Below are 143,226 nucleotides of genomic sequence, written 5' to 3' on the forward strand. Positions count from 1 at the left end.
CCCAAAGTCACCCAGCCAGCTGCATGTGGAAGAGCAGGGAATCAAGCCCAGCTGTCTAGAGATTGCCACCCCTAACTACTACACCAAGCTGGCTTGTGCACAACAATTGTTCAAGCTGTCCAATTAGCCCTGCATTCTAAGAGCCACTTGGAGGGAAAGCCTCTGGTATTCAGGCTGACCCACAGTCAAAACTCTCACGCAAAAGACTAGTGATTCAAATGGAAACTTTTTAAAAGGTTGGTTCAAAAGGCCATGGCAGCACAAGTAGCCCATCGCAGCCAAATAACCTGGATTTTGGATGGATTAGTTCTATCTGAGAACTTTTGCCTGAGAGTTTTGACTGTGGGTCAGCCTGAATACCAGGCTTCCCCCAAACGCACACACACCTCAAAGTGGTTCTTTAAACACAGTGTTAATTGTACAGCATGAACAACTGTTTCGCACAAGCCACTCGCCCCCTTTGGCTCCACACCTCCTTAGAATATAAGGAAGCAATGTATGGGATGTATGAAAACCATATTCTACTCTTCGCATGCTGACCTTGTGCTTGACCAATTTTAATACCCACAATTGTTCTGGATAAAACAAGACCCTTGTATGCTCAATTGACATGCCTTCAGTGGTCTTGGTGCTACATCACATATGGCTGTGTGGAGGGTAGGCTCTAGGACAAGCTTTTCAACCAGAGCTCTGAGTGGGCATGTCCACAGCTCTGCTTCCCAACCATATTCTGCACAATCGCACCACTTCTGGGGTTTCTGGAAACCTGAAGAATGTTTCAGGGGTTTCCTCAACAACCTGAGAATGGCAGCTCTAAGTTTCTGCCCCCCACCCAAGCATTTCCCCTCTGCTCTAATTAAGCTGCTACCCATATGCATTGTACTTTCTCCTTTACTTCTGAGTGAGATCTCCAGCCCTATTTGTATAGGAAAAAGGGAGCTTTGTCTCTTGAGAGGGTATACTCTGGAAAACTTGTTGGTTTCTAAGGTGCTAAGTGCTCTTATAGATACCTCAGTGCGGAGGGAATCTCTGCTTTCATGACAAATGCACACACATTTCAAGGCAGTATTGCTATGGAGCTGGGTATGAAATAATGTTGGCAGAGCCTGGGTAGATTTCAAAAGTGTGTGTGCATCTGTGCCCAACAAGAAAGGTGAGAGACATACTTTAAAAAATTAAAGCTAGGACTTTAACACTATTGAATTGCCTTAAAAAAAAACAAAAAAACAAGAAGGGTTGGTTTTTATACCCCACTTTTCACTGCCCAAGGGAGTCTCAAAGTGGCTTACAACCATCTTCCCTTCTTCTTCTCTCCACAACAGACACCCTGGGAGTAGGTGAGGGCAAAAAAACCCTGACAGAACTGCTCTGTAAGAATAGTTCTAACAGGACTGTGACTAGCACAGTCCCAGGTCATGTGAATCCCTTCAATCTACACTGAATTCGATTTGCATTTTGATTTTGGGCACTTTAAATTTTCCCTCTGCAGCAAACATGATGAATTCATGGTGACCCTACCTTTCCCCCGCAATATCCTGGAGTGGATTTAAGCTTCAATATTTCAAAAACTGCCATAAGTAAATCCGTGGTCTTTGCAAAATAACTCTGCCTCCCTCCAACGCTGTAACAAGGAAGTCTTCCCTGATTGGCCAAGGCGTCTGTTCAAAGTCTTCCCAGTTGCAAGGCTTCCCTTAAAGTGACTGTGCTCCAGAAGCCCTAACTTCTCTCAGCAGAGATTTGCCTCTTGGTTTTTCCCCCCTCCTCTGCTGTCTCCAATCCTCTCTCTCTCCCACACCCCTTCTGAGCTTCCACAATTGAGTGCAGAACACTTTCTGTTTCAATGGCAGGGGGGGATAGAGGAAGACCCGAGTTCAAATTGATCTGAATTCAGCAGGATCCACAATGGAATAAACAAAGTAAGTGCAGAATCAGCCCAGGTTAGAAGCCACCACTCTAAATGACTACACCACACTAGGAAGAATCACTTTAAAAAAGACAACAATGCTGAGAAACATTCAGCAGAAAAAGAGGAAGACCCAACTCAATCAAGGTAGCCACAGTCCTCAGTCCTCAGTATGAATGACCTGAACAATAGACCATGGGGGTATTTATAGGTATAATTGCCAACTCTGGGTTGGAAAATTCCTGGAGATTGGGGGATGGGACCTGAGGAGGGTGAGGTTTGCAAAGGGACTTCAGTGGAATATAATGCATAGAATTCACCTTCCAAGGTGGCCATTTTCTCCAGGTGAACTGGAGTTTAGTTATAGTTCTCGGAGAGCTCCAGCCACGACTTGGGGATTGGCAACCCTCACACCATTCCTGGAAGACATTAAGTAGAATTAACTGGGGGTATTCTACCTTTCAAGGATGGACATTTTAAAAGGAGTGAGGGAGAGAAGGAAAGAGAGAGGGAAGGGGGGAGAGATTATGCCATAGCAGATGTTGGCCTATCTGAAAGTAAGATTAACTGTAAACATTTGCAAAAGAAAATGGAAAAGGAAAAGGAATTTAATCATAATCCTTCTCTGAAATTATAAATTAAAGATGGATGATCCTTTCTTTGCTCCCTTGTCTTCTGTTTCATCTGCTGTTTTGACTTGTTTTTATGTCAACAATAGAAAACATGCAGGAGCTGAGCCGTTTCTCCCAAGCAGAGAGAAGGACATTTTCAGGGTTAACAGGCAATCCATTCTTTGTAACAATCCATTCTTTTGTCTGTCTTTGCCACAACCGAGGGTGTCAATGTCCATGTTTTCAGAGAAACAGAATGCAACTTGAGAGATAAAGTGGGTATAAACACATGTTTTGGCAAGATAATAATTCAAAAGTTCCGGAATTATCCTAGAGGAGCGAAAGCAGATTATTCATCCCGTTTGTATTTTCCAAACAGCTCTTCCGGATGGAAAGGCTCTATGAGACACGATTGAACACATCCAAATGACTCCTATGAACACATGACCATTGGTACTTCTTAGGGGTACCAAAACAAGGTTGGGAAATTTTCAGAAATTTGGAGTTAGAGCCTGGGGAGGGTGAGGTTTGGAGACGGGAGGGACCTTTATCAACTTTTTTACCATTGAGAAACTCCTGGAACATTCTTCAGGCTTTGAGAACCCCCAGAAGTGGTGCAATCGTGCAGAATATGGTTGGGAAGCAGAGCTGTGTACATGCTCACCTGGGGCCCCTCCCCTTCGATCCCCTCCAGGCCCATCATTGGCCATTTTGGGAGGGGGTGGCTGGGTCAACCTGACCATATATGGTCATATCACCCAATAAATGTTATCAAATTTTAAAATGTATATAAAAATTAATTAACCTCCACCCATTCGGGAAACCCATTCGGGAAACCCTTCTAGGTCGGTCAGTGATCCTGTCTTAGAACATCAAATTTGGTGCTTACATAGTCCTGCCATAAGTTTGCTCACAGCTCTGCTTAAATCCTAAAATATGCTTTTACAGAAGTTGAAATACTCCAACCAGAAAAGGAGAAACAAATTGAAGCAAAAGAGAAGACATCCCATCCCATGCCTGAAATATACAAAGATGCCTTTTACTCTTCTTGAGGGTGTAGCTATTCGTAGCAATCTATTTTTATCCAACTACATACACCTACATGTATATATATATATATATATGAAACGAAGGAAAAACTGGTGAGCATTTGCCATGTTTCCATTACATTTGCTTTCAAACTTGAAGGTCAGGCACAAGGAAGCTGGGGAAACGAAGACCACAGAGGCGTTAAGGAAAATCTCCACCCACGCCCACCCCAGCAATGTGAAAGGATTTTTCAGTCTTCTGCCATTCGAACATAGCAACGCCAAACTGTCCAACAGGGCCACAAAGAACAGACTTTCATTGACAGCTAGTTAAAATGAGCAGTCCCTGAAAGCACATAGTGGTTACCTTTGAGCACACACAGTCAGTCACGTAATTCATGCGCTACAAAAAGAGGTATTGCTCAAGAAGGCTTAATGCTTGTATTCATAGAATCATGGAATCATAGAGTTGGAAGGGGCCATACAGGCCATCTAGTCCAACCCCCTGCTCAATGCAGGATCAGCCCTAAGCATCCTAAAGCATCCAAGAAAAGTGTGTCTCCAACCTTTGCTTGAAGACTGCCAGTGAGGGGGAGCTCACCACCTCCTTAGGCAGCCTATTCCACTGCTGAACTACTCTGACTGTAAAAAATGTTTTCCTGTTATCTAGCCTATATCGTTGTACTTGAAGTTTAAACCTGTTACTGCATGTCCTCTCTTCTGCAGCCAACGGAAACAGCATCCTGCCCTCCTCCAAGTGACAACCTTTCAAATACTTAAAGAGGGCTATCATGTCCCCTCTCAAGCTTGGTGGAATGGTAAAGAACAGCAGCTTCTAATCTGGAAAGCTGGGTTTGAGTCCCAGCTCTTCCTCCACATGCAGCCATCTGGGTGACCTTGGGCTCCTCACTGTCCTTTTAGGGTTGTTTTCACTGAGCAGTTTCTCTCAGAGATCTCTCAGCAAGCTTTACTGAAAGCTGCATCATAGCCCTGAGTTTGAAAATCATATATATTTTAGTCAGCGGTTTCAATGCTTCATTTTCGCTCTTGGTTATGTTGTTTCATTTGCATCATGTGCACATGCTGTGTTCTTTTAATGCAAAATAGATATATCTATATAAACATTATTATTATTATTATTATTATTATTATTATTATTATTATTATTATTATTAGATTTATTTCCCACCACTCCCCAGGAGGCTCATGGTGGGTAACAATCTTCTTAGTCCCCATTAAAATACCCATTAAAAGACTTTAAAAATCCCTACATGACAGAAAATCTCATTTCCACCCCCCACTACCAGAGCAGCAGGGAGAGTGGAGAGGAATGATGTAACTTACGATCCCAGGGGAGGGGCGAAGGTTCTAGTTTGCTGACCCCAGCGTCAACCATAGACCTGGTGGAAGAGCTCCATTTTGCAGGCCCTGCGGAAAGCTGGCAAATTCCACAGGGCCTGCAGATCACCTGGGAGCTCATTCCACCAGGTAGGGGCCAGGACCGAAAAGGCCCTGGCCCTGGTCGAGGCTAGGCACATTTCCCTAGGGTTGGGACAATCATCATGCCCTTTCTGAAGTTTCGGTACAGAATTCAAATGATATTTTTTCAAGTGAATCAGAGTCCAGTTTAGTTGTAGTCATCAGACTAAGAGTGCTTGCACTCGAAAGCTCATGTCCTGAATAAATCATTTTTTGGTCTTAAAGGTGCTACTGGACTCTGAGTCTATTGTGCTACTTCAGACCAACACAGCTATCCATTTGAATCTATTTTTTCAAGTGCACATCCCTAATGTACAATGCTAATTGACAATGCACCAACAGTGCTGACAAATGTATTCATTTGAAGGGGGAATTTTGGTACCAAGGAACAGAAAATGATGCACAAACTGAAAGTGTGCAAGTCCTGTTTGCACAAGAAAGAAGCAAAGTGCAAGTGGAGGTTTCAAATCAAAAAGCAGGGCTGAAGGGTTTTTAAATCATTTCAACAGTCACTCCAAAAAGAAACAAAACTTATTTTCCATTTCCCAAAAGAACGTACGGCCAGAACAGTGTCTCACAGAAAGAAACAGTGGCAGCTTTAGGCTTCCTGTTTACCCACCCTTGGAAAAGAATTATGAATCTCCACCTCCAGTTTCACTGGGGAACTGAGGAGTCAAAGAAAAAAAAATGGTCTTATATTGAACAGTCTAGAGATTTTCCCTAGTCTCTATGGTAAAGGCCATAGAGATTAGGGAAGGTAGCCTCAAATAGCATCCAGAAGTGACATCACATCCTCCCCAGACTCCAATTTTCTCAGTCACCATCCCCCAAAATCAGTGTTTGCTGAGGCAATATCAGGAACCCTAAGCTCCATGTGTGGGTGTGAATATTTAGGGACTAGCAGGAACCTTTCAGTCTTCCTTTAATCTCTTGGGGCAGTTCTCTCACAGCATGCTAACACATTCCAGCAAACACTTTGGGGAATTACCGCTCAACCTGACAGCTTAATTTCTTCATGCTTTGGCTTGTTGCACAACATACGAGTCTCATTTTGACTTCAGTGCAGCTGTGACGCTGTTCCTCCACTTGTCACCCTCAGCATCTCCAGCTCTTTCAATGAACCATGCTGGGCCAGGAAAACCAAGCTAACACGCCCCAGTGGTTGCAAATCTGGCTGCAGGCTCTCAGCAAGCCACCTTTCTCTCTGCTCCAGAAGAGCCACGGCTTCCACTGCCTTTGAGTTGTCAAGCCCTGTTTTCTTGTAGGTCATCCCCACCACCACCTTCTTTCCCTTCGATCACAAAACTCAAACAACCTGCATGGGAATATTTACTGAAGAGCTACTGGGATGCCATTCTGAAGCATTCGCCATCAATCTCCTCTTCTGCAGAAATTTCAGCCCGGCCTTGGTTGACTTTGCAGACGGGAAGGCAGGAAATTCTTTGCATCACTGACCTCTCTTTATGGTTTCAGCAGCCACTGGAAGCCTGGTGCTGCTGTCTGCTTCATTTGGAAACATGCTCCCTCCATCATGACACTAGATAGCAGCATTTTTGCTCTTTTTTCGGTCGCAGCCTCAGTGTTTAGATTGGCTTTCTGCCTCTAGATTCTTGCTAGAGGGCTCCTGAGGATCCAAAATAACAAATCTGAGTTTCAAAACTCAGAATTTTTCCTCCTCCCAACAAGAGTCCTGTACATCTCTTCTGCAGAAGGAAATGCATTTCACACCTAGGGATGCAACTGAATTTCCCAAATTCAGCTCAGTTTTGATATCTGTCCTCTTGTGTGCAAAACGAACCTGTCAGCTATCATTTTCTCACCCTTCTCTGCTTCCTCACATCAAATGTCTCTTATGAAGATAAATGCTTTCTTTTTCATTTTTATTTCTGTATCAGCCATATATAAATTGCACATAAAGGGAATATAATATCTCCAAAGGTCTTGAAGTAATCTTTGATCATCCATTACTCTCTCATAAACAGCTGAAGCATTAGCGAAGAGTGCTTTGGTCTATCCCATCTGAGTAAGACTGTCTTCCTTTCTTCACTCAGCCCAGATGGTCATACTCCCTGATGCAACGGTGGCCTTGAGGCTAGAGCAGTGCACTGTGTGTTACGCTGGCCTGTCCCACAGAAAAGTTAGCAACTCCGGTCACCTGGCGGAAGAGCTCTGTCTTGCAGACCCTGCGGAACCCAGTGAGTTCCGCCAGGCCCCTTAGCTCTTCTGGGAGCTCATTCCACCAGGTTGGGCCAGGCAACTATCCCGGGGGCCTGGGACAATCAGCAAATTTATACCCACAGAGCAGAGAGCTCTGTGGGGGAGCATAAGTAGATAAGTGGTTCCTCAGATAAGTGGAACCCGGGCCATATTTTGACCTTAAAGGTCAAAACCAAAACCTTAAACTTGATCCGGAAGCAGACCGGTAACCAATGCAGCTGCTGTAGCGCCACAAATGTGGGCCCTCCAAGGTGTCCAAGTGAGGTTTAAGAAGGGAAGACCTTCTTCTTCTTCTTCTTCTTCTTCTTCTTCTTCTTCTTCTTCTTCTTCTTCTTCTTCTTCTTCTTCCTAGACGCAAACTATCTCCCCACTGATGGGAGCTTGACCCAGTTTGTCTACAACCAAATAGCACATTCAGCTAAGTGGCTTTGTGCAGTGGCCCACCTAAGAGTCTGGAAGAATCCTGACTGTCAGGATCCCAGCAGCACTTCACACCTGGTTGAACTGAGGTATAGAGGACGTGGAACTCACTGAAGGGTCAAGGATGAATCAAGGGACCCTAGGGATGAGACAAAATGGCAAGGAAACATCAGGGTGCATGGCCAAATGGCAAAAAGGTAACCTTCTCATAATTTATTCCTTTGGGAGGTGAGGACATAGCCAACCTCAGCCCCAAAATAGAGCGGGAAAGGATATTACTTCAGAGAGAAGAAGGCAGATAAGCCTTAGGAATTTCATTTCCCCTGTCAGCCGAGAGACAGACATGGCATTGACTTGCTGCTTTCTGACACCTCCTCCTTTGTCCTCCACTCTCAGCGTTTGACAATCCCCTCCAGCTCCTGCTCACAGTTAATGTTTCCTCAAACTTCCTGACAGACAGACTACAGGGACACAGAAGGGTATTTCATGCCCGTAGGCTTCTTCATGGTTCTGCTGTGCGGTGATTTGAGAGTGCCTCAGACACAAGCCCTCCTTGCAAGGCCCTGCCTGCTGGTACAAAAGGCTAAGCCAGAGCCACCCCTGATAATGAGATTCCATAGCCAATCATCTGTTTTTCAAATAGCATCTGTTCCCTGGCTGGCTGTGAGGCATTTTTCTAAGCAGTGAACCAGGCCTTTTGGTTCAGATGTCCGAGTGAAAGGATCCAAAGGGGGTGTGGATTATTTTTCTAATCCCTGCTGAAGTGACAGAGCTGTTGGTATTGGAAGAAATCTGGGAAGAGTGTCTGATAGGAGAGGTCAGGAGTGAGGCGTCAGTTATCTTGGGTTGGGTTTTGTTTTGTCTGGCTATAGAATAAGGCAGCCTTTCTCAACTTTTTGACCATTGAGGAGCCCCTTGAAACATTCTTCAGGCTTCGAGAAACCCCCAAAGTGAGGCAATCATGCAGAATATAATTTGGAAGCACAGTTGTCTACATGCCCACCCGGGGCCCTCCCCTTCCCACCCCCACTAGGCCCTCATTGGCTATTTTGGGAGGGGGTGGGTGGGTTGACATGACTATATATGCTCATATCACCTGATAAACAATTTTGTTTAACAGATTTTTAAATATATATATGTATATAAAATTAACTCCCACCCAAAACCCTTTTTGAGAAAGCCTGGAATAAGCTCTCAAGCTTAACTTGATTCAGTTCTATAAAACTCTTCTATCCCACCTTATTGCTGCAGATTCAAAGTGACTTAGGGTTATCAACCTCCATGTAAGGCTAAGAGATCTTTTGCTATGACAACAGATTTCAAGTTCCCCTGGAGAAAGGTGGACTCTATGGATGCTGAGGTCCCTCCCCAAGCCCTGCCTTCTTATGCTCCATCCCCAAAATCTCCAGGTACTTTCATTAACAGCCCTCTTCAGGTCTTGCAGGCTGAGGGCCGTGGCTTCCTTGATTGAGTCAATCCATCTCATCATGGGTCTTCCTCTTTTCCTACCACCTTCTGATTTTCCTAGTCTTATTGTCTTTTACAGTGACTCTTATTGTCTTCTCATAATGTGTCCAGATTCTCAGTTGGTCATTTTAGCTTCTAGGGAGAGGTCAGGCTTGATTTGATCTAGAACTCACTGGTTTGTATTTGGGGCAGTCCACAGTATCTCTAAAACTCTCCTCCAAAACCACATTTCAAACAAATCAACTTTCTTCATGCATTGTCTCGCTTTCACACTTGGTTTAGTGGTGAAGTGTAGTGGCTTCTAATCTGGAGAGCTGGGTTTGATTCCCCACTCCTCCACCTGCAGCCAGTGACCTTGGGCTAATCACAGTCCTGTTAGAGCTGTTTTCACAGAGCAGTTTCTCTCAGCTCTCTCAGGCTCACCAGTCCCACAAAGTGTCTGTTGTGGGGAGAGGAAGGGAAAGCAATTATAAACTGGTTTGAGATTCCTTCAGATACTGAAAAGCAGGATATAAAATCCAACTCTTCTTCTTCTTCTAATGTGGAACTCTATGGCATGTATTAGCTTGATCTTGGTCAACAGTGACACATCTTTAAGATTTTTTCATTTTCATGCTTTTATTCTGAAGCAGTTCAGATATAGATCTTTGTTATTATGTTCTGTGAAGTCTGCCTATCTTGAGGACCTCCTGGTGAAAAGGTGGTACAGAAATACAGTCAAATTAATAATTTCAACTTGATTTATCTGCAAAGGAGCTGACATCTTCCAAGAAGCTCTGCCTGATATAAGAGGAGTAAATCCACACTAGCCTGTAATCAATTAGCTTCAGCTGTGGCATTGTATCCACCATTCCTCAAGAAACTAGCACATGGTAAGTAGGAAGACGTAACATGGCTGGGCCAACACAGGAAATTTCTTTCTTTCTTTTCCTTGCTGATCTGTGTCCCATTGGTTCCAGTATGGGTGGCTTGTTTTTTTGGGAATCTGATCAAAGCAACTGTATTTCTTTGCAAAGTTTCAGCCTGCAATGAGAACAGAAGCAAGTATGATACAGTACACAAACACATCAAAGTGCATCTCATTCTAAAATGGTTTTTTAAATTCAAATTCCTCCATGAGAGAGATCCAGATTTCTGGTCTTGTTGCAGAACTGATGCACTTTGCCCCATTCTTTAAAAGAAGAAAAGTCTGAATTCTACACAGAACATTCTATGTAGGTATTATGCTGCTGCTTTAAATTCCCATGAGCCCTCCTCTGCCTCCTCGGGTCCAGTACATATTGATAAAATACTCCAAAAAAGCAGACTCAATGTGAACATACCACTGGATCCAGATAAATTTTGTATGTGGTGTTTAATGTAAACTGCACATCTGTGCATTGAGAAATCATCACCAAAACAGACTATTGATGCTAACAGATGAGCCAGCTTGGTGTAGTGGTTAAAAGCGATGGCTTCTAATCTGGAGAACCAGATTTGACTCTCCATTCCTCCTCTACATGCAGCCAGCTGGGTGACCTTGGGCCAGTCCCAGTTCTCTCAGACCTCTCTCAGCCCCACTTCCCTTACAGGTTGTCTGTTATGGAGAGAGGAAGGGAAGGCAATCATAAGCCGCTTTGAGCTTCTTTCAGTTAGTAAAACCAGCTTTCTTTCTTTTTCTCTTTAATAGACAGGACTACTTTTGTCAGGTAGAGATTTATGAATGGCCACAGATGCACCAACAGAACAGGAAGAGGGAAAGTACATATGTACTGAATGCTACAGCCAAACCTTGATTGCTCGGATTCCAGAGTTGATTTGAGGGGGGGAAATCTTCCCAGTTATTTAGAAAGAGATGGCTTTTTGACCTTTCAATTTATTTTAAGGTCACTGAAATCTGCTGAAGCACTCCTGCTACATTTCTTTCTCATGCCTTCCAAACCGATGAATGATGACTGTGCTTTTGTGTCTCTACACAGGGCAGTTCACAGCATGGAACTCCATTCCCCACCATCTGGCAAACAGTTTGTGCATATGGACAGAAGGCCAAGGTTCTGTCTTGGGTAGGTAGCATCAAAATACAAAAGGAAGAACTCAGGGAGGGGGGGATCTGAGAAATCTGTCACAGGCATCTAAGAAATTATTAGTCTTGATTTATGAAGGATACTCCTCTGTACGGCAGTTAGCAATATTTGCTGTTTTCCAGATACGCCAACGCGTCCCAAATGGCCTATATTTAGCTATACTTAATGGCAACAAAGAATCTGAAGGATTCAAGACCGTCTTTCTCAGGATCTATCACTTACTGTTTATGCAGTCTTAAGACCACGATGCCCACGGATTAAAATATTTGCATGGGAACGAGAGATGTGTTTACGTAGCTTTAAAATGTGTAAACTTCATGATGCATTCACTTAGAGTCCATGGAGGATTTCTGTTAAAAAAAACAAGATCCTAAAATGCAGTTCAAATTGCACCACCAATCCCCATACTACTTCTGGGGCCAGGGAAGCCAGAGGCCTAGAGGAGGAAGAGGAAGAGGAAGAGGAAGAGGAAGAGGAAGAGGAAGAGGAAGAGGAAGAGGAAGAGGAAGAGGAAGAGGAAGAGGAAGAGGAAGAGGAAGAGGAAGAGGAAGAGGAAGAAGAGTTGATTCTTATATGCCGCTTTTCTCTACCCGAAGGAGGCTCAAAGTGGCTTACAGTCGCCTTCCCTTTCCTCTCCCCACAACAGACACCCTGTGGGGTGGGTGAGGCTGAGAGAGCCCTGAAATCACTGCTCGGTCAGAACAGCTTTATCAGTGCTGTGGCGAGCCCAAGGTCACCCAGGTGGCTGCATGTAAGGGAGAACAGAATCAAACCCGGCATGCCAGATTAGAGGTCCACCCTCCTAACCACTATACCAAACTAGAAGCAGAGAGGCAGTTTACCATAGCAGCATATGCAGCACCCCTGGTACTACTGGCCCTGTGATTCTAGGGGCCCTGTGGTGCTGTAGAATTAGGGGACCTTCACACTGTGGTTGCCAGGGGGACTTCACATTTACATGGCTTGCAGAACACAAGAAAGAAAGAGAAAAGAAACTGTCAGTGACTTCCAGAGTGCCAACTATCCCTGGGAAGGGTGCCCGGCTATTACAGCACAAGTAACAGTGCCTGTTGTGCTCTGCTAAAGCCTCACAAATGCTTAAACTGGCTCTGGTGCTTCGGGCCCTTTGAATCCTGAAACCAGGGCTGGGAGGAAGGAACCAGTAACTATCCCCCCTTCTACCTATGGAAATGCTTTGTGGGTCCCAAGTCTTCGTGTCCGTGAGTGAAAATGTGCCAATGAACCCTCAGGAGATTAGCAAGTTTTGGAAAGCAAGCCATTCATCAATCGTTGGCCTTTCTCGCAGAGATCTTGAAGCACATGACAAAATCTGAAAACAATCTACTGGGACAGCATATCACATCCCATCAACACTGCAAAGGGACTAGGATTAGAAAAGAACACAAAAAACTGCCAAAGGCATGCCAGAATGCAGGAAAAGCAGGGGGAGACCTATAATTAGTACTGCAATAGATGACCTTGTTCCCTTGTAAAAATCACTCTCCTGAGCTGTTCCATGGTACTACCATTCTGATCCCTTCATAAAAATGCTGTCCTGAACATTTCTGCTCTGTGAAATGACGGGGGTGGGGCAGCGGCTCTTGAACCCAGACAGGCTGTTCCCCAAATTGGGAAGCACAATGGAGACATGCCCGTGCATGGGCCATTGCTGGTCTGACTACTCTGCAGGGTGGCCCACTCAGAAGATATTGGTTAGCTGAGCAAAGCATACATGGCAGGACTAAAAATGGGGTATAGGGCTGGTTACAGCAGGGATTCCCAACCAGGGTTCTGCGGACTTCTGGGGGTCCACAGGAGCTCTGAAGGGGGTCTGTGAAAGCTCTAAAGTATCTTGGTATGAGGGATGGGTGGGTCTGGGCTGCCTTCTCAGCTCCTGGTCATTTTTCCAGCCTTCCTGAGGCAGAGCTGCCATAGTAGGAAAGGCAGAGGGAGGGAGCAAAAGGAGGCCAAAGGGTGCAAGAAGTGATGTCACATCTGGGGGGCGTGGCCAGCTGACACAACTTCTGGGGCTCCTTGAAGTCTGAAAAATTGAGCACATTGAGCACCCCCATTTGCTAATTCAATTAATTACTTACTCAGTGAATTAATACAATTGAATGTTCCTTTTCTGCTCAGATGAGCTTACCTAAGGCACTTGGGCAGTTTCATTTACCAAGAAGCTTACAGGGCCAAACTGGTTTAACTTAAGCAACGGGGCTTCATTGTGTGTCTTCAAAGTTCAGACCATTTGCGGTTTTAAGCTTGGGAGGTATGAATGTGTTTTTGTTCATGAACTTCTCTCTCTCATTTTCCTGTGCTCCTGCTTAGCTTCACCCCTTCTCGTTTCTAGCATCTCCAAAGTGCTCGGTGCTTTATGTTTTCTCACATTCCTTTTGACAACTTGTATATGTCTCATACCCCATTGGCCATTTCTATGCAAATTTTACGGGGGGAAATTCGGCATGAGGAAACAAACTGCGACATGAAAATAAAGATTCTCGGAGAGGGCAGGCATGAAGGAGGAATGAATTCCAGATGGGGATTTTCACACTGAAAGATGGGGTTGCAATTTCCAGTAGCATCCCTAGGTTTAACTTAATGTTTCTTCAAAGATATGTCTTCTGGGTGTGACACGGAATACCCTGAATGGCTTGCCAGGAATGCTGGCGTATCCCCAGTAGCTGGCAAAGGGGAGTGTCCCTTCATTATATTTTTAGAAATTATAACTTCATGCAGCACTGCCCTTCACTGAAATGTGCACACCTCATTCAGGATCCCCCAAATGGAACCGCCCGCTGCATGATGTAGGGGACTAGCCAAGTAGCGGCTGAACAGTAAAACTGAAGGCTCATTCATGGATAGGTGTTCCCAAAGTAGCTCTTGGCCCAGGATCCAGCTCGCCTGTTTACATGACATTGCCAAGGCTGATCAAGCGACGTGCACAGCATGTGCTGGCAGGTTCTTGAAGGCAACAGTCCAGCCTAACTCATGTTTACAGGATTGGCAGGGCAAGCCTAAGCAGAGTTACACCCTTCTAAGTCCACTGAAATCAATGGAGCTTAATGCAATCATTGGGTGCCACCAAGTCAAAGCCAATGTGGGGAAGTGGTTAGAGTGTTAGACTGGACCTGGGGTGACCAAACTATGGCTCTCCAGATGTCTATGGACTACAATTACCATGATCCCCTTCAAGCACATACTCATTGTAATTGTAGTCCTTGGACATCTGAAGAGCAACAGTTTGGCCTGTACTGAATTAGGCTTCAGAAGACTCAGGTCTCAATCCCCACATAGCCATAGAAGCTTGCTGGATGACCCTGGGCCAGTTACTCACACAGTCTCAGCCTCACCTGGGATTGCTGTGAGAGTAAAATGGAGGTTAAAGAGACGTGAACCCCATTGGCAAGATAGCCGGGGTAAAATGAAGTAAACCATTTAAGCCTTACTGAGGGTGTTTCCGCACAAGGACCAATGTTGTCAATTGGTTCCACAAAGCGGAAACTCTATTTTAAATAGTGGAATCTCGGCGTTACGCATATCTGCATTTGCAGTGGAATCCAGTAGTGTTTCATTCGTTTCCCACAGGTTTCCGGTCTCACAGGAATCGCTAGAAAGGTAGCGACTTTTTCTGTGCTTGGTCCCGTCCCTGGCCGTCAATCAAATGAACAGCCAATGGGCGGTTGTTATCATGCTCCTGAAAAGCCCCTTTCCCTTTAAGCACAGGTAAAAAAAAAAAAAACCGTAGAGACCCATGTAGCTGTCATGTGAGCTGGCGATTCATCGTTACCATGCTTCCCCGAGTGAACCCCCCCCCGCACGGGCGTGATTTTTGGCCGAAAATAAAGGGAACTTGCAAACGGGGCTGTGTTGTGCTTGGGGACTTTGGGGATCTTTAAAGCACTTCTGTGGAGGGACTGTAGCCGGAGAAGCTTCGCTGGGTGAATGAAGCCTCGCTGGTTCGTTCCTTTCCCCGCTCGATCCTAGGGGGGAAAAATGGCGATCGCTTAGCTGGAAGTTCGGAGGAGAGAGCCAGGGGGAGGGACTTTGTTGGAACCGCAACAATGAGAACGCACAGGTCTTTTTCGCTAGTGTTGCAGATTGTTCGCAAAAGTGTAGCACTTTTCGAAGGGTGAATCCACTTTTCCCGATTTCCCTAGAAGCGCCACAACAAATCGCTTTTCGCAGAACTGTTGCTGGAGTGTTGCAGATTGTGTGCGACGTCTTGTGGAACTGCAAATTAGTTGCATTTACAATATGAAAGCCTTCTGCTACATTAAACTTGTGCGGAATGGCCCTGAATTTAACAGGAAGTAATTGAGCATCCAACTGTTTGTGTCTTGCTGAAACAAAAGAAATTAAGATGTACTTAACTTTGGCTGGAGCGTTTTTTTGGATTGCGTGCTCCGTGAATCTAGATGATTTTTCAAGTGATGTTTGCAAACAATCTTTTCCGATGTGTCCGTTTTGTTATTAAAGCTTTGTTTTACACGAATGTGGGTCCCAGTGAAGGATTTCCATTGGCACGCCTTCCGCCCAGTTGTGACCTGATTGGCAAAAGTCTTGGTCCGTGCTCTCTGTAAAACAAATTGCCACCTTAATGCACGGAACACTCTCTCAGCAAGTGTACCGGTGTCTGCTTCCAAGAAATATTAATATGTCAATTCCGAAGCCTAGCCTTTACCATGAAGACACACTCAAAAGTGTGCATAATAGAGCACAGTCCAAAAGATCAAGGGCATAATCGTGTTCCTTAACTATAGCTACTTGTGTCTGTTGACATAGGGAAATTCCAACGGGCCCAAATGCTGAATGGAATGGAGCTGCAAAAATGTAACGATACTTATTTCCCCAGCTGCCAGAAAACTCACATGCGTCATGAGTCATTCCAGATGTGGGATATAAAGCCGAGCTCGCCTGTGCAAATGAATTCCTGATCCCAAAAGAGAATTGGTTTCGAGTGAGGTGCCGCTGCCTTGATTTAAAAAAAAAATACTGCCCCCAGGAAAGCCGTCAAGATCTTCTGTACCAGTGGGGGGGAAAGAGGATAAAAATTAGTCAGCTGTTCTAGACGATTCAAGAAGGTTGGAAAAAAAGATTTATCAAATAGGAAAGATTTGTATCTCTTTTGGAAAGCCAAGGATGCTCTGGAAGACTGTGTTGGTGCTCTTGTTATATTACAATGCTCATGCCACTGTACCTCCCAGGTGGAATCGAGGTAAGAGTTACACGTCTGAATTGTTTATGGCAGAGGAAGCAGAAGGACAGAAGAGTGCTTTGCAGAAGAGAGATTGTATCAAATAAGTATTTCCATTGGCTTCTAAAAGACCTTAGGTGCGTGGTTGGTTGTTTAAAAAATCTTTTTCTCGTCCATTTACATTGGGCAAAACTAAAATTAAAAGCAATTCTCTTCCAGCTGGAAATCCAAACTGTTGAGCCCATGTCTGGAATGCAGTTCTATAAGTGAGGATTGCAAATTTAACTTGAACGTTTCCCATGGACATTCAGGCCGTGTTCACACAAACCAAAGCTTTGCGAGATGAAGATTTTGATTCGACTTTTGTTGTAAAGCTAACACATACAGTTGTGTACTTTGGAGCTAACTGACATGGAAAAGACATAAACTGGCTGCATGATGTAAGGGTCCGTGGTTGCTTAGAACGCAGTGGGGGGTATAAGCAATGGTCAGCCTTCCAGATGTGCTTATTGTCACTTTGTATTCTGCCAAATGTTCAAGAGCTGTATTATTCCCCTTCTTTTCTGGATAAAGTTTTGAACTTGCAGGTCTGCTTGCAGCTTAACAGCTGACGACATGCACACTGTGATAGCTTCACATCAACTTAATAAATTGTCTGAGAGTCCCTTTGAAAATTAACCTGGTCACACAGGAGACACATTTGGCTGCCTGTGGAGTAACATTAAATCAGGCATGCGCAACACGCAGGGGTAGTCAAACTGTGGCCCTCCAGATGTCCATGGACTACAATTCCCATAAGCCCCTGCCAGCAGGGAATTCTAGTCCATGGACATCTGGAGAGCCACAGTTTGACTACCCCTGCTCAACAGGGAGCAGATTATTCAAGAAAGTGCTGTTAGCTTTTGCCTACGTGGCTGAGATATTGAAATATTATTCCAGCTGTGCTACTCACAGACAAACAGTTCCCACATGGCTAGGATAACCTTTAAAGCAGGTCAGACAGGGGTGGGTGGGAAAGGGTTATGTATTGGCAGCAAAGGTTAGGTTCACCTGTTTTCTGTGTTAGGATGTTGTGACAGGGCTTATATGTTACCAGCCCTGATTAAATTTTGATGCAAATTCATAGTAAATCTTTAAGTGCGATCAAGTGGATGCCAACTCATGGCAGCCCTGTAGGGTTTTTTAAGGCAAGAGACGAGCAGATGTGGTTTGCTATTGATTTCCTCTGTGTCGCGACTAGAGATGTGCATTTGGCTAAGTCGGAGCTGAAAAAATGTGCGAAAAATACCTTATTGGTCTTTTCCAGATATTCTTTCCGCCAGATATAGATCTGGGTATTTTTTTGGCTACCCCAAATGGCTAAGGTCAAACGATCTTTAAAATATTTGGAATTTTTGGGACTGAAATTAAGTAGCAATTAAAGGGACTGCAGGTGAAGCCATCACTTGGAGAAGGTGTTTAAAGGGACCCTGATCCTTTTAAACATCTCTCTCCCCCTACATTGAAACCAATAGAGGATGGAGGTACCTTCAGGGGGGGGGCATAGAATTGGACACCTTTTTGAAACTTGGTGGGATTTTTGAGAAGCACCAGTAGCCACACTGCAAATTTGGTGCCTTTACTTCAAAACCCCAGTCCTCAGAGCCCCAGATACCCCCAGATGGATTCTCCATTATACGCAATGAGACCATTGACTATAAAAAAAATCAGGATTTTTGAAAATTATATTCTGGTATTGGGATTCAGGAATATCAGGAAATACTGATTGGGTTTTTTTTAAATATATAACTGAATATGAAAAATGCCAATTTTTTTTGCATACCCCTAGCAGCAACTCTGGACTTCATTGATGGTCTTAGATTAGTACTTCACAGTGTTTTTCTTGTGTGATTATGAACAGTATACAGACTAAGCATTTGTAACTTAAGTGGTTCTTCTTGGTATAAATTCAGAAATGTAGCAATGCCTAGTTTTGATGGCTCATAATGTGACAAGGGCCAGTCTCCCTGCCACAGAATCCTACATTTCAAATGGGGAAAGTTCGTATTACTCTATTGCTAGCCAGTAGGAGTTCATATGGGAAAACCAAGTTAGTACTTGCTACAAGATGTAAGGCATATAGAAGTATGCCAAACAAGATTTCTCCAGGGTGGCCAAAATGCCTTTTGGTTGTTACCAGAGTCCTCGTTAAATCCTTTTTCAGCCATGCACATGACTCCAGGCATCATGCTGCTGGTTTTATTGCATTTTTATTGTATTGTTAATCTCTTGCTGAATGTCAACTCTCAGGTATTTATAGGGAAACTTGTGGTCATAGTATCTTAAATAACTGCATGGCAGTACTACATCATGCCTGGCTATGGGAACTGATGATGCTAAAAGGGGATCCCCTTTGGCAGCGCTAAAATGGTATTCTGAATTGTCCTAGGCACCAATGAGGTCTCTGTCAGGCTGGGCATGTCAGGCAGGGAAGAGTTCGGCCATCCAGGCCAGGCTCCTCCCCTGCCTACGGCGTCCCAGAAGGAACAAAAGATGCCCCGGTCTGCTCTGTGGCACTGCACAGTGCTGCGGAGCCAACTAGTTACTGTTTTCATTTTTAAGAATGACCAAATTCTTTAAAATGACCCAAATCACCCTGTACTATCGTGGAACACATTGGAGACTCTCTGCCCTGGGTGCCTTGTCCAGAGGCAGAAATCCATGGTGGAATGGAAGCGTCAGTGAAAATGGTCCCCCGCGGAAATGCAGGAAGCAGCGGGGCAAACTGCCCTATTGTAAGCACCTGGCGGCAGCCCATCACCAGTGCAGAATATGTCCCAGTGAACTTCATATCCAAGTGGGGGCTCGAATGGGGCTCTGCCTGAACCCAGACTAGAAGTCTTACCACAATCAAACCACAGTGACTTTTTACAAATCCCATTAATGGAAATAGAGGGAGGCACTAGCATTACCCTGAATGAATTTCCCTACTGGGAAATCAAAATTACTCAGATCAGCCTTGACTCTAAAAAAAATAAATAACAATTTTTATTGTGACAAAGCAAGGGTCAGTTTGATGTAGATAATCAAACTAGGGAAACCCGAATTCAATTTCTCACTTAATCATGAACCTTCCCAGGTAACTTTGGATCACTCTTTCTCCGTCTACCTTACCTAACAGAGCTGTTGTGAGGGTAAAATAGGGAAAGAGAATCAAGTATCCCATGACGACCTTGCTAAGAAGGGATTATTTAGGATTTGATAAGTACTGGATAAAGGTATGCCCTGGGGAGTGCGCAGTTCTTAAAAATGTGCGATATTATAATTTACAAAAAACAATCCATAAGTGATCCAACTTTATTTACATACAACAGCTTGTTGTTGTTGTTGTTGTTATGTGCGAAGTCGTGTCCGACCCATCGCGACCCCATGGACAATTATCCTCCAGGCCTTCCTGTCCTCTACCATTCCCCGGAGTCCATTTAAGTTTGCACCTACTGCTTCAGTGACTCCATCCAGCCACCTCATTCTCTGTCGTCCCCTTCTTCTTTTGCCCTCGATCGCTCCCAGCATTAGGCTCTTCTCCAGGGAGTCCTTCCTTCTCATGAGGTGGCCAAAGTATTTGAGTTTCATCTTCAGGATCTGGCCTTCTAAAGAGCAGTCAGGGTTGATCTCCTCTAGGACTGACCGGTTTGTTCGCCTTGCAGTCCAAGTACAACAGCTAGTGACTCTCAATGGGGTCCCACATCCACATTGAAAGACTCATGCAGCCTGATCAATGGGGAACAGAGGAATGTCAGCTGAATGTGCTGAGGGTGGTTTCCATGTTTTTGCATTTCCCGTACTGCGAATGTTTAACTAGCAGGAGTTTCCTTTCTTGTTTCTAGTGATTTAAGAAATGCCACAATGTCGGTTTGTGTGGGATGTGCTATTCAATATGGAGAGTCATTTTTCCTGGTGGTTTATACTGAAAATGTGTGGGTGTGGTTGTGTTTTCAGTCGTGAGGGCTTGATTACTTTGAAGTTACTTGGGTTAAAGCTCCAAACCTTTGGGGTTAATAATGGCCCGTCTCACTGAATCCCTCCACTGTTACTTGGCTTTCACTCTGTGCTTCCTTTGGTAGAACTGACTTGACTGGGAAAGGAAATGCTGAGTTTTTGAGACTGGCTCTCCAGTCAGAAGCTTTCAAGGGAACATTGGCAAAAATCAAGTACAAGCTATATTTATCAATGTGGGGAGAAAAAACATATTTGGCTGATTTTGGTATTTCGAAACCTGTCTATTCTTCTAAAGTGGGATTGCTTGCTGAAGAGCAGCAGTTACAGCATGAGGAATCGGAGCTTTTGAACTGAAAACAGGGGGCTACCTTTCCAAATATTCTTGTTGCACCTGTAAGTGATCAGGAGCAAAGGTTGGGCAAATGTTTGTAGGGACAATAGTATCCATTTTTTTCAGTTCTTCACAATGTGATCCAAGCCAATCAGGGATAATGTACAAAGATAACAATGCCACAGCCAATGGAATCAGCATTTGCCCTTACTTTGAGCGAGGGCAGAAGCATGAACTCATGACCAAAGCAATGGCATTGATGCTTTCAACTTGGACATACTGCAGTGCTCATGACACAACAAGGAAAAAGAGGAAGTGTTCAGTTCCTTATCTGGGAAACACTTTTTTGTCTCTCCTCAACATTAGGGCAATGAGTAGTTTCATTAGTCTCACCAGTCAAACATATTTACTTAGCTAATTCTAGATCCCTAAAGTGTGGCCTCCTCCCCTCACAGAGGAAGCTGACTTTCCCACCCCAAAGTCATGTGATGTGGGATGGGCAAGCACTCTTCCTTCAGTTCTCCCCTTGCCCCCATGAAAAAAGGTAGTGTAGCAATCAATAGGCAAAAGCCCACAGCAGGGAAGGAGGGAGGGATGTCTGCCTGCTTAGAAGACCACTGGATGAACCGCAGTTACAGATAAATGCAACCCTGGTTTCATCGTCATGGCTTCTGTGCAGTTGCACATCAGAGAATACCATATTTGTGAAATAGATAGCCGGGATCATGGTGTGAAGATAACAAATAGTGGTGACTGGAACTACAGACAGGAGATACAAAGAGGAACAAAAATTATAACAGTACACTTGATTTTTTTGACAAAACAAGGTTCTTTGGTTCTCTTGGTAGCTTGTTTTTCCCAATACGTGTTAGTTAAAATGTGGTGCAACACTGATTTCAGTGCTTTTTCATTGAATGCCTTTGTTCATCTGTGCAGTTCTGTTTATGAGCAGCAAAAGGGAATAATCACGATCCATTGGTGCTTGATCTTAATCTGTTGACATTAGGAAAATCAGGGCTGAGTATCATCAGCACAGCTGTCTGTAAATGAAAAGGACAATCAACACCAACAGTTTGTGTGGCATTATGAGTCTGGAGTCAGTGACAATTTAGAAACGGGAACATGTATGAAGTGCTAAAGGCAACTAGTTGCTAAAATTCTGGCGTCATAATTTTAAAAGCACAGAAAAAGAAATCAGGAATGTAGCAAATGTTTTTCACATATTTTACTTCTTTATCCTCACTAAGGCCAATTCCACATGGCAGCTGGTGGTATGTTACTGCAGAGCTTTATGCTCTGCAGCTTTCTGCATCCCCATGGGGGACACATTTCAGCAGGGCACCTGATCCCCTCCTAAATGTGTTCCCCTGGGAAATTCAGTGGTGGAAGACAGGTTCGGCCAAATGGGAGATGCAGTTTTTCGCAGACTCTGGGTCTGACCTTGCATGCTTGACTGAGACCTGGGTGTGGGACGGCGAAACGGTCGCTCTTAAAGAATTTGCCCCACCTGGTTTCTCGGTCGCGCGCCAATCTCGGATGCATAGTAGGGGAGGGGGTGGCCATATTGGTTTGGGAGGCTTTCTCCTACAGGGCTCTTCCCACGCTGGACATCGGGGGAGTGGAGTGTGTCGCCATTAGTCTGGACTCGGTCGAAAGCTAGGCCATCATATTATTCAGCTGCTTGACGGATGCTCATGCAGCCATTGATAAAACACTGCAAGAATCCCAGCCTTGACACTATTCAATGTACAATCGTAACAAGTTTGCTTTTTTTGGGGGGAGGGGTATATTTTAATAATACTCACAAGGGCATATGCACCTCAGGAAAAGCATTAGGGAAAGTTAGGCATCGCTTCCATTCTATGGAATGATGATGCACAAGTCTAACTTTGTTTTTTGGTTTTTCCTGTGTTGTCATCTTGAACCTTCTCATCCCTCTCATTTGTGTTCCCGATGTTCCCATTTGTCTCCTTCCTGCTGTTTTCACACTATCTGTGCTATTTTTATGCTATAATAATGTACGCATGAATTTTAAAATTTGAGAAGTGAATGGGAAAAAAGTCAACCTGGGGAAATGAAAAATGACACACACACACACACACACAAAGAAAAACTTTGCAATTCTGATTATTCACACCAGGCAGAAATGCAATGGAAATGAAGGTTTCTGAGTCAAGGCAGCAGGCACGAGCAATTTTAAATCACCCCTCCCTGGAAAACAATACTTTTTAGTACCACATACGCTCAGACATACACAGAAGCTCTTTGTCAAGCACGGCACAGTTTTGGCTCGCTAAATGGATGACGGTCTTCCCCAAGAGCCAAAAAAGCCCAGATCACACCCAACTAGTTTTGGCCCTCAGCAGACTTTTACAGTCTAGCTCAGGGGTAGTCAAACTGCGGCCCTCCAGATGTCCATGGACTACAATTCCCAGAAGCCCCTGCCAGCGAATGCTGGCAGGGGCTTCTGGGAATTGTAGTCCATGGACATCTGGAGGGCCACAGTTTGACTACCCCTGGTCTAGCTATTCTCCCGATACATAAAAAAGGCTGCTCCCTTATGAAACGACGGTGTCCAGTTTTGACAAAAGTCATCGGTATTTATGCAGCATAATGTTCACTCTGCCTTTTAAGACTTAACAGCAGGTTTTTCTTTCCATAAGCACTGCCTAGAAAACAGCTTTCATTGCCACGATGGGCAGTTGGAGTGAGCCAAACTTTCCATCCGTTCCTGCTCTTACAGGGTCTGCTGTTTCCTTGCCTTTTCTTTCCAAGGAAAGAAGATGCTGGGGGAGGGAACCAATCTTGGAGAGTCATATGTCCTGCCCAATAGGGAGTGGCTGATCCATGAGTGCTTTAGAGTACTGTATTTCTCCAGGAGAAATTTTTTCAGCTGCCCGCCTGCTCACCCACCACTCAGCAAGGCAGTGTGGGACTAGCTTTTCACATCATGACCAAGCAGAAATGTTGTATGTGGTACTCTGATTAGCTGAAAGAAGGTTCTTTTCTACTTAGTTTGTATTGTCTGGTAAGGAATTAGACTTTTTTTCTCATCACTGATTTTCTCTCCCTGACATCTGGAAACACCTAGAAAAAAAATGTTTCAGGCCATAATAATGATGGTAAACAACTGAAATCTAGTTCTTAAACTCACCAGGAAATTGTAGAACACGACAGGGAAGAATAAGAAGTTAGATTTTACACTCTGCATTGCTCTACTCAAAGGAATCTCAGAGTGGCTTACAATCTCTTTCCCTTTCTCTCCCCACAACGGACCCATTGTGAGGTTGGTTGGGTTGAGAGAGTAATGAGAGAGTTGTGTCTCACCCAAGGTCAACACTCAGCAGGCTTCCTGTGGAGGAGGAGTGGGGAATCAGATCCAATTCTCTAGATTAGAATATGCTGCTCTTAACCATGGCACCATGCTGGCTCCTAGAGGCACATGATTTAAAAATATGTGACTGACCCAATACAGTCCTGACCCTGGTCATGGTTAGGCTGTGCTTGTGCCGAGGGATGCCAATCTTCAGGCTGGACCTGGAGATTCCCTGGAATTGTAGTTCATCTCCAGACTAAAGAGGTCAGTTCCTCTGGACAAAATGGCTGCTTTGGAGAATGGACTGCATAGAATTATCCTCCACTGAGGTCCTCCTGGCTCCACCCCCAAAGTCTCCAGGTATTTCCCAACCCAGAGCTGACAATCCTAAGAATAAAGGATGGAATTGATATGTCAATGGGGAAATAGGATATTTCTGTTCCTTTTTGGATTTTCATCACCTTCTTTTCCTCCCAAATCTTTGTTTAGACCATTTCCCAAGCACCCAACCCCTAGGACATAGTTTAAGATCTCCAAGAGGTGTGTTTATACATTATTTTGGGACTGAAAGGAGATGAAGAAGCACAGAAGAATTCATTCAGACTAACAATAAGACCTGATGACATTGCTCTACAAAAACCCAAGATTTTGAAGTAGAAAGGGAGGTCTTGGGGCTCTAATTTCTGACAACCATGAGATACTGGCGGAGACAGCCTTGCAGTGGATAGCAGTTTGAGGCTCTCTCCACCTGTCAACTTGATCCTCCCCCTACGGTCAAATACATCCTCAGACAGAAAGCATTTAAAAGTTGTTTTTATCCCTACTTATGTGGATGACATTAGATTCTGTCTTCTGAATCCAAACTGCTTTCTCACTCAGAACAGTTGAACATTTCCTCTGTAGTTTTCTAGTACATTCATTGACATCTGAAGATACTTTTCCAAGGGCTACTCTTGCCTTGACACATCTTCAAGTTACTAAGGAAACAAGTGCCAGGTGTCCAGGGATTGGTAGATCAACTAAAACAGGGGAAGTCAAATTGTGGCCCTCCAGATGTCCATGGATTACAACTGGCAGGGGCTCATGGGAATTGTAGTCCATGGACATTTGGAGGGCCGCAGTTTGACCATTCCTGAACTAACATTTGGTAAGACAGCTAAACTAGACCAAGAAAACCTGAAAGCAGATGTTTGTGTGTGGGGTGGGGAGGGTGTATGAGAGAGAGAGAGAGAGATTTTATTTATTTATTTGTTTGTTTATTTTTGGACTTGTATACCACTGCTCTCAAGAGACTCGCGGCGGTTTACAGTAAAACAATAAAACAATGCAACCCCTAAAATTCCCTTAACAAATTAAAACATTAAAAGATGGAAGTATATTAGAGTTCCACTCTGACATCCACCCCACCCCCTGCCCAGCTTACAGTCAAGGAGTTATTTCATTAGAAGTGAGGGTCCTCATCTCACTGACTCTAGGGCAGGGGTAGTCAAACTGCGGCCCTTCAGATGTCCATGGACTACAATTCCCAGGAGCCCCCTGCCAGCATTCGCAGTTTGACTACCCCTGCTCTAGGGGATCCCCAGATGGTAACACCAGGACCTCAACCCGGCCTCAACCATACATAGATTTGGCGTGGATTCCGCTGAGTTGCTCCAAATCTAAAATCAAGGCTTTCAAGTGGATCATGTTTTTGATAATACAGTCTCTATCCTTCTGTACAATTGTTAATAATTATAATTTTCAGAGCTGCCAAATCTGCGGATAGTTAAATTCTGAGATTGGAGCCATGAACAAACCGTACTTTGTACCAACCTGAGAACAGCCCCAAGTTTGCAAGAAAATCTGAAATCTTATAATCTAAAACCAAAAACCAAACAACAACAGAACAAGAAGAATGTGAAATCCATAGCCCATAATAAATCAGAAACTGCCTGTCTTCAAGCAGTCGTAATGACTGTCTCTGATGGGAGCCGGATGCCTCATTAAAATAAATTAGTACATATTGCAATGGCAGGATAGTTTTATGGAAACTCCTCCAGGGGAGAAGGTGATGGCGAGTCACATTAATGCTCTATGCTATTCTTCGGTACTGAACAAGTCCCTCGTGTTGCTCATTCTGAGTCCGCGTAGGAGGAAGCTGAGCCAGCAGAAAAGTTCTCACATGCATTTATAATTACCGTATTGAATTCAACCAGCACATCTTTCTGCATCTCTGCATCTATACTAGATCATGCCAGTTCAGGGATCTCTGTGGTCTGGAAGTAGACATAGCGGGAAGTCAATGAGGAAATGGAAGTGTGTGGCTTGCGATGGAAAGTCAGGTGTTCAAAGTTCATAGGGTGGCCTTTGGTCAGTCACCTTCTCACTTCTGAACCTGAGGGATGGTTCAAGGGCTTTGGTGCCCTGGAAAAACCACACATTGGATGCCATCAGCCCTTGCCACCTCTCTGCAAGAGCAGAAGACACGGAAAGTCATTCTGCATTATAGAGAGAGATTCAGGTGGGCAGCTGTGTGGGTCTGAAGCAGCAGAACATAGTGTGAGTCCAGTGGGACCTTTAAGACCAACACAGTTTTATTCAACATATAAGCTTTCATGTGCATGCACACTTCTTCAGATGCATTTACTTGAGACTTTAAAGAGCTGTTGACAGTCAAGATTTAGCAATATTAATCTGATTGATTGTATTTGTTGACTGCCACTCCCAGACCAGCTGGCTTGTGATGGTTCATATCAATTTGAAATACAACCCCTACAATACCCATCAACCCCACCCCACCCACCCTTCTCCCCTCCCAACAACTCAATAGACTGTCAGCTCCATGCCGTAGAGATGATATGTTCAGCGGTGTTCAAAGCTGTTCCGAGTTGTTCAGATTTCCACTGAAGTTCAGATGTTCAATCCCTAGGTGATCAGATGTTCACAGAGTGTTCAGAGGAGGGACCCAGTAGATGTTCTTCATTCCAGCCTCAACTGAACACTTGGTGGAAGAGCTCCATCTTACAGACCCTGCAGAACTGTGATAGCTCCAATCGGACCCTTAGTTCTTCTGGGAGCTCATTCTCCCAGGAAGGAGCCAGGATCTAAGGCCCTAGTTGAGGTCAGACGCACTTCAGGAGAAGACATCTTTATGTGTCAATCACTGAGTGAATTGTCCCTTCCCCCACCCGTGGCACTTGGTGATGAGCAAAACTTCCATGGCACCAGAACACAGACAGCAAAAAGTTGGCAATCCCGTTGAAGACAAGAGGGGTGATGTGGTCAAAGAGATGGCTCAGAAAGATGTAGTGAGTCACTGGAGAAATGCCGTGAGTCATGAGCTATTGTGGTTTTCACTGTACCATGGACTAATTCTAGCTCAGTTCACAAGGTGAAGTGAATGCATGCACCTCCTACCTGGACATGGGAACATTTGTTTGTAAGAAAAAGACAATGAATGACCCGGGGACTCGTACCAGGAGAAACCTGGGGGTTTTATCACAAGTTGAGCTGTACGCATATTGATTGCCACATGAGAATTACTCAAGGCACATATAAAGAACAATCAAGTACATGGATTTTGTGTGAGTTCACTGTAACTTACAAACACGGCTACATTTTTTACAAGTGGGTTGCCTGAAAATGCCCTTCCATGGCAAAATCTGGACTCTTTCTCAGCCTGCAGACGCAGAGAACGGTTTGCTCCCATGTGTTCCAGTCTCCACCTTCACAGCAGAAGGCCTCTGATAGCCCTTCTCCCCAAGCTCTGCTTAAGACGCACGGGGCAGTTTTCCAAGGAAGGTTGCCTGAACAGTAATTCATTTTAGAGGTGTCAGTTGGGATCCCTGCCAGCAGTTGTTTTAGCAAATAAACATAGTAATTGCAGGGTGATTGAAGTTTTAATTGTGCAGCAATTAGCACTTCAAGATTTTAAAGGTGAACTGTTTTTTTTTTCCAGGAGCAAAAGGTGTCTCAGTTAGGCAAGAGAAGCAGAATAGAAATAGAAAGAGTCTGAATTAAAGTGGAGATACTGGGAAGCAGAGATTGGCAGGCCAGTCTACCTTGCTGGAATGTTGTGATGAATAACTCCTTATGGATGGCCATTATAATTTTCCTGGAGGAAAGGTGGAATGCAGGTTGTAAAAGTAGGATGGATATATCGGGACATGTTGCCGGGAACAGGGAACAGGACTGGTAGAAAAAGGGGAATGTTTTTGAAAGATTGGTTGGGATTTACTAGAATAGGGCTCAGACTTAAACCTCGTTTTCTGTACTAGGCAGAAATTCAACAAGGGGCGTTTGAATTCCCGCCTCAGTTTCTGCCTGTTGGGAAACTCTGGAAAGCATCGGAGTCCTTTGGAGGAAGATCACAAAGAATATATTTGATTATGTCTTTCTCCCATCTTTCCTTCTCAGCAATGCTTTTCCCATCTGCTCAACGAGTGAAGAGATCTTCTGCCACACTTCTCAATCCTGTCCTTCAGAAATCTCAGGAAGACGTGGACCTTCTATTCGAGGTTCAGTATGTGTGAGAGAATTTCTCGGCTCTCTCTTTCTATCTCAGTAAAAATAATACCACTGGATCAGGATAAGTGCTCAAAAAACATTTTACCAGCATGGAAAAAAACATTCAGTCAGGGAAACATGAAACATGGTTCTGATTCTGACTTGAAAACGGGAGAGAAGCAAACCGTTGGAAGGGACCCATGAGGTCCCTTCCAACTCTATTATTCTATGACTAGAAACAAAGCCCATTGCAAGTTGGAATGCAATGGGCGCTAGGACGGGCTTTGAAGGGGGCGGGGCAGTCCACCTTTGCCCCCTGCCTGCCCCCTCCCCCCAAATCCGGTGGCCCCCTTCCCTCCCGGGCTCAGGGCCCCCTCCCTGCACCCCCCTCCGTTCTCGCTGCCTCCTCCCCCAGATTCCCCGGCTTCGGCGTGAAGTTCGTGCCCCCCCCCTCCCAGCCGAGTCCCCGGCTTTGGGGTGGGCAAAGGAGCAGGCCCGCCATGTGTCCGAAGCTGGGGACTTGGCCAGGAGGGGGACGGGGGGAAAGGCTTTAGGGCGGGTAAAATGCATTGAAAAAACTTCTAAAGTGCATTGAAAGCACATTATCCAACAAGTGCAGAATGGTCCCTGGATAAAATGGATGTTTCGGAGGGTGGCATTGTATCCCACTGAGGTGCCTGTCCTCCCCAAGCGCCATCCCCAAATCTCCAGGAATTTTCCTATCTGGATCTGGCAACCCTAAGCCACCCTGGCTCAGACTGCTCTTGGCTCGCTCTCTGCAAAATATTTCTTCGCCATAGCATGACTTGATCACTCGATGAGCAAAAGCCTCTTTATAGAATGACTGGGGCAATGGGTACTATATATCCTGTTGCTGATAGCACCTTCTCTGAGCCTCTCCCGCAGAATTTCAGAAAGACACACAGAGCACTTTCTGAAAATGGACCAAAGCAAGCTTGCTCTGAAAGACATCCCGCTGACATATAAGTAAACATGGAAATACCTGAAGCCACCTTATGCTGAATCAGACCCTAGGACCATTAAGAATGCTATTGTCTTCTCAAATAGGCAGGGTCACACCAAGGTCTTAGGCAGAGGTCTTTCACTACCAGGTCATGGATGAGACATGCTGGGGACTAAACCTAGGATCGTCTGCATGCTAAGCGGAGGTTCTACCAACTCAGCCATAGCACATCCCATTTTTAACCTTCATGTAACATTCCCTTATCTGTAAGTGTGCAGGACGGTCCTCCACCCAGAAAACACAACCTTTAAAGCAGGGGTAGTCAAACTGCGGCCCTCCAGATGTCCATGGACTACAATTCCCAGGAGCCCCCTGCCAGCATTCGCTGGCAGGGGGCTCCTGGGAATTGTAGTCCATGGACATCTGGAGGGCCTCAGTTTGACTACCCCTGCTTTAAAGCAAGGCTATCCTACACAATTAAAGATCATAGAACCATAGAATCATAGAGTTGGGGCCATACAGGCCATCTAGTCCAACCGTCTGCTCAATGCAGGATCAGCCCAGAGCATCCTAAAGCATCCAAGAAAAGTGTGTATCCAACCTTTGCTTGAAGACTGCCAGTGAGGGGGAGCTCACCACCTCCTTAGGCAGGAGATGTAGAAATACACTTTTGAAAACTTTTAGATTTCACACATAATTGTTCTTGAGTGTTTTCACCCCATCATTTTCACTGGCCGGCTTCCATTTAGTTAATTTCTTTTACATTTTTATTAAAGCCATGTGTATTCCATTGGGATTTCATATGCTGTTTGTGCACTATTTATATGCAAAAAAAAAAAAGCGGGTAATTGAATTGTGTTATTTTGGCCAGGGAAAGAAAAGACAACTGCAATTTCATCCTGAGAATCAAGGAAGCATTAAAAAAAAAAAAAACTCCAGCTTTCCAATTAAATCAGCTTTGTCACAACATTCAATAACATCCAACATTATAGTAGATTCATGTCGGTAGCCGTGTTGGTCCGAAGTAGCACAACAAAAATTGAATCCAATAGCCCCTTTAAGACAACAAAGATTTAGTCAAGGTGTGAGCTTTAGAGTGCATGCACTCTTCCTCAGACTAAATAGACTAAGGACCATAATTGTGGAAATATAAGGCAAAAGCAAATTGTGGACTCTGGCTATCAGAGTCTTGGACTCTGACTCGGGATCCTTGGGTTCAAACTAGCTTTGAGCCAGTCTCACTCTCTCCGCCTTATCTAACTCACGGGATTCTTGGCAGTAAGGTTGCCAGCTCTGGGTTGGCAAATACCCAGAGATTTTGGGGGTGGAGCCAGGAGTGGGTGGTATTTGGGGCATTGAGGGACCTCAGTGGAGTATAATGCTATGGGGTCCACCCTCCAAAGCAGCCTTTTTCTCCAAGAGAACTGATCTCTGTTCCCTGTAGATGAGCTGTAAAACCAGGGGGTCTCCACAAATCTCCACTTAGGAGGCTAAAATAGCTGAGAAAGCCATGCACATGGTCCAGAGCTCCATGGAGAATGGAAAGAGGGGGAAGGAATAGATTCAAAATTCATTTCCCCCCTCCTCCTTCCCTCCTAAACAATCAGAGTGTTATGGCTTTAGCAATTGGCCATAATAACCACAGTGTATGTGCACAAAAATGGAACTGTGATTTCTGTTCCCGAACCAAAGCCGCCATTTTGGTGGCAATGAACAACAGGCCTGGAGAAAGTGCCCCATAGAGGAGCTCCCCTTAATGCCAGCATGATGGAGCAGCCACTGAATATGAGCTCTCAGACAAGAATAGCGAGTGAGCACTGAGAGTTACTCTCTATTGACAGGGTCCGTGTAATAACCATTCCTGAATAACCATATCCATTCTTACCAAAAGCAGCATCCTAGCCCAGGCTTTCTCAACCAGGGATTCATGACAACCTGGGGTTTCTTCACAGCCCTGGAAGGGTTTCCCAAATGAGTGGAAGTTAATTACAGTGTGTATATATTTATTGGGTGATATGACCATATGGCCCACCCCCTCCCAAAATGGCCATTGATGGGCCTGGAGGGGGTGGGAAGTTGAGGGGCCTCAGGTGGGCATGTACACAGCTATGCTTCCCAACCATATGCGTGATTGCACCACTTCTGGAGGTTCTCAAAGCCTGAAGAATTTCCCAATGGTAAAAAGTTGAGAAAGGCCAATCTAAATGGTATTACTTCAGGCCACAGGTATATCAGTTGACACGGTGGGATATTGATACATTGGAATCGAAAGCTAGGCTCCTACTCCCCACCAGCTTCCTTTTTCTGTATGGTGAGGTATCCCGTGTACTTGTGACTTTCCACTGTGGTTGCCGGTGTCTCTGGTCCTTGCTTCTGAGCCTCAGCTGTGGGGGCAATGGCTAAGTGGCAGGTGGAAATCTCAGGGTGGCCCACACATTGGATGGTGCCAGTTTTTGCTTGGCAGAAACTATTACTGCACAGGTAGATTAAAGATGGGAATTGGTAATCCGCCACTGACAGCTCAACAGTCTTTTGCCTTTAGTTGTTTCGACAGTCTTTTGCATTCTCTATGGTGTATTTTTTTAAACTTCTGAATCTAAGCATAAATCCTTCTCTCTCTCTCTCTCTAGTTTCTAACGGAGCTGGAAATCAACAAAGATCTGAAGATCTCTGTCAAGGACCAGGAACTGGCTTCCATGAGGGTGGCCGAGGCATTTGACACCCTTTGCAACGACGTGATCCCCAAAAGCATCACGGACATCCGCAGACTGAATGCCGTGCTTTCGGGCTACCCTGGGATGCTAAAAAAAGAAGATTTCGAAAGGACGCTATTGACCATGGTCTATGCAGCATATCGGGCTGCTCAGTCCCAAGGACACCAGAAAGACACCTGGGCTGAATCCTTTGTCGGTCTCTACAAGGTCCTGAAGCATGACTTGATGTTCCCATCTAGCCAAACGCCCTCCTCTCAAAGGACTTTATAGATCGAAATTCATTCTCGTAGCAGTTTCTTTGTGGTATTAAAAAAAATAGTTTTGAAAGACCCTACGGGCAAGGAGACTTTCTTTATTCTCTAGCTCCCTCTAGAGGATACCTGTAGTAAAACCTTTTCTATCAGAAAAACTGGTTGAGACTTGAGAGCATTCCTAGGAAAGCTAAATACAAGATTTCCCTGGCCAGCAGCTCCTTTGCACTAGCTGTTCTTCCTTCTCCCCTTCTTTCATGTTTATTGCACACATTAGAGGGGAGCAGTTGCTGTTATTGCAGGAAAGGTTTTTCCATAAGATGACCATCCTGCATAAACTCCTGTTTTCTGTCTGTTACCATTTCCGGTCAAATGAGTTTCACTGGTTTTGTACTGTTTCAAAAAACGGAGAACCCTAATAGATCAGGGATAACCGTGAGCCTGAAAGGAAAGGGTGTTTTCTACTTTGAAAGAGGATTCACTAAATCCACGGAGGAGAGGTCATTCAGTGGCTATTAGCCAAGGTGATAAAACCAAACGTTCACTTTCAGTGCTAGGAGGGAACATCAAGGGAAAGCCTTGGCTTAGATGCCTTCCAGTTGGCCTTCGAAGGCAACTAACTGATTGGCCACCATATAAAACAAGATGTTGAGTTAGATGGACCACTGGTCTGATCCAGCAGAGCTCTTCTTGTGTTCCTGTTCCACCATGGTTCTGTCATGTTATCGGCTGCCTTCGATCTCAGATAGAATGAAGGGCTTTTTCCAAGAAAAGGAACCAAGATTAGAAGAATCTCCAACACACGAAGAACTGGCAGAAGTGTTTCTATGTTCTATGTGTATGAGGCATCCCTGTTTTCTGATTAAGCGGTTAACTGGTTTATGACTCCTGATCTAAAGCATTTTTATGCTTTTAAAAGTGAATTGTTCACTTCCTCTGGGGATCAAAATAAAGAAGAGAGAATGTTTTGGTGAGAGCTGTCATCCAGCCGTCAGCTGCAGGGCCCCTAGAGCCGGCGTTGTGCGGTTCTTGCAGAATGCATTGGAAAAATATATATATTCTGACTGCAGAGCACAGGGGAGAGCGAAGGAAAATTCCCCAGGAGGCTGAGGGGAAGCTCTTTGCTGATCAGATTTTGCCAAACCATCCAGGCCAGGATGCAGCTGCTTGAAAAGGTCTGTGGTTTGCTTTTTCCTTTCGTTCCCCCCAGCTCCTGCATAGCCCCACGTTGCCAAGGGGATGTCTTGTTAGGAAGGAAGGAAGGAAGGAAGGAAGGAAGGAAGGAAGGAAGGAAGGAAGGAAGGAAGGAAGGAAGGAAGGAAGGAAGGAAGGAACGAAGGAACGAAGGAACGAAGGAACGAAGGAACGAAGGAACGAAGGAACGAAGGAACTCTTTTGATGGTGTTTTCCCCTTCATTTCTTTATTTTCCACATGTCCTCTTTCATTTTGTCCTCTTTCTTTCATGATCTGTCATTCTTCTACCCCCAGTTTGGATTTTTCTTTCCCCCCCCCTTTATTTTTCAGTCATAATGCCTCCTCACCCACCCTGGTTGGCAACTTAGAATGTATTGAGTGGTAGTATAGAAGCAAACTTCTGTTAATATTATTGATGGGTTGGGGAGAGTTACTATTTTCCCATAATTTATCAGCCCTCCTCTCTTAGCAGGATAATAAATATTAATCTGTACATCACCTTTTCCCCAAGGGTGACCCAAAGCAACATTGTTCTCCTCTCCTCTCTTTTAACTTCACAACAACCCTGTCAGGTAAGTTAGGCTAAGAGAACATGACCGGCCTAAGATCACACAGCAAAGTCCCATAGCATGAAAGGGGATTTTAACCTGGGTCTCCCAGATACTTCTCCAACATTTTAACCAGTACACAGCCTTAGAGTCCATTGCAAATAGCTTGGCGTCTGGAGATAACCTGGGCCAAGACATTCCAGCTCCTTTCATTTTGGCCCTGGAATTCCCGTAATCGTTCTGAAATAAATTTTGACTTCCTGAGTTTTATTTTCTGGTGAGTTATGCCTGCTGCCAGTGGACAGACCGATGGACACATGAATCTTTCTATGATTATCGATGCATGCAAACATCCAGTCAAATAATTTGTTTTGTTATGATATTTGGGGTGGAACAGGGTCATGGGAGTGGCAGGACAGGTGGAATCGTTGTCTGGGGCCTCTGGTGGCTCGCAGCAGCTCTGTCTGCAGTAGCTTGCCACCAGCTTGGTTCAGTTGAATGTCTGCAGAGCTTCTCCACCACAAGTCAGGCAGTCATTAAAAGGCCTGAAAAAGAATGTGAAGTTGCAGAAACTTCCTGGGCCAGTGGCATTTCAAATGGAAACCTGGTCAGCGTTCAAAACAGAACAAATCCCTATCCAGTGTAAGTCTTAAAGGGTACGATTTCACAGCCCCAGTATCTTTGGTACAATTTGTTTTGGAGTCGGTGAAGGTGATTCAATTCAAGGTGTGCTGCTACGCTCATCCTATGCAAGCGACAAACCAGTGCATTATGAATGTGAGATTAGATTAAAAGGAAAACTGTCCCTGGCCTGCTGGTAAATGAAAGGCGAACTCTTTTGCATGCATCTGACGGAAAGTCAGCATGTACCCTCTCAACGTTGGACGGAAGGTCTAGTAACACTAATATTTACGCATATTTCCAAAAACAGTGGACTCACAGCCAGTCCAGAAAGCTCAGGCGGTGTCAATGCCCTCGCATGGCTCGGAGCCTAGAAATGACTCTGTGTGGGCTCAGACATCTGTTCCAGGGTAGTCCGAGACAGCAGATCAAAGCCTCTGCTAACTGTGCAGTTCTACATTCCCTGGCTGCTTCCATCTCATAATGGACGGTCACTGTATCACGGGTCAGAATCCTGATGCACCTCCTAGGGAGTGGATGGGTGGATTGAGGTCACATCTGATCAACCAATCAGGGAACGAGCTCCAGGCAACTGACCTCAATTAACCTGTAAGAGAGAGAGAGAGAGAGAGAGAGAGAGAAAGAAAGAGAGGGAGAGAGATTTTAACAAGAATGGAGTGGGGCCATATTGACTGTAGAGAGCCAGTTTGGTGTAGTGGTTAGGAGTGCGGACTTCTAATCTGGCATTCCGGGTTCGATTCTGCACTCCCCCACATGCAACCAGCTGGGTGACCTTGGGCTCGCCACGGCACTGATAAAACTGCTCTGACCGGGCAGTGATATCAGAGCTCTCTCAGCCTCACCCACCCCACAGGGTGTCTGTTGGAGGGAGAGGAAAGGGAAGGTGACTGTAAGCCGCTTTGAGCCTCCTTTGGGTAGAGAAAAATGGCATATAAGAACCAACTCTTCTTCTAGTGACACAAGTGGACCATATTTTTGAGAGATTACTCAGCTACAAACGTACCTTCCATTGTGCAGTACAAATCAATGTAGTAGAACGGTTGTTCTAATTAATGGAGTCTCATATTAAAAGATATGAAGGTGCTGCCCAGGCCAGTTGCAGAGCTGTGGGTAGGGCTGCCAGTTCTGGGTTGGTAAATAACTGGAGATTTGGGGGGGGGGTGGAGCCCAAGGAACCTGGGCTTTAGGGAGGGACGGCACTTCAATGGTATAACGCCATAGTGTCCACCTTCCAAAGCGGCCATTTTCTCCAAGTGACTTGATCTATCTTACCTGGAGATCAGTTGGAATCCCAGCTACCACTTGAAGGTTAAAGTGAGTTAAACAAAAAATGAGTCCCAGCAAGGCAAAAAAAAAAATTAAAGAGAGTTTATTAATATAATCAAATAGCTTCTATTTCAAAATAAACAAAATGTATTCTCCTTTGAGGAATTAATCCTCAAGGTTTCGTTCTCTTAGTTCTCAAACCATTTCCTTATTTTCGTTAAACTTTGTCTTGAGAACTAAAGATTTTCAATGTGCAAGATAAGGAAAACATAAATAAGGAACTCTATAGTCATCATGAAATACAACCAACTAAACATAGAAACATTTAACAGCTTTATCTTACCCTGTGTGTGAGCTACACATGGGCAAATGCCTTAATGCTCTTTAAAGGAAGTTCACAGGTATCCACCTGGAGGTTGGCAAATTAAGGTGTGGGTGGTATTGGAGAATTTAGAAGGGACAAAAATGTTTTATCCGGTTTGACTACCTGCCCAATGCAGGTTTAACCATCTGCCAGCCACAGATCAGTTTATGGAATTCAGGCCACAAGAAGATGCATGTGCTACCTGCGCCATGCATTCCTGCAATTGTGAAGGTGGCTGGCTGCCCTTCGAGGACAGTATGTCCAAGGGCTCCTCTCATTTTCTTTCTCTTTCTCTGAACTGCAAGTAGAGCTACTCTTGTTTCTTTGTGTTTCTGAATGTCATTGCAGCAGGGTTTTCCATGTTGTCCCCTTTCTTCCCTGTTCTTCTCAATCCATTTGATGGCACCTGGGAGCCATTTGTATGCCAGCAATTGATGCAAAACATTGTCTTAAAAATTGCATGAGTTTCCTGGACATAATTCACTGTGAGGAAACAGGGTTCCATTTTCTTGGAGGTGACCAGGAAAAAGAATGGAGGTTTCAATTCTGAGGTAGGTGTGTGAGCAAATGTTGGTAGTCCCCGTCATATGAACTTCTAAAATGTGCTGTCTATGGCAGGGGTAGTCAACCTGTGGTCCTCCAGATGTCCATGGACTACAATTCCCATGAACCTTGCCAGCAAATGCAAGGGTTCATGGGAATTGTAGTCCATGGACATCTGGAGGACCACAGGTTGACTACCCCTGGTCTATGGGATGTGCTTAAGCACCCTTGTTGGCTGGTGTTGCCAACCTCCCGGTGGCATCTGGATTTCCCCTGGAATGACAAATGACCTCCTAGCAACAGAGATCAGCTCTCCTAGAGAAAATGTCCACTTAATACCCCCCTTGAACTCCCTCCCATCCCTGAACCCCACTCTCTTCATGTTCCACCCCTAAATTCCCCAAGTATTTCCCAATTGGGAGCTCGCAACCCCATCAAGCATTTCAGGTCAAGATGACTTTCAGTTGTAGCTTGTCCGTTGCAGCAGAAAAGAGGAAGAGTCCAGTAACACCTTAAAGACTGAAAAAGATCGTGGCAGAGGATGAGCTATCATGGGTCAGGGCTATGGCAACAGGAGCCAAATGAGCCCAGGCTCAGCTCTTGCTTGGCATTTGTGCCATTTCCCAACCTAGAGCCAGAAGGCCTATTGCTGGAGTCCTCTGGAGGTGGTGGTGAAGGTGGAAAGGGTGGCTTCCTGTCCTTTCACAGAGCTGCAAGGACTTGGTTTTCTTAGCACCAATTTGCCACACAGTGAGAGATCTCTCTCCCAGTCAAGACAGAGTGCTGTTGATTTAACACCGAGCTCTTTGCTTGCTTTTTGAATAATACATATACAAACAAAGCATAAAACACCCCAGGGCTCCCTGTGGATCAGTGACGCTTAGAAATAACTTATTTGGCTCTCCACTTCCAGCTTGCAAAATGGAATCTTCCCAGATTTGTTTCTTTGCCACCCGCCCTCTCACTGTGGCTGACAAACGATGGCTGTGTTGACCTCAAGAGTTCCGTTTTATTTACTAAAGAATCTTTAAGGAAGATGTAAAAGAGCAAGATTCCAGCTATGCTTACCCTTGTGGTAAATTTATCAAGGATCGTAAGTAATGTGACTAAGAGAAATACACACATTTACAAGGCTGTCTTGCACGAGATCTGATATTTCAAAAAAAATGTAATAGCTCCCTCCCAAGAAAGGGTGAGCAGACAGACTTGCAGTTCTTTTAAAGGTAAAAGTATCCCCGGTGCAAGCACCGAGTCATGTCTGACCCTTGGAGTGACGGCCTCCAGCGTTTTCATAGCAGACTCAATACAGGGTGGCCTTGCCAGTGCCTTCACCCGTTTTACCCCCCAGCAAGCTGGGTACTCATTTTACCGACCTCGGAAGGATGGAAGGCTGAGTCAACCTTGAGCCGGCTGCTGGGATCGAACTCCCAACCTTATGGGCAGACAGCTTCAGACAGCATTTCTGCTGCTTACCACTCTGCGCCACAAGAGGCTCAAGAGGTTCTTTAATGTTCAAGGAACCCTGTTTGTCCCTCTCTAAGTCCCCCCCTCCAAAAAACAGACTTCGGATTATTGTTTTACAAAAACATGAACGTGTCTGCTTTCCTCTTGCTTTTGGCACCATTTTTTAGGCATCGGGTTTAAGACATTTATGTTCGATTCAGATGTTTTCTGTTGTACGAAATAGTTCTCTTTCTGTATGTGAACCCCTTCTCAGAGATATGAATGGGCTCGAATATATTCTTTCTAGGGTAAAAAAAAAAATTCAGATTTTGTGTTTTGGAACTAGCAAGGATGTGAAAGTAAATAATTGCCATCTGTCATTGCCACTCCCCCTTCATTGGTAAGAAAAAACATATAATCTTCTTTCTGAAATTACATATTTTGCTGCCAGTGTAAAACTCTTTAGGAAAAATAAAATTATTTTATTTGTAAAACTATGGTCTAAATAGCCTTGCCAGGCTGCCCACCAAAGCATCATACAAGAGTATAAGAAGGACGGTCTAATAATTAAATTTATCATATTGCCAGTGGATAGGTCTGTTTCTCTCTGTTTGCCCACCAAAGCAACCTTCTGACCATACTGCCCTAGATCCCACCTTTTTGCACATGAACAGTAGAAAAAAAAATGAGCAGCACCATAGAATTTCAGGGGAATAGTGGAGCACCATGCAACATCATTGTTCCCACTGTCCTTCCCCCCCCAAAAAAAGTTCCTGTCCTCAGACCCCCCAAATTTCTATGCCTTTGCCATACCTTTTTGGAGCCTGTGCATGCCCTTGGATTTCTGATTCAGGGCAGTGGGCCCAGTTATAAAATGGCTGCCACAGGAGGTGGAGCCAGCCACAAAATGTTGTGGGGCAAGGTTACATATAACTTTAATAGTAACTTTTCAACATTTCAAACAGAAACTCTGTTGAACAGGATGCCTTTTAACAAACTCTGTTGAACAGGATGCCTGTTGAACAGGATGCCTTTTAACAAGGTGTCAATCAGACACCTTGCTGGGCCTTCTACTCTCTTTTTCACCAGGAGAAAAACCCAATGTCTTTAACAAGGTGCATTTTAAAGGACAAAAGAGCAGGCAGTCAGGAAGGGTGAAAATCCTAAACTAAAGGTGGAAATAACATGATCCAGCAAAAGCTCAGTAGTTATTGCCTTGACAGGAGGTCTCTTGGGAACCTTGAACTGTATCCTATCATTCTCATTCACTAACTTGGATTCTATGACACGCCTCCACCAAGACTTTTGTCCGTCAGAGGAAACCTTTCTCTGTTGAAGAAAGACTTAGAAGAAGATGCCATGGGATCCAACTTGATGGAAGGGAGTCATAGGATCCAACCCCTTATGTACAATTCCTTGAGCTCCATGGCAGAAGAAAGGTGAGATATATACCTCGTATACTCCATATACAAATTTTGCTCCTCCACACAAAGAGTCTCTCTATAATTATTTTTCTACCAAGGAGGACCATTTTCAGTTTGGCTGGCAGGAGAATGACCTCATGGGATAGTTTTCAAGGAGAAAAAGTAGTACATGGCATGATGATACAGAAATGCAGGATCCTTGCATTAATATTGAAAAGGCGCTGATCTCAGGTAAAGCATTCTTTCCCATGGAATGAAACTACACACCTCAAATTACAGGCGGAGGAGATGAGTTTACCTTTTCGAAGACAGATTTGCAGGATGGGAATAGCTTTTTGGCCACCTGCTAAGAAGTGGGAAGATAGATGGCTATTTGGATATAGCGAGTGAGTTGATAAAAAGTTGGGAGGTGCCCCTTTAATTAGATTGGAGAAAGGGCACATGTTGGGATCCAGTTTAATTATAGGAAAACAACTGGGAAAGGAAAGGTTAAAAGCTCTGTACACCCTGCCAGCAGTGTACTAGGGAAACAAAGGAAGCAAATGGAGTGAAATCTGTCTTGACCAGCTTCTATATTCAAAGCCATGACCCAGACAAGCCCAAACCATCAGATACTGGAAATGAAGCATTATACATAATAATAAGTATAGGCTAGACATATACTGATAGGCATGGGCCTGCTATTGCAATGTTTGCTTTAGGTCTAGTGACCAAAGGGCACAAAGACATTAAGAAAGCTTTGATGCTTGAAGGGTAATCCACAAATATATGGTTGGTATCTAAGGTGCTAAGAGCCTCTTGTGGCGCAGAGTGGTAAGGCAGCAGAAATGCTGTCTTAAGCTGTCTGCCCATGAGGCTGGGAGTTCGATCCCAGCAGCCGGCTCAAGGTTGACTCAGCCTTCCATCCTTCCGAGGTCGGTCAAATGAGTACCCAGCTTGCTGCTGGGGGGTAAACGGTAATGACTGGGGAAGGCACTGGCAAACCACCCCGTATTGAGTCTGCCATGAAAACGCTAGAGGGCGTCATCCCAAGGGTCAGACATGACTCGGTGCTTGCACAGGGGATACCTTTACCTTTACCTTTATCTAAGGTACTACTGGGCTCAAATCTAGCTGTTCCTCTGCAACCCATCATTGCTGCCCTCTTTAAGGTGCCAGGCCCCAGGTGGGAACTGGGGATTCCCTGAAATTATAGCTTATCTCCAGGGAACAAAGATTAGTTCCTCTGGGGGCAATGGCTGCTTTGGTGGACTCCATAGCATTACACACTGAGGTCCTTCCCTACCCCATATCCCACCCACTCCTAGCTCTACCCTCAAAGTCTCCAGGTATTTCCCAACCCAGAGCTGGCAACCCTACATCTGAAGCTAGTTTCATTGATCTGGAGACATGAAGAAGACATACAAGGAACACAGGGACATAGCCAGTCATCTGAATTCTTTAATTACCCTCCCAGGCTCCCAGTTAGGGTTGCCAGGTCCCTCTGAACCACCAGTAGATGGGTGGGGGGTAAGGTTTCCTGCTCATGGTTGGGAAACTAACCTCCATTTTCTCCAGGGGGACTGATCTTTGTAGTCTGGAGATGAGCTTTGATTCCAGGGGATCCCCAGGTCCCATCTGGATGCTGGCATCCTGACTCACAGCCTTAGTATCTTCAGGAGGTACAGCTTTTTAATATCATAAATGTACTTGAAACTGCCACATCACAAATCAAAATCAGTGCTAAAAGAAACATACACTGTCACTCTCATTGGCTACAGCCCTCCTGAATGAGAATCTGGGGCTGCCAACATACTCTCCCTGTGTCTCTTGGCAAACCAGAGCCTGTAAGGGGAAACACTGGGGAGGGGAGCTTTTATTTTATTTATGTCATTTATAACCCACCTTGCTTGCTGGAACTCAAAACATATGACAAAAGATACAGAACAATTTAACAAGACAGCATAAGGTGTCCAATAAATGGCATTATAGGATTACAGAACTGGAAAACGATTTCAACAATAAACAGCCTAAGGCATGAGAGTGCCATGATGCAGAAAGTGCGTTGAAAAGGCAGAAAACAACATCGTTAAAGCAAAGTGACAAACACAATCTATACTACAATAGACCACAATTGTATTGCTTCACTAAAGAACCTCCCTGATTTGTATTAATAAAAGTATCTAACTTAAAGGAGGCCAGATCTATGGATAGAAAGCTGGAGACAGGAGCCATGAACATACAAAACAGGTGTTTTGACCCACCTGAAAAAGCCTTGTTGTTGTTAAATGCAAAGTCATGTCCGACCCATCGTGACCCCATGGCCAATGATCCTCCAGGCCTTCCTGTCCTCTACCATTCCCCGGAGTCCATTTAAGTTAGCACCGACTGCTTCAGTGACTCCATCCAGCCTAGGGAGAGCTAATCCACACAAGTATCTGTCAGCTAGGGCAGTGATTTGGCAGAGAATTTGGGTAGACGAGTGTTTGCTCCCAAATTAAGCCAAACTGGAAGGGGAGGCCTTCTAGGGAAGAGAAAGTGGACTTTTAGTTAGAAGGGAAAATCAAAGGAGAATTTCATGGGATACGTGTGTGTAAGGTATAGCATCAATCACCTCAGAAAGGTAGAAACTTGTGTCACAAGCTGGGAATGCAGTTCAGGAGAACTCTATAAAATACACATATCAAAGTCAAAGGAAGGTGTTTGAGGAATAAACACAATAAGGAAACCTCTCTGTTAAAATAAAAACCTTAACATCTGGATGGAAAAGCCTGGCATTTAACTGATCGGTGCAAATAACAGTGATTCCTGATTCCAAACACCCTTCCCTCTTGTAAATAAAATATTTTGCTTGTTCGAAAAAGTTTGAATGCCATTCTGGCTGATGGGTTTGTTAAGAAAAGATGGCGCTACACCTTCTCAGAAGCTCCCAAGGCTCAATAAAGTCAAAGAGATTGAACAGGGTTTGGGTGGCACAGGCAGCTTCATTTTGGAGGGAAATTTTTCCTTGCAGTAGGGAAGGGCGTAGAGAGACATTCCACTACACAGGCCAGCAGAACACACAGAGAGGAGCTCAACTGAGGCCCTGGTGAGCACCTGTACATGGCTAGTGGTTAGGATTGCCAACCTCCAGATGGTAGATAGAGATCTCCTGCTATTACAAGTGATCTACAGGCAACAAAGATCAGTTCCCCTGGAGAAAATGGGCAGTTTTCAAGGTGGATTCCATAGCATTACACCCCACTGAAGTCTCTCCCCACTCTAAACCTTGGCCTCCTCAGACTCCACCCACAAAATCTCCAGGTATTTCGCAACCCAGAGTTGGCATCCCTACCCAACTGGGGTCCAGAGATGTCCCAGCATTACAACTGATCTTAGGTCTAAATTCCCCCTGGAGAAAATGGCGGCATTTGAGGGAGGAGTCTATGGTATTCGATCTGGCTCCTTTCCAAGCCCCACCCTCTGTCCTTCCCAGGCTCAACCCCCACATATTTAGGAATTTCTCCTCCCAGAATTGACAACCCTGGGGTCTTGTGGCTCACAATGTGTGCACTTTCAGCTGAAGTTAAAATGCCTTCTTGAAGCAGCTGAGAAGCCTGCGGGAACTTCAGCATTCACCATTGCTGATTAAGAGTCATTTCACCAGAACTATTTGGCCTCGAAACAATCACAGCAACCAGGAGTGGGGGAGAAGCAATAGCACTTCCCACAGATAAACATTGTTTTTGTTGTCTTTAGGGGACTGGGCGGAACCTCTGCCACCTTCCCTCCTTCTCATTGGTGAACTATAGTAGGCCGAGACTCGCTCCGAAGTTTTTATTCCGAGCACAAGGTAATCTTTGCAAGAATTGCTGCTCTGTGGATTTCCCAGCAGAGAAGGGAGAAAAATAAGTAGGGGGAGAGATAATCTCTAAGTAGTTAAGGGGAGGAAAAAAATACAGCCAGGAATGCAAGAAAGCATCGGAGGAAAGAAAAATAAAACTTCGTAAAAGCTGAGAATTTTCTCCAGGGCATTAATTTGTGCTCAGTTGGTACAGACTGGGCCATACCTGAAAGTGGGGAAGGGCAAGAAGACGGTCGAGGTCGTGGGACAGACCTTAAATGAATGCTACATTTGTTTTGCTGCGTGTGTGACTTAAGTCATAAAAAGAAACAATGATGGAAGAAGAAAGAAAAACCGGCACAGAAGGAGCAGCCTAGTGATTTTTCTATGGACAACTCATGGAAAGAGCATTATGTTCCTCAGGTGATCATGGTGGGATGGTCAGGAGGACGTACTAGTCAGCCCCACATAAAGGTACAGGCTCTTGGAAACCTTCAGCAGAGTTTTCTTTAAACCAAGAACAAACAAGAGTAATAAAGGACCCAGGAAGTGGCTGAAAGGGACAAGGGCTGAAGAAGCTCAGTGGAGGAGACCACATCGAAGGACCAGAAGACGAGAGGCTGCAGGTGCAGCAGGATGTCTCTGGTCAGGGAGCTCCTCCGAGCGAGAAACCTGCTGCTGGTGATCCTGATCCCACTGCTGCTACTTCCCTTGCCGCTCTTATACTCCAGTAGCGTAAGTACTTTGTGCTTTCCTGCATTATAGCTCTTAACGGTGGATTGGGTCAGCAAAGAAGGAGCTGGCCAGACAGATGCCCAGGTGAGCAAGACAGGACAAGTGGTCAGCAGGGGGACTCTGCAGGCAGAGCCTCCTCCTCATTGGGTCTTCCTCAGAGGTCTAATTTTGACACACATACCTCGTTGTTAAAATATGAAATACATAAAGTAGCCAGTAAAGTAAACAAATTACGAGGACTTATCTTTTAGGGTGACAAAATCATTCGAAATGGACTTGATGGAACATGTTCAATTATCAGGCCGTACCTGCCTTTGTACATGCACTGATGTCATCGGCAGAGAACAGAATTTCTTCGCTGCCTGAAAGAAGGGGACTATTGACTGATAAATTAAAATGAGTAGCCGTGTTGGTCTGAAGGAGCACAATAGAATCAGAATCCAGTAGCACCTTTAAGACCAACAAAGATTTATTCAAGGCATGAACTTTCAAGTGCAACACATCAGGTCTAAGACCTAAGATTGTACAGTGCATATGAGAATTTTTCAGTCATGGCCTATGGCCTTCGTGTGTTGCTCACCTTAAACATTTTTTTTAAAACTGCACACAATAACTGTTGGTATATTTTTGTAACCTGTTGTCCACTTTGCACAACAACCAATCTCTCAAGCCCTGACTAATTCCAGTTAGGGTTTTTTTATTTTCTGTTCTCTGTACCATTTCTCCTTTCCTTGTTCTTTGTTCCAGTGAATTCTGAGCCAGGAAGCGTTTCTTGAGCTTGCCCATCTGCTGTCCTGTGCTGTAGGCATAGAGGCAAGAGTGGAACACCTAGGGTTGTCAACCTCCAGGCAGGGCCTGGAGATTTCCCAGAATTAGATCTCCAAGCTCCAGAGACCAGCTCCCCTGGAGGATGTGACAGCTTCAGAGGGCAAACTTGATGGCAAAATCCCTCCCCCTGTTTTCCCCTCCACAAGCACCTCCCCCAAATCAGAGTTGCCAGCTCTAGAAATCCTCAGTGCATTTGTCAAGCTCTTCAGGGGAAGCCACTTAGTAATTAAACAGACAAACATGGCTACAACAAAGCACTTAACTAGTGTATTTGAACCACTGGAATCCAGTCCCTATGAGCAAGAAAATATCTGCTTCCATTCCCCCCCCCCCCCAAAAAAAAAAGAGGGTGACAAGATTTCTGTGCTCAAGGGCAATGATAAGCAAAAATTCTAAGGAAAAGTTTCTGCCTCTTAGTGCATTTGTAGAGTAAGGAAAATTTAGCTTCCAGGTCATTTTTAAAAAAAGGTTCCAATTAGCAGAGCTCCTTGCAAGCCAGGTTTTAAGGCCAGATTTTAAAGGCCTCAGATGTTTACCGCCTGGATCACATTACTCAGCCATTCACTTTGCCTGTGTCCAGGAACGCACTGTGATTTTGCTGCCCAGGCTGAGCCCAACTCAAATTACATCCCATTTGGCATCTTTTGTTCTAGATTTAAGTATGCAGCTGTGAGTGCCATGTTTTTTTTTCTTTATGGGGAGAGAAGAGTTGCTCTCTCTGGGTTTCTCCTGCCCTGCCCTGCTTTCGTCAAGGAACACGGCTGAATTACATTAGTGGCTTGAGTTACATTTATGTTTTGAATGGAAGGAGAGAGGATATTTGCAAATCGCTTTTGCAGATTAATTTCCTTCCCAGCTTACGTTCTTGCTATTACAAATACTCTCGTGCAATCTGGCTTTGTTTACTCCGTGTTGTTGGCTTTTAATGAAGTTGAGATTCATCCTGTGATTAATTTGTTTGGGACTTGTTTAATGGATGGCATTCATTTGCTTATCGGTGTCAGAGAGAACAAACGAACAAGTCGGGCAAATTAGACAACGCAGAAGTCAGCTAAAACTAATTTCAAGCTCATTAAACAAGTAAACTGAGAGGGCAGGAAAGGAAAAGGGATGATATTCCTGCACTCGAGGTGAGGAGAGTTATCCAATTACAAGTTGCAAATCTAGAGGGATAATGAAGATGGAATTAAAGGATATCGAAAACAAAAAAACATCAAAGAGCTGGTATACAGCCAATTAATATACCATGAGATAATAAATATTTACTATTCAGTTATGGTAATAAAGCACTGTGTTGTTTTCACACCTTGTAATAATACCCTGGGAAAACCGTTGTAGGACACATTATTATGGCAAGATGGAGTATTGGCTGGGATTATTGTTGACCCTAAAGTCAGAATCCACAGAGTAAGAGCCCTTTGCAAAGTTCATTACTGGCAAAATCTCTCAAATACAGCTTGGCGTAGTAGTTAAGAGCAGCAGCTTCTAACTTGTCGAACTGGGTTTGATTTCCTACTCCTCCACAAACAGCGAGCGGAGTGACTTTGGGTTCATCACAGCTCTGATAGTGCTGTACTCATAGAGCGGTCCTGTCAGAGCTCTCTCAGCCCCACCTACCTCACAGGATATCTGATGTGGGGAGAGGAAGGAAAGGTAATTGTAAGCTACTTTAAGGCTCCTTTCAGTAGTGAAGAGAGGGGTATAATAACTAACTCTTCGTCATCTGATTAGGATACCAGGTGTAATCCAGTAGCAACACTGGAAGGAGAGGAATCATTCAATACATCATCTAGTCCAGGGGTAGTCAACCTGTGGTCCTCCAGATGTTCATGGACTACAATTCCCATGAGCCCCTGCCAGCATTTTCTGGCAGGGGCTCATGGGAATTGTAGTCCATGAACATCTGGAGGACCACAGGTTGACTACCCCTGCTGTAGAGAGTCAGCCCTCCAAAGCCCCTACATCCTGCAAGAGAACTGATCTCTGTCACTTGCTATACCTGGAGAATTATATGACATACTGTATACTCACACTGCTTATTTTGTTCAGTGTTGTCCTCTCACAGTGTTACTGATGCCCTGTACTTTCTAATTAGCCTTTTTGTATTTTGTAATCTGCCTCGAGTCTCCATGAGAGGTGAGCTATAAATAAGCTCAATACATACATTTCTATTCTATTTCTGATAGTTAAGCAATAGAGCATACAGTAATGGGCTTGCAGCTCTGTTTGGTGGTCCCTGAACCCCCAGGTTTCAACTCGAGGGCATGCTTGGGCCCTGGACTTTGCACCAGCAATTAATTGTACCCCACTGACACATTTAGTCATTGAAGTTCCGCTTTTAAAAATCCTCAGAGCCACTTATGTAGTGGAAAACTGTACAATTAACATTCACAAGCTGGGGGCCTATGATAAATAGAAAGGGGAACTTTTCTTCCTGCACTTGAATCTCCTCAGCCAGGATTCCGTAAGCTCTCAGAGGCTTGAGTAAAGTAATCTAGTTTCTTTGGTTTCCTGTATTTTCTCTTGAACTGGTTTTTAATTGCTTTCAAAGTCATATGCTTCCCAGAGAAGACTGTCTTCAACAATAAAATCAGAGTCCAATAGTACCTTTAAGACCAACAAAGATTTATTCAGGGTGTGAGCTTTCGAGTGCAAGCACTCTTCCTCAGACTATGATCTTCATGTTGGTCTTAAAGGTGCTTCTGGACTCTGATTTTATTGTGCTACTTCAGACCAACACGGCTACTCATTTGTATCTCTCTTCAACAAGCCATTTTGCATCCATTCCCTTGTGATTGACTTACAAAATAGCCTTTTCCTCTGTGTGTAGGAAGCCCCCGAAATATGTGCTGTTTGTGGATAGCCTGGTTTTAATGCTTTGGTAATTGGCAAATAGTGATTATTATAAGGGACGGTTGCCGGAATAAAGTAGGGAGGTCCTGCCTTCCTGGGAACCTCAGTAAATGACTGAATTCCAGGGGCTACCTACTGTCTCTTTTGAAGCCTTTTCCTGTTCCTTGGAGATGCATCTGTACTATGAAGCGCCTTTGTTCTCCATTTGGGATAATGCACCATAGTATCATTTCATTTTATTTATTATTTATTACATATTCATGTTCATGACAGGATTGCAGATCCATGAGAACTATAACTAGGTCAGAAAAGAGACCCCTCTAATGCAGCATTTTGTTTCCATCTGTGGTCAACCAGTGCCCATTCCACACACGTTGGATAATGCACTTTCAATGCATTTTCGAAGCAGATTATCCTGTTCCGCATAGGAAAATCCAGCTGCAAAAGCACAGTGGAAGTGATTAGCCAACATGTGCAGGATGGACTCAAGTGTCTCTGGAAGCTCCTAAACAAATCGGGAGGGTGATGTTCTCCCCCTCCTTTCTAAGCTACCCTCTGGTATACTGCCATTGCATGTGGATGTTCTGTTGGTTGTCAGAGCTTCAAGGCAAGTGATCAACTTGTTGTCCATGAATGTGTGGATTCCTGGAATGGTCTGGGAATGACTGATGTTTGCTTAAGCAAAGCTAGTGTGGACCTGTCCACTGCCCAAATAGCAGGCAACTAGTATGCCATTGTGAGCTTTCTAAGAAAATGTAACAGTTAATACAGAATTTTGCCTAGTTTTTTTTTTCAGTCATCTGCATTAATATTGCTACTTGATGTAGTCCTTGTTCTCTCATTAATCTAAAGCCTGCACAGTGATCCGAGTGGTGAATCATCACGTACAACAGTGTTGCTGGGTTTTGATGTGCTGAGGTGTCTCTTCCGATTTCCACTCTTTCAAGCCGAAGCAAATTCTAGGAATGCAGCCTTGTGCAATGGCTAACGTTTTTCTGTAGTGTCCCTGTTCCCAAGCACACCCCGTCTCCTGGCCTCTTGCCCCCATACAGAGTATTCTAGGCTGAATTCTCTTCTCTGCCTGATAAATGCTACACTCATTTTGTATTCTGCAATAGTGTATACCGCACTAAAATTCGATAAACTAAAAATGGGCAATTTATTGTAGGGGTGTGCCTCCACAGCAAGGCCTACATTGGAGAGAGCTGTTATTCTGCAGCCACCCTCTGCGCACCTGAGTGTTCATGCGCATTGCTTGGCATGCATTAATGCTGGAGACAAGGAGCCTTCGCTCCACATTCTATTTCGTGTCTAGAGACTCCAGGAAGGGAGGGAAAAGCCTACCAACTCACAGGTGCAAAACTCTCGCATTCCCAACAGGTAAAAGCAGGGACTGGGATTTGCCAGGGAGAGGGAGGGAAACAACCCTACAATAAGGAGTGAACATAAGCCAGAAATAGCAGGCTATTCAATATTCTTGACAATATGCAATTCAATTTACATACTCTTTTCACTCTCCGCTTCCTGTAATTTCTTTGTAAAAGCTTTTTAAAAATCAAATTAATCCCTTTCTGGTTTTTCCTGTTTCATTTGGCAAAGAGTCTCTCTTGCGGCGCGCAAACCAGAAAAGAGATGTGTGTGTCCTCCTTTGATCAGGCTCTCAAAACCGGCTCCTGTCCAACAGCTTAAGTCAGAAATGACCTGGGAAGAGGTCTCTGACATCTTTAAAGGATTAGCGATGGAATGTTTGCATTACATAACAAAACAGACACGCTTCTCATAGCCTTCCCTTCCTTGAGATAGAGTATTGGTGTTATCAGCTATATGGTTGTTGGGGCCCCGATCACCTTATATTGGGACAGACAGGCCAAGGTATCTAATGTAGTAATTTGGCTGCCTACCCCCACCCCATTCTCACATCAATCAGGTAGCTAAAGTCACAAGCGTAAACGATATAGCTCACACTATATTTCGGTCCTGGCCCCTGCCATCAACCCAACCTAAATAATGGAACCCAGTGCACTGTATCCAGTTGATGAGCAATACATTCAGAATGGATAGGGTTGCCAGCTCCAGGTTGGGAAATACCAGGAGATTTGGGGGAGTGGAGCCTGAAGAGGGGCTCAGGAGGAGAGGGACTTCAATGTGGTATAATGCCATACATGCCACCTTCCAATGTGGCCATTCTCTCCAGGAGCACTAATCTTTGTCTCCTGGAGATCCGTTGTAATCCCAGGAGATTTCCTGCCACCACCTTGTCAACCCTAAGAATAGACAAAAGAAAATCATTCTCAACAAGTGATCAAACGGTTGAATGCAGAAGGTGCTGGGATGGTTGGTAGCCTAGGGGTTTAGACAGATTCGTGGAAAACAGGTCCCATGGGGATTAAAGGGAACCTCTACATTAAGAGCAGACAGCATCTAACTTCAATGGGGTGTAGATGAGTGTAACAATGCTTAATATTGTATTGAATATTCAGGGAAGGCTTTGGCCTTCAAGTTGTTTGGCCCTTCAAGACCACTATGTAAAACAAGATGTTGACCAAAGTGGGACACCAATCTGATACTGCAGGACTCTTCTTATGGATTCTTATATGTATGCTCACCTGGGGAAGAAGCCTAAGAAGGTCTACTCAGAAATCAGTCCCATGCAATTCAATAGGGCTTACTTCTAGAAATGTGTCCTGAGGTCTGCAGCCTGGAGGTCCTTCAAATAAAGGCAGGATAAAAATGAGATAGAAGCATAATAGGTATTTTCATCCACAACAATTGAGTCCAGGCACAGAGCAATGAGACTGGTCTTCATGGTTTTTGGTCCCTGAAGAAAATTATTTTGGGCCTTGACAGTCGAACAATCAAAGAGGAATGGGAAGGCGACTGTAAGCTGCTTTGAGCCTCCTTCGGGTAGGGAAAAGCGGCATATAAGAACCAACTCTTCTTCTTCTTCTTCTTCTTCTTCTTCTTCTTCTTCTTCTTCTTCTTCAATGGAACTAAAGCACAGTATCTTCTCCCACTCTGGTTCAGCATAGTCAGAAGTCTGAAATGGCCTCAAAAAGGGCTGTTCGTGTCCAAAAGAACAGACTGTTTAGGACATAAACTACACGGAGAACCTTTTTCTCCTCAGAGATACTGTTTCCTAGCAATGCCAAAGCACTAAACCAACAACAATAGAGGCCCTATTTGTCAGTATGGGCATGAACACGCTGGCCTTGTAATGTTGCCAACAAACCTGCAGAAATGAAAATGTTCTGCCCCTTAAACAGAGGCTTGCGTGGAAATGGGCAGTTGAAGTTTTTCATAGCATGGAGGTCAAATAACATCACCTTGGGAAAAAATCATCCTATTAAGCGTCTATAAAGGGACAATATGTTTCTTTTTTATTCCACGCCAGCAGCAACTGGCCCTCAGGTTTTAAGAGGAACCAGTGAGAAATGTGATTAGTCTACTAGAGCAAGACCAGACAGACCTGTGCTCCAACTCCTGTCCATCTGTGATGGCTGCTGTGCAACTTGGGCTACTCACAACCCTTCAGAAGAAGAAGAGTTGGTTCTTATATGCTGCTTTTCCCTCCCCAACGGAGGCTCAAAGCGGCTTACAGTCGCCTTCCCATTCCTCTCCCCACAACAGACACCTTGTGGGGTGGGTGAGGCTGAGAGAGCCCTGATATCACTGCTCGGTCAGAACAGTTTTATCAGTGCCGTGGCGAGCCCAAGGTTACCCAGCTGGTTGCATGTGGGGGAGCGCAGAATCAAACCTGGCATGCCAGATTAGAAGTCCACACTCCTAGCCACTACACCAAACTGGCTCTCATCTAACTCTACCTCTTAGAGACATCTACCTCTACCTCTAGAAGAAGAAGAAGAAGAAGAAGAAGAAGAAGAAGAAGAATTGGTTTATCAGCTTTATCAGTGCTGTGGCTAGCCTAAGGCCACACAGCTGGCTGTATGTGGGGGAGTGCAAAATCGAACCTGACTCGCCAGATTAGAAGTCCACACTCCTAACCACTATACCAAGCTGGCTCTCCAGGAGAATTGGTCTCCCTCACTTGGAGAGCACTTGTAATAGTGGGAGTTCTCCAGCCACTATCTGTAGGTTGGCAACCCTAGTTCATCAACCCTATTTCCTCCGCAGCACTTCTCAGGCAACCTTACTTATCTTGCCTTCAGATCGTTGCATATTAAAATGTGAGGATAAAATGGATAGGAGAACCATTCATATTGCTCCGAGCTTCTTAGTTTCACTTGACCCTGGAACTGAATTGCTAACATGTTTATTTATTTGAAGGATTTACATTCTGCCCTTCTGCCTAGAAAGCAGCTCATGACAAGAGAAAACTGAGATAATAGATTCATTTTTTTAAAAAACAAACAAAGCGGCTGAAGGGTCCCAAAGAGCGTCCTCTCCTTGATCCTCTGTTTTCCTCTTACGCTCTTCCGTGACCTTATGATGATTGTGAGAGAAACAGCTTCTACACTAAAAAAACGCAGCCAGGCAGGTAGAGCCAGATAACCACAAAGTTTTTGTCTGTAGAATAAAAGGCTGATGTGGTATTATGGTTTAGAGAGGTAAAATTTAATCTGGAGAACCAGGTTGGATTCCCCACTCCTCCAAAGGAAGCCTGTTGGCCATTGACCTTGGGTCATTCACCATTCTCTCAAAACTCTCTCAACCACACAAGGTTCCTGTTGTGGGGAGAGGAAGGGAAGGAGACTGTAAGCTGCTTTGAGAGTCCTTAAGGTAGAGAAAAGCCGGATATAAAAACCTTCTCTTCTTCTCTAAAATAGCAACTGAGCTGGCAGGCTCCCATCCCCACCCCCTGGAAAAACTCAAGTCACCAGCTAAGAACCACTAATCTAGCTGACCTGGATAACTCATGCTAGCCTGCTGTTTTCAGATCTGAGCTGCTAAGCAGAGTCAGCTCTAGCTAGTATTTGGATGGGAGATTGCCAAGGAATACCAGGGAAGGCAGGAAACGACCCGTCAGTCAAAGTCCAAGAGAAGATCAAAAGAAACCGAGGATGGCCAACAGTTTATTTCAACAAAGTGTAGCGATCACACGATGAGCAAACAGTCAAAACGAGTCCCTAGGTGGATACCTCATTTTCAAAGGACTTCTTCATGACTATGTATACATAAATAAAAATAAACTCAGCAATAACTTATATAGAAAAATTCAAAGAACCAATCTTATATAGCAGTATACCTTGTTTGTTTGTTTGTTTTATATTCTTAGATTTTTATACCGCCCTCCCATACAGCTCATGGCGGTCTACATGGAACGTCATGGGGCACATAGACCATCAAAGTTATTACACAGCACATGAATAGTATCAACAGTGGAAGAAAGTTAACAAATACAGCAACTGGCCCAATTGAACAAATATTGGCAGGAACAACTTTAACAGAATCCCTTGGGAGGTCAGAATCAGTCAGGTCATGGAGGGTATGTCTTGAGGAGGGACCCACAGATGTTGTGTCGGATTAGCCTCAGTTCCATAAAGGTAAAGGTAAAGGTATCCCCTGTGCAAGCACTGAGTCATGTCTGACCCTTGGGGTGACGCTCTCTAGCGTTTTTATGGCAGACTCAATACGGGGTGGTTGGCCAGTGCCTTCCCCAGTCATTACCGTTTACCCCCCAGCAAGCAAGCTGGGTACTTATTTTACCGACCTCGGAAGGATGGAAGGCTGAGTCAACCTTAAGCCGGCTGCTGGGATTGAACTCCCAACCTCATGGGCAAAGCTTTCAGATGGCTGCCTTACCACTCTGCGCCACAAGAGGCTCATATTAGTTCCATACAGGAACTAATTTTTCCTTTTCAGTAAATTATGCCTTCTTCAAATACACTTCTGAAAAATACATGACAATACATGATTAATGGATATTCTAGCTCCCAATCAGAAATAGTCCAAAAAGTATTCAAAATAATCAAAAAAAGAAAGAAAGAAAAGAAACCCTACTAAATATCCCCTCAATGCAAAAGTTTTTCACTTTCAAATTGAAGCCTCATCCCACAATAGACCACTAAATCCCCAGGTCAATTTATTATGTAGCCTAGTTATCCACTAGCCTAGTTACTTGTGCATTAAATAGCCTCGTAGCAGCATTTTACTTGAGATTAATGCGGCAATATAGAGAATTATCGCTTGCCAGGCAGGCATCTGCTACAACTTCTTGTTTGACTGATCTTTCTCTACATCTGAAAGATTTATACATTATATCTCCCCCAAACCTCACCTTAAACTCCACATCCTCCCAGTCTTTTTTGTTCCTTTGTTGCTTGAACTTCTTTTTCATTACTCACTGCCTGTTCATGTATTCTCCAGACCCATTAGCTCTTTACATCCAGCTTTATTCTGAAGCTTATTTGGACTTTATTAGCACCTCCTATTGGGGAAGGCACTGGCAAACCACCCCGTATTGAGTCTGCCAAGAAAACGCTGGAGGGTGTCACCCCAAGGGTGACATGACATGACCCGGTGCTTGCACAAGGGAAACCTTTACCTTTTTAGCACCTCCTACTGGGGCCACTCCACCCTGGCAGGAGAAAGCGATCCCTTAAAACAGGAATGATGAGGCATTTAGGGCTACAATGTTCAGAGGCGAACATTTCTAGCATGGATCGTTTCAACAGTGATATTGTCATGTAGACAGTCAGATGTGGCCTATGTGATCTTCAGGCCTCCCTAGGAGGCCATGGAGGAGGTGACCTGTCAGTAACTGCAATAATCAGAACATTTCAGAAAGTGGCCACTAGTCTCCTGGACAGTTTTCATCCCTTAAAAGCCATTCTTTCTTCAACTGAAAAGGCATCAGTGTTTTTATCCCGAATTGCACTCCATCCCTATCCTCTTGCCATCACCACATTGCCCACTGCTTCAGGGACTCGTCCAGCTTCCAAGAATTCGCTTGTGATTCAGAGCAGCAGGGTGGCCACTGTTAGGAAAACAAACACTAGAGTCTGTGGCATCTATCCCGGCCAGGCCACGCGCTCAGCTGACTCCCATCCAATATAAATATCCAGTCACAGTATCCAGATCATGCATTCCAAGGAGAAGTCCAAGAGCTCCAAAGTAATGAAAGTCTGCAAATGGATAATTTCTATTTCACGCTTTGTGTGTTGGAGAAATAAAATGCAGAACAATTACTATATAAGAAACTCAACTTTTGCAGAAGATAATTGTATTGTTAGACAACCTCACTGATGGCCCTTTAGTAGCAAAGAGTCCTGACCTGAACAGTTGAGGGCTGATTCTGCACTTACTTTGTTTTTTTTCCATTGTGGATCCTGCTGAATTCAGATTGATTTGAACTTGGGTCTTGCTCTACCCCGCGCCCCAATTGAAACAGAAAGTGTTCTGCACTTGATTTGGGAAGCTCAGAGTGGGGAAGGGAGCCAAGCGCAGCAGGAGTCTCTTTTTTTTCATGAACAATGGCTGGGGGAGAGGATTGGAGAAAGCAGAGGAGGGGGGAATAAATCCAAGAGGCAAATCTCTGCTGAGAGAAGTTAGGGTTTCTGAAGCACAGTCACTAACGGAGGTCTTACTACCAGGAACCAGGAAGTCTTTGAACTGGTGCCCTGGCCAATCAGGGAAAACTATTTTGCTACAAGGCATGGAGAAGGAAGTGAATTCACAAAAAGCAGAAACCTGCACCCTTACTGATGGTAATTTTTAAAAAAATATCAAGGGTTATATCCACTTCTGGATATTGCTGGGGAAAGGTAGGGTCACTCCAGATCGATCATGCATGTTGCAGAGGGAAAATTTAAAATGCCCAAAATCAAAATGGAATCAAATTGTGTAGAAGGGAGGGATTTATTTGAACTGGGAGTGGGTAAAAAGCCCTGTGCTTGGGGGTTTTCCATTGTGGCCCCTTGATGTGCTAATGAGCACACAGGTATAGCTCATCTGCTTAAACAGCTTAACAACAGTCCCCCAAGGCTGACTTCGCTGAGTTACATGTGGATTGCAATTCCAACAATAAATAAAATGATGAGAACAGAGTGATTTGGGGCACCTGAAAATGTGGGGATAAATAAGGTGGCCCTGCCACATCTCTGACTTGGGCAGGAATATCTTCTTCAAAGAGTATTCGTGCCTTATCAAGACTATGCCTCCCTTCTAGTAAAGGTAAAGGTATCCCCTGTGCAAGCACCGAGTCATATCCAGTCTCCAAAGAAGCCATTTTCTCCAGGAAAATTTCTCTGTCATTTGGAGACTAACTGTAATCCCTGAACGTCTCTAGGCCCACCTGGAGGATCACAACCTAACCCCTCCCCTTGTTTAGATTTAGTCAAACTCTTTAAAGCTGCCGTCCTAAGAACACTTTCCTAAAAGTCAGACCTAATGAGTATGAAACTTATTCTGAATAGGCCTATTTAGAATTGCTCTCTAATGCACTGATCTGTCTTTTGCTTATAGTGGGTGGTATCCAATTTTTGAATGGAGAAAGTTCATCCGGCCTAAAGATCCTTCCTGCCACAAAAAAGGAAGGGCCACAGGTTGGGGGAAGGATCCTTAGGTTGGAGGAGGTATCAAGCTTTGCTGAGCATCATGGTAGGATGTGGGTGATTCTCTTTACAGATAGCTAACAGAGATGTAACAGATTCAAGTGGGTGGCCATGTTGAGCTGAAGTATTACAACAAAAATAGAGTCCAAAAGCACCTTTAAGACCAATAAAGATTTATTCAAGGCAAGAGCTTTCCAGTGCATGCACTCTTCCTAAGTCTAAATGAACAACCATCATAATTGTGGAGATGTAAGGCACAAGAGATGTAACAGTGTCCTTACGTTGTGGGCATAAATAAATAGCAAACTAGTCACAGCAGTTTTTCTGGATTGGAGCCCAATTCATTAGAATGCATGTGACAAAGAGAGCCAGTTTGGTGTAGTGGTTAGGAGTGCGGACTTCTAATCTGGCATGCCAGGTTCGATTCTGCGCTCCCCCACATGCAACCAGCTGGATGACCTTGGGCTCGCCATGGCACTGATAAAACTGTTCTGACCGAGCAGTGATATCAGGGCTCTCTCAGCCTCACCCACCCCACAGGGTGTCTGCTGTGGGGAGAGGAATGGGAAGCCCCTTTGAGCCTCCTTTGGATGGGGAAAAGCGGCATATAAGAACCAACTCTTCTTCTTCTTCTTCTAAAGCTGGCTCTAATCTCAAAAAAGTTAGAATAAAAACTTGTTAGAATTTAAGATGCTTCAGGGCTCTTGTTTATATACGACTGAAAAAAATCCATGTGTGCCTGGAATTTTGCAAGCTTGCTGGTTCAGTTCCAATAGCCACATTCTGATTTTGCATCTCCCTTGTGAGAAAAAATACTATGAATTTTAATTTTTGCACCGTTCAAGGGGTTTTCTCATGCCAAGTTTTTTCCCTATTACAAGAAAAACACATTCTGCAAGGCTTGGAATTTGAAGGACATCTAGACAGCTGCAGTTAAAAGTGGTGTAAAAGAATAAACAGAAGACCCAGCCCTGATAGCGACAAACATTAGGGAAAGTGAGGAGGATCAAATGGAGGACAGAAGAACAACTTTGAAAGCCTCCTTGGGTCCCCATTGTGAACAAAAGCTGATTTATGGCAACCCTGTAGGGTTTTCAAGGCAAGAGACATTTGTAGGTGTTTTGCTATTGCTGGCCTCCATGCTATGGAGAGCCAGTTTGGTGTAGTGGTTAGGAGTGCAGACTTCTAATCTGGCATGCCAGGTTCGATTCTGCACTCCCCCACATGCAGCCAGCTGGGTGACCTTGGGCTCGCCACAGCACTGATAAAACTGTCCTGACCGGGCAGTGATATCAGCGCTCTCTCAGCCTCACCCACCCCACAGGGTGTCTGTTGTGGGGAGAGGAAAGGGAAGGCAACTTTAAGCCGCTTTGAGCCTCCTTCAGGTAGGGAAAAGCGGCATATAAGAACCAACTCTTCTTCTTCTTCTTCTTATGGTATTCCAGCCTATGCTCTCATGGTTCTCTGTGCACACAAATCACAATCCCACCCCCTTCCAAGCTTTGGGCCTTAGCCAACAGTCCTACCATTTATCTTGGTGTAGTGGTGACTTTTAATTTGGTGTGAGCTGGGTTTGATTCCCCACTCCCCCACATGCAGCCAGCTGGGTGACCTTGGGCTCCTCACAGCACTGATAAAGCTGTTCTGAGTGAGCAGGAATATCAGGGTTCTCCCAGCCTCACCTACTTCACCTGTTGTAGGGAGAGGAAAGGGAAGGCGATTGTAAGCCGGCTTGAGACTCCTTCTGGTAGAGAAAAGTGGCATATAAGAGCCAACTCTTCTTCTTCTTCTTCTTTTAATGCAGTCAGAGTCCAAACCAGTAAATATAGTACCAGAGAGCTGTCTTCCTCCAAGGATCTCAGATCCATTTGTTTCTTGAATAATGAAATCTGATTTCTATGTTGTAGCCTCTCTAACTTTTAAGTATAATAAGTACAAAATCTTTCGACACTGATTTCTAGAAACTTTTATCCATGAAACATAGATGCACTGATGCTATCTCCATAGAGACAGGAATTGTGTCAAAATGCATTGTCTTCATTTGATGTGTAAAGTTTTAAAAAATCAAAAGGATACCTGTCACCAGGCTAAAACTAAGGAATATTGTTGTGATTTTAAGCCTTGTCAAAATACCTGATACAAACCAATTCAGTATGTTGAATTATGTTATGAATTATGTTTTATTCATAACAGCGGTGTTATGAAAACCACATATTTGTTTTAAATCATAATTTAAAATAAATTCCTGTTTTTTAAAATATTAATTTGATTGAACATTATCTAACTATTTACCATTGGATCACATAGCAATGCAATTCTTAACAGAGTTATGCCCTTCTGTGCCCACTGAACTTAATGAATTTAGGAGACTGTAACTTTATCTAGGATTCAAAATATCAGGATATTATCAAAGTACCAAAGGAGGTTATCAAAAGAATTATAAAGAACAGGTCTTTTTCATTCCTTTTATCATTCATAATCTGTTTTTAAAAGCCGTTAGAAAACCTATTGCAGAACTCTTTAACACCAAGGAAAGAACTGAAAGATCTGAGAAATGATAAGAGAATTTAAGCAATTCCTCAGCAATGCTTCTAATACTGGAAAATATGTGTTTCGTTAGTTTTTGTTTAAAAGATGCCTCGTGTCAGTTACAACTTTTGAAGAGGCTTTAATAACTACAATAATATTTTTAATGAAGACGGTAAGAATATATGCAAGAGAGCAGGAGCAGTCAATTAAAAAAACATTAGTGGTTCAAAAATTAATGTACTTTAGCTTTGATAACAGAGTGTGAGTAAGGGCAAATTGATGAATATTGCTGCATCACAGAATGCTCGATGTTTAACCCCTTTCCCTCTTCCTCCAGGAAGCCTCATGCGCCTATGTGTTGATAGTGACAGCAGTGTACTGGGTTTCCGAAGCGGTGCCCCTTGGGGCTGCAGCTCTTGTTCCTGCTTTCCTCTACCCACTCTTTGGAGTCATGAAGTCCAGTGAGGTCAGATCCGTGTCCTTTTAGAATCAGTCTTATTGATTCATGCATGCAACACACATTGTGCACTACTGTTATCACTTGCTGGTTTATTTCATACAAGGGCTCTCTAAGAGGGTGGAAACTGACTCCAAGGAAATGTATTGCATCGACTGTAATATGAGATTATGTGAAAGTCTTGTCCGGCTGATACAACACATCCAAAGAATTACTTGGTACTGTGGCCATATTATCTTCCCAACAAACCTGTGCGTAGGTTAGGCTGACGGCCTAAATACACGTACTTTTCCCATGACCATCCCCAGGCTGGATGGACAAATGTAGCCTTGGCGTTCTGTGGGACATGCAGGTCAAATCTGGATCTCAAATTTTGGCCTGTTCAGGGTTCAGAAACCTAAATTTGTGAATTGACCAATTGGGACAAACTACTATGAATTTTGGGTGCAATTCGTGTGGCTCATGATGGTTCATAAAAATCAGAACCAGAGGTTTACTCCTGCTTTATGCTCCTCAGCAGAAACAATTGAGCGCTGGGACCTCCACTGCCACTCAGCTGTTTGGTTTAAATGGCTCAGCACCATTTAAACCAGTGGTCCCCAACCTTTTTCAGGCCGGGGACAGGGGAGGGGAGAGGGAGGCCCGGGGACCAGGGGGAGAGGGAGAGCAGCGATCGCCAGTGGGCGCAAACATGCATGCACAGAGCAGCCACGCTGGCGCATTTGCGCCCGCACCTCCCCCCACAGTGCGGCTAGGCTTGAGCAATTTGGCTGCCAGAGCCATGGCCTGGTACCGAGGGCTTCACAGCCTGGTACTGGGCCGTGGCCCGGAGGTTGGGGATCACTGATTTAAACTATTGCTGCTTTGTGCTACCTGGTTTTTATAACACACATTTTGTGACCCCGAGGAGTTCCAAAGCAGCTTACAATCACCTTCCCTTTCTCTCCCCACAACAGACACCCTGTGAGGTAGGTGAAGCTGAGAGAGCTCTGAGAGGACTGTGACTTACCTCAGGTCACCCAGTGTTGGAAGAGTGGGGAATCAAACCCAGTCCTCCAGAATATAGGCCACCACTCTTAAGCACGACACCAAGCTGGCTCTCATCATTTATTCCTCTGAGGAAACATGATTAGTTTCAGTTGACCTCTTAATCCATTTTGGTACCTGATGGGAGAGAGTTTTCGCATTATCCCTTGTCTGAATGCTGCAACAGCTCCCATGCATTTGCTGGTAACAAATGAATTGGCCTTCCCTTTCTAGTAAGAATGCTGAGAATTTGGCTGTCATTGTGCCCACCAAATGGAGTAGCATCAGCACATGAAGTTTGAGATCAGGGATATTTGAGCGCTTTATGCAGGTTCTCTTCCCAAAGCTATCTAGAGGCTGAGACTAAGAGCCTTGTGCTTATAAGAACATTAGCCTTTGTGTCTAGACCCCCCAAAAGTGTGACAGGGATAAAGGGAAACAATAAAGGCTTGTGTGCGAAATGTCTCAGATTCTTTGCTTTTCGCTCAATAATATGTTTCATAAAAATTGTTGCCCAGGCTAACCTGAAGGGGGTGGGGTGGAAAACAGGTAATGAGATAAGAATTAGAGCAAACAAGCCAGGGAACAAACTTTTGAGAGTTCTCCACCAATGTTTTAATTGTTGACAATCGCACACACTTTTTAACATTTCCCCATTTGGTTAATATGAACAAATGCTGTCAACTCAAACCAGCTGTCTTAAGAAGCTGCCCCATCTCCAAACATGGGGATTTGTTTTTTCTTACAATGGCTACTTCAATGTTCACAAGAATTTCTTGACCATTGAGATTGGGGGAAGCCTGTGCCCCAGCCAGGTTGGTCAATCCTGCTGACACTTTGCTCTCTGATTGCTCCAAATGGGTCTGTCATTATAGTTTGGCCTGGAGTGATGCACCTGCCAAAGTTTGTAACAAAGTTGTGTTCGCCTAACTTATTGGCGGTAGATGTTTTCCTCAAATATCCATAGCTGATAGTCTTCTGGTGGCTCTCTTAAAGGACCTATCAGACCTTGGAAAGGGTGATGCTTTATTCTACCCTGAAAGGTGGAGAGCAGGTGTGAATTTTTGGAGTTTGGAACAGAGAGAGAGAGAAAGTTGTGAAGCATTTTGAGCCGCAGGTTTCCTGCTTTCTCTCTGGGCATTTGTTGTTACCTGCTTTTCTGTAGAGTTCCTCTTTGTGTCCATGTGCTGTGCTTATATAATGTCAAATATATATGTCATTGCTTATAAAAGCGGGGGGGAAAGCATAAAAACGTGCACTATATGGCATCACAAATTAACACAGACACAGTTTGCAAACAGGTTAGGTAAGTACCGGACATGAGAAGTTCTCTAATATTAAAGAAAATTCTGAACAGAAAGAAAAGCAGAGGTAACATGAGAAGATGAAAAATGATGGATCGGTTTTCGTGCTGGTAGATCCTACTACTCCCAAAGATGCTCTTAGCCACTAATAGTTTTGTCTCTTCCCTTCCCCTTCTCTCCCTGGCGTTTAATCTCCTCCAACTTGTTTTCCCTGCAGGTGGCTGCAGAATACATCAAGAATACCACTTTGCTTCTCATGGGGGTCATTTGTGTGGCAGCCTCTGTCGAGAAGTGGAACCTGCACAAACGGATCGCCTTGCGCATGGTCATGATAGCTGGAGCAAAGCCGGGCATGTGAGTCAAACTGCTGTTTCGCAGCGTGCAGCAAGGACAGAGTTGTTAAAAAGGAAGGTGCAAACTGTCGATAAGATTAGCATGTGGTGCTTATTCACTGTAACGCTTTTTAAAAACTGCTGCGGAAGCCCATAGAATGAAGGATGCAGGGTAGACACTTACGAAGAAGTTTCCAGATAACATTCCAGCCCCTTTCAGGTGTTACAGCCCTGCATTCTAGGAGCCTTCCAACTGCGTGAATTGGGAGTGCACACGACCCAGTCTTCTTGTATGCCGAAAGGAGCAATGAATGAATACATGCGACTCAAAATACTGAATTTTCAGCTTTTTGGTTCGCATGCTCCAAGGCTCAAAAGCCACAGATTGCCCTTTCTATACAACACTAGAGGCAAAGCCCGTTGCACCCAGAAATACAACAGGCACTAGCACATACACCTGCACTGAGACCTTCCTGGGTTCTGGCCCTCCCGCACCCCTCGATCTTGAGATCCAGTGGCCTAGTTGGCCCAAAATAGCCTGGACTTCTCAGATCTCAGAAGCTAAGTGGTTCAACATAGTTAGTACTAGGATGGGAGACCACCAAGGAAGTCCAAGTTTACTATGTAGAGGTAGGCAGTGTCAAACCACCTCCAAATGTCTCTTGCCTTGAAAACTGTGTTGGTTGCTGCAACTTGGTCAGTCGCCACAACCTTGAAAACCATGTCACATGGCCATGACTTGACAGTATCACTACCGTTATTCAAGTATGAAGAATTTACCTCCCCTTCCCTTACTGCTGCTTGTTGGTATTTTAAATTTATTTTACCCTGTTTGTTTTTACTTTGGTTCTCAGTCTACTGTGATTCTTGCCTCTTCTGCACTTCTGATTCTGTACAATAAATTTCAGAGCTCTTGATGGAAACCGTAGTGTTCTGTAAGTTCTTATTTTATTAGAAGCAGAGCTTTTAAACAATGCTTCCGTACTTAACAGGTAGTTAAGGAAACACAGAATGAATTCTGTATTGTGGTATTTTTGTGACAATGGAGAATCTACAATCTGTCAAGATCTTGGAAAGAGGAGGAGGGCAAAATTGTAATGATTTCTCTTTGCTCTGCTCCAGGCTTCTCCTTTGTTTTATGTGTTGTACGACTATCTTGTCCATGTGGCTTTCCAACACATCCACCACAGCCATGGTGATGCCCATTGTAGAAGCAGTGCTTCAAGAGCTAGTAAGTGTCGAGGAGGACCGTGAGGCGAATGGCACCATGGACAACACTGTTCAGGAAGATCGAGAAAAGATAGGTACATGGTGACCACCATTATGACTTTTGAAGATGCTTATGATCACAGACTTAGTCGCTGCATAAAACATGAAGCTGTTCCGTGTCTAGTCAGTCCTTCGGTTTAATTATTTAGCCTGGACATCGCTAGATGTGTGAATGGTTTGTCATGAGCCAAAGGACAAGATCTTGGCCCTTTGCTCTTAACCCATGGTGGATAGCCTGTGGCCTTGCATGAACCAGCCCATTCTATCCAGATCCAGCCCTGGATGCGATTTAGTGTGCAGGAGGTGGTGGGGATTGTTTCTTTATATTATATTTTATTTGAATTATTTGCTTCTCAAAATTGAATTTTGGTGTTTTTGTAAGCCTCGTTTGATTCCCCTTTACGGATAAAAGTGGGGGGAAATGCTTATATGAATTAAATACAGTGCTGTCCACTATGACTGACAGTGGCTTTCTAGGTTTTAGGACAGAGAAAGGCCTTCTCCTTCTACCAACACCTTCCACCTGAGATCCCTTAACTGGAATCTCCAGCAGATGAACCTGAGATTTTCTGCATGCAGAGCAGATACTTACACTAAGAGATGTCCATCTTTTCCACTTTCATGCCCTGTGATTTCTGAATGTGCTCAGTTAGAAAAAACTCAGCATGGTCATCAAAAGGGTGGAAACAAAGAAAAATAAACTAAAATATAGTTCTACATGTAGTGCTAATGTACAAAATATCATACTTGCAAAAGTTACTAATTCATCTTGGTGTAATGGTTAAGAGTGGCAGCCTATAATCTGGTGAGCCAGGTTTGATTCCCCACTCCTCCTCCACATGCAGCCATCTGGGTGGCCTTGGGCTAGTCATAGTCTTGTTAGAGTTGTTCTCATAGCACAGTTTCTCTCAGAGCTCTCTCAGCCTCACGACCTCACAGGGTGTCTGTTGTGGGGAGAGGAGGGGGAAGGTGTTTTTAAGTGGCTTTGAGACTCCTTTGGGTAATGAAAAGCTGGGTATAAAAACCTTCTTCTTGTAATGTAAAGTCAGGTGTCCAATGATACAAATACACATTAAAAGTACAAATTATATCCATACACGCATTAAAAGTGTACATTATATCCAAATACAAGAACCACCGAACATGAAACTCATCATGCACAGAATGAGTTTAAAATGGGGGGGGGGGGGGAGAGAAATAATTATATGTCTGTTAAACAGCAATGATATTAAATTTAAATATTTTGTGGAATTGAAATAACTACCTTTCTCACACTGTGAATTCACCCATGAATATTTATGACTACTTACTCCACAGGTGAATATCTCAGTGTGAGTATGGAAGTTATCCCAGTTCCATTTATTTAAAAATCTTTTTTTTAATTGTTGATTAACAAGCCAAAATAGACATAATTATTTTTCTCCTCCCTCCTTACTTTAATTTTAAGCCCATTTTGTGTATGATGAGTTTTATGTATATTTCTGTTACATTTATGGAGCATTCAGTTTGGATTTTACCACTAAGGAAGGTTTTTAGCCAAAAACGCATTTGGTATATTTCTTGTACATGGATAATTTGTCTCTTTTAACCTGTAAGTTTATGATTGCACTTTGTCTTTCTGTCAGGATTAGGTATTCATGTGCAGAACTATGGGATTGAGTTTCTTAAATGACAGCACTTTTGAATATATAATTAAATTATATTGGCTATTTTGTACATTAGCGCTATGCACGTAGCAAAGATCAGCAGTGTGAACAATGGATCTATTATGGTTTCAAATCCATGTTTCAACTCACATAAGATACATAATATCTGCCTCTGTCTATGCATTCTGTATAGCGGAAAAATCCACAGTGAAAGGAATTTTATGTTAAAATTGGATTTAAACCCTCAGAATTGAAAAATCCATCTATGGGATTCACTATCTTCCCATTTTTTGCAGTGGAAGGTCAATTTCCGTCCATACTATGCTTGTGTGTGAAATTCCAGATTTCATGCTCTAAATCTGAGTTCTAGGAAATCTCCGGTGACTCAGCACAGTTTCAACATTTTGGGGTGCTGCTATTTCTCCAAACTTAAAATCCCCACGAGATTTTATTTCTGGCACCTTGTGCTATGTCACATAGAATCACAGAATCACAGAGTTGGAAGGGGCCATACAGGCCATCTAGTCCAACCCCCTGCTCAACGCAGGATCAGCCCAAAGCATCCTAAAGCATCCAAGAAAAGTGTGTATCCAACCTTTGCTTGAAGACTGCCAGTGAGTGCCAGGTTGTCTGAGATATGTGAGTTGATTTAAAAAAAAAAATCTTTCCTGCCCTTGGTATGTTGCGTGCAAAATTCCGAAACGATTGCGTGCTAAACATCTCTCCCCCACTTCTTCTTCTGCAGGTATTGAGGAAAAACATGGGCTGCCATCCTTGGAGCTTATTTTCATCAACGAGGAGTAAGAATGAAGCCTGTCCATCTCTAATGGACATTTGAACCCATGCAGGTCACAATGAGATAAAATGTAACCTCAGGAGAAGCCAATCTCAGATGGCAAAGACCAGGGGAGATCAGTTTATGGGGAGGCTAATGAGATGCATGACAGAAAGAAGGGATGACTGGGGCTTCGTATCATTGGTATCAAAATGCAAAAGTTGACTTCTTGCAGGCAGCTGACCACGGGAGCTGCGGGGATGAATGGTTTCTCTACTTCAGCCTAATTACCATTGTAGTGGAAAGAATGCATCTTTCCAAACGGAGAAAGGAAATTGGTGGTTTCCCAAGTCCTTTTCAGTGTTTTATGTTTTTCGGTATCTCTACCTTGCTTAACAGGGCAGTTGACGGGAGCAGTTAACAAGACCTGGCTATGATTATCCTAATAAGCGTGGTTGCAAGTTTGTGTGAAAAGGGCAATGCAATTTTTCCCCCAAGCTTCAGCATGTACCGGCAACGAAGCTGGAAAATACTCCGTGTTGCCCTCTTCATTAAAAATGTGGCTGTGTGTATTGAGAGGCTCACACATGCTTTCCTAGGAAGCAAGGTAGCAGTGCTGAAATCATAACCCAGGGGTAGTCAAACTGCGGCCCTCCAGATGTCCACGGACTACAATTCCCATGAGCCCCTGCCAGTGAACACTGGTAGGGGCTCATGGGAATTGTAGTCCGTGGACATCTGGAAGGCCGCAATTTGACTACCCCTGTCATAACCACTGAAAGGGCGTTGATAAGAAGAAATTCTTACATTTAATGATGCATGAACTTTTCTTTTCTTATTTTTTTCTTTCCTTTTTTGACATAGGAGCTAAACTGTTCAGGATGCTCCCCAATTTTGGAATCCTCCCATCTATTCAGCCTGCTCGTGAACTTCATAGCCCTCCTGATCTGATTCCTGTTTAATTTTGATTTCTCCTCATGTCAATTGAACCCATGAGATAATTTTCTCCCCATAAAACTTCCATCAGCAGCAATATTATTATTGCTGTTGTTATTCTATGTCAGCGTCATATCAATGGTATAATAAAATCATCAGCATAAAATCCTTTCTAAGGAAGAAAGGAACTGGGCGGACCAACAACAAAAAAGACCAAAATGCGGGAATGATGCGGGAGAGAAATAATCATCACATAAAACTGTGCCAGTAGGTGGGAACCTCCACATTCAAGGATGGTCAATCTGTGAATCCCAGAGCCAGGAGGCAACATCCCAGGAAGACATCAGCATCCTTGCCCTATTGTTGGGCCTCCAAAGGAACTGGCTGCCCATTCTTACCCTTAAAAAAAAAACTGGACATGGAAGATGGAGATTTAAAGATCTGGCCATGTGTACTTATTTAATAACTATTTATTTTACATATCTTAAGATATATCTAGCTGGTCTGAGTTAAGAACTCTTGACATGGCTTTATCCTTTCCTTGCCCATAATTTCTCTGCTGCAGCATCTTCCTCCTATCCCCTGCCTGTCAGCCCCCCCCCCCCCCACTACAATGTTCCAGCACATGTTTTCATTAATGTACCCTGTGGGAAGGAAATCCACTTAGAATCACAAATGAAGTGGGGTGGGGGGGAGTAGCACATTTCCCCACTCTTCTAAATGTCCATCTCCCACAGCTGTGTTCCAGTGAAAGAGCTGTAATTTAACATCTGCTTTAATTTTTTCCCCTCTTTTTAGTGCCACAGCTGCCAACTTCAGCTCCCTGATGCATTCCAAGGTACTTTGAAAGGCCGCATGAGTCCTTTGTAAAATGGCATTCAAATTGGTGACAGAAAACAACTTTAAAGCACTACAATAATGATTGCGCTATTTCCTCCCTCTTTTCCCCCTGGTTGAAGAAGTGCCGTGCTCAGCGTTTCAAGGAACGTCATGCTTTATGAGAGGGTTTGATGTGGCTTTAATGCTCCTCAAGGGCTGCTGTTGTAAGCTTCACTTTAATCGCGTCAAAGGACTGAAGGGATATGGGTCCCATTTGTGGTCTTGGGATAAGGGATGGCTGATTTATAAACCCTTCCTTGCTAGCACGGTCTTTCTGCCCGTGCTGACTCACAGCTCAATGCTCAAGCCGTCCCAATCAACAAGCGTTATGTATGAGAAGATGTAAAAATTCATTTTGACAAGGCTCGAAAGGAAAGCAAGGCAGGCAGTCCTTGACTCCTTTCATTGGAAGGAACCTTGGATTCAGCGGTGTGCAGTGGTTAGGAGCGCGGACTTCTAATCTGGCAAGCCGGGTCTGATTCCCCACTCCTCCTCCACGTGCAGCCAGCTGGGTGACTTTGGGCTCGCCACAGTACTGATAGAGCTGTTCTGACCGAGCAGTAATATCAGGGCTCTCTCAGCCTCACCTCCCTCGCAGGGTGTCTGTTGTGGGGAGAGGACAGGGAAGGCGACTGGAAGCCACTTTGAGACTCCTTCTGGTAGAGAAAAGAGGCATATAAGAATCTACTCTTCTTCTTTTTCTTCTGCATTCATGCATGGGTTGCTTTACCTGAGCTGCCTCATCCAATTCCTTCTTGCTTTCTGTTGCAGTGCAGTCCTGAGCAGAGTTACACCCTGCAAAGTCCGCTGAAGTGCAATTCAGTGTAATACAGATGCTCCATTGTTCTGTTTTCTGCATTTATTTTGATACTTTTGAAACTTTTCTTCCCAGCAGAGACACCAAGCGACCTACAAAATATGAGGATTTAAATAAGCCTGTGTTGGGGTGGAGGGTAGAACATTATTGGAGTTGTAATTGGAAATTTTAATGACTGTTTTATGGGGCTTATATTTAGTTTTAAACTGCCAGGAGCCTTTTGGGCAGGGGTAGTCAAACTGCGGCCCTCCAGATGTCCATGGACTACAATTCCCAGAAGCCCCTGCCAGCATTCGCTGGCAGGGGCTTCTGGGAATTGTGGTCCATGGACATCTGGAGGGCCGCAGTTTGACTACCCCTGCTTTTGGGAGTGGCGGTACAGAAGCCAAATAATAGATAAATAAATAAACATCATATCTTGGGTCAGTCCTAGATCCACTGTTTTGACTCACTACCCAATTTTCATTGCTGAGTCTAGTCTGACCCAGTTTATTTCACCTGGAGCCACATAGCAGCTGCAGCATTTGGACAATCAGTGGGAGCCCAACTTGTCTCAGAACTGCAGTGTGGGGAAAGGAAGGGCTATCAACTCTCTCATGGCAATGGTTCCCTTAGCCAAAGTAGCACAGAAGGAAGGCAGGTGCCCTTTCTACCTTCACCCCACTGGAATTCCAAGCCATATCCAGCTTCCACTGATTTCCAAAATGATATTCCTGCAGCTGCTGTACAGCTGCAGGGAAAGTAAGTGGGATATGGACCCATCTCACCCCAAAACATATTGTGTAGTTTGGCCCCTAGGGACTCAGGCAACAAGCCATGGGACTTTTAGGTTCTTGTCCTTTGACTCACATGAGAAACTCACGCATCTGGCTCACACTAGAAGCTCAATCACAATGTGACCAATAGAAGCATTCTGTCCAGATTTCATCTAGTGACCAGAAAGATGTTCCCCACCTTTGTCTCCTTCAAACTTTGTATAGACAGTCAGCACAGTTTGACAAAGATTTTGGTCCCCCTGTTCATGTGCACCCTCCCCCACCTTATTACTGATACACAGGTGTTCACTAACAAAACACAGGCAAAATAAGAACTTTGTATGATTGTACATGTGGTTGCTTCAAGATTCTTTTATCTGTGGTGGGTTAGCAAGTGCACCTCTAATGAAGGGTCCTTTGTCTTCCCTTAGAACATGAATGGTGTACACATGATAACCAACAAAATTGGAACTGTGAGCTCCAAAACCAATGGGCAGCATCTACCTCAGGTAAGAACAGGATACCCCCTGTGCAGAGACAGAAATCAACCCAAGGTAGCCCACATCTAGAGGAAACTGTACTCTGTGCGTGGATCATCCATGGGATTGTGGTTTCCCACCATAGAATCATAGAATCATAGAGTTGGAAGGGGCCATACAGGCCATCTAGTCCAACCCCCTGCTCAACGCAGGATCAGCCCATAGGAAACAGAAGGGCTGGAATTCTTGGAATGTTGATCTGAACTACCTGTGTACTTTTGATGTTTGAGTCTTTCACTCACTTTGTTCTCGATCCCCTGGATAATGTTCTAAAAATTATCTAATTATCTATTGTTGGTCACATTATCTACAATACTGCTCATTTATGAAATTTTGAATGTAAAGAAACATTTTGAAAGCAATATTTATAACTGATAGACATTTTGGCAATTTATCTGCTGGATACACTCTCCTTGTAGAATCTGTAAAAAGATATGTATGATAAAATCTTCATTAATCATATGACCATGTTGTAGCTGCAGTGTCAACTACCAGGTGTCACCTGGAGACCTCCTGTTGATATCATTGATCTCCAACAACCAAGACTAGAGAGCCAGTTTGGTGTAGTGGTTAGGAGTGCGGACTTCTAATCTGGCAAGCCGGGTTTCATTCCCTGCTCCCCCACATGCAGCCAGCTGGGTCACTTTGAGCTCGTCACAGCCCTGATAACGTTGTTCTGACCGAGCAGTAATATCAGAGCTCTCTCAGCCTCCCCTCCCTCACAGGGTGTCTGTTGTTGGGAGAGGAAAGGGAAGGCAAATGTAAGCCACTTTGAGACTCCTTCAGGTAGAGAAAAGAAGCATATAAGAACCAACTCTTCTTCTTTGAGACTTCAGGTATAGAAAAGCGGCATATAAGAACCAACTCTTCTTCTTCTTCAGTAATATCAGGGCTCTCTCAGCCTCACCTCCCTCACAGGGTGTCTGTTGTGGGGAGAGGAAAGGGAAGGCGACTGTAAGCCACTTTGAGACTCCTTTGGGTAGAGAAAAGAAGCATATAAGAACCAACTCTTCTTCTTCTAGTTCTAGTTAAGTAAATGGCTGTTTTGGAGGGTGGACTCATCTACTCCCCAAACTCTGCCCTCCCCAGACACTATCCCCCAAATCTCCCAGATATTTCTGCAGAGCTGAAACCCAGAGCTGGCAACCCTATTTTATGCTCATATTTCAGTTTCTTCCTTGAATGCTCAGTAATAGTGATGGCAGGAGTTTCTGCTCAGTCCATCGACAAACGATTTGCCACTGTATGGAACAAGAGGGCTCTTTGTGAGTTCCCCAATGTTTCCTGATAGAGAGGATCTGTCAGAATTTCTACCAGTGCGGTTTGATAGGATTAGGGTTAATTTGCCTTGTCACTTGACCATTGGTGGCCTCCTTGAAAGTGGTTGAGTGTTGAAGCTCGCTAGCTCCAAAAGACTTAAAGTCCTGACTGAGACTTTCCATTTCCACAAAGTTCTTATACTTGGATTGTTCGTAATCTGCAGACATTCAGAGGCTTCAGCAAGGCCCAGTCATGATTCCCTGAGTCATGAAAGAAAGATTTCTATTTCATTTCAGAAAGGACAGAAATAGACCATATCATGGTGATTGACTCATAGCTTAAGAATGATCCTTGTTGGGACACTTATCCCTCTTACCCAGGGAGTCTTTCTTCCTAGGCAAGCCTAACTTTCGTAACACCTAATGAGCCTTCTGACATGGCCAGCCTAAGGTTGGCAGCACAATTAATGATCCTGTTTTAAAGAAACAGCTTTTCGACTGCCATGCTTTATTTATTTTTCCTCCATGACTAACAGTCCTCAATTTCAGGATGTTCTGAGTCATCTGGGAGTATCTGTCATAGTCTGCAGTTGTGGAATAGCATGGTCTTCATTCTACAGATTATGCATACATATATACATATACAGTGGGGTGAAGTTGAATTGAATTTGACAGCATTCCCTCCATCCTGATACAATATATAATTTCCAATATACTTTCTGCTGCCTGCAGCTCATCTATGAATATCCCCTAGACGCCAGCTGATCTGTCCTGATGTTGCCGATGGTTCATAGATATTCCACCCCTCAGTAATGTGTCTGAAGTCACAACTAATTTATGGCAACCCTCTAGGGTTTTCAAAGCAAGGCATGTTCAGAGGTGTTTTGCCATTGCCTGGCTGGATTTCTTTGGTGATCTCCCATCCTAGTACTGACCAGTACTGACCTTGCTTAGCTTCCATGATCTGATGAGATCAGTTTAGCCTGGGCTATCCAGATTAGGGATTACTGAGGGAGGAGAGCCAATTATGTAAAAACCAGGCTGTCAGAACTGGGAAGGCTGAAAGATAGTGGTCCCATCAAAAAGATGTGCACACATAAAGTAGGGCACAGTTCTCCTCTTCTTTAGCAATACTCCAACTAGGGTTGCCAACTCTACATTGAAAACACCTGGACATTTTACAGATGGATTCTGGGGAGAATGGGGAGAGTGGGGTTTGGAGAGATACTGTAGTATCTACTTTCCAAAATAGTCATTTTCTCCAGGGGAACTGACCTCATATAAATCCAGGAGATCTCCAGCCACCATCTGAGGTTGGTGACCCAACCTCAACCTTTCCCTTCATGTTGCTCTTGGTGGTCCCCCAGCCCCCAGAAGCAGCATTTCAGGGGGTACTTTAGGCTGCTTTGAAAAGGGGGCAGCTAGAGAAACAGTACTTTAGAGCACAGAGCCAACCTTTTATGTTGATGGTTGGGGGGTCTGTGGAACAACAAGGGCCAAGGAGATGGTAGGGGAAGGCTCACATATTGACTAGAGGTGAAACTGGGGACATTCTAGCTGAAAAGAGATGAGGAGAGGGCTTGAAAATATTGATTTAAATAGCTTGGTGGAGGGGGAGCTGGTCTTTGTCCTAGGCAATTGTCAATTCAAGGGCTATTTTTCAAAACCTGCATTAGCATGGGCAGATTAGTAATGGGCAGCTGATTTCTTTTGAGCGAGATGAACTCACAGAGCCGAGATTGTTTGTACTTATAGAATGGGTTTTTTTACAGGCTCAGATTCTTGTTCTCCCACCCAAACCTCAAAATCTGGACCTCCGCAGTGAACACCGCTATCAGTCCCACCACGACCAGATGGTCTGCAAGTGCCTCTCTCTAAGCATTTCCTACGCGGCCACCATTGGGGGACTCACCACCATCATCGGCACCTCCACTAACCTCATCTTCCTAGAATATTTTAACAAGTAAGTGATGCACACTTCGTATATCCTCATTGACCAGAAGTGGGGTGGAGCCAAGATCCAGAGACCTGGTTGAGCCTTCTGAGATACGGTTTGTATGTCTTTCAGCAGACCTTCTTCATGGTAACTGGGACCAAAAGAGGACAGCAAACAGAATGTCGGTTCCAAATACTTAGTTGGATTTGGAATAAAAAAAGGGATGGCATCCTAAGACTGATAGGCAGTCTAGATAGGGTTGTCTGCCCAAGGTTGAAAAATACCACTAGATTTGAGGGGTGGAGAGTGAGGAGAATAGAGTTTGGCAAGGCGAGAGACTTCAGTGGGGTATATAATGCCATAGGTTTGGCCACATTGTGGCTCTCAAGATGTCCATAGAGTACAATTACCATGACACCCTGCCAGAATGAAGCTGGCAGAGGCTAATGGTAATTGTAAATCATGGACATCTGGAGAGCTACAGTTTGGTGGGGTCTACCTTCCAAAGTGGCCATTTTTTCCAAGTGAACTGATCTGTCTTGCCGGAGATCAGTTATAATCCCAGGAGATCTTCATCTATAGGTTGAGGATTGGCAACCCTACATGGATATAGTCAGCTGGCTATTATGGCTGCCAGGACTTCTCCCTATGGGCCAATGGCAAGGCATCCCAGTGGTAAGAAGGGTCCATGTGGTCAAGGCAACACCTGGCCTATCTATGAAAGGAGATGCCTGGCACACCTGAGTCCCAAAGTCCATGTGGCTAAGCATGGGGAATTGGTTTCAGGCTTGCCCAAGGCCTGCACTGCCAGGGGAGAGGTGGCTCCTGGCATGCCCATGTACTTAATGGCCAAGGAAGGCAGTGCTTGGCCTGCTGGAGGCCTGCACAATGGAGACTGTCTGTGCATGGCTTGAGAAGAAGTGGCCAGCTCAGAGACAGGAGGGAGAAGGCATGGAAATTGTATGCTGTGGGCAAAAATCCTTTGCCTAAAGAAACATGTCTGAAACCAGCACTAGCCCTGAATTATTGATGGGGAACTGAAGCCAAGGCATGGGCTGCCAGATCCAGAAAAATACCTGGAGATTTTGGGGCGGAGCCTGAGGATGGTCAGGTTTGGGGAGGGGAGGGACTTCAGGAGGGTATAATGCCATAGAGTTATCCTTTGAAAGCAGGCATTTTCTCCAGATGAGATTATTTCTGTTGCCTGGAGATCAGTTGAAAACCCATGAAATGTCCAGCTACATCCTGGAGGCTGGCAACCCTAGCTGTAATCCTACAAACACATTGGGAATAATCTCCATCGAGAAGACCTTCTTAGGATTGCTCCCATAGTGGCTTTCCAAATGGGCTCTTGGCTAAATGAAAACTTGAAATGGCTTGTGCCCTGTCCTAGTTCAGTAATCTTAACAAAATGGGTGGGGGGAGGAATCTATTTACACGTCCCTTCAGTTCTTTATCTTTACACACTCTGGAACAAAGAGGAGGGGAGCTCCGTTTGCTTCTTAGATAGCTCCATCTGTTCAAGTAATTAGTTCTCCCTGCAAAGTAATAATCTTCAAAATGCAATATCGTTACTTTTTTAATGTAGCAGACAATATAAAGAAAATTAAATTGAAATTAATGAAACCAAAGACTTCTCAAGAAAAATTATCAAATTTTATGAACATTTTTGTGTAAATTTACTGTTAAAGGTTTTTTTTTTAAGAAATGCTTCAGAAGGTCAGTAGAATTTCAGTCAGATACTTTGAAAAGTATTACCGAGAGCTCCGCAAAATAGAATCCAGGCTAAACTTTCAGTGCATGTTTGTACAGCCAGAAGGAATGCTGTCTCTGTGGCTCTCCTGAAGGCCAATTCACACAGAGCTATGCTCAAGATTTGTTTTAATGTGCCCATAAAATGTAAAGTAAATGCATGGCAAACAGGGGATTTAAATCATGTGTTCCATATAAGTAATCTGACTTTCTTATTATTGTTACAAGTAGGGGGAAACCCAGGAAAATTCATGTGGAATGAGAGATCCAGGTCTTCCCATCTTCACCATTCTTGGTTACCATTGCCTCTACTGCAGGGGTAGTCAACCAAGAATGGTTACCATGGGAATTGTAGTCCATGGACAGCTGGAGGACCACAGGTTGACTACCCCTGCTCTACTGGATACAATTTTTGATATTTCATCAACCCTGGGTAGAGTTGCCCATGTCTGGGAGGATGGGGTGGCTGGAGATCTCATGCTACTATGACTGACCTCCAGGAGACAAAGAACACTTCAACTGGAGAAAATTGGCCATTTTGGAAGGGGGACTTTATGGCTTTATGCCCCATTGAAGTCCATCCCATTCCCAAACTCCTCCACCAAAATAACCAGCTCTTTTTCAGCCCCAAGCTAGCAACCCTAAACCTGGGGCTATTCCCCAAGTTCTTAGAGCCATAAATGGTGGCCATGACTGCACTGTTGCGCTTCTGTCTGAACAGAAATCCAGCCCTTGTCTATTTGAGATGATAATTATGCTTACAAAAAAAAATCCCAATTGCAATGCCTTATTATTCAGCGTGAACATAGCTCAACATTAACATGATCAGAAGAAGTAATGAAGTACTGGGTTGCCATCAGCTAGAGCAGAATTAAGTAATTAAAGAAAAATCTACACAAGGAAACTGAAAAGTATTTCCCTGGAGCCAAAGTTACAGTGACAAGGGCACCAGGAGGACCTTTCTAAGAGGCCGTTCCAAAGACCACTCAACATGACAGTAGAAACCTTCTTTCTGGTCATTGCCCTCATCATCTCCAAAGGCAGAGACAAGGGCATGTGATAAGAGGAGGGGCTGTGACTCAGTGGAAGAGGCTCTGCTTTACATCCAGAAGGTCTCAGGTTCAATCTCCAACATCTCCAGTTAGAAAGTTCATGTGAAAGACCTCAGCTTGAGGCCCTAGAGGGTCACTGCCAGTAGGATTAGAGACAATAAAGACCTTAATAGACAATTTTAGTATAAGGCAGCTTCATGTGGGACCTTTGTGAATGGGTAGCAAGACTAGGATCACAGGCAACTTCCTGTTTAGTTGATACTTGGTGAAGAACCCAATTTTATTTCTGTACACAGTGAAATCGCTCTAAGGTTAGTCTTATCTGAACAGACAAGGGAATCCCTGGGTATTTGAGCCACATCATCTTGCTAGCCCTTGTCATTTATCTATGACTCTTGGGAAAGTATAAGATTGACAAACCATATGTCAGTCCACCATATCCCTACCTCTCCCCAAGTCTATGCATAGAATTCTGCTTGTTTGAGAGAGAAAGACAAAAATTTCCATAGCTCTAAAGCTATCTGTTTGCAAAAACACATTTTTATCGGCAGCTCCTGGGGTAAAGCAGCTTGATGGAATTAGGAGCTATTTGAGTAGAAACGCAAACCGGGAGGGAAAGGGCTTAAGTTTCTACTCTCTTTGTCACCCACTTCTTCCCAGGGCTACTTTTCATTGTTGTTGTGTTTTCCTTGTTGAGATTTTGTTACGCTCATCTCTGTGTGTTCTGAGCCGTTTGCCTCTAATTGCCTCTTCTACATCACTAGACTTATTTTCCCAAGCCTCACCGGTATCTCTGTTAGCTTCTGAGGTTTATGAAAGCTGATGGCTAGTAACTCTGGGATGTCAGCTTTTGACTATGAAGACTGCAGCCAGCTGAGAATGCATCATGGGAGTCAGAATGCATCATGGGAGGGGGGGGGAGATAAAAAGGCCCTACCCAGGCTGTGGACCAGATAAAAATCAGAGCCCTCTGTGCCAGCTCAGTATAAAGGGGCAATGACTTGGGACTTCAAGACTGTCCTGACTTGTGTGTGTGTGTGTGTGTGTGTGTGTGTGTGTGTGTGTGTGTATGGGTGTGTGCTTGCTTGTTGGTTACACTCCTCCACCTGTGTCACATCTCTATGCACTTGTTGAAATTACATGTGTGCCCTTGATGGCACTTTTTACCTAACCTTTTCCTTTCTCTGCTTAAAGAGATGATTCACACAAATTATGCCTCCATCGCCAATTAAGACATGTATGTGAGAAGGGCAATCTCAAGTGTGTCTCTGTGTTTATTATTTTTTATAATTATATACATTTATATAATATTGCCTGATATGGCCCATTTTAGGGGAATCTATTTGCAGATTCAGCTTGCAGTCACTCAAGCCTATAGAACTGTGATGTATCCACCATGTGTGACCCACACCTAAGGCAATAAATTTATGAGGGAATATAATACGATGCATTTTTTGATACGACATATATAATGCATTTCCTTGTGATTGAGGGAGAGAGAGATTATGCATTTCCTTGATCATTTATGAGATCTTTTGCTTTACAGCCATTATCCCAATGCTGATGTGGTAAATTTTGGAACCTGGTTCTTATTCAGCTTCCCGATCTCTCTCATCATGTTGGTGCTGACCTGGTTCTGGATGCACTGGCTGTTCCTGGGTTGCAAGTAAGTGGTGCAAGAGACGTACAAGACTTCCTTGATCCAGAATAGCTGATCACATGGCACTTCCTAGGTTTGGCTAACGACCAGTGAGATTTAAACTTGAGCAAAACCTCAGCAGTTATTAGTCCTAGAACCTCTGAAAACGAAGAAGAAGAAGAGTTGGTTCTTATATGCCGCTTTTCCCTACCCGAAGGAGGCTCAAAGCGGCTTACAGTCGCCTTCCCTTTCCTCTCCCCACAACAAACACCCTGTGAGGTGGGTGAGGCTGACAGAGCCCTGATATCACTGCTTGGTCACAACAGCTTTATCAGTGCCATGGTGAGTCCAGGGTCACCCAGCTGGCTGCATGTGGAGGAGTGCAGAATCGAACCCGGCATGCCAGATTAGAAGTCCACGCTCCTAACCACTACACCAAACCGGCTCTCGAGCAGAACAAGCATTTTATTTGTTTATTTAAAGCAATAATAAACCACTTTTCTCCAAAGTCTCAAGACCCAATGCAAATACCATTTGTAACCAAAACTATACTATATAAACACACATCTGTACACCGCCCGTGGCGCCGCGGGCGCCACGGACTAAATAAAACAGTAAGGGGTTCTGGGGCAGGATGTGTCCGTGATGAGGAAGGGTCCGGATTGGACCCTTCCTCATGACAGACAACCGGAGGGACCAAATGGCAGGCGCTTCTGGTCCCTCCGATTCCCAGCCCCAGCAACTGCGAGCCGCGCTCTGCGCGGCTCGCAGTTGCTCCCGGCCTGACGCGGTGAGAGGCGCGAAGCGTTTCTCGCAGCGTCAGGCCGGCCCCCAAGGAAGCCCCCGCCGCAAACACAACACAAGACTCAGCCGCCGAGAAGCTGCAGAAAAAAAAGAAACACCCCCGGAGGAGCCTTTCGCCGCTAGCGCGACGAGAGGCAGCAGAAAAAAAAACCCCTGTAGGAGCTCCAAGCCGCCGCGCCGACGAGAGGCAGCAGAAAAAAATTAACCCTGTAAGAGCCTTTCGCAGATCCAAGCAGCAGAAGCAGCAGAAAAAAAAACCCCTGTAGGAGCCTTTCGCAGCTCCAAGCAGCAGAAAAAAAAACCCTGTAGGAGCCTTTCCCAGCTCCAAGCAGCAGAAAACAAAACCCTGAAGGAGCCTTTCCAAGCTCCAAGCAGCAGAAAAAAAAAACCCTGTAGGAGCTCCAAGCCGGCACGCCCACGAGAGCTAGCAGAAAAATAAAACCCTGTAGGAGCCTTTCCCAGCTCAAAGCAGCAGAAAAAAAAACCCCTGTAGGAGCTCCAAGCCGGCACGCCCACGAGAGGTAGCAGAAAAAAATTAACCCTGTAGGAGCCTTTCGCAGCTCCAAGCAGAAGAAAAAAATTAACCCTGTAGGAGCCTTTCGCAGCTCCAAGCGGCAGGGAAAAAAAACCCTGTAGAAGCCATTCGCAGCTCCAAGCCGGCACGCCCACGAGAGCTAGCAGGAAAAAAAACAAACCCTGTAGGAGCCTTTCGCAGCTCCAAGCAGCAGAAAAAAAAAACCTTTAGGAGCCTTTCGCAGCTCCAAGCAGCAGAAAAAAAAACCCTGTAGGAGCCTTTCCCAGCTCCAAGCTGGCACGCCCACAAGAGCTAGCAGGAAAAAAAAAACCCTGTAGGAGCCTTTCCCAGCTCCAAGCAGCAGAAAAAAATTAACCCTGTAGGAGCCTTTTGCAGCTCCAAGCCGGCGCTCCCACGAGAGCTAGCAGAAAAAAAACAACCCTGTAGGAGCCTTTCGCAACTCCAAGCAGCAGAAAAAAAAACCCTGGAGGAGCCTTTCGCAGCTCCAAGCCGGCGCCCTGGGAGCCCCGGCAGCCGCGCACAGCGCTGCTGCTGGTGGCTCCCTGCCCTCATGGCCCCAGAACACAATGGAGCCGCCGGGAAAGCCGCAGAAGAACAAAAAAATGCAGAGGAGCCGCCGCAGCCCAGCACACCACACCTGGTGCTCCTCGGCAAAAACTACGAGACGCCGAGGAGCCGCCGCCCGCCTCCTCTTTCAGGTAGCCTGTCCCTCGCTCTGTCCCTCGCCTGCCGCTCGCTCTGGTCCCCACCTGCTAGCGCCCATTGTCTTCTTCATACAATGGGCTTTTTTACTAGTATAAGCATAAAAGCATAAAGCAACACAAGGCAAATAACAGTACTGAATCTCCTACACATCCCCTATAACACCTTTCAGCATCAGGATGCCAGATCCCCATCGGGGCTGGAGGAACCCCTGCTTTGCTGTTGCTTCCTGCATATTGGAGGTTTCAGAAAGTGGAGGAAATCCCCCCCCCAAAAAAATAAAAAACAAGAGCTGCTTTCACAACAATTCTTGACCTCCCTGGACCTCCTTTCACCAGAACCAAGAAGAAGGTCCTGAAGTGCTGAAATCACCCAGAGCAGATGGATTCATATGTATCTTCAAGGAATGAAGGAGTGTTTTCATCCTTTCACACTGTCACAAAATAAAAGCTTGTGATCACTGCTTAACATGTATAGGAACCAGTTATTAAGCAATAACTTATACCCTTAAGCAAAAACTTAAGCCCTTTCCTTCCCGGTTTGTTTTTCTACTCAAATAGCTCCTAGTTCCATCAATCTGCTTTACCCCAGGAGCAGTGATAGATTCATGTCTACATAACCTTACATGACCTAAATCCACATTGGCATAGGAAAAGCTTTTCCCTCAAACCTCCTGAGATTAATGGGGGAGAGGTTGTACCAGAATTGTCCCTTGTCACGTTTAAGATGGGTTGTGATGAAGAGTGGAACACCCATTCTTCACAATTTACCTCACAAATTCTTTCGTCTCCTACCACTGATACTTTTGCCATTTTTTAATGTTAAGCTTGTTCTTAGCTAGTGCATTAATTTTTTAGTAGTGTATTGTGTATACATTATTTTTAGGGCTTTTTTTTAAAGCCGTACCTCACACTGTGAGCTTTTAATGTGGAAAACCAGCCATTAAAATTGTATTAAATCATTTTCATGCCAGTTAGCACATGAATAGCTGGAAGATGCTAATAACCTCCAGTTACAGCTAGCTTTACCTGGCTTTGAATGGCTCCGTAGGCTTTTAATGTACAGCCTCCCGAGCCTTCTGTTTCCCAATAAAAAACGAGCCGTAATAAATCAGAAATAATTTATAATCCTTCTGCAAGTCCCAACATGATTCACAATTCTTTCAACGCTTTCTCAAAAGGTATTTAAATTCTACATTGCAATTCTAAGAATCCAGCCTCACTAAAAAAAATCCATATGAGAATTAAAGTGCTAGCAACTTATTATGAAACATTAGCAGATCCAGAGGCTTCTTAATCTTTGGTTCCAGTTTTAGGTGGTTCGTTCAAGAATGTATTCAGCTAGAAAGTGAGCAGGGAAACCTCTTCACAGCCAATGACTGGAAGAGATGCCATGGAGAGAAAAGAGTATTTTCTCTAACCCAGGAGTCACCTCACTCTAGTCCAGGGGTAGTCAAACTGCGGCCTTCCAAATGTCCATGGACTACAATTCCCAGGAGCCCCCTGCCAGAAAACGCTGGCAGGGGGCTCCTGGGAATTGTAGTCCATGGACATCTGGAGGGCCGCAGTTTGACTACCCCTGGTCTAGTCAATGGAATCTTATCTATTTCTAAGTTTTTGTTCTGGTACTTGCATTCTGTGAGAAAGCTCTTGGCACGTTGCAGAGCAGGGGAAATGAAGCTTCAAGGGACTTAACCAAAGATGTCCCATTAAGGTCAGGATCTCCGGGTCCAAGTCCAGCCACACGACTGCATGATCCTTCCCTTAAACTTGAAAACGGCGAGAAATAATATTTCCTTGGACAGGATTATCAGCATACCTGATACTTCACAGAACAAAATAAGGAAAAGACAGGCCCCTTTCCTGATAAGCTTGTAGCCTAAAGACAGACAGTGAATGAGGCAGACAGAGAGAACAGAGGGAGATAAAAGAAAGATCCGACAAGAGAGGAATGGGGTTAAATATAGTTACAGTCTGGGATGAGGGTCAAGACAGGGATGTATAAAAATAATTTCATTAATTTGGTTTTATTTCAAAATTTTAGACCCCACTTTTCTCCCACTGAACAGGCCTCACTGGGGCATACATCAATTTAAAAACAAGTACAATATCACAGTAAAGAAAGCACAGGCAAAAGGGAGCCAGTCACAGACTTCACTCATGGCCAACCAGTGGCACAACGAAAGACTTCTTCTTTACAGAGAAGGTTGCCAATTGTGGATTAGGACATTCTTGGGCATTTGGCAGAGGAGCCTGGGGACTGTGGAGCTTATGGAGGAAAAGCAGGTTCAGCAGGGAGGTGATGCCATAGAGTCCACCCTCCAAAGCATCCATTTCCTCTCCAGACCCCATCCCTGGTGTAGCTGCAACCCTCTTTCGCATCATTCCCCTCTGGCATCCTTCATGGCAAAACACACTCCAAAAACAAACTCCAAAGTCACTGCCTGAAACCAGAACTGCTTCCCTTTTCAAACCCTACCACCCATGTGCTCCATGGCCCTTGACATATTGGCAGAGTCTAAATATGCATGAAAACTGAGAATATTCTGATTGAGAACAAAATAGGTTTATTGAATAGTAGGACAAACTGTACAGGGGAGAGGAGAGGTAGAAGCCTGTCTAGGGAAGATAGAAGAGAGGAAGAGAACAAATTAACTGTGATCCACCTTTAGGTCCCGACCCATACATTGGGGATCGCTGCCATAGGGCAAGACTTCAGTAAAAAAAAAAATTCCACTGGAGAAAGTAACACAGCTGCAAATGGTTCTAAAAGAAAAACAAACTGGTCATTATCTCAAATTGGTCATCATCAGCCATCTTGGTGTAGTGGTTAAGAGTGGCAGCCTTTAATCTGGAGAACTGGGTCTGGTTCCCTACAACTCCTCCACATGCAGCCAATTACAGTTCTCTCAGAACTCCCTCAGCCTCACCTACCTCACAGGGTGTGTGTTGTGGGGAGAGGAAGGGACGGTGACTGTAAGCCATTTTGAGACTCCTTTGGGTAGTAAAAAGCAGCATACAAACCCCCAGCTCTTCCTCTACTTCAAGCAGACTGACATAAGAGGAGCATGTTGGCGTTTAGCAGCACAGTTACAAACAACAGAAGGGCAAAGAAAGACAAATAAGTAGGAATGGTTGTGGCAGCTCCAATTACATTAGGATGTCCAGTCTCCACAATACACAACAATGTTCTCCTTGATCTCAAGGGATGCTCCTGATTTGCATATATATGTAGATGAGATTACAGTTCACCCAACCATATAATGTGCCTGTTATTGCCGTTCTTAAACAGAAGCATAAAATTTATTCACTGGTATGGAAAAAGGCAGAAGCTGTTTGGTTGTGACATTTACCCTTCAGTTACACTGAAGTGGATTTTTCAATTACTCACAGCTTACTTGTTCCTGTCAGTAAATAGTCTAGGTCAGGCGAGGCAGCCTCTGATAACCTTCTTGTCCAACAGCACGATGATTCGGAGCCTGGAAACCTTCACAATGGCATTGGCTGACGGTCCTCCAGATCAGTGGTCCCCAAACTGCGGGCCGCGGCCCGCTGCCGGGCCGCGAAGGCCATGGCGCCGGGCCACGGCTCCCTCTCCCCGCCCCCCCCCTGCAGTAAAAAACTTCCCAGGCCGCAAGCTTGCGGCCCGGGAAGCTTCTTACTGCGGGAGGGCGGGGAGAAGGAATCGGGGCCGCGCCCCAATGCCCTGCCGGTCCCCAACCTCAGAAAGGTTGGGGACCACTGCTCCAGATAATTTATTGTCGTCCCAGTTTTTTGCTATTGTCTGATGCAGGGGTAGTCAACCTGTGGTCCTCCAGATGTCCATGGACTACAATTCCCATGAGCCCCTGCCAGCATTTCCCCTGGTCTGATGTGTTTATCAGAAGGTATTAACTGGAGAAGAGCGGAGTCCTGTGTTACGTGGCTAGCTTAAGAAGGCACCGCTTCAGACTTCTTGGCAAATCACTGGGCAAACAGTGCAGGCTTTCTTAGGGGTTCCTGAAACCCCGGGGTGTCTTGATGGCCTTGGAAGGGTTTCCTGAATGAGTGGGAGTTCACCTTGAAGATCAATAAAGTTTTACTTTGCAGGACCTGACGTATCTGAGGAAATATGTTTACACTAGTAACCAAGCCCGCTGCAGGTAAATGCAGCGGGCGCTAGGGACTCACTGTCGGCGGCGGCGGGCTGGCCGACGGCTTGGTCGGCGGCGGCGGCGGGCTTCTTTCGGCGGCGGCAACCTGACACGGCGAGAGGCGCGAAGCGCCTCTCGCCGCATCAGGCCGCCAGGCAGGGAACCCCCAGCAGCCGCGCTTCGCGCCTGCCGATTGGTCCCTCCAATTGTCTGTCGTGAGGAAGGGTCCAATCCGGACCCTTCCTCATCACGGACAAAGCCCACCTCAAGGCCCCTTAACGGATTATTTAGTCCGTGGCGCCCGCGGCGCCACGGGCGGTTTAAAGATACGAAAGCTTATACCTTGAATGGGATTTTGTTGGTCTTAAAAGTGCCCCTGGACTCAAACTTTATCCTGCTGCTTCTGACCAACACAGCCACCAACCTGAGGGAATAGTCTGATATAACCAGTGAAGAGATATTGAAGTGACAATTAAACAATGACAATTAAACAAATCAGGACAAAGGCTCTGTAAACTTCATAAACAATAGCATGGTGCGGTCAACTGAAGTGAACAACTTTACTTTTCATTTGATCAGTCTTTGTTTACAGTGTTATATTAAATATAGGAGTAGAGAACTTTTGACATGTTCTGATGCTATTTGGCCCTTGTGCTTCTTCTTGCTACCGCTGTTCTTTGGTGCCATTGCTTCTTCTTTTTGTTTGACTTCACTCTCCTTGGATTCCTTTGTCCTCAGTGATTTAGGAGTCTTGCAATCCACAGTCTGCTTATTTTGTTTATTATGCAGGGAAAGTTAAGTAACCACGCCAGGCTTTTTTGGTCTGAGAGCCAGTTTGGTGTAGTGGTTAGTAGTCTGGCAAGCCGGGTTCGATTCTGCACTCCCCCACATGCAACCAGATGGGTGACCTTGGGCTCCCCACAGCACTGATAAAGCTGTTCTGCCCGAGCAGTGATATCAGGGCTCTCTCAGCCTCATCCACCTCACAGGGTGTCTGTTGTGGGGAGAGGAAAGGGAAGGCGACTGTAAGCCGCTTTGAGACTCCTTCGAGTAGTGAAAAGTAGCATATAAGAACCAGCTCTTCTTCTTCTTAATGCCAGAGGGGGCACCGGGGTGGATACAAAGGCATTCAGAACAACCCAAAATGTCATAAATGCAGAGGGAGTATGTTTCAAGGCCGATTCTTAAATAAGGTCGCTGGAGTCATCAGACTATCAACTAGTTGCCTTCTCTCTCATTGTTCCAAATTATCCCCAGTTTCAAAGAGACGTGTTCGGTGAGCAAGAAGAAGAAGACCAAACGGGAGGAGATGTCAGAGAAGAGAATCCAGGAAGAGTATGAGAAATTGGGAAGTATCAGGTAAAACAAATGTAACGGTTGTGTATGGGACCATGGACCAGGAACCCAAGTGGACAACAGGGCCAAAGAAATAATGAAAGCCAGGCTTTTGGTTGGGGCCAGTGAAGTAGCAACATCTACTGGGTCCTCCATATCAAAAGGATGCCCCCAGATCATACTCTAGCTCCAGAAGAAGATAAATTGAGATAGTTGATTGATGCTGCTATTCTGATTTTGATATTAGATGTTCTATTAAATTTTTAAATTTTATCTATTTAAGATTCTTAAAATTAACTTTAGTGAATTATTTATCTGTCAGTGGAATACGATGTGCACCACTTTGAGCCAGTTTGCTGGGTAGGGTGGTATATAAATCAAACTTTCACTTTTGGATTAGAAGAGACACATATAGCCCTTCTGAGGACAGGTAGGCAAGTCAAAGCACATGTTCCATGCAACAAATGCCCATTTATTTCAGTTGCACTGAGATAGAGCGAGCAGGCTGGTGATCCTTGGCCTGAGAGACATGTGCTTGGCCTCAGGCAGGGCCATAACCTTCTCGATCCTGGGACCAACCTGGTGGGATGAGCTCCCGGAAGAGATGCAGGCCCTACAGGAACTGCCACAGTTCCGAAGAGCCTGCAAAATGGAAATCTTCTGCCAGGCATTCAGTTGAGAACACTGAGCTAATAGATCACCATCAACAGGGCCCTCCTCTATAACATTCTCCCACCCTAGATTAAGAAGGGAACTGCTCCATCGACAACCTGGCAGCTACAGTGAGCTGAAATACTTTTAATGGTCTTAATGTTGCTACATGGTTTTACTGATTCCTTTTTATTATATCTTGTTGTAAACCACCCAGAGACAGCTGTGCCATGAGGGGCAGCTATCGAAATCAAACAGATAAATAAATGGATGTTGTACTCAAGGCCTCAATACTTTTCTTCTTCTTCTTTTTTAATTTAATCTTGTCCAGTTATCCTGAGATGGTGACTGCATTCTTCTTCATCCTCATGACATTGCTCTGGTTTACAAGGGAGCCAGGGTTTGTACAAGGCTGGTCATCTTTGTTTGAAAAGTAAGTTCCTACTTGGGGGCATATGTTTGGACTTGCACAGACTAGGTTTGCTGGCAATAAATTCCCAGCTGGTATTGAGAGTGTCCCACCTTTGCAGTACTAGACCCTAATGGATGGATGGATAGATGGATAGATGGATAGAGCAAATAAAATAAATAACAATTGTAGAAGCAAAATGAGATTGCCTGTATTCCTATACTAAGGACATCCATTGCTGATTGAGTCTGTGGCCCATTATGCACAGAGTGGAAGGTCCGCATTCGGGGTGGAATGGCCGCGATTAAAATCACCAATTATGCAAAAATCACCGGCGGCAACCGGGCGCAGAGTCAATGTATGCCACCAAAAAAGCTGCGTTAGCGAGATGCGGAAGAAAGTGGAACTTCCCGGGACCAGGAAGCAACCAGAAGTGGCTCCAGAGTAGCCACGTGCATAATCGGCTGCTCTGGGTTTTGCTGCCGTTGCGTTCCATCCCGTGCGTAATCGGTTTGCTTTGCTTCTTCCTCCTCTGCGTTCTCCATGCCACCGTTTCAGCGGCCGTGCATAATAGGCCTAACAGGACACCTTTAAGGGGCATCCTGGGGAGCATCTCCCATCGAAAAAGATCTTGGGTTGGAGAGCAAGTTTTACTGAGAGAGGGTATATTCAGGGGTGTACTCTTCATAATCCTAGATGATCAGCACCCAGAAAGCGGGGTGGGGACACGTTTTAGGACCTGATGGAAAAATCCAAGGTGTACAGTTTATGGTCCTCTTGCAACAGACATCGAGAAGTCTTGCAGACTTAATGGTGCATAACTGGGCTCAGAGCACATTTCAAGAACGACTGGAGGTCATGGGAACAGAGAAGCAAAAGAATTAAAATAACCACTCTCCTTGGAAGTATACAAGTTGGCTACTGATCCCTCCCCAGCAAGAACTGGAATGTACCGGTGCTCTGAAAGGCCCAGCACAGAAGAAAAATAGTTGTCCTTGTAGTAAGAAGAAACAGAGTAGCTTCCTGATTCTCTTTCCTCTTGGAAAACAATTTCATGTATCTTCCCTAGGAAAGGTTACCGGACGGATGCTACAGTCTCTGTCTTCCTTGGCTTCCTCCTCTTCTTGATTCCTGCAAAGAAACCTTGCTTTGGAAAGAAAGGGGCAGGTGAGAGGAATCCAATCTGTCTCTACGCTTCATGCATCTCTCCTAGGGGTCTTCAACCTAAGAAGCCTTCCATGATAAGCTCACGCCTGCATGTGGCTAGAATTAGTTGCAATGCAATGAGCTTCACCATCACACTGTTCTCACTTCCTGTATTGGTTGGTATTTGTGGCTTTTGCCTCAGGTGAGTGAGAAGCAGTGATCCATCATGGTAGCCTCAGCCATTCAGAGTTATCAGGGATGCTCAAGTTTATCTTGCATTCATTCATTCATTCATTCATTCATTCATTCATTCATTCATTCATTCATTCATTCATTCATTCATTCATTATTCATTCGATATACTGCCCCTTACTTTGACACCTCTTGCAGACTCACTTTGTATCCAGCAATAACTGTGTGCTGGGACAGTGAGAGAGAAAAAAATGAATTGTAACTTTTCAGGCAGTTGCATAAACAGATAAAATAAAAATCGATGGAAGCTGCAGAGGGGTTCCGTGTAGCATATATCAGTGGTTCCCAGGCTTGCTTGGAATGAAAAAAACAGAGCAAGGCCAGTTCAGTGGAACTTCAAATCCCTGGGGGCCACTTTCAGAGTTTCATGGTCTCCTTTAGAACCCACAGGTTGGGCAATGCCGGCATACATGATTGATATCAAATCTCACAGCAAACATCCAGTGAATTCCTTTCAGTGAATTGAGGCCAGAGCAGTGGTCGTTGTTTCCTGAAGTGCTGATATTCTGCAGAGTGTAGAAACAAGTTTTGTCCCAAGTCTAATGCTCACTTTTACTTAAAAGCCAGCTGGGTGTAGTGGCTAAGAGCAGCAACCTCCAGTCTTCAGAACTGAGCACAATTCCCCACTCCTCTTCCCTATGCATTCAGCTGGTTGGCCTTGGGCCTGTAAGAGTTCTCTCAGAGCTCTGTCAGCCTCCTCTCCCTCACAGGGTGCCTGCTGTGGGGAGAAGAAAGAGAAGGTGATTGTAAGCCACTTTGAGACTCCTTCAGGTAGGGAAAAGAGGCATATAAGACTAACTTCTTTTTCTACCTCACAGGGTGTCTGTTGTGCGAAGAGGAGGGGTAGGCTATTGTAAGCCACTTTGAGACTCCGAGTAGTAAAACAGCTCTTTTTCTTCTTAAACCCTAATGATCCATTGATACTACTGGAAGGTTTTGATGAGCATTTAAAACAAACAAATGTGGATCAGGCTTGATGATCTCAGCTGTTTTGTTCCTGTTTAAGAACAGGGTACGGTGCACATAAAAAAAGTTGACCATGTGATTCCCACCAGCCTAGGTTCGTCATATATTGTTTGCTAGGAACTGCGGGGGGGGGGGGGAATTGGCAAGTTTATCTTTCTGCAGGAGGGATGATGGCATGGCTTAGCTAAGCAAGGTGGTTACTTGGATGGGGGCCCACCAAGGAAGGCTCTGCAGAGGAAGGCATTGTCCAACCACCTCTGCTTCTCACTCATCTTGAAAACCCCTTGAGAGGGTTGCCATCAGTCGGTTACTACCTAAAAGTATTTGGTGGTGTATGTTCTCTTTTATTTTCGACCCACACAGAAGATATTACGGAATCTACAGATGATAACTCAGCAGAGCCAATCATCACCTGGAAGGACTTCCAGAAAACAATGCCCTGGGAGATCGTGGTGCTGGTGGGAGGAGGATATGCTTTAGCGGCAGGATGCAAGGTAACATAAGATGCTTCAGGATACAAGGAGGTTCTCCATGATGAAAAAATATGCCTCGATTCCTGCTAACAGGAATACTCATTTCACTCAGATCACGTCCTCTTCTGCCCTCTGGTGCCAAATGAAGCTATTCTGTTTCAAGCACCTTCCATCTCTCCTTTCTTCCTTCATGTCTCCAAATGCCCCTGCAATTGCTGAAATAGAAATTATGCTCCAAAACAGGGCCGATGATGGCTCTAGCCATGGCTGGTGTCAGCAGGGGCAGCTGCTAGGACTCACAACCTCTGGTAGGGCCCAGTGTTGCTGATGTCCCCTGCATAATCCCTTGATTGTGCTTAAGGATGCCAGTCCCCAGGGGACCTGGGGATCCCCTGGAATTATAGCTCATCTCCAGGTGACAGAGATCAGCTCCCCTGAGGAAAATGGCTGTTTTGGAGGGTGGACTCCTTAGCATTATACATCCCCACCCTAAATCCTGCCCACCTCCACCCCCTAAGTCCCCAGGTGTTTCCCAACCTACTTATGCTCCAACACTGCATTTTCCAAGGTCACTGGAGAAAGGGCTGCAGGCAGCTGTGTGAATGGGCAGCAGGATTCCATCTTGTGCACAGACTATGGAAGAACACAAAATTGGTGGGAGGTATGGGGAGGGTGGGAGGAAAGGGGGGCACAAGCAGGGGGCCTGGTGATGGGCAAAGGATGGGAGGATCCAGGGAAATCTCTGCCCAGAGCCCTGCAAAACATGGAACCAGCCCTGACTCTAGCTGTAATATTGACTTGGAGGAAGTCAAAACCGAAATGCTCTACTCATATATGTTTTAGGCAGTGACCCAGCTGGGGAGAACAGGAAAGTCAATTCTGTATTTCATGTTATCCTTACAGGACAAAAGAATCAAGGTTCTGTAGAGAACGTTCACACCATCTTCCATTTTAAAGCAATGTCCTTTCTTTCAGACATCTGGCCTCTCCACATGGATCGGACGGCAAATGTTGTCCCTGAGTAGCCTTCCCTTTTGGGCTGTCACTCTGCTAGCCTGCATCCTGGTGTCCATAGTGACGGAGTTTGTCAGTAACCCAGCAACCATTACTATCTTCCTGCCTATTTTATGCAGCATGGTGAGCATACCTTTGTGGCCGATGTGGGCTTGTTTCAAACTTGCTAGATAACAAGGAGCAAGGGGTCGGTTCCATCAGGCAAGAATCTGCTAACGGTCAGCCAGGGAGAGATTTTTGCCGATTCCCCTCTACCACCCGTTGCAGATCTCTTTGTGGTGCATTGATTAAAGCTTTCTCAGCCTTTCTGCCACTTCAACTCCCCTGTGAAAAATGAGACGTTTTCAGGTGGCTAATGTTGGTGGACGGGAATAGCAGTTACTGGAGAAGGATTAAAGGTTGCACTTCAAGAAATCTCGAGATAGCAATTTTGTTAAGGACGTTTCTTTTGTCGCTCTGACCAGGCTGGCCCTGGCTAGCCTCCTATCGTCTAATCTCAGAAGCTAAGCAGGATCAGCCCTGGTTAGAGCTTGGATGAGAGACCACCAAGGTAGTCCAGGGTCCCTGTGCAGAAACAATGAATGACAAACCTCCTCCAAATGCCTATTGCTTCGAACACCAGCATGTCTTTCACCAGCTATGCATGAACAGCCACGGCCTCTTTCTTTCCGCAGTCAGAAACCCTGCGCATCAACCCTCTGTACACCCTGATCCCAGTTGCAATGTGTATTTCTTTGGCGGTGATGCTACCAGTGGGGAATCCTCCCAATGCCATTGTCTTCAATTATGGCCATTGTCAAATCAAGGACATGGTAAGTACGACGCATGATGCCACTGGAACCCATGGTCAGATCAGTCGGATTCAGAAATAACAGAATATTCTATTTACTGTGCAGCAATAATTATATCATTTATTTTTAATGTATTTATTTATTAAATTTATATACCACTTTCCCACACAGCCAATAATTATATCATTTATTTTTAATGTATTTATTTATTAAATTTATATACCACTTTCCCACACAGCTCACAGTGGTTTACAATATGGGTCAAAGTACAATACAAAAATATAATCCATACTAAAAACCTCAACAACACTGAACTGGCATTATTAAAACCTTTTAAAACACTTAAGACCACAAATTAACAAGTCGACCGGACCCTCATTAGCTCACTCTCGATGTACCCATTGGGCATTTCTGGTGGGAGGTTCTGGAGGGCCCAGTAGATGTTAATAAGTACCAACTAATGTAGGACATTGAAGGTTCTGTTTCTAGTGTCAGAGCTTGGTTTTCCAAAATACAAAAAAGAGCAATGGGAAGGGCAGAGTTCGCCCATGACCCATTTTCAGAGGGTTTCTGACCTGCTTTTGAGTCCCAAAAGAACAGGAGCACTGAACCAGTGCAAGACAAGAGAAAACAACTATAAGCTGACCAAGGAGACCTAAAGCAGATTTAGGAAAAGGAAAAAAAATCATATATCTAACCCTAACATTACAGATGTTACTGCAGCATCACCCTCATTGGATACTTGTGGAATGAACACTAATTCTGTCTTCCCACCTGCTTTGAGCATGAGACATGATCCCTGGCATTTGAACCACATGAAGACCTTTTGACCAATCCAGAGTTAGGAAGTCTTCTCCCTGGTGGGATCATGGACTCCTAACTCCCCAATCATTAAAGAGAGTATGTCCCACACAATGCCCAGCTCATGTTTTAACAACAGCAATTAGAGCAAATGGTGCTCTTTTCGCCAAAATGTGTCTCCATTTTGTTGACATCCTGCACATTTCATGGCTCCTTTTCTGTAGGAACTGGAGACGTTCCCAGAACTCTTGGAACCCACTGATAAGCTTTTAAGAACCTTTCGTATCTGGATAGCGCAAAGTATAATAATAATTAAAACAGTTGGGATTTATTCCCTCCCCAAAATGAGTAGGATGGGGCTGTGTCCTTCACACAAGAGTAGCAGCCGTAAACCTGTTACGGCTTTACAAACATGAGCGGGATTGGACTGTATCCCATGCATATTTGCATAAGAGTAATGACCATTAAAAAAGCAAGGTCCTTCTGGCTATTGCGCTTCAACAGGCACCAAAAGATCCATACCTCTGGCTTTACTGTCTAAGTATTGCCTGGGCCTTGGAAAACCTGTCCATCTTGGTGTTGAAGACAGCCATCTTGGTTTAGTGGTTCAGAGTGGCAGCTTCTAATCTGGCAAGCCAGGTTTGATTCCCTGCTCCTCCACATGCAGCCAGCTGGGTGATCCTGGGCCAGTCACAGTTCTATTCTAGCTGTTCTCACAAAACAGTAATATCAGGGCTCTCCCAGCCCCACCTACCTCACAGATTGCCTGTTGTGGGGAGAGGAAGGGAAGTTGATTGTAAGCCCCTTTGAGACTCCTGGTAGAGAAAAGCAGGGTATAAAAACCAGCTCTTCTTCATAAATCTCCCCTGGGTCTTACATGTTTGTTACATGCTTACACACAATGTGTATTGTGTGTTCATGGGCAAGTCAGTTTGGAAATTTTTAAACAGAGGCAGGGGAAATACTATCAAGCCTACCGGTTACACATCTAAGGAAAAGAATAGAAAACGTAGCACTAAAGTAAACACAGCCTCTTGTGGCGCAGAGTGGTAAGGCAGCAGACATGCAGTCTGAAAGCTTTGCCCATGCGGCTGGGAGTTCAATCCCAGCAGCCGGCTCAAGGTTGACTCAGCCTTCCAGCCTTCCAAGGTCGGTAAAATGAATACCCAGCTTGCTGCTGGGGGGTAAACGGTAATGACTGGGGAAGGCACTGGCAAACCACCCCGTATTGAGTCTGCCATGAAAACGCTAGAGGGTGTCACCCCAAGGGTCAGACATGACCTGGTGCTTGCACAGGGGATACCTTTACCTTTAAGGTAAACACAACAATATAGAAGAGTTACCTCCAACATCTCCCCTGGAAGTCTGTGGAACAAATGTACCCTTCAGACACCAACCTGGTCCCACTCCAAATATTTGGACAAAGCCTCATGGATGTTGCCAGCCTTTTAACCCTTCCTGTCCTCATGGGTGGGAAAGCCTCTCCCAATCCAAGTTTAGGGAATTCATACTCACATGAGAAAGTAAAGCCCAATCTTCCAATAAGCCCAGGGCTCACATCCCCACCATCTCACGACCCAGATCAGGCTTTCCAGCAGCTATCCATCTTAAACTTTCTGGCTGGTTAGAAAATGGTTCTCTTGCTGCAGAAATAATCTCTGCTCTGTGCCCCCTTAGTGCCCGTTATGGTTTTCTTCCTTGGGAACACAAGCTGTTGTCAGGATCCCAAGGACTCTCATGTACACTTCAAAGTACCTTCCATCTCTAGGCAGTTGCAGAGAGGCTGTAGATATCTGTTATCCTCAACTTGTCAATTGACTGACATGATTGGAGAAAGGAAGTCTTTTTGCCCATTTTGTAGATGTCAAAATGAGTTAGTGTCAGACACCTGCAGTAGTAAGTAGTAAGGTAAAGGTAAAGGTATCCCCTGTGCAAGCATCGGGTCATGTCTGACCCTTGGGATGACGCCCTCTAGCGTTTTCTTGGCAGACTCAATATGGGGTGGTTTGCCAGTGCCTTCCCCAGTCATTACCGTTTACCCCCCAGCAAGCTGGGTACTCATTTTACCGACCTCGGAAGGATGGAAGGCTGAGTCAACCTTGAGCCGGCTGCTGGGATTGAACTCCCAGCCTCATGGGCAAAGCTTTCAGACAAGTATGTGTTCTTTGATGGCTTACCACTCTGCGCCACAAGAGGCTCTTATAGTGAGTAGTACCTGGGTTCTATAAGGCTGTTGAAGACTGCTAACAACCTGAATCTCTTCTATGCACTGAGCATTCAACATATTTCTCCTGTGTGATTTTTTTAATACTGTTGAAAAGTCCACCTCACATTGAATCTCTCTCCACACACTGAGCATTCCAAAGTGTTCTCCCCTGTGTGCGTTGCCATCTCTAGGCAAAACCCACCTGTCCCTCAATCCGCAACATGTTTCCCTGACCTGTGAACCTTTGTCGTAACTGATTCCAATTAATTTGTTGAAACTTAATATAGTGCCTTTTCTTTTTTCTTTATCATAGGTCAAAGCTGGCTTTGGTGTCAATCTGATTGGTCTAGTGGTTGTTATGGTGGCAATAAATACATGGGGAATTAGCCTCTTTCAACTGAATACGTTTCCAGACTGGGCGATGGTCAGCAATCTCACTGGCCCATCATAGCAAACAGTGACTGGGCTTGCTCAACCGCCAGTAAACTGGAGCGACGTATTTTATTTAAATTGCACATACCTAAAGAAAGGAAGAAACTTGAGTGTACATAGATCCAATGACCAAAACTAACCAAGCAGCAGCTCGACTGGAGATTCTCCCAGAGATCACACCGTTATCACCTAGTGCTGGATTAAAAACTTCATCCATTCCTTGCTCACAGAACTATAATGGAGTCGGCTTGCTTGGGCTTTCCCAGTTCTCTCCTTTCATTTCGACAGAAAACATACTTCTGTCCTGCTAACATTTTGCTTTACTTATCCGGGTAGATGTAATACCAGCCATTCTAGTTCAGCTCTCAAATTTCATGTAACCTAAAGATGGCTATCATCCGATATTTATCAAGTTGGTTCTAAAGAATATGTTTATATGTATTTATACGTTTTTTAAAAAACAGGAAGAAAATGTGACATAGTTTATGGGATTAGATAAGGAGGTGGGACTATTTGATCCTCTAGTTATTCTATGGAACTGTGTGGCTCTTTCAACAAGCTCCTCAAGATAGCAGTTTTCTCTCCGGATTTAAGTTCTGCATGGGGGAGAACAGGAGTCTTTGAACCAGCCCCTTGATGGTGGCAGAAATGTGTCTGCACCGGTGAAATGGTTCCTGCCGTTCCGTCAGCTCTCTGAATTGGCAAGATCAGTAGGAACTAAATGTTAAAGTAGCTGTTTTTCATCTCTCCAGTGAGAGCTGTCTGGGATTAGAGAATGACTCTGGAGACAAAATTTGAGACATGTGGTATTAATATACATTCACTACAATACTTTGTTGGGGGAAGTTGGTCTCTTCCAGCTTTAATGAAAAATATAAGGGACTTGGTTTAAGAGAATTGACAATGACCTTGTATTTTCTCAACTGTCCAGGGTTGGGACCATCACTGTGGCCATGTGATAGGCTGGTTGACAAGGCCCCATCCCCCCTGGCTCCTAATGAGCAAAGAGTCTCCAAGGTCAGCCCCAATGCCAGGTTATGTCAGCTTCCCTCGGCAACACTAGTTGGAGCAGGAATGGCTTGGGAGGACAGTGAGAGCTGTTGGAAGCCCAAGTGGTATGTAGGGTTGACAATGAAGACAAGGATGGGCCTGGGGGCATTGCCACTAGGCACGTGCAAATCATTTCAGATAGTTCGAAAAGTACCTGAATTATTGTTGATTCACATGCCTTTTTGGACAAATGTAGTCTGAATCACACTTCTCCTTAAGTTGAACTGCCCGAATCAGCCTTGGCCAAATTGCCGAACCACGATTCCGCTGCAATTTGGCTATGTGGAGATTGCAGTTTAAAATTCAAGGTAACCAAATTTTTCCTTTTACATCTATTCCCTGGTCTGGGGTGGGATGTGGGGGGTGTTGAGACTGAAGCACAAAATTAGCAGCCTAGTACAGGAGACTCTCCTCAAAAGAATCCCCAAGCTTCGAAAAGATTGGACCAGGGTCTCCATTTCTACAAGCCCTCATACTGCTATTTAGAAGGAGCAACCATGGCTCAATGGTAGAGCATCCGGGTGGCACACAGAAGGTCCTCATTTCAATCCGTAACATCGCCTGTTTAAAGGATCCAGTAGTAGATGATGCAGAAGGCATCACTCTGCGGCCCAGGAGACAATACTGGCATTGATGGACTGATAGGATGATTCTGTATAAAGCAGATTCATGGGTGAATGGCTGCTTCCTGTTTCAGAGTTGCTGTAGCCTATTCAGAAGCAAGCTGGCCAAGGCGGGATTCACACACAAGCCAGAGTTTAGGCGCACCACCTCTCATAAGGGCTCTCTATTTTAAAATGGCTGTCACCATTTGGGGTGATACAGTGGGGGCCTCTTAACCTTCATACCGTTCAGGGTGTTTTGCACGGCTTTCTTCAGCCCTGTCCCTGGCCACACAAAGTTCCTGGACTGGCAAATTTCCCTGCCGTTTTAATGAATGACTTGTTCTGAAAACCTTGGAACTGTAAGGTGAAAGATAGAACCCCACGTTCCTCCAGCTAACGGTATGACACATTTTATTTTGCTTCCCCCCAGATGGTTGATGTAACCAGAATACTCTTCTGTTGGTAGTAAAAAATATTTTTGTTTTTGTTTGTTTTTTGCTTGCTAACAAAATAAATTATTCAACTCTGTGATGTTTCCATGAACTGTAACATGCAAGCATATGGAATGCTCTACTTTCGGTGTTTTAAAACAGTAAGCGTTTGGGGCAGCAACCAGGGCAGGAGGTTATTTGGGTCATGTGAATTTATCCTTCTTTTATGTTCTCATTTGTTGCCCCTGGGCCTTTTTGTTTTGTCATTTTTCATCGCTGATGTTCCTAATTGATTTGCTTCTTTGATCTCATTGTGTGCCGTTTTCCTACTCCATCTGTTACGTTTTTATCCTTCACTTCCTTGCAGAGACTCAGACCAGTATAAACCAGCTCTTCTTCACATGTCTGCCACAAGTCAAAGATAGTTGCAGAGATGGGTACTGGGTTAACTAGTCCCAACATTCACTTGCCTTCATGCGGGAAGACAGAACAATTCTGCAGGTGAAGTGGTATGCCCTGACCTATGATAGCAACGCAGATGGAACAAACCTTCCCAATTTTAAACAGGGCAGTCAGGCTGCTTTTCCTGTTAATTTTCAGGGCAGCCTTTGCATACCTAGAACATTGTGGGAATAATTAGTATCAAGCCCCATCTGTTTTTATTTGTATGCAAGCTTTAAAAACAAGATTCCTGTAGATGTGGACAGAGGGGACAGAAATTCCTAAGAGGCACTGCAAGAACAGACACGGGCTAATTTATCCAGAGTTCAACTGGTCGGAAGCCATTCATGAACACCGCAGGCCACTGATGAAAGGCACTCAGAGAAGAATCCTTATTAGGAAGTCACCCAACTGTTTGTATTTGATGTTGCAGCCTTATGCTTTAATATCATTATATCAACAAAAAGCAAAACTAGAGCCAAAAAAACAGTTATTTCAACAATGACCAAGGAAGTCACCCTGGTAATTGTTTTGGGGCTCCTAAATGCTCTCCTGTTGGCAGCAGGAGATAGGATCTAAAGTAAGGAGTTTGAACTCCGTGTAGAATGATATCAGCTAGATATCAGCAAAAAAAATGTCACAGTCCGAATAGTTCAGCAGTGGAATCGACTGCCTAAGGAGGTGGTGAGCTCCCCCTCATTGATGGTCTTCTAGCAGGACAGATACTGGACAGATACTTCTCCTGGATGCTAAGGCTGATCCTGCGATGAGCAGGGGGTGGGAGTAAATGGCCTGCATGGCCCCTTCCAACTCTAGGATTCCAAGTCAGTTCTGTTTTGCAAAGTACATCATGCTGTTTTATGGATTCTGTGCATGGCTTTGAATGTCAATATACATTGGAAGAATGGGATCAAAGTCTCTAAGAGTCTATCTGCAGGAGCATTAAATTCAGCGTCCAATGAAAAAATGCAGTACAGAGGCAGGATCTCTCGCACACATCCACTTTTATTAAAACTGGATGGATGGATGGATGGAAGCATCAGGGTGGCATTTAGGTTTTCAGCACCAATAGTTCACCATCCCAAGCTTAGGAAATGGAGATCCATAAACTCCATGGGAGCCTTCCACCTCCCAGCTAATGCTAGAGCTTGCACTTTGCTAAGGGAACCAAGCTAGGAGGAATACAAGAAGTTGACGTATGCCCCAAAAGAACGTTGACTGATGATTGGTAAGCATGCCATACATGGAATTGGAAAACCTAGACTTAAATCTTATTTTGGAAAAAGTCGTCACGCATCTTTGGGCAAACTACTACGGCAGCATTCACATGTAACGAACAAACCAAAATTTGTTCAAAATGAGAACAAGCCAGGAAATCTTTCAGATTGAAGGCACCACTCCTACTTTCATTTTTGTCTAAGTAGACTGGCAGTATGTTGCAGCATTTGAATCAAGCAAGGCTAAAACCGAGCTATGTTCTCTTATGGACAACCCAAGACAGGAGTGGCCAAACTGTGGCTCTCCAAAGGTCCATGAACTACAATTCCCATGAGCCCCTGCCAGAGTTGGAGAGCCACAGTTTGACCATCCCTGCTCTGAACAACTGTTCAATTCTGCAGGATTGCAAGGCTGGAATGAACCTGAACAGAACATAAAGAGCCAAAGGGCAACTTCTTGGTTCATTCTCATTATGAACAAACAAATCTTGGTTGGTTGGTGATGCTCTTCCTCAGCAAGGCACAAGACCCAACAACTTTAAAGGCAGCATGGTCACTTTGAGATCAAAGATGAGGTTTTATCACCAGTGGTTTGGCATTTTACAACTAAGCTGTATATAAAAAGACTTTAACATTGTGCTATAGAATATATCAAGGAAGAAAAATCACCTACGGACGATCCTTCCTAATGTATTTGTTTTAATTTGGTTTACGAGTCTGTAACAGTCCATAATTTTACAAAATGGCGAGCTGGAACAGAGGCAGGAATTTCATTTCTCTGTACCCAAGCTACATTAATACTTAATGTAAAACATGACCACACATACAACAATAATCTAAATACTTTGGGAGGGGTTTCTTTCCCCTATCGCGCAAGGCTCTAAAAAAGTCAAATATCCAGAAACTGCTCGAAGGTCCCATGGTGAAGCGGCGACTTCAGCAGTCCGACGAAGGGCAGTCAGTTCCTCCAAATCCAGGCCAATCCCTAAAGCCACATTAAGATCTCCACCCATTGGCAAAACTACATCATCTATGCTTAACCAGAGATGGCCAAAATCATCATCACTTGTCACTTGGGGGCTTCTTCCTGGCTTCCACATCTCGTTTGATGTCTTCAATCTTCTTTGTAACGTTTGGAATCTACAGAGGGAGGGAGGAACCCAGCAGAATTGCGTTAAGAGTTGCTCAGAGTTTAGTTTTGTTTGTTCTTGAACTCAGTAACTCAGAGGATGATCAAGGAAGACAGGCTTTCACAAGCCGTTTCGAGGAAAACCATCAACAAGAATAAAGCAGTGGGATAATGAAGGAGATGAAAGCCAAGAGGTGCAAAACAAGAGTTTAAAATGTATTTGGGAGTAGAACATTCCAAAACTACTGCATTCAAGAAAATGGGAGTTTACTGTACATTGTCTTCCATAAAATCACCCCATTGCCCTTAGTACATCCATGCCATCTCAAAACATTTAAGGTCATTCTCTCCCTTTATCACCTGGTTAACATGTACACTATTTTTGAAGCTACGAGAACAAGCTGGCATGCTCCAATTCCCTTAGTTACCTCCAGCTCCATGCATATAAACTTATAAACTTAGCTTGTCATTCCAGAATGGTCCTTAAATGTGTTCATCTGTTTAATCTCTCTCTCTCTCTCTCTCTCTTCCTCCCACTCCCCCATACTTTAGTATAGCCTTTCCCAACTTTTTTTACCATTGAGAAACCCCTGAAATATTCTTCAGGCCTCAAGAAACTCTAGACATGGCATGATCATGCAAAATATGGTTGGGAAGCATAGCTGTGTACACACCCACCTGGGGGCCCTGCACTTCCCACCCCCTCCAGGCCCATCACTGGCCATTTTGGGAGAGAGGGGTGGGTGAGTCAAATGATAAATGTTTAACAATTTATTTTAAAAATATTTAAAAATTTAATAAACTCCCACCCATTCAGGAAACCCAGAGCCATCAAGAAAGCCTGCTTTAGTACAATCAAATGGACAAAAACAATGACTTTTACTCAGCAAGCTTTATTTGGTTTTAATGGAGAATGAGCAACAAACAATCAGAGTTCCTCCTTAACAGAATGAATAAGGAGAACAATTCTCAAAACAAATCCAGCCCAGAGGCTTGTGACAGACAGGTCCAAGTCCTGCCCATTTCATGATCCTCTACCAATCCCCTTTAAATGTGGCTAGAATGTTCTGTAAGCCAGCAAAAGCCATTCCAGGGCCCTTAGAACCTTGAAGTAAATAGGAAGGGTGAATTGAAGCAAACAAGAATGCTTCCCGCCCCCCGCCCCCCCAGACCAGGTTTCACACCCAGTGAGGTAGGTTAGGGAATTCTCTCTCAAGAGACAGTATGTCTCGCAAGTGGGTAAAATATGGTGTCCAGATAAGGCTCACATTTCACATTTATCCTTTAAGTCTTCCAAGGTTGAGAGATGGCCTGTTTGTGGTCTTACTTTGAAGTATTCCACTACTTTGCATCTGGAATTCAAAAACCTAACAGCCTTTTTCCAACTTTTGACCATGGAGAAACCCCTGAAATATTTTTCAGGCTTCAAGGAACCCTGGAAGTGGTGGCAGGTCCCTTCAGAGAACTAGGTGGAGTAAGATGTGGGAGCCAGCCAATCAACTCATCAATCATTTACCATTTCCATGGTGGAGAAAGAGAATAGGCCTGTAGAGCAATATGGGAAGTGAGCTTCAATGGTATCTAGCAATGTCACCCAGCCATCCAAACTTCTGGGAGAGGCCATGTAACCCCTGGTGAGCTCTCATGGAACCCTGGTTGGGAATTCCTGACCCAAGGTCTAGGGTTGTCAACCTCCACGTAGGGTACAGAGAATGCCCAGAATGGCAGCTATCTCCAGATGACAGGTCCCCTGAAAATGGCTGCTTTGTATTATATGTTTTCAATATTGTATTGTAATATTGCAAATATATTCTACCTCACTGAAAACCCTCCCCCAGGCTCCAGGATTTTCCTCACCGAGAGTTGGCAACCTTACTAATGCCCATTCATTCAACATTTCTTCTCAGGCTGCAGACTGGATGTTATTTGCTCACTGTCCTTACAATATGTTGGGTTATTAGTAGCTGATCCTTATATCTTATGCCCCGTAGAAGCTGAGAGCTACATTGGAAAACCTTTTCAAGCTGCAGTTTCTTAACCCTTTCAAGGAGAATAAGTAAAACTAACTTAAGGGTGACCCCCCCCCAACCCCCGTAGTCACTGGGGATCAAACATGAACAACAGGTCCGAGCACTTACTTAAGTGTTGAGCGGAGTTTCTGACAGCTTTTGCTGTGATCACACAAACAAGCCGACTGTTGACATACAAGGTCAACAACAATGTCATACTTACATCATAGTTCTGGGCCAGATACATCCCAACTACGTTGCCAAGCGCAAAGCCAACCTAAAGAAGAAATAAGACAAGGAAGATTACACTTTTACACAAGATGTCATAGTCCCATTGTATACGGCACTGGTCAGACTACACCTGGAGTACTGCGTGCAGTTCTGGAGGCTTCACTTCAAGAAGGATGTAGATAAAATTGAAAGGGTACAGAGGAGAGTGACGAAGATGATCTGGGGCCAAGGGACCAAGCCCTATGAAGATAGGTTGAGGGACTTGGGAATGTTCAGCCTGGAGAAAAGGAGGTTGAGAGGGGACATGATATCCCTCTTTAAGTATTTGAAAGGTTGTCACTTGGAGGAGGGCAGGATGCTGTTTCTGTTGGCTGCAGAGGAGAGGACACGCAGTAATGGGTTTAAACTTCAAGTACAACGATATAGGCTAGATATCAGGAAAAAGTTTTTCACAGTCAGAGTAGTTCAGCAGTGGAATAGGCTGCCTAAGGAAGTGGTGAGCTCCCCCTCACTGGCAGTCTTCAAGCAAAGGCTGGATACACACTTATCTTGGATGCTTTAGGATGGTTAGGGCTGATCCTGCGTTGAGCAGGGGGTTGGACTAGATGGCCTGTATGGCCCCTTCCAACTCTATGATTCTGATTCTATGATTCTATGACTTTTCTCCAAAACGTGCTTGGGGAAACAGAATTGTATTTTTCCAGAGGTTGCTTTTTTTTTTTTGCGAAAGCTTTTTACCAGCTTCAAAACAAAACCTGCTTCCCATTAAAGTATTTGTCATTTTCTTAGCCAACATTTCTGCCAAATGCTTTCCACTCTAGAATGTTTGCTTCCATGTAAGCCCTAAACTACGAATTCCTTCAGGTCAATTGGCTATGTAAAAACACAGGAAGCCCACCGTTTTGAACACTCTGTCCTGTTTGACCTCACATAAGGATAAATCCACTATGCTGGTTTTAAAAAAATCCAAAAACAAGTAGATATAGATCCTTGGACCAACTAAAATAACACTTTGCATTCTCTGGAACTCTTCACCGTGCTGGGCGTTCAATAATCCCATAAAAGTGGGCGTGAAGGAGATGTTTCAAGAACTTATATTAAGACCTCGTGTCTTAATATCGGAATAGTCGCAAGTTTAGTCTTCAAGGATGAAATATGGGAAACGGCTGCCTTCAGACAAAAATGTGAAACAACAGAAGCTGATCGCATGTCTCTCTGGCACCAAAAGCAGCACGTGTATCCCTTAAAAGGCTGAAAGCTGAAGGAAAACAGAGTCGTTATTCTATTCACAAAACTGGAGCGGGCTCAAAACAACCTAAACCAAGTGGCAGCAGCCAACTCTTCTGCTCAGGAACTCCACTGCTGCTGGACTCTGCTCTGTGGTTTGAGCACAAGGCATCTACAGGGAACCAAAGTGAATACTGACAACTACACTAAGCCCATAAGCTTCCCCCCTATCCCAATTAAAGGTAAAGGTAAAGGTATCCCCTGTGCAAGCACCGAGTCATGTCTGACCCTTGGGGTGACGCCCTCCAGCGTTTTCATGGCAGACTCAATACGGGGTGGTTTGCCAGTGCCTTCCCCACTATCCCAATTAGGGACTGCTAATTTGGCCACGCTGATGCATGCAACAACTTTGAGGCTTAAGAACTGCCACACACTCTATACGAATCTGCCCTTTCAAGCCACTTTGAAAGCCGAAACAGGGGCAAAATGGAGCAACCCATGTGTTACCAGCAAGGAGCTGTACATATCATGTTACACCTATTTTATGATCTTGGAAAGGTTTGTTTTGCAATGGCTTCCCTAACTTGCTCAAGGTGCAAAACCCTTCATGACCTAGGGACCATTAATTCATTAGGTCATTATTTATTTCCACCACTCTTGGGGAACCGTCTCGCAGTGGGTTACATAATAATAAAAAATAATACCTCACATAAAAGTTAAAAATCACAATCCACCCCCCCCCCCTGATTATAAAGCATAGGTAAAGGTAAAGGTATCTCCTGTGCAAGCACCGGGTCATGTCTGACCCTTGGGGTGACGCCCTCTAGCGTTTTCATGGCAGACTCAATACGGGGTGGTTTGCCAGTGCCTTCCCCAGTCATTACCGTTTACCCCCCAGCAAGCAAGCTGGGTACTCATTTTACCGACCTCGGAAGGATGGAAGGCTGAGTCGACCTTGAGCCGGCTGCTGGGATTGAACTCCCAGCCTCATGGGCAAAGCTTTCAAGATAATTAGGCAAACGCTCCTGTATCATGGAGAGTCAAGGCTGTGAGCTCTTGATCAAGAGCTCACAGCCTTGACTCTCCATGATACAGGAGCGTTTGCCTAATTATCTGTACACAGCCCGTGGCGCCACGGGCGCCACGGACTGTATAAAGGAGTAAGGGGTAGTGGGGAGGAGTTAGGGCGGGACCGGTCCGGGATAAAAACTCGGAGGGGCCAATCAGGAGCCGCGAAGCGGCTCCTGATTGGCCCCTCCAAGTGTCCATCCCGCCCGAAGCAGGCAATGGGGAGCCGCGCGAAGCGCGGCTCCCCATTCCCTGCTTCACCCGCACAGCGACAGGTAAGCGCTTCGGGGGCCGTTCGCCGCTGGGGGAGGGTGGGGGTGGTGGGAGCCGGCCTTCTCTCGGCGTCCGGAGCGCCCTCGCGGTAGCGAGGGCGCTCCGGAGGCCCAGAGAAGGCCGTTCGCCGCTGGGGGGAGGGTCGGGGTGGTGGGAGCCGGCCTTCTCTGGGCGTCCGGAGCGCCCTCGCGGTAGCGAGGGCGCTCCGGAGGCCCAGAGAACGCCGTTCGCCGCTGGGGGAGGGTCGGGGTGGTGGGAGCCGGCCTTCTCTGGGCGTCCGGAGCGCCCTCGCGGTAGCGAGGGCGCTCCGGAGGCCCAGAGAACGCCGTTCGCCGCTGGGGGAGGGTCGGGGTGGTGGGAGCCGGCCTTCTCTGGGCGTCCGGAGCGCCCTCGCGGTAGCGAGGGCGCTCCGGAGGCCCAGAGAACGCCGTTCGCCGCTGGGGGAGGGTCGGGGTGGTGGGAGCCGGCCTTCTCTGGGCGTCCGGAGCGCCCTCGCGGTAGCGAGGGCGCTCCGGAGGCCCAGAGAACGCCGTTCGCCGCTGGGGGAGGGTCGGGGTGGTGGGAGCCGGCCTTCTCTGGGCGTCCGGAGCGCCCTCGCGGTAGCGAGGGCGCTCCGGAGGCCCAGAGAACGCCGTTCGCCGCTGTGGGAGGGTCGGGGTGGTGGGAGCCGGCCTTCTGTCGGCCCCGGCTGGGGCCTCGCCCGGCGAGCCCGCTCCCGGGGCCGACAGGACGCCGTGGGAGCCTTTGGGGAGGGTGGGGGGGGGCGGGAGCCTCCCTTCCCAGCCCCCCTTTTCGCTCCGGCTTCTGCCGGGGCTGAGCTCTCCCTCGCACCCGCGACGGAGATCTCCGCCCCGACAGAAGCCCCCTTTCCCAGCCCCCCTTTTCCCTCCGGCTTCTGCCGGGGCTGAGCTCTCCCTCGCACCCGCGAGGGAGATCTCCGCCCCGACAGAAGCCCCCTTTCCCAGCCCCCCTTTTCCCTCCGGCTTCTGCCGGGGCTGAGCTCTCCCTCGCACCCGCGAGGGAGATCTCCGCCCTGACAGAAGCCTCCTTTCCCAGCCCCCCTTTTCCCTCCGGCTTCTGCGGGGGACGGGCTCTCCCCCCCAGCCCATCTAGCGCCCATTTTATTTAAATTTAAAATGGGCTTGAAATCTAGTACTCAAATATTAACAAGGACGGACTCACTGCCACTAACGAAAGATTGAAAACGGAAAACAAATCTAGAGACCGTTCTGGCAGAGTCGAAGCCTGAATAAATAACATAAGAGACTCTTTATCTTTTCAAGCTTTATTAAGCCACTGGATAGATTCTGTTTCTCTCTTGTCACTAATTTTGAGTCGTCCATTTTTTTGCTCAACCAAAGACCTGGCAGAAGAGCTCTGTCTTGCAGGCCCTGTGGAACCATGGAAGCTCCTGCAGGGCCCTTAGCTCTTCGAGGACTGAAGTACCACTGAAGTATCATAGGCTAATGGAACCTAGCCCACACGTGCGTGCACATTAAGCTGCCACCTACAAAACCAGATCACTGGGCCATCAAAGTCACTATTGTCTACTCAAACTGGCAGAAGCTCTCCAAGGTCTTAGGCAGAGATCTTTCACATCACTTAGTGCCTGGTCCCTTTAATTGAAGATGCTTTAGGATGCTTTGGGCTGATCCTGCGTTGAGCAGGGGGTTGGACTAGATGGCTTGTGTGGCCCCTTCCAACTCTATGATTCTATGATTCTATGCTGGGGATTACACCTAGGGTTTTCTTCATGCAAAGCAGATGCTGGTTCACTGAGCCATGGCCCCTCCCCAAATGTGTGCATGATCTGGGACCTTCTGGGAACAATGGCAGGGGCAACAGCAAAGTGGTGAGAGGAAGGAGTGGGTGTCACACAACCCAGCATCTGGGGACTCCAATCACTTGGAGGCCAGGAGAAGCCAGGAAGAGGGTTTTTGTGTGTAGAGTGGCGGACTCTGTTCTGCAGAACTGGGTTTGATTCCTCACTCCTCCAATCGCAGCCAGCTGGATGACCTTGGGCCAAAGTCAATTCTCTCAGAACTCTCTCAGCGTCACCTAACTCACAGGTTGTCTGTTACAGAGAGAGAGGAAAGGAAAGTTGTTTGTAAGCTGTTTTGAGACTCTTTTGGGTAGTGAAAAGTAGGATATAAAAACCAACTCTTCTTCTTCTTCCACGCAGGGCAGAACAGCAATAGGCAATACCTGTCTTGAGACAATTAAGCAAGCAAGGCGGGTTCAATGCACCTCTTCCCCAGAGGGGACAGCAGAGAACACTTGGCAGAAAACCTCAACCTTTCTCCATTTGGCAGGTCATAATAAATATTTCAAAACCGCCAGATCATTAACAGCCAGCCAGTGCAATCCTTAAAACCTGATGCTGCGGGAAGATCACAACTTGTTCTCATGAAGATGTTCAGTAGAGACAGGAGAACATGAACAAACGTATCTGCTTCAAACAGCTACCCTCGATCCTTCCAATCAATACCCATCTAGAAAAGAAGGCACACCACTGAATAATTGATACAGATGGGGCAATTCCCCTACCACAAACACATGTTCCAGTTGGAAAACACGGTCTAAAAGGTTTTCGGAGCAAATTAAAACTGGTCGCTCATTTTCCCACATGGATGCAGTTTACTAATTTAATAGATGACCTGTCAAAATAACGACATGGCATTTAATTTCTCTACTTGTCCCACCCAGCAACTGGCGACATTTTAAACCAGTGTGCGTCAGGGGTGGGTATGTGATATTTTACCGCAGAAGCTAATGAAACTTTCCCCTCCCCATTATGTGGAGGGGAAAGATAATTAATGCATGCTGGGCTAAGATAAGGAGGATTTAAGCTTCATCCCGATGCTCAAAGTCAGAGACTGGACATGCAAAGAAAGACTAGCTCTTTCACTGCGCCCTCCCACTGATTGCTGAAAATATGCCTCTTAAAAAAAATACGCTAAGTCTATGTCGCTTTATATAGTTGTTTATTCTGTTCGTACTCTGCTCCAAGGAACTCGGTGTGACTCCCAGGGAGACCCCCCCCCCCAAATCTGGGCATTGCTCAGCAGTAACATGCAAACATGTTCTGAAGAAGCCCTTCATTCGCAACAACATCAGAAATTTGGAGAAGCCAACCCAACTCCTTTGCAGCTGGCGCTCAGCTGATGCCTTCTAAGAGAACCTTTGGTGCTCCTAATTAAATTTGAGGTCTGAACCTAAATTAGATAGGAGATTAAGTAATGGGAATACTGGAAGAGAACGAGGGAAGTTACCATTGAGTTTTTTTTTATTTGGTTGATAATTGGGGATTGGTGGATGTATCCCAAACATTTCTTGATACATTCTTTGAACAGAAATAATTCTTGTGCTCAGACATGGGCAGGAGCCCCTTTGGCTTAAATGACAACCAAAGAACCTCTGCTTCCACCTCCCCAATTCAGTTGGCTGATACAGGGCGGAATAGACGTCCAAATAAATAGATAACTAAATAAAAAGCAACCATTACGCATCAACTTGGTGTTTACCACCGCAAAACAAAATTCCACACTTGGAATCCAGGGTTTGTCAAAGAAAACCATTTAATCTTGACCAAGCTTGCCCCACTGCTTTCTGCACATCATATTGCTCTTCATTACCACCTATGCTTTAAGTCTTTTAATTATCTATGGTTCCAGGGCAGCCTTCTCTATCCGCAGGGCCTGCAAAATGGAGCTCTTCCGCCAGGTCTATGGTTAAGGCTGGGCGGCAAGGAGAGCCAGCTTGGTATAGTGGTTAGGAGTGCGGACTTCTAATCTGGCAAACCAGGTTCGATTCTGCGCTCCCCCACAAGCATCCAGCTGGGTGACCTTGGGCTCGCCACAGCACTGATAAAGCTGTTCTGACCGAGCAGTGATATCAGGGATCTCTCAGCCTCACCTCCCTCACAGGGTGTCTGTTGTGGGGAGAGGAAAGGGAAGGTGGTTGCAAGCCGCTTTGAGACTCCTTCGGGTAGGGAAAAGCGGCATATAAGAACCAACTCATCATCATCATCATCATGGCCCCCCTATAGGAGTAGTGGCTTGTGAGTTCATCTGGGCCCTCCCCCCAGAAGTATTGCTGGGGATTACTAGGGATGGGACGATATTTCCACCGTATCTTTATCTTTATTGTATCGTTTTGATATTGTTGTATTTTATGGTTTTATGTCAGGGGCTTCAATTGGGATTTTCTGGTTTTTATCTGACACTGTAACCCGCCACGAGCCTTCGGGGAGTGACAGGAAATAAATCGCATCGCAGTATAAATAAAAATAAATAAACCCTGCATCCTCCTACGTTGAGAAACAGATTTTGAGACTACTGAGACTACAGTGACTTCATTCTCCTGGGTGTATCTGGGGAAAGAGGAACAGCATCTACAACCTTCATCAGCAAGTAACAAGGATCTGCTCCAGCTCGCCCCAAGAGCAACACTGGATTCTTTACGGCACACCAAATAAGCATAATACACACACCGGCATTATTCCACAGTCTAGTGGTTGGAAAAATTGAATAATGTTTACAGGCAAGTGTAAGCCAAGCCACAAATAAGCAAGAGGGAAAACTTGGCCTTCTATTTAGCTGGACACACACATGCCCATCCTTTGCCTTGCCAAAGCTAAGCACACGCCTAGTCTTCAGTCTGCGCCCCTCCCACAACCATGTCCCCTTCTGTGCTACATACCTCCATTCTCCCTCATTAATTCCTGAGTGAGCCTGCCAGGGGCTTGTGGCTACCCACATTTTGGCTGTGAAGCCTGTTTTTGCTGGTTCCTGGATAAAAAGGAGAGAGACAAACCATTTGGACTGCCAACGAGACAGTGCTCTCGGAGAAACTATGGGCGACTGCTACAGTTCCATTCCCAGAAAGGGAATCCAGATCGGTTAAGCCTCATCTGGGGGATAGAATAGGCCCATGGAGAAGGGAATACCTGGCAATTTAGGCTCATGTCATTCCTCAGAGATGGATGAAGAGGAGGAAGAGAAGAGTGGGTTCTTATATGCCGCTTTTCTATACCTGAAGGAGTCTCAAAGCGGCTTACATTCGCCTTCCCTTTCCTCTCCCCGCAACAGGCACCCTGTGAGGGAGGTGAGGCTGAGAGAGCCCTGATATTACTGAAGAAGAAGAAGAGTTGGTTCTTATATGCTGCTTTTCTATACCTGAAGGAGTCTCAACGAGGCTTACATTTGCCTTCCCTTTCCTCTCCCCACATCAGGCACCCTGTGAAGGGAGGGGAGGCTGAGAGAGCCCTGATATTACTGCCCGGTCAGAACAGTTTTATCAGTGCCGTGCGAGCCCAAGGTCACCCAGCTGGCTGCATGTGGAGGAGCACAGAATCAAACCCGGCTTGCCAGTCTGCACTCCTAACCACAACGCCAAGCTGGCTCTCATATGGATGCATAAGAGCTCCTCTTGGTTTAACACAGGGATTCCCAACCGGGGTCCATGGGAGCTCCAGGGGGAGTACACAGCCACGTCTTCGTGGACTTGGTCACAAGTCAGGGAACTGTCTGTTTCCACTGCTCCCCCTCCCTCCTCCCGAGCATGAGTTGTCCTGTGGTTTCTACACAAGTCAGTTGCACAACACCAAGCTTTTCCATGACTCTGGAAAGAATTTGTGTGCAACTCTAGAATCCTTGAGCTGTCTACAATGCAAACATGACCCCTGTTTGAGTCCAGTGGCACCATTAAGACAAACCAAGTTTTATTCAAGATATACACTTTTGTATATAAGCACGCTTCTTCAAATATTGTAATGTTGAACATCTAATAGGTTGCGTAACATCAAGGATGTCCATAGACCTTTTCTGCCCAGATTCTTTCAGAAACACCCACCCCACACTAGGATTTTTTATGATTTATAGGGGGGTTATGATGTTTTAGGGGGGGTTGTATATTGTACCCCACCACAAGTCCCCCAGAGAGTCCCCCAGAAATCTAATTAACATCCAAGAAGCTGATGCTGGACATTACAGTACTTCCAAAGGTACTACACTGAGATGCAAAAGCAAGATAAGGATGATTTTGGCCACTGGTCACCCTTCGCCATAGCTCTCTTGGTCATGTGGCTTTTTCTCTGTGTGGAACCATCAGTTCCAGCCTTCCAGAACTCTTTGGGGTGCTGGTGGAAGGGGAGGGAGGAAAGCTCTGTATCAGCATGTGTCTTCTGTTGGCACTCCCAGGGCTGGTTTATCCACATAGTACATGCTATGGGCCCTGCACTTCAAGGGCCCCTGCGCAGTACCTTCCCCCATGGATCAGGGCTGTAGCCTCTCACCGCCCCCCTTTCCACTATGGGGGAGGGGGGCGTTCCACCCCTAGTCTGGCAATTGTACTGTGCTAGGGGGCCCATGAATCCTCAAACTGGCTCTGGAGCTACAGGTTCATGAATCCTTAAACCACTCCTGGGCACTCTCATGGATGTAATCCAAATGGCGTGTAATGGAATAATGGAATCTTCTTTTGAAGTGCTGGGGAAAAGCCAGCTATCGAAGCTGGATCTCTCCTGCAGGAACATTCTGTGAACTGCTTCAAGTACCTTACATCTTCTACATTTAATTTCATGCACTTTGCAAGAGGAGGGGGGGAAAGCTGTCGGTACATTTGGCCACCGGAGAGAAAAGACAAGTGCGGATTTATAGGGCTTCCCACAGTTCCCCTAATTTCATGCACAGAGTTTTAAAAAGGGAGCGCACAGCTACTGCCGCCTTTTGAAGAACGAAAACAAAAACACGCCAAGATTATCCCTTTATCTCCCAGCGGCAGAGAAGCTGAGCCAGCCTCTTCATCTACCTAACAAGAAAGACAAGCTGGATATACAGAAAGCGTTGCCTTCTTTCCCCATTCTCCCCGTTCTTAAACACTGATCAGAAAGTCTTAATTAGAAGTGATTTCTACTATAGATTTGCTCCTTGAGAGTGGCAGGAAACCTCAGAGTCTGGAAGCATTGCAGGCAGCAGCCTCTGCAGAAGGGCCTTGCGTGTTATCCACAGAAGAATAAAAACAACTCTTGAAGGGCTGATCCTAAAAAAGGCTAATATTCTTTGAAAGAAACCTCTCTCATTTTGTTTTTGGACAGCAACAAGTGTAAAAGGGCTGATAACGCCGGCAAATGCTAGCTCCCAACACAGACCAAGAATTTGAGCTATATGCCTGTATATACAAAGGCAAAATAACTAATTAGGAGTACGGAAAAAGTCTGATTGCTTTAAGAATCATAGAATCACAGAGTTGGAAGGGACCTCCAGGGTCATCTAGTCCAACCCCTAGCACAATGCAAGAGCTCACAACTACCTGCCCACCCGCGGTGACGCCAGTTTCATTCCCAAGTGATCCTTCCACCAAAAATCTCCAGAATCCAGCCTGGTCTGGAGGAAATTCACCTACCATACCACAATGGTGACCAGGAATTCCCTAGGTACACAAGAAGGGCCACAAGAGACAAACACTGGAACATACCTTCCTGCACACCCACTCACAATGTGCCTAAGTTCATAAAACGAACATTTCAGTCTGATGACTATCTAGCCTTTAAAAAGTTTACACAAGTTGTTGTATTGACAGGACTTGTGGTAAAGCGCACCATGGATGGGCCAGTGACTCCAAAACTGTGGGAGGGGCAGAAACACGCATTGTAATACATTGAGTCGCCATAACTTATGGAACTCAGTGTCACAGGATGCAGGAGTTGCTATAAGTTGACAGCAGACGAATTCTTGGACTACAAACCCATGGCTATTTGACGCAACGGCTAAACGGAACCTCAGGCCAAGCAGATGCCCTTCCCAAGAAGTACGGACATGATCTCCAAGATCTATGTGAAAACAATCCCCAAAACCTTGAGCCCTTTTCCGGCTCATTGAGGCAAAGTTCGAAGGAGAGAAACACTTGAACAACTGACAAGCTGAACTTTGGGTGGAAAGTCGGGTTTTTAACCTTGCTTTTGGGCGGGGGGAAGCCTAACAAAAACAACTCAGACATATCACAGCCAGTATCAACCAGGCTGAAAGATACTGTCTCAGCACACAACTATCTGGGTGAGCATTAAGAGGGATTTTTAAAAGAACGTTAAAATGCTTGCAGCAGAGGAAGACCTTAGAGGCACTCCCTGTGTCCCACAGAGACCATTTGGATCACAGTTCAAGTGACAAGGCGAGATTAGCCGACAAATTAGCTGTTCCATCGGTCCCAAATGATAAGAAACACAAAATGCTTGAGATCGTGCTCTGTGCACAACCAAGCAGTATCTGCCCTTACAGTACAGTCTCCTCCGTGGAGATCCATCTGGGCCTATTCCTTGGATATTTAAGGGCCAGCTCAAAGCATTCCTATGTGCCTGAGAGTTCAACTGAGTTGACATGACTGCTTTAGCATTTCCCTGTGGACTTTACAGTTTTCTGGAAAGGGAAATGTAAGTCCTCTCAATCAATCAATCAATCAATATGCAACCAAAGGCAACTATTAGTTACTGAGAATCCTTTCCTTGAGCATACAACTTGGAGGGGAGAGAAATGGGTATAACAAGGTCCCTGGCCTTCAAGGCAAGGCTGCAGAACAAAAGAAGCAACAGCAGCAGGAAAAATCCCCAGCACTTAGAGTCATAGGGCTGGAAGGGGCCATGCAGGCCATCTAATCCCATCCCCTGCCCACTTTAGGATCGACCTAAAGCATCCCTGACAAGTGTTCATCCAGCCACTGCCTGAAGACTGCCAGTGGGGGGGGGGAGGCTCATCACCTCCATAAACAGCTAATTTTACTGCTAAATTACTTTTACTGTCATTTTTTTAAAGAATCTACAACTAGGGGACAGAGCAAAAGGAAGAGATATTGGAAGGCTTTGGTGATCTGAATCCTTGCTTACTTTAACTTGGGAAAGAAAGATGATCAAGGGATTGGAGCACCTTTCCAATACAAGTCTGGAATTGTGCAATTAAGAAAAGTGACAACTGAGATGAGGGCGTGTGATAGTTTTATAAAGTGATGCACAAGGTAGAGGGAGGGGACATCGCATTTGTTCTCCCTCTCTCACAGGAATAGCAGTCTGGGCCCCCCACAGGAGCTAATGGGCAGCAGATCTAGGACAGACAAGAGGAAATGGTTAGAAAATGTTAGTTCATTATTAGAACGCTGAGTAAGGATCCAATATCCTCACATTATTGAGTATGAGAGATTCTTATTGAGATTATCAATATTCAATAAGTTTCTCTTACTGATTTATTTTGAAGAGTTGGTTCTTATATGTCGCTTTTCTCTACCTGAAGGAGTCTCAAAGTGGCTTACATTCACCTTCCCTTTCCTCTCCCCACAACAGACACCCTGTGAGGTGGGTGAGGTTGAGGGAGCCCTGATATTCCTGCTCGGCCAGAACAGTTTTATCAGTGCCGCGGCGAGCCCAAGGTCACCCAGCTGGTTGCATGTGGGGGAGCGCAGAATTGAACCTGAAATGCCAGATTAGAAGTCCGTACTCCTAACCACTACACCAAACTGGCCTGCTGAAAGATCAAGTATCATGTTTTGGCTTGCCTCTGACCCTTGAAAGTAAGGGTTCAATATCCTTGGATAGTTTTGACTGAGCTACTACTACTGTTACAGACAGAGTCACAGAACTGGAAGGGGCCATACAGGCCACCTAGGCCAACCCTCTGCTCAATGTGAGATCAGCCTAAATCATGTATCCATGAATTGGACGGGCAACTTGTGTTGTGACCCATGAATTCCATATCATACATTTTGGCTCTTATCCTCTCTTTCAGAATGGCAGCATGTCTCTTAAAGGATAAGGAGAACACTGATGGATATCCAAGGTATGCAGATGCTCCCTACCAATTGCACAAAACCCTGTAATTAGTGGGGAGGAGAAACCAATTGCATGGATTTATATTCAGCGAGCTGAACTGCTTTGGATAAAGCAGCTCTGAACATAAATAAATCAGCAAAACAAATGCATACAGCGAGGGCCAAAAACACCCAACTTAGTGGCAGGAGGAGAAAGCCCATATTTTACCTTCCACACAGCCAGTTGGGATCCAATGGTTTGTTTTTGAATAGTTTTAGGAAATACAAAAGACTATGTTTTCTAGCCCCTGCCCTGAACGGCCAAGACTAGCCCCATCTCATCAGATCTCGGAAGCTAAGCAAGGTCTTCCCTGGTTAGTGCTTGGATGGCAGACCCCAAAGGAGTCCAAGGTTGCAGGCAAAGCAAACCACCTCTGAATGTGTATTGCCTTAAATATCAAATAAGGTCAACGTAAATTGGCTGGGACTTGCCACCACCACATCTTTATATCAAGTGGTTGTTCCTCTTACAGAAAGGGGTGACAAGGTAGATGAAACTGGCATCATGGAGAAAAGTGCTGCCCTTAGAAAAAACAACCCTGAAGCATGACAGCTGCACTGGCTACACAACACGCATCAATTCAAGAGCCCCCAGATACTACAGATAGAAAAGACAGGCCACCAGGCAGGAGATAATTCGTTTCTAAACCTGACACCCCTTCAAAGCCTTACGCACACGCTGGATAATGCACTTTCCAAGGGGATTGCCCCGTTCTGTGTAGGAAAATCCAGCTGAAAAAGCACAAGGAGATCGCATCGTCCAGCATGTGCATAATGGGCCCCCAGGTAGCTTAAAACTAGGCAGCAGCTTTGAACACAACACAAACCCCAAGGACTGCAGGGCAGAAACCAAAGGTGGGCTTTCAAGTGAGACTCACCTCTCAAGCCCTACTGCTTGGTCAATCTTGGGGGGGGGGGGAGAGAGAGAGAGAGAGACAGGAGCTTGGAGGGGTTGCTCCTTTCAGTTTTTACTTGCTCCTTTCAGTTTTAACCTGAATGGGAGAGGAAAGGGGAGGCGACTATAAGCCGCTTTGAGCCTCCTTCGGGTAGGGAAAAGCGGCATATAAGAACCAACTCTTCTTCTTCTTCTTAACCCCAGATTTTCGTTCCCTTAGCAAGGGGCAGCATTGCCCAGCTCCGGAAAAGCCGGCTGCAATCCCACCCCCGCAACACGCGTCACCCAGGGCAGGCTTGCTCCCGAGGAAGCCCATTGGGCTCCGCTCGCGGGCATGCTGAGGCTGGCAGCTAAGAGGAGAGGAGCGGCAAACCAGCTCCCCATCCCCGGCCGCGGACTCCCTCGCCGGCACTCACCAGGAACTGAAACATAATGGTGGCCGGCTCCCTCCTTCTCGGCTTCCAGCGGGACTCGCCCCAAGCCCAGAGCCGCTTCCCTTCCGGGTGCCCGCTTCCAGCCCCGGCCGGCCCGCTGAGTGGCTGGCGGGCTTGAGTGACGCCTGCGCAGCCCTATCCCTGCTTCCTCCGGGACGAACCCGGGGAGCCTCATTTCCTGAAACGACGCGGCGCCTGGCTCCTTTGCGAAAGGCTGCGCGCGCGGCTCAAGAGGGGTCCCGCCTGGCCCTGAAGCCGAAGGTCGCTTGTTCGCTCGCTCCTGGAGTCTGCGCGACTTGTGCAATAGGGCTGCCCGCTCTGGGTGGGGAAGGACCGGGAGACTTTGGTGGGGGAGTCGGGAGACCTCGCTGGGAGGGGTGCCAGCCTCCAGGTGGGACCTGGGGATCCCTCAGATCTACAACGCATCGCCAGGCGACAGAGATCACTTCCCCTGGAGAGAATAGCTGCTTTGGAGGGTTGATTCTATAGCATTGTGCTCCACCGAGGTCCCTCCCTGTCCCAAATCCTGCCTACTCCCGGTTCCTCACTCAAAGTCTCCAGGCATTTCCCAGCCCAGAGCTGGCAACCAGATTAGTTCCCCTGGAGAAAGTGGGTTCCCTGGTATTATGCTCCACTGAGGTCCCTCCCTGCCCCAAATCCTGCCTATTCCTGGCTCCACCCCCAAAATCTCCAGGTATCTCCCAACCCAGAGCTGGCAACCCTGCTCACTGGAATATTATGTTATGGAAACAGCAATGTCTAGTAGAGTCTAGTAGCACCTTCAAAAGTCTAGTAGCACCTTCAAAACAACAATGTTCTCCAGGGGGGCTGATCTCATTAATTCTGGAGATGGGCTTAAAGGTGCCATTGTCCTGCTACTTCCAACCAACATGGCCACACACCTGGAGATGAGCTGTAATTCCAGAGGATTCCCCAGGCCCCAGTTTTTTAAAAAACATGTAAAAGGTCACATCTGAAAGTGTGATACTGAAATACAGTTACTGAATCCCCGAGATTGCATTCAACAAACAAAATCAACCCACCCATTAAAAAGAAGAGAGATTGCAGCCCTGTCTCCCCAGCAGTGTCCCCTTGAGTCTAACCTGTGAGCAGCCCCCAGGAAGCCCCATTTAACAGAAATGTGGAGCCTTGCAGGGTCTTGTACTGTCTGTTGCCCATTTTAAGATGACAGCAGTTCTATTTGCTCAGGTTGTGGACTGCTCCACTCTCTAAGGATAGATTCAAATGAGTAGCTGTGTTGGTCTGAAGCAGCACAATAAAATCAGAGTCCAGGAACCCCTTTAAGACCAACAAAGATTTATTCAAGGCGCGAGCTTTTGAAAGCTCACACCTTGAATAAATCTTTGTTGGTCTTCAAGGTGCTCCTGGACTCTGATTTTATTGTGCTCCACACTCTGTGTGTGCATGTGGGGATTACAGGAAACATCTTGTCCAGTAATCAAGGACTTAACCAATTTATTAAAAATGTGCTTTCACTGGTTGCTGCCTGTTTCCCCTTTTACAGGTTCAGGGCAAGCTACTTTCAGTTAACTTCACCTGAACAGCCTCAGTTAAGAAATAGTGGACTATGTGTGTGATGCCAGGGCAGAAGTGCAGTCTTGAATGTTGTGTGCTCACAGAAACGGTCTTCTGGCCTCTCAAGGATGGCAAACTCCTTAACATCACAAAGTTTGTTACTTATCTTCAACAACAGCCAGCCTGAACAGTCGGTCGCAATGGCTTATCTTGTGTTTTCTTCTTGACTCCCCCATAGATGCCCCAGTCTAACTGCATTTACTGCCACTTTTGTTCCTTCCTCTCTATCTGTGTGTGAATATCATTGAGACAGAGCATTTGATGAAATGGGATTCAACCCATGAATACTTCTGTTTCTTAAATGCTCTAAAGCAGGGGTTGTCAACCTGTGGTCCTCCATATGTTCATGGACTACAATTCCCATGAGCCCATGCCAGCAAACGCCTGCTCTAAAGTACTACAGTGAGAGTACCTGTTTTGTTTTTTTCTGCTGCAGCTTTCTAACTGGACGAGCCCAACAGAATTCAAATGTGAATAAAATTCTATCAAATGGACACTAGATGGTGCTTGTAGCTCACTAGAATCATTATCCTGAACAATAGAGTGCTTGCACTCGAAAGCTCACGTCCTGAATAAATCTTTGCTGGTCTTAAAGGTGCCACTGGACTCTGATTCTATCCTGAACAAGATATATTGACAAAAAAAGAGAGATTCAAATGGGTAGCCGTGTTGGTTTGCAGTAGCACAATAAAATCAGTCGAGTAGCACCTTTAAGACCCACAATGATTTATTCAAGGCATGAACTTTCGAGTGCAAGCATACTTCTTCAGACTAAATGAACAACCGTCATAAGTGTAGAGATATAAGGCAACATAAATTATGCCAAATTAGTAAACTGTGTCATAATATCCAAATTAAGCCATGTGATGCCATATGATAATTTGCTAAAACAGCTAATCAGTCCTTTTGAGTTCAGTTGTAGTCCACAAAATCATTGGAGAAATAAAAATGTCAGGGTTAGTCATCAATGGTAGACACTTCCCCAGTTGTGAAAAGAAACAATTAAAAGAGGCTAGTTGCTGGCCCCATCCGTCTCCACCCAAGCGTGGAAGCATCCCTGCAGCTGACAAGCTGTGCTGGCCAGTATCTTGAATACAGATTGATGGTATACTTTTAATGAAAGGGGAGGGGGGCAGTATAAAGTTGGACTCCGTTGGGATGGAGAAAATTATTTTTGCACAATGACTTTTTAAATTGCATATTTGTTGAAAGTATGAAAAAGTAATCATTTGTTTAAAAATCCCTTTTCCCATAATTGATTGCAAATACTGTTTATTTAAGAGTTGGCCATTTAATCCCATGCGGCACTGTCTCTTTACTTCATTAACCCCTATCTTCCTCCAGCCAGTGAAGGTTTCTTTTGTTGTTTGGTGTTCCCTCCATGATCTTCCTTCCTGTTTATGTGTTTTATTTAATAGTTACTCTTTATCTACTTGATGTGCATACCTTGTTGATTGTGAGCCACCTTGAGCATTCTTAGTCAGGTGCATCAAAACATTTTAAATAACTATTTTTTAAAAAATAAATCAGCCCCTTTGGGACTACTCTGGGGATTATCTTGGTTTCACGTATGCCCTTTCCTGCCCTGGAGAAAATATCTGCCATAATAACACAGCCATCCATGGTTGCTGATTCCATTGTGTTCTGGTAAGCAACTGCCTTAAAGACAGTTCAGATTCAGTTGCGAAAATAAATCATTAAAAGAGACCTCTTGCTAGCCCCATCCAGCATGTCCTTTGTGGGGAAGCCTCCATGCTTGGGTGGAGACACCTTGAATAAAACTGCGTTGGTCAAATTTTGTTCCATATAGTTCAGTTTATCCAGATCCTACAGTGTCTCCTGCCTCAGGTGATTCAGCAAAGCTCTCATGAGGTCTTTTTTTGTGCCTTTTAATGTTTTGTTTCATCCTATGCATGCAGCTTTCTTAGGCACTTTTCTGTGCTGCTTCACTAATCATACAGACCAAGTGACACTTACCATAGCGATCTCCAACCTGTGGGCTGCGGACCACATGCGGTCCATCGACTAATTGCAGGTGGGGCCGCGAAGGACGCCTTCTCCCTCCCCCCCCCCAGCCCTTTACAACACACTTCGGGTGTCATTGTCTCCCATCACTCCCAGAGGGAACTATCTCGTTGCAGAGAAACAAGCTCAGGGTTCCCATTGATTTGTCATTGTCACAAGTTAAAATTTCCATGAAAATAAAATGTTCCTTATGTTCATTGCTGTGCCGTGTCTGTATCTTATTTTGAAGGGATGTTTAAACATTACCATAGCGATCAGAGAGTGTTAGGGCAGTGGTTGAGAGTAGAGGAGTAAACTACCCCCCCCATCAGGCCTCAGTAAAATTGTCAAGCGTTGAGTGGACCCCGGTGATAAAAAGGTTGGGGACCACTGACTTACCAGACTGCACATCATTGTGGGAGGGAGGGTTGTGGCTCAGTGGAAGAGCCTCTGCTTTGCATGCAGAAGGCCCCAAGTTCATCTCCAGTTAAAAGGATCCAGGTGGGTAGGAGGTGATGTGAAAGACCTCTGAGACCTGTTGCTAACCCCACCCAGTTAGTTAACCCTTAGCAAACTGTTGCAGGATGTGATGGACTGGAGAAATTGTGTCATACTTTTTTATTTGCAAAGTAGAGACACGGCTTTTGCAGTGGTAGAACCTCACCTTCGAATAAATAAATAAGTAAATAAATAAAGGCCCACCTCCTTGAGGCTTACCTGCTACCTACCATATTATCTTTTAGGCATCTTTTAGCCAAACATTTGTTTTTCCCCAGAATTTTGACTAGGGTGTTTTGTTTCCTTTAGTTCTTTGATGATTTGCCTGTTGCCTAATAGCTTTTAAATGAGATTGCTTGGGCTGCTCAGAGTTCATGTAATGCTGGGTTTTTTTGCCCCTGGCTTGTTTTAAATGGCTTAGTATTTTTATCATGAATAATTAAACCAAGTTTAGCTACACATTATGGTATTGTTTTCATTTATGACCTGCCTTGAAGCAGCCTCAGGACAGCAAGAGTTGTAGAAAAATAAAGAGCTTACAGGAACAATCAATGAACTCGGAGAACAATAATTAGAAGGAAAAAATCAGATGTGTATGTTTAAGGAAGAAGTGTGAACAATGATATAGTGGGATACTCTTTAACTAACTAAAAGAGGAAGGGGAGAGGAAAGGCTTTGAGACACTTTCGGGTAGAGAAAAGCGGCATATAAGAACCAACTCTTCTTCTCCAGTAATATCAGGGCTCTCTCAGCCTCACCTCCCTCACAGGGTGTCTGATGTTGGGAGAGGAGAGGAAAGGGAAGGTGACTGTAAGCCGCTTTGAGACTCCTTCAGGTAGAGAAAAGCAAAACAGCAGGCTGGCAGCTCAGCATCCCATTGGGCTTGTAAGGCAAGAGACATTCAGAGGTGATTTGCCATAGTCTGGTTCTTGTCACAATCCTAGTATCCCTTCAAAAGGTTAACCAGGCCAAACCTGCTTAGCTTCCATGATCTAGCCTTGTTGTTGTTGTTAGGTGCAAAGTGGTGTCTGACCCATCGCGACCCATGGACAATGATCCTCCAGGCCTTCCTGTCCTCTAGCATTCCCCGGAGTCCATTTAAATTTGCACCAACTGCTTCAGTGACTCCATTCAGCCACCTCACTCTAGCCTAAACATAAACAAAAGGAGTGTGCTCAGCTCATGGAAATTATAGGTCACGGAGGCTAGATGGCAGTATCTGCCTTTCCAGGTGGTTTAGTCTTCTCAAAAAACTATTGTGATCCTTTTTCATAGATTCCTTTTCTTTTTTCTTTTCTTTTTCCTAGCCATTTTGATAACATGGTGGATAGCGTTTAATCAAAACTGAAATATAAGTGTTACATTATGCATTATTTCTCTCCCCAAAAAGAAACATGCCAGATTTAGAAGCAGGTTTTTCTGTTTGGCACAGGAAAATCCAGCTGCAAAAACCAGAGCTCAGCTGGTTCCAATCTGCTGGGTATTCCTGGCCCCAGAGATGCTCTCCTGGCCTCAACTGGGGCCAGGGCCTTTTTATAAGGTGACCAGATTTTAACATTGGTAAAGCAGGACACCATTGACCGGGGGGGGGGGGGGGACTTGATTAAAAATTTGGCCTGTATGCAGCAACAAAAAGTTTCATAGAACGCAAAAATAGTACCGTAATATATATATATATTAATTTCAACATAAATACAATTTGCCAGGTGCCCCCAGATGTCCCTCGAAAAGTGGGACAATCTGATCACCTTACCTTTTTGGTCCTGGCTCCTACCTGGTGAAATGAGATCCCAGAGGAGCTGCAGGCCCTCACAGAACTTTCGGCTTTCTGTAGGGCCTGTAAAACAGAACTCTTCCACCAAGTTTATGGTCGGGGCCAGTGCTAGAACAGAAGGTATGGGAAGGAGAGGTGCCCCAGGTGGGCATGCGCACAGCTATGCTTCCCAACCATATTCTTTAGGATCTTTCCAATTCTGGGGTTTCACAAAGCCTGAAGAATGTTTCAGGGGGTTCTCAAAAGTAAAAAAAAAGTTGGGAAAGGCTGGTCTAAATAAAGGTTCATCAATGGAGCCAACGGGATTCTGTAATGAGCAGGCTGGCATAATTGTTTTGTAAAGGGACAAGAGAATTTTTCATTCCCCAGTTGTTTTCCCTTTCAGGCTTGGTTAGCGAGGCCAATTGAAAGGCTTGCAATATTGAAGTCGTCCTTTCTTGGCCTCCTAATGGAGAGAGCTGCTGTCATCCCAGCATCCCAGCCTGTTGCTTTAAAAAAAGCCTTCAAGGCAAAGAAGAAAGATATAACAGATGTGCCTCTGTCTTATTTTTACCCACCAACCAGCTGTGAAAAACTGGAAGTGCTGAATCTTACTGTTGTTCGTGACAATTCTGGTTCATCTTGAACATTCAGATTTCGTTTCTTGCTTCTCTGTAGGTGGGATAAAACTAAAGTTCCAGAGGAAATGAAAAAAACGTTAATGGAATTCGAAAATACACCTATTTTTCTTGCTGAAAATGTGCTTAGACTCTCTGGACCTGTGAGAAGGTCCCTTCCCCAAAGCATCTCCTAGTTTTCTCTACATCATTCAAGTAGGCACTATATTATACCTGTGAGCATTAAAGACTCCTGTCTAAAACCACAGGAACTCTCAGGGATAGGTATTTACAGAGGAATTATGTTTATGAAAGAGCCTCTTGTGGCGCAGGGTGGTAAGGCAGCAGAAATGCTGTCTGAAACTGCCCATGAGGCTGGGAGTTCAATCCCAGCAGCCGGCTCAAGGTTGACTCGGCCTTCCATCTTTCCGAGGTCAGTAAAATGAGTACCCAGCTTGCTGGGGGGTAAACGGTAATGACTGGGGAAGGGAATGGCAATCTGAAAAACAGCAGTTGATAATACACGGCTGAGAATCAACTTGGCCGCAGGTTGATGCCGTGGAGGGCTGGCTGGAGCTGAGACAACCCTCCCAGCAGCCAGTCCTGGGTGCACACTGCCTACTCGCAGCGCACACCGAGTCATGGGGGAAGGCGGGACCCACAGCGCCTATAAAAGGTGCCACGTGGGTGGGTCCCAGCCTGTTTTGCCCAGGATGCTGCAGGAGCAGCTTCCCTCCCACCCACCCTGTGTTGATGTGGAATCAGCCATTGTTGGAGTACTTGAGTTGGTTGTTTCATGGTTTAATTCATCACAGCTGCGGGGTTGCATGGGATGGAGCCTGCTGGCAGGGAGTCCGGTCGCTATTGGACTCCCTGGGGTTTGGGGCCTCCCTAAGGGGTGGCACATAAACAAGCATGGCTAACCTGACTGCGACTGTTGCTTCCTGTAGTGGTTGAGACCGTAGGCAAGGGAATCTGCTCTTCCAGCTTGGAATGGTGCGGATCCCCAGGGCAACTCTGAACTCCACAGGTTTTGGTGCAGTCCACTGACTGCTAGATCAGGCTCCCTCTCCCATGCTGTGCCAAATCTCCCATGGGGAGGTAATAAAGCTGTGGCCTTGTTTATACTGAACATTGGTGTGTCGTGTCTTATTCCAGCCCAAAATGCCCTCCTACAAATCAATGACAATTAGGGATTAACAGACTTCAGTTCATAAATTCAGTGAAAATGAAACATTGTTAGTTATACCTTATTTTCCTTAATGTTTTATTCCTGTCATGAATAAGCTCTCTTGTTTCTAATAATCCTGTGGGTTGTGTGTCTAGGGGAAAGGAACCCACACGATTTTAGATCTCAGTCTGTATTAGGACCATGGACTACGATTACCATCAGCCCCTGTCAGCATGTTGTTTTTAATAGTAATTGGTGACAATAATTTTGTAAATAATGCTGAAAGAAAGTCTAGTATTGTTATCTGCATGCAAACAAAACCGGGGGTGGGAGGATGACACATTTAATTTCATTTTATGTTCAAGAAACTCCGGATGAGAGACATAGATTTTATTCACATATTTGTCATCGCGGCAACCCTGTGAGGTAGGTAAAGTCATGAGAGAGTGATTGAACCTAGATCAACCAGCTCATTCTGCACCCGTTGGATAATGCAGTTTCAGTATGCTTTTGTAGCTGGATTTTCCTATGCAATACAGGAAAATCTGCTTCTAAAGTGCACTGAAAGTACATCATCCAACGTGCAAGGAATGAGCAGAACTTCATGGCAGAGCAGGGTATTGAACCTATGTCTCCTGCATTTTTGTCCAACTCTCTAACCACTATATAGATGTTCTCTGACAAATCACACTGGTGCAGTTACCCTACAGCATTACAGTTATTAGTAACAAACTGTTTTCAGCCAGTGTTTGTCTTTGCACTCCACCTCTGAGTATCTTCTCATGACTTCCGTTTTTAGGAAACCTCACCAATTTGACATACAGTGATAATGGTTTGCTCTTTCTACTTCTTAACCTACTCTCCCACTCAGGATGCAAGACCTTAAGCCTCTAATACTGGCTTTCCGCCAAAGCTCCAATCCAGGTGCCAAACTAGCTTCCCTACACAAACCCACCTGTACAATGTGCAATTTTACACAAATATTTTGTCAGCTCTGATCATTGCTGGAGAAGCTAGTCTCATGCAACAAAGGTTAACGCTTGCCTGAGGGTATACTGACATAAGAAATGTCATAGCTTATATAGTTTTTCCCATGGATCTGCTAGGTAGGTTTCAATGAGGCTATCTGAAATTGTTCTAAAACTGTGATACGGTCCAGTTGTTCACAAGGTACATTTCTGCTATTGTAAAATGATGACCAGCTCACTTCATTATGCTACAAAGAGTAATGCTTTAGGAATCATATAACCATCAGGTTGGAAGGGGCCTCCAGGGTCATCTAGTCCAACCCCCTGAACAATGCAGGAACTCATAACTACCTGCCTACCCACAGTGACCCCAATTTCATACCCAGATGAGGCCCCCACCAAAAATCTCCAGAATCCAGTTTGGCTTGGAGGGAACTCACCTACCATCCCATAGCGGCAATCTGCCTAAGTTCATAAAATCAGAATTTCTATCAGATGACTAACCTCTGCTTAAAAACATCCATAGGAGGAGAACCCCCCCCCCAATCATTAAATGCAAAATCCAAGTATCTTCTGTATAAAGCAATCCCATTCATAAAATACTCAGATTGTGAGAGTCAAAGTAGATGAGATATTAGGATTTTTTAAAAAAAAACTTAGCAGCTGCCAAGAGCTCTAATTCAGATCCATGATATGATGGCTCAGGGACAGTATGCATCCAGCACCCATTTTTCCCAACTTCAAATAACCCTCTGGAACAGTGGTCCCCAACATTCTTATCACCGGGGACCGGTCAATGCTTGACAATTTTACTGAGGCCCGAGGGGGGGGGGTAGTCTTTTGCTGAGGAATGCCGCCACCTGAGCCCCTGCTCCACTTGCTTTCCCGCTGGTGCCCCAGACTTCCCGTCGTCCGCTGGGGGGCGCTGCTAGCAGGAGTTGCGCAGTGCCATGCCGAGGGGGAGCCCCAGCCATGGCAGCCGCTGAAGAGCACCAACGGTGAGCCGGCGGCAGAGTAGTAGGGCGGCCCCCGAGGCAGCAGCCGGGGAGGAAGATGAGGAGGAGCTGTGGCCTGGTACCGACTGATCCACGGACTGGTACTGGTCCCCGGACCGGGGATTGGGGACCACTGCTCTAAGGAGTGTGCCTTTGGTTGAGGCCGGTGCACAATATACACCTAATTGGCCTCCCTACACATTCCCCGCCTTCTGTTACAGCACCGGAAATTGCTCCACAAGCCATGAACCTACATCTGTGGCCATTAGGAGTTTGATTTGGTTGCCCAGTCTTTTAATTGGATGCATTTTACTGTTTTAAGAGACTTATATTGTATTTTGATGATGTAAGTTTATGTTGTATTTAATCACATTGTTAGCCGCCCCGTGATGCTGGTGAGGGGCGGGATACAAATTAATAAATAATCATCATCAGATTATGGTCTGATCCCTACTCTTAGCAGTTCGCAGCCTCTTGAGAGCATCTTGTTCCGGGCCCCACAAAGCCAGCCTGTAAATTCCAGTGCCAATTCTATTATTTGCTTTTGGACAACACACATTTGTTCTCTCAATGCTATGATCAGTATGCAATTTAGAGTTGCTATGAATGTGTGGCTATAATGAAATCTGAGGAGGATTCGGTAAGACTGCTGGGACAAAACACCCCCCAAAATCTCAAGGGAAGGCAGTAGAGTTTTGTAAAACTAGCAAAGTTTCTCAGATCTTGAAGGTGCCACAGGATCTCACCTAGCAGTTTCCCTAGGAACTAGTCTTAGGCATCATTTTGTCAATGCAGCAAATGCCTAAAGAATTTCAAGGAACGTTCAAGGAATATCAAAAAATAGCAGAACATTTTCCAAGCCGTCTTTTGCATATCCCTAATGCAAAATCAGTTGTTTTTCAAGCCAGTTGCCATTCTTATAATCCCTTCCCTGCTGAAACCAAAACTGCGTGGGCTGATTATATCATGCATAATTGTTGGATTATATCAAATTGTGGTTTAATGACACCTTATTACCATTCCAAACTGTGCAGAAAATGGCAGTAATACATATATGTTTCTACCAAGAGAAAAGTGCTGGTTGCTTCTAGGGCAGTTTGCCAGGTGAAAAAATAAGAAGAGATGCATTTTAATGATATGCAGGATTTGATCCTGCTGTCTGCAAGCAGACCGTGAATCACAGAAAGGTAAAAACAACAAGGTATCTCTTTCAATTATTTTTCTTGATCAGTCATAGAATAATTGTTCTGCCAAGTAAAGTGACAATGCCTAAAACAAGTACTGTGGCATTGCCAGAAATGTTTTGTTAAGGAACAAATTCCTCCTTGAACTGCGTCCTCTGTTGTATTTGCGGGGCTCAGGAGCATACGTGTGCAGTCCAGCAGATAGATAGGAACTACACACTCCCTCTCTCACGTATACACACGCACAAGAGAACAGTACATGCACATGCCTTAAACCAGCCTTTTTCAACCTTTTGGCCATGGAGGAGGCCCTGAAATAATTTTCAGCCTTGAAGGTGCCCCAGAAGTAATGTCATCTGGCCACGCCCCCTGCCATTCCCCCACTAATTATGTCACCAGAAGTTATATCACCACCTGCATGAACAGGCATTCTTGAGGAGGACTGAGGGGGGTGGAGACAGGATGCAGCTTAAGGCAAGAAAAGCTGTGTAGGCTCCGCCCCCTTCCAAGCACAGAAAACACAAGAGGACTTATTCATAATTGGGAGGTAGGGAGCAACGGAAGGGGCCAATTTCCTAGCTTGTGGCCAAGTCCATTAAGACAGGAGGGGAAATGTCGCAGACCCCCTCCAGAGCTCCCGTGGACCCCTGGGAGTCCATGGGCCCTTGGTTGGGAATACCTGGCTTAAACCATGCACAGAGTGTTATTTATATACTTACAAGTAGGAAAACTTGTTTTAAAAATGGGGTGGAGCCCTGGTGCCCCCCCCCCCAGCTCTCCCAGTGAGTAGGAGGCCAGGGAGAGCAGTGCAGCCACCTTGGAGGGTGCTTGAATGGCCTTCCCCACCCTCCCCTGGTGGCTAGGAGGTCAGCAAGAGCAGTGCAGCTCACATGGAGTGTGCCCGGTCAGCCTTCCCTCCCCTCCCCCAGTGGCCTGGAGGTGGGAAAGAGTGGTGAGGGCAGTGCAGAGCATGCTCAGAGGACTTTCTCTGGGCAGAGAGCATGGTGCAGCGTTGCCAGAGTGCCGCAGAGCACAATGGGGTACAGCCAGATGACAGTCCCCAACTCCCAGGGGCTTTCCGCACCGGGATCCTTATAGCAAATTGTTTGCTGAACGAAAAATCGCCATTTAAAATAGTGGAATTCGTCATTATGCATACCTGCCTTTGTAGTGGAATCCAGTTGCGTTTTGTATAGTTTCCCACAGGCTTCCGGTCTCGGCAAAAATCGCTAGAAAGGAAGCGCTATTGCGGAGCTCGTCCCGCCCCTGGCTGTCAAGCAGCCAATGGGCAGCCATTAGCATGCTCCTAAACAGCCCCTTTCCCTTTAAGAAAGGTTTAAAAAAAAAAACACCCATTGCAACGAATATGTGTTGATTCATTGCAACAGGTGTGTTTGAGCTGTCGTTTCATCGTTGCCACGCTCCCCCCGAGTGAAAAAAAAAAATCCCCCTCCCCTCACGGGCCCGATTTTCGGCCGAAAACAGTGTAAAAAATAAAGGGAAAATACATTAGCAAACGGGCTTCTCTGTTGTTTGTGCTTAGTGACTAAACAGCTCTGGGGAGGGACTGAAGCCGGGGAAGCCTCTAAACAGAGGCTCGCTGGTGGGTTGAACTCCGCTCGCTCGGAGAAAAAAAAAATGGCGATCGCTTTGCCGGAAGATCAGAGGAGAGAGCCAGGGGAAGGGACTTTGTAAAAACCACAACAATGGTAACGCACAGAACTTTCCCGCTAGTGTTGCAGATTGGTTGCAGGAGTGTAGCGCTTTCCGGAGGGTGAATCCACTTTTGGGGATTTCCCTGAAAGCGCTACAAGGAAGCGCTTTTTGCGGATCGGTTTCAGGTGTGTGGCAGATTGTCAACGACGTTGTGCATAAAGGCAAATCAGTAGCGTTTTCAATTGGCAACCATTGTGCGATTTTGAAGGCGTGCGAAAAGCCCCCCAGACTTTCCTCCTGACTTTTTTTGCTCCTCATGGCAAGTGCTGGGAAGCAGCATGGAGGAGGAGTAGCAGGGAGGGGTGGGGATGGGAAAGAAGCCCTGATTGACACACAGTGGGGACTGCTGTCACCCTATGAGGGCCAATCAGAACAGCACGTTGTCAGAATGATCACGCACTTTTTCTAAGCTATTATTTAAATAGTTCAGCCTGCACATATTGTTTGAAGTGGTATACAGCAGTGGTCCCCAACCTGCAAAGGCCATGGCGCCGAGCCGCGGCTCCCTCTCCCCGCCCCCCCCCGCAGTAAAAAACTTCCCAGGCCGCAAGCTTGCGGCCCAGGAAGCTACTTACTGCGGGAGGGCGGGGAGAGGGAATCAGGGCCGGGCCGGGCCTGTGCAGGCCGCGCCCACGCGGCCCGATCCGCGGGCGTGGCTCGTGGGTACGGCCCGATCCACGGGTGCGGCCCGCGGGCGCGGCCGGGTGTGGCTCGCGGGCGAAGATTATCCATGATGACACTCTATGGACTTCTAGGAAATCAATCCACAGCATGGTGACAATCACTGAAAATCCAACAAGACCAGGCTGCAGAGGACCAGAATAGAAAGAAGGCACTTCTAAGAGTGACTATGGCAAGAACCTAAGTAGTGAGTGAGGCAATTCATGTAGCAGATTTGATCTTTCATGGTTGAGGCCATAGAGTCCAGAATTGGTTTAAAGTTCCCTTGTGTAGTGTCCAAGTACAAATCTTTACTTTCTCCTATACGTGAACCACTGCAATTCACTCATGGAGGAGGGAAAACACCACAAGGATACAGTTACAATGAGGGCACAATCTCCTCCAGGCACTGGTGGACCCAGTTGTGTGGCAGCACAGTGTCATGATCAAACTGCAAGTGTCCCATGAGAAATAAATTAATTCAACATTAATTTGGCTACTATCCAGAAGGAGGAGGGTTCCAGCGAATTTCTCCGCACTGGCCAAATCTCTTATCATAAAATCATAGAATCATAGAGTTGGAAGGGGCCATACAGGCCATCTAGTCCAACCCCCCGCTCAACGCAGGATTAGCCCTAAGCATCCTAAAGCATCCAAGAAAAGTGTGTATCCAGCCTTTGCTTGAAGACTGCCAGTGAAGGCAGTCAGTTAGGCTCCACTTTGTTGTTGTTGTTGTTGTTGTTAGGTGCGAAGTCGTGTCTGACCCATCACGACCCCATGGACAATGATCCTTCAGGCCTTCCTGTCCTCTACCATTCCCCAGAGTCCTTTTAAGTTCGCACTGAATGCTTCAGTGACTGCATCCAGCCACCTCATTCTCTGTCGTACCCTTCTTCTTTTGACCTCGATCGCTCCCAGCATTAGACTCTTCTCCAGGGAGTCCTTCCTTTTCATGAGGTGGCCAAAGTGAGGCTCCACTAGCATTAGTGAGGCTCAACTAGCATTAGACAATTTCACTGCATCTCTACATCAGATGTGATTGGCTCATGCAGTCTCTCCACCACAGCCCAATGAAGGGATTCAACAGAACGAGCCAATCTCAGAAGATGTTTTGACTCACCGGTTCAAAAATAGAATTTACCTTTCCGCTAGAGGGACCCTTCTTTTCTAACATGTACGCTGAGGGTAGTCCACCCCCCTGCCCTGAATGACCTTCCTTTGGGCCCAACCCTGGCCACAGAAGGAAGGAGATGTGTTGACAGTCACAAACATGGCTTCTCTTCCTCTTGTCCAGGACTACTTGAGGAACAGCACGTCTCTCCCCAATTCTCATTCCCTCTGTCTCAGCCAGCTGCACCTATTTCATGTCTCCTCCTCCTCCTCCTCCAAATTTATGAGGCATCTTTTTGCTGATGAGTAGGCCTTTTGGCAGAGCTTCTTCCTGGGCAGTGTTTTTTGCCCTACTGAGACTGCCAGAAACACAAGGCTCCCTCTGCCTCCACAGCTGGTTGCGGTTCTCCCTGTAGTTGTCCTGAATCAGCCTCCCATCTTCTCTTGCCGTTTCCCTTCTGAGATCTGTGGATTCTGACCTCAGGGCCATGGGCTGGAAGCCTGCAAAAGCATACATCCGTCTTTGCTCTCTCTGCCCCTGTCTCTCCATCTTTGTCTTGTGCTTTGCGACTCCAAAATGTGGCAGTCAGTCAAGCAAAGCAATCGCTGCTCTTCCCTCCCAGTTCTTCCCTCCCTGCGGAGTGGTTCCATCTTGCAGGTGTTCATAATTAGTGCCTGGTTTGAGCTGGCTCCCTTATCACTTCAAGGACACCATCCTGTTTTGTATAATTGGTTATGTGCTTTTGGGAAGGGAGGGGGGAGGAGAGAAAGGATGAGGTAACCTTCATGTGAGCTCCACCAAGATGGGTTCTGATGGGCTAGGCCAGGGGTAGTCAAACTGCGGCCCTCCAGATGTCCATGGACTACAATTCCCAGGAGCATTCGCTGGCAGGGGGCTCCTGGGAATTGTAGTCCATGGACATCTGGAGGGCTGCAGTTTGACTACCCCTGGGCTAGGCCGATTGCTTGACCATGGCAAGCCTCAAACTGGGCCTAGTGACTGAGAGACTTTACGCTAGATTGGGTTCTATTTGTCCCATATTTGTGGGCATCTGCAGCTATTGTAAGAAGGACTTGGAATTTGGACTTGTGTTGAACTAGACACGTGCCTCCTGATACAGGTTATTTAGCAGCAGGTAGTAAACTAGCATTTTCTTGTCTTATGTGGTTTGCCTGATCTGATGTAGGCTGTGTTGCATTGATTAAAATTCTTACCTAAACATTCTTTCTAAATTTCCATAATAATTCTTTATTGAGCAGATGTCTTGATGACTTGCCCACTCTACCCTGAGAACCCACAGGGTCCAGCTTGGGATTCCTTGACACAGTTCTAGGGTTGCCAAACTCCAGGTGGGGCCTGGAGAACTTATCTCCAGATAGAAATCAGTTTACCTGGAGAAAACGGCTAATTTGGATAGTGGACTGAATGCCACTATACCCTACTGCAGCCTTTCTCAACTTTTTGAACATTGAGCAACCCCTGAAACATTCTTCAGTCTTGGAGAAACCCCAGAAGTGTTGCAATTGTGCAGAATATGTTTGGGAAGCATAGGTGTGTACATGCCCACTCAGGGGCCCTCCCCTTCCCACCTCTTCCAGGCCCATCACTGGACATTTTTGAGAGGGTAGGATCGACATGACCATATATCACCCAATAAATATTTAACAAATATGTAAAAAATTAATTAACTCCCCCCCCCCTTCATTCAGGAAACCCTTCCAGGGCTGTAAAGAAACCTCAGGATTTCATGAACCCCTGGTTGAGAACGTCTGCCCTACTTGGTTTCTTTCACCTTCACAAACCCTGCCCCCCCCCCAGGATCTCCCCCCAATCTTCAGGGCATTCTTAACTGGGAATTGGCAACTGTATTTGAGGTTCCAGCCCCTGTATTAAGGCCACAGCTGCACTCTGCTTCCTAATCTTTATGTTCTACAAAGAAAGAGAGCCCATCTGATTATATCTTATGGGCCTCTTAAGCAGTAAGGACTGGGAAGGTGCAGAACGGAAGGGTCATTTAAGTAAGAGTTAATTTTATTGCTGTTCATTCTGATGCATCAGTTCTGAGCCGGGGGGTTACATAGCAACAGGCTGCAGCTTTTCATTATCATCACAATCTGCTACCTTTCTAACATCCAAAGGTGACATTTAAACCAGGCAGAGCTTTGTTCTGAAGTCGGCAGCAGCATTGCCAATTTCCACCCTCCAAAAAACTGGGTCGAACCTCAGACGGGCAGATCTTGTGGAGCACAAACAAACAGCCTTTCCATAATGTTGATATTGTGGGGAAAAGGAATTTTTAAAGAAAAAAAATTACATTTAAAAATAGTAATTACGAACCCAGCAGGACCACTGCAAGATTAGGGTAATTTGCCCAGTAGACATATAAAACTCAACCCAATATTACACCCTCAGCCCCCAGTTTGCAGTTTCCACAGAAGAAACATACCCAATATCTGATTGGTGGGGAGGGTTATGTAAAAGTTTGAAAAATGTTAGATTCAAATGGGTTAGCCGTTTTGGTCTGAAGTAGCACATTAAAATCAGAGTCCAGTAGCACCTTTAAGACCAACAAAGATATATTCAAGGCGTGAGCTTTTGAGTGCAAGCACTCTTCCTCAGAGTGCTTGCCATCATGACCATCATGAGTGATGGTGGGAATATATAAGCAAAAGTTAATCCTGTTACATTAGTAAACTGTGTCACAGCATCCAAACACAGCCACATGATAACTCCCTGCCAAACCAGCCAATCAGACCCCTCGAACCCATTTGTGAATAAATAACGTGGGGGAGAGCACTAAGGTCTCCACAAAGGCCCGATAGCTCCTCCCCAACATCCACCCTCTGGATCCGGTTTTGGAGGAAGGAGCATATCCAGCTAAGAGCTGTGCCCCTTATCCCTGTCCCGGCAAGGCGGTGTGCTAGCAGTTCATGGTCGACCACGTCAAACGCAGCCGACAGATCTGATAGAACAAGCACTGCAGATCCGCAGTTGGTCGCTCATTCAACAAGGCGACCAACACCGTCTCCACCCCATGGCCAGAAAGCCTGACTGATAGGGATTGAGTGCCGAAATATCCGTGAACAAGCCTACTAACACAAAACCAAGAAGATATTCTGGTTTCCTCACGTTTGATGTGCTGAACTTAACACAATTTTCTGAGAGCCAGCTTGGTGTAGTGGTTAGGAGTGCGGACTTCTAATCTGGCATGCCGGGTTCGATTCTGCGCTCCCCCGCATGCAACCAGCTGGGTGACCTTGGGCTTGCCACGGCGCTGATAAAATTGTTCTGACTGAGCAGTGATATCAGGGCTCTCTCAGCCTCACCTACCCCACAGGGTGTCTGTTGTGGGGAGAGGAATGGGAAGGCGACTGTAAGCCGCTTTGAGCCTCCTTCGGGTAGGGAAAAGCGGCATATAAGAACCAACTCTTCTTCTTCTTCTTAATGAAGGAACATTTTATTCTTGAACACTCCCCCCCCCAAAAAAAATCTCTCAGGTGTTACTGGACTCAACTCTACAGGTATGTAAATCTCAGGTTGTGAGTTTCCCACTTTTTTGTACTCTCCAGCAACTGGAGGTTCCATTTTGTCAAAGGGACCAATAAGCCAGGCTGGATCACTATTTCATAAATGTGTTTGATCCCTGTCTAAATTATTGTACCGAGGCCAATTCCTGAGGTCTCCATGTAATTATTGTAAGGCTTCCGTGCCTTTAATAACAAGTGACCATTTTTCCAGTGTGGCATTTCCTGCCTCTGTATTCCAAGGAGGAAAAAGCTTCAAAAGTTGAATCTCTGCCTGCCACACAGCTGTCATAATGAAGAAACATGAGCCTTGCCAGGAAAAAGATTGGCAAGATTTTAAAATTGGAGAATGTAGAACATGGAGTCTAATTTTAGAACCAAAGTTTCAGCAGGCTGTTTATGTCTCCTCCAAGACTAGGGATGATTAAAAGCTCCCTAATCTATTTCTTTTTCCATATAATTTGTCAGTGATTTCAGCTCTCTGCTTCATGCTGTCAGTGGTATCGATTTGCTTGTGGTGTGTACACATGTGACTGGTTTTATGTACAAGGGATGTGCATTTGTAACGATAATGTTTCACTTGTTAATAATGCTAACTCAACAATGAAAACTGAGGACAACGCTTTACAGCAGTGGTTCTCAACCTGGGGGTCGGGACCCCTTTGGGGGTTGAGTGACCCTTTCACAGGGGTTGCGCCAGGGCAAGCATCTTGGCGCCATTCACACAACAGCCTTGCGAGTTTGTCTGTCTGGAGCAGCAGAAAAGAGTGAGATCAGCCTGGTGGGACAAGAGGCAGAGCTGAACTGAGAAACCCCAGAAAAAAAACAATTTATATACAATCATGATTTTCACGCCGTCGGTCAGTTTCGGTTTAATTTCTGTGAAAGAACACTTGCATAATTTTATGGTTTGGGGTCACCACAGCATGAGGAGCTGTATTAAAGGGTCGCGGCATTAGGAAAGTTGAGAACTACTCCTTTACAGGGTAATTTTGGTTGGAGGGAAACAGAGAGTTGTGCAATAATAAATCACGGGTTTGATTTGCACAAGGGAGGAGCCAAATCAAAATAGGATTTTCTGGATCAGAGTTGCAGGGATGAGAAATTGAAAGCCAGCCCTAGTGTGGATACAATGCAAAAAAAAAAAAACACCTCTGGAAACCATTCTGAGTCTTTTATTCTCAATAGATGTAATATTTCTGCCTCTCCAGGTAGACTAGCAGAAAGAAGAATGACTTAATATAAATACCTTTTGCTAAAATACCTTGTGCAGCAATCTCAGCCTAAGTCTAGAACAAACTAAAGTTACGTGATCTTACAGTAAGTCCCTAAACTACCATTTCTCTAACTCAGTTGAAAAGGGGATGTCTCTGAAGTCGAAACTCTGCCCATACAGATGTGTTTCTCCTTTTCTTCTGTATCTGAAAAACGAGCAGCCAAAATATATTGAAGTACAAATAGTAGCCACTTCCTGTATCCGTTTGGATTGGTGGTGGTGTTGTTAGGTGCAAAGTCGTGTCCGACCCATCGCGACCCCATGGACAATGATCCTCCAGGCCTTCCTGTCCTCTACCATTTCTCGAAGTCAATTTAAGTTTGCACCTACTGCTTCAGGGACTCCATCCAGCCACCTTATTCTCTGTCGTCCCCTTCTTCTTTTGCCCTCAATCACTCCCGGCATTAGGCTCTTCTCCAGGGAGTCCTTCCTTCTCATGAGGTGGCCAAAGTATTTGAGTTTCATCTTCAGGATCTGGCCTTCTAAGGAGCAGTCAGGGCTGATCTCTTGGACTGACCGGTTTGTTCGCCTTGCAGTCCAAGGGACTCACAAGAGTCTTCTCCAGCACCAGAGTTCAAAAGCCTCAATTCTTTGACGCTCGGCCTTCCTTATGGTCGAACTTTCACAGCCATACATTGCAACTGGGAAGACCATAGCCTTGACTAGACACACTTTAGTTGTCAGGGTGATGTCTCTGCTTTTTAGGATGCTGTTTAGATTTGCCATAGCTTTCCTCCCCAGGAGCAAGCGTCTTTGAATTTCTTTGCTGCAGTCCCCATCTGCAGTGATCTTGGAGCCCAGGAAAATAAAATCTGCCACTATCTCCATTTCTTCCCCATCTATTTCCTAGGAATTGAGAGGGCCAGATGCCATGATCTTCATTTTCTTGATGTTGAGTTTCAGGCCAACTTTTGCACTCTCCTCCTTCACCCGCATCAACAGGCTCTTTAGTTCCTCTTCGCTTTCTGCCATTAGAGTGGTATCATCTGCGTACCTGAGGTTGTTGATATTTCTCCCTGCAATCTTGATCCCAATTTGTGACTCAACTAACCCTGCCTTTCTCATGATGTGCTCCACATACAAGCTAAATAGGCAAGTTAAATATCCGTTTGGATAGTGATGATGAAAAGGTAAAGGTAAAGGTATCCCCTGTGCAAGCACCAAGTCATGTCTGACCCTTGGGATGACGCCCTCTAGCATTTTCTTGGCAGACTCAGTACGAGGTGGTTTGCCATTCCCTTCCCCAGTCATTACCATTTTACCCCCCAGCAAGCTGGGTACTCATTTTACCAACCTTGGAAGGATGGAAGGTAGAGTCAACCTTGAGCCGGATGCTGGGATCGAACTCCCAGCCTCATGGTCAGAGCTCCAGACAGCACCCTGCATCAGTGATGATATACAGTGGCATATTCTTGCACCCAAACTTGGACTCCAAGAAGTGAGTCTCAGCCCAAACCCATTTTGTAAAGTAACATGTAAAGAGATCTCTTTCTCTTAAAGCTATGGAAGAGCATTTCATGCTAAGCTTTGAACATTTGACAAAGAGATGGTTACTTCATCTAGGTCAGGGGTCCTAGGTGGGGAGATCCTGCCAGACAATTAATGCAGTCAAGGGCTGGTATTTGACGGACCTGCTCCGAAGGTCCAATGAAATATCTGGTTTAAAAGTGAGTGATTTCTCTGAAGAAAGAGGAATTACAGGCTTGTTCCTTTCAGATCTCTATTCCCATGCTGCCAGCTACATGACTTTCACCCCCCAAAATACTCTTCCTGGTGCTCACAGTAATTGTGTCAGGGCCATTTCGCACAGAGCTCAAAGTTGCTATTTGGTTGCCGTTTGTGAAAGCGCTACTTCAAGTAGCGAAATGTAACTAGCCGTGCCCGTAACGCACAGCTGCGGTTTTTGCGGAATTTGGCACTTTCACTTCTCGCCACTTTCGTAACCCACAGGCTTCCGGTTCTCCGTCTTATCGCTACAAAGGAGGTCCCTTTTTAGCGCTTCTGGCCTCCCGTGCCCGTCAATCAAACTGCAGGCACACCTTTGACCTCGACCCTGAAGCCGAACTTGTCGGGGTTCCCTTTTTTTTTAAAAAACCCAGGAAACCCCGTAGCAACGCGTTATCGTCCAATCATTGGCGCCCTTGGAACGTGTTTTCTATTGTTTTCTAGGAACCAGATGCATTGACATGTTTGATTGGTTAATCCCCGCCCACAGTACACGCCCACAGGTTACCTGCTTATATGCACCTGGGCAGACACGCGGTCGGCCTCACTCTTTTGTTTGCGTAGCCTACTGCCCGCAGCACAGGTCAACGTTGCAATGGAGAGGCTTATTTTTCAATTGCTGGCTTACATGCTCGCGGTGGTCCAGCGCATGAATATCGCCTTGTCGCGTCGGACGTCTGCTATCGCGGAGTACCGAGAACGGGTGGCCGGAACGCTGACCAGCAGCAGAAGACGTTCTGTAAGGGTAACCATGGCGGCCAAGAAACGCTGGCAAGCTCTGGCAGAGGTCCGGTTCCCCAGACAGTTCTGGGTGGACGAACGATCCTCTGACTGGTGGGAGAATTTTGTGTGGACTCGCTGGGATGATGACCACTGGATTGCCAACTTCAGGATGTCGAGGGGGACATTTTTTGAACTCGTGGAGGCTCTACGTGGACGCACGGAGAGGCAAGTCACTGGCATGCGGCGCCCCGTTCCAGTTGAAAAAAGGGTGGCTGCCGCATTGTGGTACTTGGCCACCCCTCAGTACTTCCGGACAGTAGCCCAGCAATTCGGACTCGGAGTCACTACGGTTGGCGATATCCTTAAGGAGTTCTGCCTCGCCATGGAGGCGGAATTGTTCAGCAAAGTCGTGTGCCTCGGAGACCGGCTTGGAGCGGTGAGTGTCATTCTATCCCCTTTGCCCTTTAAATTTTTTTTCTTGTTTGACAGGTCAGCAACGAAGACGCGATACACCCCACGCTGACATGCCATGGCTTATATTCTTTTCTTTCCCTTATTCCAGAGTATGGACGGGTTTGCCAGGCTTGGATTCCCGCATTGTTTTGCGGCCGTCGATGGAAGCCACATCCCTATCCGTGCCCCCGGGGGAAGCATAAAAGAGTACGGGAACAGGAAGGACTTTTGCTCTGTTCTCCTGCAAGGAACAGTGGACTTCTCCGGCCGGTTTATCGATGCCGAGGTGGGGTGGAGTGGCAGGAGGCATGATGCCCTTGTTTTCAGGGAATCCAACCTCAGGAAAGCCATGGACGAAGGGGTCTTTGTTCCAGGAAACCCCACCGCCACCATTGAGGGCGTGCGTGTGCCGCCGTTGGTGCTCGGGGACGGAGCCTACCCAATACGACGCTGGCTCATGACTCCCTACAAGCGGCCAAGGACAGACGTGCATAGCCACTACAACCTCACTCACTCCCGGGCAAGGAATGTAGTGGAGCGTGCCTTTGGACGTTTGAAGTCCCGGTTCCGTTGCCTGATGTCCCGACTACACGTGCATATAGACAATGTGACTCCGCTGATCATCGCGTGTGTCATTTTGCACAACATATGCGAGGACAAGGGACATAACATCCCCTTCCCTGTGGATGAACCTGATCCTGTTGTCCTTGAGGACACACAAGACATCCCTGAAGCAAGGAGAAGAAGAATCTATGCAGAGGGGTGCAAGGTTCGGGACGCCATAGCCACCCACATCTACAGAAACAGGAGGCGTGTTTAATTGTTTTTCCCACTCTCTTGTTGGTGAATAAAGTTTTGTGTTATTTGTTTAACCTTGTCTTGTGCGGTTTGTGTACTTTGCCAGCAAAAAAACGGGGATTCTCTGGTCCAAAAGCACTTTGACAGCCCTAAATGCTAACTCCCAACTGAAATTGACAAACACAATACGGAAGCGCTGAATGGGGAAAGTTCGGGGAGGCGGGTAGCCAGGAAGTATTGGCGACCCCTGTCAAACCGGAGGATCAATCCACTCATGTTCCAAGGAATAATTTTATTGGTGGGCAGCTTTGATACATTTAAAAAACGGGGTGGTCGATCGGAGCAACGCACGTTCGTTCCCTAACCGTCATTCCGAAGATGCCGAAGCCACGGAAGGGCTCCTTCTGGCAGCGCGCCGAGGCTGAGGCACTTCTGGAGCTTGTGCTACAATCAAAAAGTGTTGGCCGCCTAATGGCCAGCACCCATTGCCACACCAAGGGTGCCTACCTGGTGTTGGCTTCAAAGCTGAGGGAGAGGGGCTACGTCCGGACCTGGGAGCAGGTCCGGACAAAATTCAAGCGCCTTAAGCTGGACTTCCTAAACAGTCTGGAACAGTGGGGGGGGATCCCGCAGCCAAGTGGGAGGACGGTCTTCCACGACCAGATGGTTAAAATATGGGAGAAGGCTGGGAAGCCCCCCCTGGACATGAGGAGGCATATGGGTGAGTGCTGCCCTCGTTGTGTTTTGCCCTTAAACATGCATGGAATGACTAGCTGCCTCTTTCCCCTACTGTCCCCAATGAAATTCGAGAAAGTATTTAGATGCTGTCAACCCCCTCAGACTTAGCCAGCCAGTACTGTAGAACCACTTTGGTTATGCGCTTAGACTCTAACTGTGGTGTGTCTACCTGCTGTGTTTCATCTCTGTTTTGTGTGCTTTTAATTATGATTTGTCTTTTTCTTTGCCCAGCCACACAATCACCATCCAAGCTGGCAACAGCACCTGAGCGTGAGGAGGGGGAGGAAGAGGGACCTTCCACCTCGGGACAGGCTGCAGGTGAGAGTTTTATGCCTGTGCGGGAGACCCATGTGTGTGTACCCCCATGGAGCCATATGGGAGCCTGCTGTGATGCTCCCATTTGAAGTGTTATTAAATTCTTTGTTTGATTTCTATAGCTGAAACTGTGGAGGCAAGGCTGCGTGCCATGGAGGCCAGAGTTACTTCCCTGGAGGCTCAAGTGGCAGAGCTGAAAGGGGAGATTGAGCAGCACAGGCAACAGAGGGAGGCGGAAGAACGTAGGTTATGTTCCCCACTGCCCAACTCATCTCACACTGTGGCTAAGGCCACTTAAAAGTGTATGCATGTAAACTAAAGAAATTTGAAAATATGTGTGGTACTAATGTGTACTTTTTCTCCCTCCCCACAGTTAAGAAGAAGGAGGACGAAGAGCTCTTCCGGCGCAAAGTTAGGGGGACCGTGGGACGGCTGTGCAGGAGAGTTAGGGCGATGGAAGGGGCTGGGGAGGGGAGCGGTGGGAACTGAGTTTTGTTTCCTGTTTGTGTTTTGGGGTAGGGGTTGGGGGGGGGGGCTCCAAGTTTCATTCCCTAATGTTTTTCCCCTGTTAAATGTATACCTTTGTTAAAAAAAATAGGTTTTCCAGGGGGGTGGGGGGTGGTGGTGCTGGTGGGGCTCCAAGTTTCATTCCCTAATGTTTTTCCCCTGTTAAAATGTTGTTTAAAATAAAATGTTATTGCAAATTTTATAACAAGACTCCAGTGTGACTTCTTAAACTCGCACATATTTAACCCCACACCACACTCCTAAAACTCCTTGAACTAACACCCCTCCAACCTCCAACCCACACAGCAGTACCACAATATACACAATCACTAGAGAGGCCGCTTTCAGCCTTGCAGATTCTACAGTAGGGTACACAGAGACAGAGTCAAAAATATAAACTTTATTCAACAAACAACAAAACACAGATAACATGAAATAGAAAAAGTGGGCAAAACTAGGAGGGGGAGTACTTGTCTGCTGGTTTAATTTTTCTCTTTCCGAGAATAGTCCTCCTTCTTGTTTGGGTGGAGGCATTCTGAGAGGGAGTTGGTGGGGTGGGTGCTGGAAGTGGTGGTGTTGGTGTGGGTGGTGGTGGGGGGGCGATTTGTGGAGGGTAGGCCCTTTCCATGACCGCTACTGCCCTCTCCATGAGTCTCCTTATCAGTCGCACCTCCTCCACGCCTTCGCGTAGGATTTGGTTTGTCTCTCTAAGGACTGCCCTCAATTTTCTCCCCTCCTGGGCAATGAGTGTGAGCATGGCTTGGTCAGCGGCCGCGGCACGCCGTGACTCCTCATAGCAGTGCTCAAGGAGCCTCTCTCCCACGCTTGTCAAGACTGAGACGCGCCTCAGCCTGCCGCGTTCCCTCGTAAGCCTCTCCTCTGCTGGGAGCGCACCTCTAGGTGGTGGGCTGCCTGGAGGCAGGGGTGGTTCCTCCTCCTCATCTGAAAGAACCTCTGTTGGCAAAAAATGAGAAACAAAACTGTTAGTAACATCAAAAAAGTCAAAACACACCATGGTGGACATGGTGTCCTTTTTTGTCCCCGTGTTTTCCTGCCAAGAATTTAAACAATCCCCGGTGAGCACATGGCCATTGTTTGTTTGCCCATGTTGTGCTTTTACTTTTGCCTACTTTCACAGCAGGACTCTCAACAATTAAAAGGGAGCACATGGTTAGTGCCTAGCGACATTGTCCTGCAGCTATGGCTCGAAAGGAACAGGTCATGCACGCTCACCATCTTGAATCTGTATCCGCCTGCGCCGGGCAGGAGGTCCAAGCACCCCAGGCTGTTCCTCCTCCTGTGTTCCGGGTATGAAATCTGCAAAAAAAGGAAAAAAAAAAGATCTAGGACCAAAGGGTGGCAAAGCCAGCTTCAAAGCCTACACCAGCAACGCAGAGGGACTCTCTTCTTTCTCTTAGCAGTGCTGCTGCCCTGCACAAACAGAAAAGCACAAAGCAGTTAAAACAGCCCCCCCCCCTATTTTTACTAATACTTACCAATGTTAGTTGATGCCCCCGAATCACTATCCACGTCAGGTGCTGCTGGAGACTCTAGGGGCCCCGTCCCTGGCAACTGTGTCTCTGTGGACAAGAGCAGAAAATAGTGAAAAATGAGCAAGCATACACCATGAACCACAAAGCAAGCTCCCAAAGTAGTGAGCCAAAGTACTGCAGAAGGCCTATGGGCGAGGCATGCAGCAAATATTTTGGGGCTGTGGGTTAAACATGACCGTTTAAAATACTAACCACATCAAGCACTCCACAGCCAACCATCTTATTAAATCTTTTAAAAATTAAAATTAAATTATAACATTAAAACCGTTTCAAATAGTAACCACAGCAAGCACTCCACAGCCTACCTTCTTTTAAAATCTTTTAAAAATTAAATTATAAAATTATAAAATTAAAACCGTTTCAAATAGTAACCACAGCAAGCACTCCACAGCCTACCATCTTATGCGTTGCAACGAACACACGAGAAAACGATGCCCAAACGTCAGAACACACATTTGCTCAAAAGGAAATATAAAATAAAAAGAAAATCACTTACCGGAGGCAAGGGGCGTTTGCTCAGGAGCCTCCTCTGGCTCCCCAGGAGCGATGGCGATCAGGTCCAGCGTTACCGATTCCGCGGCTCGTTGCTGGACGGGGGGTGGAGGGCGAAAGCTGGACGAGGTTCCCTCGCCGGGATCCTCCTCAGCGGGTGGTTCCTCGACCGGGGCAGCCGGCTTCCGAACCACCTTAAGGCTCCGGCCGACGCGCTTCGGCCTGCCGGATCCTTCCCCGTCCCCGTACAGCTGGCGCTGCTCCTCGAAGTAGGGGCAGGTAACCTTTTCGTTGCCGGAACCCTTATTATGGTTCACGGCACGCATGTACTCTGCCCTCATTGTCTTGGTCTTCGACCGGCATTCAAGGCCGGTCCTGTTGTGGCCCAGGGCGCGCATCTTAATAGCCACTTGTTCAAAAACCTCCCTATTCCTGTGGGAGGACTGGAACGCGTCCTGGATTTTCTCCTCCGAGAAAATCCCGATCAGGTCCCTGATCTCCGCGTCCCTCCAAGTAGGGCCACGGCCGGTTGCAGGGACGGACGAGGCTTGAGAAGACGATTCCATGTTGCTTTCGCTAGTAGCTGAGCAAAATGGTGGTGGGAGGTGCAGGGTGCAACGGATCATATACCTTCCCGCACACAAAGACAAAGGGACTAGCCGGCTCCTGATTGGTGGAGGGCAGCAGGGGACACGCACATTGGCCACATCAGGTCACATGTCACGTTCAAAACTCCTCGCGCGGGAACAGGATCTGCTCCTAATGGCCAGATTGGCGCCCTTGTTGTTTGACTTAACGCATGCGCGTATTCGTTTACACGCGAGAAGAGCAGTTTGAACATGCAGCGGGAGCCATTTTAGGAAAATGTCCGCCATTACACAAACGCATGCCGGTGTTCAACCGAGAGCAAGTGCGGCAGTACTCGGCAGTTCCCCAATAATATTCACCAGCCACAGCATAAATCAACCAAACATGACATGTTACTGGCGTACGTTCGTTGGCACGCTCAGAGGAATGTTTTTTAAAATGAACGGGGGACGGCGACTCCGCTTGCCGGAGGTCTAGCCGCCAATGGAAGGGGTTGTCCGCACCCAAGCACAAGCACGCACCGGGAACCACACAAAGACCCACTACACATAAGCCGCCCCTCATGATATCACCACGAATCATGTCTATTGAACCCCTGTAAGCTAAGCAGGAGACTGCGAGCGGCGACCGTTCGTTGGCACGCTCAGAGGAAAATTTTTTAAAATGAACGGGGGACGGCAACTCCGCTTGCCGGAGGTCTAGCCGCCAATGGAAGGGGTTGTCCGCACCCAAGCACAAGCACGCACCGGGAACCACACAAAGACCCACTACACATAAGCCGCCCCTCATGATATCACCACGAATCATGTCTATTGAACCCCTCTAAGCTAAGCAGGAGACTGCGAGCGGCGAACGTTCGTTGGCACGCTCAGAGGAAAATTTTTTAAAATGCTCCCTGTACGTTGACTCCGCTAGGACTGGCCGATGGTAGACGGGGTTTTAAGCTTTGGGCAAATTTTGGGAACGTGACGGTGTGTGCCACTGTGCTTGTGAAAAACTCTTGTGGTGTCCGGGCAGAATTTCCGAAAGTGATCGTGCTTGAAAGCCAGTCGCTGTCCCGTTGCCTCGTAGATCCCCGCTCGCTCGGAGAAAAAAAAAATGGCGAACAGTTCGCCGGAAGTTTGGAGGACAGGCTCGGGAGGAGGGACTTTGAAGAACCCGCAACAATGGTAACGCACAGGTCTTTAGCGCTAGTGTTGCAGATTGGTTGCAGGAGTGTATCGCTATCCGGAGGGTGAATCCAGTTTTCTGGATTCCCCTAGAAGCGCTACAAC

The 143,226-nt window shown here is 45.6% G+C and overlaps 4 protein-coding genes across 5 annotated transcripts in view; 2 read left to right on the plus strand and 2 right to left on the minus strand.

Annotated features, from left to right (window-relative positions):
- The first annotated feature begins 16,092 nt into the window (after positions 1 to 16,092).
- Positions 16,093 to 34,142, plus strand: FAM180A (family with sequence similarity 180 member A). 2 transcript variants are annotated; one of them, XM_077339893.1, is made up of 3 exons: positions 16,093 to 16,403; positions 28,403 to 28,503; positions 32,087 to 34,142. In XM_077339893.1, the coding sequence occupies exons 1-3, from the start codon at positions 16,328 to 16,330 to the stop codon at positions 32,438 to 32,440; spliced, it is 531 nt and encodes a 176-aa protein (XP_077196008.1). In that variant the 5' UTR covers positions 16,093 to 16,327; the 3' UTR covers positions 32,441 to 34,142. The 2 variants fall into 2 exon arrangements, with proteins under 2 accessions (XP_077196008.1, XP_077196009.1); XM_077339894.1 differs by having other exon boundaries at positions 16,388 to 16,519.
- Positions 34,143 to 43,537: 9,395 nt separating this feature from the next.
- Positions 43,538 to 96,308, plus strand: SLC13A4 (solute carrier family 13 member 4). Its single transcript, XM_077339895.1, has 16 exons — positions 43,538 to 44,383; positions 59,441 to 59,569; positions 62,108 to 62,244; positions 63,345 to 63,526; positions 65,883 to 65,937; positions 67,647 to 67,686; positions 69,731 to 69,808; positions 72,870 to 73,060; positions 77,384 to 77,503; positions 84,907 to 85,008; positions 85,967 to 86,068; positions 87,114 to 87,211; positions 88,772 to 88,902; positions 89,857 to 90,018; positions 90,570 to 90,707; positions 94,007 to 96,308. The coding sequence occupies exons 1-16, from the start codon at positions 44,285 to 44,287 to the stop codon at positions 94,142 to 94,144; spliced, it is 1,902 nt and encodes a 633-aa protein (XP_077196010.1). The 5' UTR covers positions 43,538 to 44,284; the 3' UTR covers positions 94,145 to 96,308.
- A 2,243-nt stretch (positions 96,309 to 98,551) lies between these two features.
- On the minus strand, positions 98,552 to 115,113 carry STMP1 (short transmembrane mitochondrial protein 1). Its single transcript, XM_077339896.1, has 3 exons — positions 114,970 to 115,113; positions 101,231 to 101,284; positions 98,552 to 99,009 (listed from the first exon to the last, which is right to left on the minus strand). Exons 1-3 carry the CDS (start codon positions 114,982 to 114,984, stop codon positions 98,932 to 98,934), a joined length of 147 nt encoding a protein of 48 aa, XP_077196011.1. The 5' UTR covers positions 114,985 to 115,113; the 3' UTR covers positions 98,552 to 98,931.
- A 24,591-nt stretch (positions 115,114 to 139,704) lies between these two features.
- The window catches only part of LOC143838511 (uncharacterized), a 3,645-nt gene continuing 123 nt past the window's right edge, over positions 139,705 to 143,226 (minus strand). The window contains exons 1-4 of the mRNA XM_077339897.1: positions 141,369 to 143,226; positions 140,816 to 140,899; positions 140,553 to 140,636; positions 139,705 to 140,273 (exon numbers count right to left, since the gene is read on the minus strand). The exon at positions 141,369 to 143,226 is cut by the window's right edge and continues 123 nt beyond it. Coding sequence (XP_077196012.1) covers positions 139,774 to 140,273; positions 140,553 to 140,636; positions 140,816 to 140,899; positions 141,369 to 141,990 — 1,290 coding nt within the window. The 5' untranslated portion in view covers positions 141,991 to 143,226 and the 3' untranslated portion in view covers positions 139,705 to 139,773. The remainder of the gene's footprint in view (positions 140,274 to 140,552; positions 140,637 to 140,815; positions 140,900 to 141,368) is intronic.

Source organism: Paroedura picta, chromosome 5, assembly GCF_049243985.1.
Source record: "Paroedura picta isolate Pp20150507F chromosome 5, Ppicta_v3.0, whole genome shotgun sequence".
Classification (NCBI taxonomy): domain Eukaryota; kingdom Metazoa; phylum Chordata; class Lepidosauria; order Squamata; family Gekkonidae; genus Paroedura; species Paroedura picta.

Coding starts and splice junctions, on each gene's coding strand:
- FAM180A (XM_077339893.1), top strand. CDS start 16,328: ATGCTCTGGAAGACTGTGTTGGTGCTCTTGTTATATTACAATGCTCAT. Junction 16,404..28,402: donor ACCTCCCAGGTGGAATCGAG/GTAAGAGTTACA, acceptor TTTCCTTCTCAG/CAATGCTTTTCCCATCTGCT. Junction 28,504..32,086: donor ACGTGGACCTTCTATTCGAG/GTTCAGTATGTG, acceptor CTCTCTCTCTAG/TTTCTAACGGAGCTGGAAAT.
- SLC13A4 (XM_077339895.1), top strand. CDS start 44,285: ATGTCTCTGGTCAGGGAGCTCCTCCGAGCGAGAAACCTGCTGCTGGTG. Junction 44,384..59,440: donor CGCTCTTATACTCCAGTAGC/GTAAGTACTTTG, acceptor CTCTTCCTCCAG/GAAGCCTCATGCGCCTATGT. Junction 65,938..67,646: donor CTTATTTTCATCAACGAGGA/GTAAGAATGAAG, acceptor CCCTCTTTTTAG/TGCCACAGCTGCCAACTTCA.
- STMP1 (XM_077339896.1), bottom strand. Junction 99,010..101,230: donor ATCTGGCCCAGAACTATGAT/GTAAGTATGACA, acceptor CTCCCTCTGTAG/ATTCCAAACGTTACAAAGAA.